Source organism: Rattus norvegicus, chromosome 11 (genome assembly GCF_036323735.1).
Source record: "Rattus norvegicus strain BN/NHsdMcwi chromosome 11, GRCr8, whole genome shotgun sequence".
NCBI classification, from domain to species: Eukaryota; Metazoa; Chordata; class Mammalia; order Rodentia; family Muridae; genus Rattus; species Rattus norvegicus.
In genome coordinates, this window is record NC_086029.1 from 98,789,334 (window position 1) to 98,933,512 (window position 144,179).

At 38.9% G+C, this 144,179-nt stretch overlaps 1 protein-coding gene and 1 pseudogene across 3 annotated transcripts; both read left to right on the forward strand.

The window, feature by feature from the left end:
- The first annotated feature begins 19,347 nt into the window (after positions 1 to 19,347).
- Positions 19,348 to 53,250, forward strand: Ube2v2 (ubiquitin conjugating enzyme E2 V2). Of its 3 annotated transcripts, none has more exons than NM_183052.2 (4): positions 19,348 to 19,395; positions 32,224 to 32,372; positions 36,304 to 36,429; positions 50,314 to 53,250. In NM_183052.2, exons 1-4 carry the CDS (start codon positions 19,380 to 19,382, stop codon positions 50,458 to 50,460), a joined length of 438 nt encoding a protein of 145 aa, NP_898875.1. In that variant the 5' UTR covers positions 19,348 to 19,379; the 3' UTR covers positions 50,461 to 53,250. The 3 variants fall into 3 exon arrangements, with proteins under 3 accessions (NP_898875.1, XP_017453380.1, XP_038943985.1); XM_017597891.3 differs by lacking the exon at positions 19,348 to 19,395 and adding an exon at positions 19,482 to 19,768 and having other exon boundaries at positions 50,314 to 51,194; XM_039088057.2 differs by lacking the exon at positions 19,348 to 19,395 and adding an exon at positions 20,079 to 20,145 and having other exon boundaries at positions 50,314 to 51,194.
- Positions 53,251 to 122,752: 69,502 nt separating this feature from the next.
- On the forward strand, positions 122,753 to 122,880 carry LOC120095797 (U2 spliceosomal RNA; annotated as a pseudogene).
- The last annotated feature ends 21,299 nt before the right edge of the window (positions 122,881 to 144,179 follow it).

The window sequence follows — 144,179 nt, forward strand, 5'->3', positions numbered from 1 at the left end:
AGATATTTATAGAACATTTCATCCTAAATCAAAAGGATATAGCTTCTTCTCCACACCTCATGGAAGCATCTTCAAAATTGACCATTTAATCGGCCACAAAACAGGCTTCAACAGATACAGGAAGATAGAAATAATCCCATGCATCCTATCAGATCACCACGCACTAAGACTGGTCTTCAATAACAATAATGACAGAAAACCCACATATACATGGAAGTTGAACAGTGCTCTACTCAATGACAACTTGGTCAAGGAAGAAACAAAAAAGAAATTAAATACTTCTTAGAATTTGATGAAAATGAAGATACAACATTCCCAAACTTATGGGACACAATGAAAGCACTACTAAGAGGAAAACTCATAGGTCTGAGTGCCTGCAAAAAGAAATAGGAGAGAGCATATGTCAGCAACCTGACAGTACACCTAAAAGCTCTTGAACAAAAAGAAATAAATAAACCCAAGAGGAATAGAAGGCAGGAAATAATCAAACTCAAGGCTGGAATCAACCAAGTAGAAGTGAAAAAGACTATACAAAGGATCAACAAAATCAGGAGCTGGTTCTTTGAGAAAATCAACAAGATAGATAAACCCTTAGCCAGACTAACCAGAGGTCACAGAGAATGTGTCCAAATTAACGAAATCAGAAATGAAAAAGGAGACATAACAACAGAATCTGAGGAAATTCAATAATTCATCAGATCCTACTACAAAAGCCTATATTAAAAAAAACTGGAAAATCTGGATCAAATGGACAATTTTCTAGACAGATACCAGGTATCGAAATTAAATCATGATCAGATATGCCACCTAAACCATCCAAAAACTCCTAAATAAATACAAGCAGTCATTAAAGGTCTCCCAACCAAAAAGAACCCAGGGCCAGATGGGTTTAGTGCAGAATTCTTTCATACCTTCATAGAAGACCTCATACCAATACTGTCCAAACTATTCCACAAAATTGAAACAGCACTACCAAATTCCTTCTATGAAGCCACAAATTACTCTTATACCGAAACCACACAAAGATATAACAAAGAAAGAGCACTTCAGACCAATTTCCCTTATGAATATTGACGCAAAAATAAGGAATAAAATTCTTGAAAACCGAATCCAAGAACACATCAAAACAATCATCCATCATGATCGAGTAGGCTTCATCGCAGGGATGCAGGGATGTTTTAATATATGGAAATCTATCAACTTAATCTGCTATATAAACAAACTCAAATGATCATTTCATTAGATGCTGAGAAAAAATTTGACAAAATTCAACACCCCTTCATGATAAAAGTCCTGGAAAGATCAGGAATTCAAGACTCACATCTAGACACTGTAAAAGCAATATACAGCAAACCAGTAGCTAACATCAAACTAAATAGAGAGAAACTTGAAGCAATCCCACTAAAATCAGGGACTAAACAAGGCTGCCCACTCTCTCCCTACTTATTCAATATAGTACTAGAAGTCCTAGCCAGACCAATCAGACAGGAAAAGGAGGTCAAAGGGATACAAATTGGAAGGGAAGAAATCATAACATCACTATTTGCAGATAATATGATAGTGTACTTAAGTGACCGCAGAAGTTCTGCCAGAGAACTACTTAACCTGATAAACAACTTCAGCAAAGTGTGGGGGTATAAAATTAACTCAAACAAATCAGTAGCCTTCCTCTACTCAAAGGATAAACATGCTGAGAAAGAAATTAGGGAAATGACACCCTTCACAATAGTCCCAAATAATATAAAATATCTTGGTGTTACTTTAAATCAGCAAGTGAAAGATCTGTATGACAAAAACTTCAAGTCTCTGAAGAAAGAATTTGAGGAAGATCTCAGAAGATGGAAAGATCTTCCATGCTCATGGATTGGCAGGGTTAATATAGTAAAGATGACCATTTTGCCAAAAGCAATCTACAGATTCAATGCAATCCCCATCAAAATTCCAACTCAATTCTTTATAGAGATAGAAAAAGCAATTTGTAAATTCATTTAGAATAACAAAAAACCCAGGATAGCAAAAACTATACTCAACAATAAAAGAGCTTCTGGGGGAATCACCATCCCTGACTTCAAGCAGTATTACAGAGCAATAGTTATAAAAACTGTATATTATTGGTACAGAGACAGGCAGATAGATCAGTGGAACAGAATTGAAGACCCAGAAATGAACCCACACACCTATGGTCACTTGATCTTTGACAAAGGAGCTAAAACCATCCAATGGAAGAAAGATAGCATTTTCATCAAATGGTGCTGGTTCAACTGGAGGTCAGCATGTAGAAGAATGCAAATCGATCCATTCTTATCACTATGTCCAAAGCTTAAGTCCAAGTGGATCAAGGACCTCCACATAAAACCAGATACACTCAAACTGATAGAAGAAAAAGTGGGGAAGAGTCTCAAACACATGGGCACTGGGGAAATTTTCCTGAATAAAACACCAATGGCTTATTCTCTAAGATCAAGAATCAAATGGGACCTCATAAAACTGCAAAACCTTTAAGGCAAAAGACACTGTCGTTAGGACAAAACAGCAACCAACAGATTGGGAAAAGATCTTTACCAATCCTACATCTGCTAGATGTCTAATATCCAAAATATACAAAGAGCTGAAGAAGTTAGACTCCAGAGAGCCAAATAACCCTATTAAAAATGAGGTACAGAGCTAAACAGAACATTCTCAGCTGAGGATTATAGAATGGCCATCAAAGCACCTAAAGAAATTTCTACATCCTTAGTCATCAGGGAAATGTAAATCAAAACAACCCTGTGATTCCACCTCACAGCAGTCAGAATGGCTAAGATAAAAATATCAGGTGACAACAGATGCTGGTGAGGATGTATAGAAAGCGGAACACTCCTCCTTTGTTGGTGGGATTGCAAACTGGTACAACCACTCTGGAAATCAGTCTGGAGGTTCCTCAGAAAATTGGACGTCCCACTACCTAAGTACCCAGCTATACCTCTACTGGGCATATACCCAAAAGATGCTCCCACATACAAGAAAGACACATGCTCCACTATGCTCATAGCAGCCTTATTTATAATATCCAGAAGCTGAAAAGAACCTAGTTGCCCTTCATCAGAGGAATGGATTAAAAAAAAAAGTGGTACATCTACACAATGGAGTACTACTCAGCTATCAAAAACAATGACTTCATGAAATTCATAGGCAAATAGAATGAACTAGAAAATATTATCCTGAGTGAGGTAACTCAATAACAGAAAAACACACTTGGTTTGCACTCATTGATAAGTGGATATTAGCCAAAAAACTCGAATACCCAAGATCTAATCCACAGACCACAAGAAGCTCAAGAAAAAGGATGACCAAAATGCAGATGCTCCCACTCCTTCTTAAAAGGAGAAAAAAATATTCATAGGAGGGGATATGGAAGCAAAGTTTAGAGCAGCGACTCATGAAATGGCTATTCAGAACCTGCCCCACATGTGGCCCCCCATTTATAGCCACCAAAACTAGATAAGATTGATGAAGCTAAAAAATGAAGCTGAAAAGGACCGGATATAGATCTCTCCTGAGAGATACATCCAGAGCAAGTCCAATACAGAGATCAATGCTAGCAGCAAACCACTGAACTGAGAACAGGACCCCCTTGGGGGGAATTAGAGGAAGTATTGAAAGAGTTGAAGGTGCTTGCAACCCCATAAGAACAACAATGCCAACCAATCAGAGCTTCCAGGGATTAAACCACTACCAAAAGACTATACATGGACTAACTCAGGGCTCCAACTGCATATGTAGCAGAGAATAGCCTTGTTGGGGCACCAGTGGAAGGCTAAGCTCTTGGTCCTGCCAAGGTTGGACCCTCAGTGCAGGGGAATATGGGGAGCAGTATGCAGGATATTTGGGGGGAATACCCATATGGGGGGGCTTATGGACAGGAAACCAGGAAAGGGAATAACTTTTGAAATGTAAGTAAAGAAATATATTTAATAATACTCTACTATCGGGCTGGAGAGATGGCTCAGCGGTTAAGAGCACTGACTGCTCTTCCAGAGGTCCTGAGTTCAATTCCCAGCAACCACATGGTGGCTTACAACCATCTGTAAAGAGATCCGATGCCCTCTTCTGGTATGTCTGAAGACAGCTACAGTGTACTCATATATAATAAATGAATAGATAAATCTTTAAAAAAATAATAATACTCTACTATCAAATCCAGATGAGCTCCTGCCAGATGAGGTCCCAAATGTTAGGGTCCAAAAATCACTGAAGGAAGTCCTTAGACTAAAATAGTATGCAAAGCAAAGATTGTTAATTCTGCAGAGATTACCAATATGCAGGGGTCAAACATTCATCAAAAAGGCAACTTCTCAAAGAGCTTGCAGGTTACCTTTTATGGAGGGTTAGGGGATTTTTCCAAAAGAGTTAGGTAAGCGCTAAGATGATGGATAGTGGGCAAAGCAGTGACATTAGTGCAATTTTGACTGGTTGCTATGTTAGTTTCTTTATATTAGGTGAGGCCTTGAAGAATTTTGGATACTAGCTCAGTTCTCGCCTTGTTATCTCCTCCAGCTAGGTGTCCCAGGAGCTGAATTATTCTCCCTGAGTCAGGGACATCTTTAAAGGCCCAAATGTCAGTGGCTTATTCTGAGGAGCCCAGAAAGCTTCCTAGGAAACTGAAAAAATTTTTTAACATTCATTTATTTATTTTATGTATGAGTGTTCTATCTGCGTGTACAGCTACACACCAGATGAGGGCATTAGATTACATTATAGATGGTTGTGAGCTATGTGTTTGGGAATTGAACTTCGGATATGTGTAAGAGCAGCCAGTGCTTTTAACTACTGAGCCGTCTCTCCAACCCAGGAATTGAAATTTTTATTCCTAAGCTTTTTTGACCTCTCAAAAAGACCAGCTGAGTCAAGTAACCTGGACTCTTGGGGGCTGCCAGAGACTGAGCCATCCACCAATAGCATACATGGGCTGGATAGTTTCCTGTACCCTCAGAAAAAAGGAGCAAGTGTGCAGCTTGGTCCTCTTGTGGATCCTCCAAAAGTTGGAGTGAGGGCTATTCTCTGACTCTGTTGCTTGACTGTGGATCCTGTCTCCCTATCTGACTGCCTTGTCTGACCTTAGTGGGAGAGGAGGTGCCTAGTCCTGGAGTGACTTGATGTGCCAGGGTGGATTAGTACAAATAGGGGCCTCTCCCTTCTCAGAGTAGAAGGGGAGGAGGTATGGGGGAAGGGGCTGCTTGAAGGGGGATTTGGGAGGAGGCAGGCTCTGATCAGAATGTAAAGGTGAATAAATAAATAAATAAATAAATAAATAAATAAATAAATAAATAAATAAATAAATATTTCTACCCATGGAAGGGTCCATGATTCGCCAAAGAATGACACCGTGGACTCAAATCTCAATGAGTGTTTTATTCTGCAGAAGTCCAGCATGCTGGGGTCTCCCCATTACTAAGATTGAGAAACAACCAAGTAAGCTCTCGGGCCTGATTTAAAGCACTTTAAGGAATTCCGGGGTAGGTGATCTTTATGCTAATCTCTTGGGTCCATCTCTACAGACATTCCATTACTGGGCTGTGGGGGCTGGAAACTTGCCGGGTTGAGAACCTAGCCTTCTCACCCGAAGATTCAGATATGTCTGTCACTCTTGAGTATGCATGCAAATACTTTACCTGCTACTGTGGAGATACTTACACATGATCATTGTTCCTGTATTCATAATAACCAGAAGTTAAAAACAGCCTAGATGTCCATCAACTGACTTGTAGATACTGAACATATGGTACAGGTATATGATGTAATCAAATAAGCTGTTAAAATTTTAAAAATTAGAGGGCCTCTATGACAAAATAATTCAGAGAGAAGTAACTCACACCTCCAAAGACAGATATATGTTTCTCTTTTTTTCCTGTATTAATCATTCCATTTATTTACATTTCAAATGTTATCCCACTTCCTGGTTACCCCTCCACCAGCCCCCCATTCCATATCCGCTCTTCCCTCTCCTCTTTGCCTGTATGAGAGTCCTTGCAATCCCCCTACGATCCTCCAGTCCTTCTGCCAGCTACCCCACTAGGTTCCCTGCACTGGATCTGATGACTGGCTCCAGGCATCTTCATCTGCATTGGTCAGTTGCTGGCTGAATTTCCTCAGGATCCGCCACATTAGGTTCCTACCAGCAAGCACTGCTTGGCCACAGCAACAGTGTTGGGTTTGGTGTCTGAGGACATGATGGATCTCCAGGTGAGGAAGTCCTTTGTTGGCCCTTTCTTCAATCTCTGTTCCATTTTTTGTCCTTGTTCTTCCTTTGGACAAAAACATTTCTGGGTTAAAAACTTTGAGATGGGTGGATGTCCTCATCTCTTGCCTAAAGGCTGTGCCTATCTGCTGGAGGAGGTTTCTAGAGGATCTCTCTCTCCCTTCTCTGAGCATTTCGACTAAAGTCATCCCTGTTGGAGCCTGGGAGCCTCACATTTCCCTGGTGTCTGGGACTCTCCAGTGTCTATCCTCAGTTTCTCATCCCCACTGCTACATATAAAAATATGTTCAATTTCCTGACCCTATATACCTCTCTGACATCTCCTCCAGATCCTGATGCTGCCACCCTTCTTTCCTCCTCCCTGGTCCCCCTTTCCCTCACCTCCCACAATCATTCTGTTCTCCCCTCAATGCAGGACTGAAGCATCCACACCCTGGTCTTTCTTCTCCATATGTTCTGTGGGTTGTAGTATGGGCATTATAGGCTTTGGGCTAAAATCCACTTATTAGTAAGTACATACCACGTGTGCTCTTTTGCTCCAGGGTTACCTCACTCAGGATGATATTCTATAGTTCCAACCATTTGCCAGTGAATTTTATGATGTCATTTTTTTTGTGTTTGTTTAAAGCTTTATCTTATTTATTCAAGTAGCTATCGCTGTTTTCAGACACACCAGAAGAGGGCATCAGATCCCATTACAGATGGTTGTGAAACACCACGTGGTTGCTAGGAATTGAACTCAGGGCCTTTGGAAGACCAGTCAGTGAGTGCTCTTAACCTCTGAGCCATCTCTTCAGCCCAAAGTCATTGTTTTTAATCACTGTGTAGTATTCTATTGTGTAGATGTACCACATTTTCTGTATCCATTCCTCTGCTGAAGAACATCTGGGTGGTTTCCAGCTTCTAGTTATTATAAATAAGGCTGCTATGAACATAGTAGAGCATGTGTCCTTTTTATATGTTGGAGCATCTTTTGGGTATATTCCCAGGAGTGTTAAAGCTGGATTCTCAGGTACAACTATTTACAATTTTTTCAGGAGCTATCAGACTGATTTCCAAAGTGGTTTTACCAACTTGAAGTTAGTCCCATCAGCAATGGAGGAGTGTTCCTCTTTCTCCACATTCTCTCCAGCATCTGCTGTCACCTGAGTTTTTGATCTTAGCCATTCTGACTGGTGTGAGGTGGAATCTCAGGTAAGTTTTGATTCACATTTCCCTGATGACTAAGTATGTAGAACATTTCTTTAAGTGTTTCTCAGCGATTTGATATTCCTCAGTTGAGAATTCTCTATTTGGCTCTTTACTCCACTTTTTAATAGGATTATTTGATTCTCTGGAGTGTAGCTTCTTGAGTTCTTTGTTTCCTGTATCAGATGTAGGGTTGGTAAATACCTTTTCCTCATCAGTGGGTTGCAGTTTTGTCCTATTGACAGTGTCCTTTGCTTTATAGAAAGCAAATGAGATCCCACTTGTCAATTGTTATCTTAAAGCATAAGCCATTGGTGTTCTGTTCAGTAATTTTTCCCCTGTGCCCAAGTAATCAAAGCTCTTCCTCACTTTCTCTTCTATTAGATTCAGTTCATCTGGTTTTATGTGGAGGGCCTTGATCCACTTGGACTTGAACTTTGTACAAGGAGATAATAATGGATCAATTTGCATTCTTCTACATACAGACCACCAGCACCACTTTTGGAAAATGCTGTTCTTTTTTTCCACTGTGTATGGTTTTGACTTCTTTGTCAAAGATCAAGTGACCATAGGTATGTGGGTTCATTTCTGGGTCTTCAGTTCTATTCCATTGATCTATCTACCTACCTGTTTCTGTACCAAAACCATACAGTTTTTTTTATCACTATTGCTCTACTTGCCTGTCTCTGTACCAATACCATGCTCTTTTTTTAATCACTATTGCTCTATAGTATAGTTTGAGGTCAGGATGGTAATTCCCCCAGAAGTTCTTTGATTGTTGAGAATAATTTTCTCTATGTTAGGTTTTTGGTTATTCCAAATGAATTTGAGAATTGGTCTTTTTAACTCTATGAAGAATTGAGCTCTGTGCCCAGATCCCACTGGGAGAGAACTGGTCTTCCAAGGGTGCTGACACACCTGAGAACATAGGTGAGGCCACCACTTCTGCTCTGAGAGACCTGCCTGGAGTCCTCAGGACACAGGAACCAAGGAGCAGTTTGGGATAGGATCCTTCTGGTTTCTATCTCTGCCAGGGGGTGACCCTGTGCCAAAGCACTCAGTACCCAAATCCTGTTGGGAGAGAGCTGTGCTGATACACAGGCTTGGAGGGTCAAGCTACTGTCAGATCACCTAATACCAGAGATAACCAGATGACGAGAGGCAAGTGAAAAACCAAAGGGACTTGCTGTCATCAGAACCCAGTTCTTCACAAGTCCTGGATATCCCAACACACTGGAAAAGCAAGATTCTGATTTAAAACCACATCTCATGATGATGGTAAAGGACTTTAAGAAGGACATAAATAACTCCTTTAAAGAAATACAGGACAACACAGTTAAATAGGTAGAAGCCCTTGAAGAGGAAACACAAAAACCTCTTGAAGAATTACAGGCAAACACAACCAAACAGGTGAAGGGATTGAATAAAATCATACAGGGTCTAAAAATGAAAATAGAAACAATAAAGAAATCACAAAGGGAGACAACCCTGGATATAGAAAATCTAAGAAAGAGATCAAGAGTCATAGACACAAGCATTACCAACAGAATACAAGAAATTGAAGAGAGAATCTAAGTGACAGAAGATACCATAGAAAACTTTTTACACAAGCATCAAAGAAAATGTAAAACGCTCCTAAACCAAAACATCCAAGAAATCCAGGCCACAATGAGAAGATCAAATGTAAGGATAATAGATATAGAAGAGAACAAAGATTCCAACTTAAAGGGCCAGTAAATATGTTCAACATAAATGACTTAATTCCCCAATAAAAAGACATAGACTAACAGACTGGATACATAAACAGGACCCAGGATATTGTTGCATAAAGAAACCCACCTAAGTGACAAAGACAGATACTTCCTCAGAGTAAAAGGCTGGGAAAATGTTTCCAAGTAAATGGTCCCAAGAAACAAGATGGACTAGCAATTTTAATATCAAATAAAATTGACTTTCAACCAAAAATTCTAAAAAAGATAAGGAAGGACACTTCATACTTGTCAAAGGAAAAATCCACCAAGATCAACTCTCAATTCCGAATATCTATGGTCCAAATGCAAGGGCATCCACATTCATAAAACAAACTTTACTAAAACTCAAACACACATTGCACCTCACACAATAATAGTGGGAGACATCAAGAACCCACTCTCAGCAATGGAAAGAACATGGAAACAGAAACTAAGCAGAAACACAGTTAAACTAACAGAGGTTATGAACCAAATGGATTTCCCATATATAGAATGTTATGTATAACATTTCACCCTAAAACAAAAGACTATACCTTCTTCTCAGCAACTCATGGTACCTTCTCCAAATTTGACCACATATTCTGCCACATCACAGGACTCAATAGATAGGAGAAGATAGAGATAATCCAGTGCATCCTATTAGATAAAGATGGACTATGGCTGGTCTTCAATAACAACAAAAACTACAGTAAGCCCGCATATACATGGAAGCTGAACAATGCTCTACTCAATGATAACTTGGTCAAGGTAGAAATAAAGAAATTAAAGACTTTTTAGAATGTAATGAAAATGAAGGCAAAACATACCCAAACTCATGGGACACAGAGAAAGCTGTACTAAGAGGAAAACTCATAGCTCTGAGTGCCTCCAAAAGTAAACTGGAGAGAGCATACATTAGCAGCTTGACAGCACACGTAAAAAGCTCTAGAATAAAAAGAAGCAAATATACCCAAGAGGAGTAGACAGCAGGAAATAATCAAACTCAGGGCTGAAATCAACCAAGTAGAAAAAAAGAAAAGAACTATACAAAGAATCAACAGAACCAGTAGCTGGTTCTTTGAGAAAATCAACAAGATAAATAAACCCTTACCCAGACTAACCAGAGGGCACAGAGAGTATAACCAAATTAACAAAATCAGAAATGAAAAGGGAGACATAACAACAGAATCTGAGGAGATTCAAAACATCATCAGATCCTACTACAAAAGCCTATACTCAACAAAACTGGAAAATCTGGAGGAAATGGACAATTTTCTAGACCAGATACTGGTTACCAAAGTTAAATCAGGATCAGATAAACCATCTAAACAGTCCCATAACTCCTAAAGAAATATGTCATTACTAAAAGTCTCCCAACCAAAAAAAAAAAGCCCAGGACCAGATGGGTTTAGTGCTAAATTCTATTAGACCTTCATAGAAGACCTATTGCCAATAGTCTCCAAACTGTTCCACAAAATAGAAAAAGAAGGAACACTAACCAACTCATTCAGTGTAGCCACAATTATGCTTATACCTAAACAACACAAAGAGCCAACAAAAAAAGAGAACTTCAGACCAATTTCCCTTATGAGTATTGACACAAAAGTACTCAATAAAATTCTGGCAAATCGAATCCAAGAACACATCAAAATGATCATCCATCATGAACAAGTAGACTTCATCCCAGGGATGCAGGGATGGTTCAATGTGTGGAAGTCCATCAACATAATCCATGATATAAAGAAACTCAAAGAAAAAAAACCCATGATCATCTCATTAGATGCTGAAAGCAGTTGACAAAATTCAGCACCCCTTCATTTTAAAAGTCTTGGAAAGATCAGAAATTCTTAGAAATTAGACCCATACCATAGTAAAAGCATAAACATAGTAAAAACAATGTACAGCAAATCAGTAGCCAACATTAAACTAAAGGGAGAGAGACTTGAAGCAATTCCACTAAAATCAGGAACTAAACAAAGCTCCCCACTCCATTTTTACTTATTCAATATAGTACTCAAAGTCCTAGCCAGAGCAATCAGACAACAAAAGGTCAAAGGGATGCAAATCGGAAAGGAAGTCAAAATATCACTATTTGCAGATGATATGATAATATACTTAAGTGACCCCAAAAGTTCCATCAGAGAATTACTAAGCCTGATCAACAACTTCAGCAAAATGGCTGGGTATAAAATTAACTCAAGCAAATCAGTAGCCTTCCTCTACTCAAAGGATAAACAGGCTGATAAAGAAATTAGGGAAATGACACCCTTCACAATAGTCACAATAATATAAAATACCTTGGTGTGACTCCAACCACACAAGTGAAAGATGTTTATGACAAGAACTTCAAGCCTCTGAAGAAAGAAATTGAAGACAATCTCAGAAGATGGAAAGACCTCCCATGCTTGTGGATATAGTAAAAATGGCCATTTTTGCCAAAAGCAACCTACAGATTCAATGACATCCCCATCAAAATTCCAACTCAATTTTTCATAGAGTTTGAAAGAGCAGTTTGCAAATTCACTTGGAATAACAAAAAAATCCAGGATAGGGAAAACTATCCTCAACAATAAAAGAACTTCTTGGGGAATCACCATCCCTAACCTCAAACTGTATTACAGAGCAATAGTGATAAAAGAAACTGTATGGTTTTGGTACAGAAACAGGTAGGTAGATAGATCAATGGAATAGAATTGAAGACCCAGAAATGAACACACACACCTATGGTCACTTGATCTTTGACAAAGGACCTAAAACCATCCAGTGGGAAAAAATAGCATTTTCAACAAATGGTGCTGGGTCAAGGTCAGCATGTAGAAGAGTGCAAATTGATCTGTTCTTATTGCCTTGTACAAAGCTCAAGTCCATGTGGATCAAGAACCTCCACATAAAACCAGATACACTGAAACTAATAGAAGACAAATTGGGGAAGTGCCTCGAACATATGGGCACAAAGACCAATTTCCTGAAAAGAACACCAATGGCTTATGCTCTAAGATCAATAATGTACAAATGGAAAATTGCAAAGCTTTTGTAGTGTAAAGGACACTGTCATTAGGACAAAATAGCAACCAACAGATTGGGAAATGATCCAGTTTTCCTAACCAGTCCTACATCAAATAGAGGGCTAATATCCAATATATACAAAGAACTCAAGAAGGTAGACTTGGGGAATCAAATAACCCTATTAAAAATGAGGTACAGAGCTAAACAAAGAATTCTCAACTGAGGAATATCGAATGGCTGAGAAACACCTCAAGAAATGTTCAACATCCTTAGTCATCAGGGAAATGCAAATCAAAATGACTCTGAGATTCCACCTCACACCAGTCATAATGGCTAAGATCAAGTACTCAGGTGACAGCACATGCTGGCAAGGATGTGAAGAAAAAGGAATACTCCTTCATTGTTGCTGGGATTGCAAGCTGGTACCACCTCTCTGGAATTCATTCTGACAGTTTCTCAGAAAGTTGGATATAGTACTTCCTGAAGACCCAGCGATATCACTCCTGGGCATATACCCGCAAGATGCTCCAACATATAACAAGGACACATGCTCCACTATGTTCATCGCAGCCTTATTTATAATAGCCAGAAGCTGGAAAGAACCCAGATGCCCTTCTTCAGAGAAATGGATATAGAAATTGAGGTACATCTTCACAATGGAATACTACTCAGCTATCAAAAACAATGACTTCATGAAATTCTTAGGCAAATGGATGAAAACTGGAAAGTATCAGCCTGAGTGAAGTAGTCCTTTCACAAAGCACATACATGGTACACATTTATTCATGAGTGGATATTAGCCCCAAAGTCAGACTATCCTAGATATAATTCACAAACCACATGAAGCTCAAGAAGGAAGACTAAAGTGTGGATGCTTCAGACCTTCTTAGGAGGGGAACAAAAATACTCAAAGGAGGAAATATGGAGACAAAATGTGGAGCAGAAACTGAAGGAAAGTCCATTTAGGACTGCCCCACCTGGGGGATTCATCCCATATGCAGACACCAAACCTAGACAATATTGCAGATGCCAAGAAGTGCATCCTGACAGGAGTCTGATATAGCTGTCTCCTCAGAGGCTTTGCCAGAGCCTGACAAATACAAAGGAAGATGCTTTCAGCCAACCATTGAACTGTGAACTGTGTCCCCAATGGAGGAGTTGGAAAGGACTTTAGGTGGTGAAGTTTTTCAACCCTATAAGAAGAATAACAATATCAACGAACCAGACCCCCCCCCCAGAGCTCCCTGTGACTAAACCACAATCCTAAAAGTACACAGGGATAGATCTATGGCCCTAGCCGAATATGTAGCAGAGGGTGGCTTTGTCAGGCATCAACAGGAGAAGAGGCCCTTAGTCCTGTCAAGGCTTGATGCCCCATTGTAGGGGAATGTTAGGGCGGTGGGTGGGTGAGGGAACACATTTATAGAGGCAGGAGGAGTGGAAATGGAAGAGTGGGTTTCTGGAGGGGAAACCGGGAAAGGGTCTAACATTTACAAAGTAAATAAAAAACAAGAAAAAGAAAAGAAAAATAAAGAATTGAGTTGGAATTTTGATGGAAATTGCATTGAATCCGTAGGATGTTTTTGGTAATATTTTGGCCATTTATACTATGTTAATCCTGCCAATCCATGAGCATAGGAGCTCTTTCTATTTTCTCAGGTCTTCTGAGATTTCTTTCTTCAAGGATTTGAAGTTCTTATTTGCTTGGTTAGAGTTACCCCAAGATATTTTATATTATTTGTGACTATTGTGAGGGGTGTTGTTTCCCTAATTTCTTTCTCAGTCCTTTTATCCCTTGAGCAGAGGAAGTATACTAATTTGTTTGGGTTAATTTTATATCCAGTCACTTGGTGAAGTGGTTTATCAGGAGCTCTCTGGTAATATCATCTGCAAATAATGGTATCTTGCCGTCCTTCCTCCCAATTTGCATTCCTTTGATCTCCTTTTGTTGTCTAATTGCTGTTGCTAGAACTTTGAGTACTATATTGAACAGTAGGGGGAGAGTGGGCAGCCTTGTTGTGTCCCTGATTTTAATGGGATTGCTTTGAGTTTCTCTCCATTTAGTTTGATTTTGGCTATTGGTTTGCTCTATATTGCTTTTATTATATTTAGTTATGCACCTTGAATTCCTGGTCTTCAATACTTTTATCATGAATGGGTGATGTGTCTTGCCACAGGCTTTTTCAGCGTCTAATGAGATGATCACCTGTTTCTTTTTCTTTGAGTTTGTCTATATAGTGGATTTCGTTGATAGATTTCCATATATTGAAGTATTCCTGCATTTCTGGGATGAAGCTTACTTGCTCATGGTGAATGATAGTTTTGATGTGTTCTTGGATTCGGTTTGTGAGTTTTTTTGAGTATTTTTGCATCGATATTTATGGGGAAATTTGGTCTGAAGTTCTCTTTCTTTGTAGGGTCTTTTTGTGGTTTAGTTATAAACATAATTGTGGCTTCATTGAATGAGTTGGGTAGTGTTTCTTCTGTTTCTATTTTGTGCAATAGTTTGGAGAGTATTGGTATTAGGTCTTCTATGAAGGGCTAATAGAATTTAGCACTAAACCCATCTGGTCCTGGGCTTTTCTTGGTTGGGAGACTTTTAATGACTGCTTCTATTTCTTTAGGAGTTATGGGACTGTTTAGATGGATTATCAGACCCTGATTTAACTTTGTTACCTGATATCTGCCTAGAAAATTGTCCATTTCATCCCAAATTCCAGTTTTGTTGAATGTAGGCTTTTGTAGTAGGATTTGATGATCTTTTTAATTTCCTCATGTGTTGTTATGTCTATCTTTTCATTTCTGGTTTTATTAATTTGGATACTATCTCTGTGTCCTCTGCCTAAGGGTTTATCTATCTTTTTGGTTTTCTCAGAGAACCAGCACCTAGTTTTTTGATTCTTTGTATATTTCTTTTTGTTTCTACTTGGTTGATTTCCTCCCTGACTTTGATTATTTCCTGCTGTCTACTCCCCTTGGGTGTATTTGCTTCTTTTTGTTCTAGAGCTTTCAGATGAGTTGTTAAGGTGTTAATGTATGATCTTCCAACTTCTTCATGGAGATACTCAGAGGTATGAGTTTTCCTCTTAGCATTGCTTTCATTGTGTCTCATAAGTTTGTGCATGTTGTGTCTTTATTTTCATTACATTCTAAAAAGTCTTTAATTTCTTTATTTCTTACCTGACCAAGTTATCATGGAAAAGATAGTTATTCAGCTTCCATGTGTATATGGGCTTTCCATTGTTTTTGTTGCTATTGAAGACTAGCCTTAGTGTGTGGTGGTTTAGTAGGATACATGGGATTAATGCAACGATCTTGTCTCTGTTGAGGTTTGTTTTGTGTCCAAGTATTTGGTCGAATTTTGAGAAGGTGCCATGAGGTGCTGAGAAGAAAGTGTATTCTTTTGTTTTAGGGTGAAATGTTTTGTAGATATCAGTTAAATCCATTTGGTTCATAACTTCTTTTAGCTAAACTGGGTCTCTGTTTAGTTTCTGTTTCCGTGCTCTATCCATTGATTTGAGTGGGGCTGTTGAAATCTTCTAATACTATTGTGTAAGGTTCAGTGTGTGCTTTGAGCTTTAGTAATATTTCTTTTACAAATATCAGTGCCCTTGCATTTGGCATAGATGTTTAGAATTGAGAGTAGATCTTGGTGGATTTTTCCTTTGATGAGTATGAAGTATCCTTTCTTATCTTTTTTGATAACTTTTGGATGAAATTCTATTTTGTCAGATGTTCAAATATTTACTCCAACTTCTTTCTTGGGACAACTTGCTTGAAAAACGTTTTCCCATCCTTTTACTTTGAGGTAATGTCTGTCATTGACTCTGAGGTTGTATGTTGTATGCCACAAAATGCTGGATCATGTTTATGTATATAGTCTGTTAATCTATGTCTTTTTATTGAGGAATTGAGTCCATTGATATCAAAAGATATTAGGGACCAATGACTGTTACTTTCTGTTATTTTTGTTGTTAGAAGTGGAATTATGTTTTTGTGTTTCTCTTATTTTGGGTTTGTTGTGAAAAGATTAATTTCTTGATTTTTTATTGCGTAGTTTTCCTCCTTGTGTTGAACTTTTCCTTCTATTATCTTTTGTAGGGCTGGGTTTGTAGAAAGATATTGTTTCAATTTGGTTTTGTCTTGGAATGCCTTGGTTTCTCCATCTATGGTAATCGAGAGTTTTGCTGGGTTAAAGTAGCCTGTGCTGGCAGTTTTGTTCTCTTAGGGTCTGTGTGACATCTGTCCAGACTCTTTTGGTTTTTAGAGTCTCTGTTGGGAAATCTGGTGTAATTCTGATAAGTTTCCTTTTATATGTTACTTGACCATTTTCCCTTACTGCTTTCAATATTCTTTCTTTTTTCTGTGCATTTGATGTTTTAATTATCATGTGATGAGAGGAATTTCTTTTCTGGTCCCTTCTGTTTGGTGTTCTGTAGGCTTCTTGTATGTTTATGGGTATTTCTTTGTTTAGGTTAGAAAAGTTTTCTTCTATAATTTTGTTGAAGATGTTTGCTGGCCCTTTGAGTTGGGAATCTTCACTCTCTTCCATACCTATTATCCTCATGTTCATTCATTTCATTGTGTCCTGGATTTCTTGACTATTTTGAGATATGAGATTTTTGATTTTTGTATTTTTTTGACTGTGTGCCAATGTCTTCTATTCTGTCTTCTGTCACTGAGATTCTCTCTTCTTTCTCTTGTATTCTGTTGTTGATGCTTGTATTTGTGGCTATTGATCTCTTTCTTAGGTTTTCTATCTCCATGGTTGTCTCCCTTTGAGTTTTTTTTATTGTTTCTATTTCCATTTTTAGATGTTTTATGGTTTTGCTCTATTCCTTCACCTGTTTTATTGTGTTCTCTTGTATTTCTTTAAGGGAAATATTTATGTTCTTAAATCCTCTATCACCTTCATGAAATGAGAGTTTAGATTTGAATCTTGCTTTATAGATTTGTTGGGGCATCCAGGACTTGCTATGATGAGAGGACTGGGTTCTGATGTTGCCTTGTCAAATCTGTTTTTGTTTCCTATGTTCTTGCACTTGCCTCTTGGCATCTGGTTGTCGCTGGTGTTATCTGGCCTCTCTGTCTCTGACTGGAGCCTGTCCTTCCTTTGAGCCTGTGATCCTTCAATCCTGTGATTCTGTGATCCTGGATGTGTCCCAATACTTGGGGAGTCGAGCTACAATGGAGGTATGGGCTTCTAGTGTTGGGGCTCTGGACCCTGGCACATGTGGGAACTGGAAGCAACATGTATGTTTCTATGTGTTCTCTTACATGTGAATGCTAGCTCTAAATTCTTTAATATGTACGCTATAATCAATATAACCATAAAGGTTAGGTACTGTCTCAGTCACTGCTCCACTGCTGTTAAGAGACACTATTACCAAGGCAACTTTTCTGATAGAAAGTATTTAATTGGGGACTTGCTTAAAGTTTCAGAGGTTTAACTCACTATCATCATAGTGGTAGAATGACTGCATGCAGGTGGGTGCTGGAGTAGTAACTGAGACCTACATCCTAGGTGGGCAAAGAGAAAAGAAGATAGACTAGATCTTACATGGGCTTTTAAAGCCTCAAAGCCTCTTCCAAGTGACATGCTCTCTCCAATAATACCACACCTCATATTTCTTCTAGTCTTTTCAAATAGTTCTACTCCCTTGTGACTAAGCATCAAATTTATAAATGGTAGTTAAAAGATTTGAAACATCTAGTTGTGTACCAACTCCAATTGCATAAATTTGTGATTCTTCAGTAGTAAAGTCTTACTTTTAGGTTGTCAAAGATAACCAATAGCGTTGTGAGTAGTTTATTATATTTGTTTATGTGGGGTATCTATTGAATATGACTTTGGATATTTTAAAGAGACTTACAGGGTTGGAATTTTTTAAAGACTGGGACTTCTAAAGTTGTACTGTATTTAATACTTTAGTATTTATGATGTCTTGGGGATAAACAAGAGAGGATTATAGCTTAACAATGATGTGTTTGGCATAGACTTGTCTTAACTCATCTTTGTTGTCAACTTGACAAATGAAAAGAGGAAATCTCATTTTAAGACTTGCCTAAGTGAGATTAAACTGTGGGCATCTCTGTGGGGCCTTTTCTTAATCACTAATTGTTGTAGGAGAACCCAGTTGGGTATGGGTATATCGTCTTTAGGTAAGTGGGCTTGCACCTCCAAATAAGTTAGGAGAACATAATCTGGAAGTGTAAGGTTCCATGATTCACCGAAGAATGATACCTCAATAGTATGTAAATGCAAGGAGAGTTTTATTCTGCATTAGTCCAGCATGTTACGGTTTCCCATTACCAAAAAAAAAAAAAAGAGACAAATAAGTGATCTTGCAGGCTCAATTTAAAGCACATTGGTAATCCAGGGTAGTTGAGCTTCATCTTACTCTATCTCTAGGTATTTCAGAACCATTATAGGGCATGAGGGCTGAATCCTGAGTTTTTTTTTTTTTTTTTTCTATTAGTAATTGACTTGCCTCGCTTGCCTGTGCTTGCCCAGTTCTTAGCCTAGTTTCCTTAACTGCCAATTTGAATTATGTTATGGAATCAGCCTAACCTTCTCAGTAGCAAGGTGTTAAGTGATGTTTCTCTATCCCTTTCTGTTTCAAGCTCCTGCTTGAGTTTCTGTCCTGACTTTCTTTACTGATGGACTTTTGGTTATGGTGCCATCAGAGCAAAGATACAGCCCAAATGTAGCATTGCAGGCCTTCACTAACACAGCCCAACCCTTTGGAATAGTTTTTTTTTCAACACAGTTGTGAACTCTCATGTTTTACCTTGATTCTTAATAACAGGTTTGGTGTTCTATCACTGTTGACGTTTGTCTAGACATTATTTCAATATAATAAGTATCATAGGGAAATTTTCCCTTGAACACACTAAGAGACAGTATTGGAGATCTCAGATCTTTCAAAAGCTTTTTAAGCTCTTGCTGTCTTTAGTCTCCCCGTGTGTGTGTGTGTGTGTGTGTGTGTGTGTGTGTGTGTGTGTGTGTGTGTGTGTGTGTGTGTGTGTGTGTGTGTGTGTGTGTGTGTTTGCTTTGATTGGGACAACTGTAGAATCAAAAGTTTCAGAGACCATTAGGGGGAAATCTTGCCAGAAACAGGAACCTGGAACGGTCCCCTCTATGACGGAGAGCAGCGCGCTGCCGGAAGTGACGCGTGACGTCCTGCGTGCGGCGGTGCGTCTGGTAGAAGGAGAAGATGGCGGTGTCCACAGGTTGGTTCCTAGCCCTGGTCGCCGCGTTCTCCCTGCTGGCTGTCCGGCGGGCCACGCGGGACTGCGGGTGCGCAGTACGGAGGGCCACGCGAGGGGCAAAGGGTGGGGCGGGCGGTGGGGAGGTCGGCCCGCGAGTGTCCGAGCCCGCGGTGACGGGGAACCTGCGCGCCCACCGTCAGCGGCGGCCCTGCGGTACCGGCGATCAGGGTGCCGCAGCCGAGCTGAGGGTGGCTGAGGGTGGAGTGTGCTGGGGCTGCCCGGGTTGGCAGTGGCATTGCCCATCAACGAGGCAATGGCGGAGAGGCATCCTGGATGGAGCCGGGGACCTCGGCTGGGAGTCCACCAGACACGTGCGGGAGGACAGGACTAACAGGTCCGCTGCTGTTCGGAGTAAGAAAGCGATGATTTTACCTAGCTGGCAGAAACCGTGTTCTTTTTTCCTTCTTATTTAAGTGGAAAAACTACAGTACACTGAGCAAGACAGAAGCTTATTGAAGGGACAGTTGGTGCCTTAGATAAGGTGTTCTACTTCTGTCTACAATGCTCGGTTTCCTATGAGCAGAAAGTTGAAATTTATGACAAGGCTTAGAAATTTGATGACTTTAAAAATGTTAAGTTAAAAGAGTTAAAGTGTTGAATTTTAGCATTTAAAAATGATGTTTCATAAGATTTATTTTTTCCAGTTCTTATTGAATCTAGGTTGTAGAAATGGAAGAGGTTGAATGGATGTTGTGCTTGTTACATTTCAAGGTAGTACCTTTATATTTTCCCTATTGTTTAAATCCTACCTTTATTGTGTATAGGTGTCATAAACAATAAAATCTTTAGAAATTCTACCTCTGGAAGATACATCAGTGGTCTGATCAGAGCAGTCTAGGACCAAGGATCATTTTAAAAGTGGTATTTTAATGTTATAACCCTTAATCTCTTACTTGTTATTTGAAATATATGTGCGTATTAATGGGGCCATGTTTTTTAAGAGTTATGCTCAATATCTTAAAGTTTAACTAATAAAATGGCATATTGTAATAGGAAAAATGTCAATTTGTGATTGTATTTGTTTTTTTGAAATGTATTTAACACTACTCATGTGAAAGAATGCTAAGTATTTTGAAGAGAGCAGCAATTAGATAATATGAGTGGCACATACTTTTTGTCAAACTTTAATTTTGGAAGTTGAATGTATACAATAAATAAGCTTTGATGGATTATTTGCACATGTATTACATATTAGATATCTGTATTCTGTTTGTTATTGTCACTGGTTTTAGACCAAGGAAATGGGAACCTTGGTATAATTAAAATACATTTTAGAAAATGGAGCTTATTTATTTATTTTTTGAGTGGGTGTCCCATGTAGCCAGTCTGGCCTTGAACTCTAACTGGAAAAAGTTTGGAGAAAAATGATTCAAATTAGATTGAGAATTCCTTCTTAAAAAATTGAGAAAGCAAAGAAGTAAAAAGTTACACATAACTCAGAAGCAAGATTATAACCCAGTGTTCCCTCCATCACAAGTAACTGAATTTGGAGTATTTCTCAAAGGATGAGTTTCCATTCTATTTTAGTCTAGACACTGACTTTTATATATTCCTTACTTGATAACGTTTTCTTTTATACTTTTAGTTCCTTCTCAGATGGTGTTTGAAGTTTTCTCCATCCTTTCCCTAAGTCAAGAGGATTTTACAGAATTTAGCTTAAACATTACTCAAGGGAAAAGATGTTTATTAATATTTAGTATCTGTGACTAAAGATTTTATTTGATTCAATTACTGTAATTTAGTGTGTAAAAAAGGAAGTTGTGTGTGTTCTGTGGTAGTGCTTTGAGATAGGATTGTGAGTTTCTGATGAGCCTGGGCTACATAAGGCTAGCCTAAGCTGGGTAGTAAGGTCCTGTCTACAAAGTAAACAAAAACTGAACACTTTTGTTTGTAATAGTTTTAGATTTACAGAAAAATGGTGAAGATGGTGTTCATTAAGTTTTCTTCCTTTAATAACTTAGTATGACACATTTTTTGAAATTAATAACCTAATATGTCAACATGTTAACTATATATTTTCAGTTTTTACTTTAGGTCCCCTTTTGGTATTAAGAGCTCTTTTTAGATACTGCATTACATTCTAACATGACATTGAAAAACATTCTCTTAGATTGTATTAGTGTTTGATGGGACTGTACTTTGTTTGAATGCAGATACATGGGAGGCTTAGGGAAAAAACGAGATTTTGTTCCCTTTTCATAGGTCTGTGTAAGGTCAGGAAACAAACAAAGAAAAATAATTACCCTTTTCAGAAGTGGTCAGAGTTGTTTATTTTGGAAAGACTGGTGTGAGGGCTGGAGGTGGCTCAGTGGTTAAGAGTACTGGCTGCTCTTCTAGAGGTCCTGAGTTCAATTCCCAGCAACCACAAGGTGGCTCACAACCATCTGTTATGGGATCCAATGCCCTCTTCTGGTGTGTCTGGAGACAGTGTACTCACATACATAAAATAAATAATCTTTAAAAAGAAAACAACCAAGATGTATAGAACGACTAGTGTGGTGTTATCCTGATTTCCCAACTTGTCTAGACTGCTATGCTCTGTAGGCATGCCACTTAATTACCAGACCTTGTTTTCTTATGTTATATATGCCAGTGCTCACAAGCAGTACTGGAGGACAGTGCCTTGAGCCTCAGAACTAAATGATGGAAAAATTGAACTTGTGTGTGTTCTTTTCCTCAAACTTTCACTGCTGGCTTAGTAGATTTTGTTGTTGTTGTTGGTCTTTATATAATACATTCTTCATAAACTCTTGATACTGTGAATAAATAAAATAGCCTCATTATACAAGTCAGTCCTTTCTCTACAGAGTAGTTTGGGGAAGGGAAAATGGCTATGAAACTTGTTTAAAGCAATTAGTTAAATGAAAAAGTTACTCTAGGTCTTTGAAAATGTCAAGACATTAAAAACCCTGGTTGACTACAAAGGTGAAAAAAAATAGTAAAATTAATAATTGGCCTAACAAGCATAGTATGGACATTACAGTTTCTTTTTTCTGTTCTTTTGTTTGTTTGTTTTCTTTTTTTTCTTTTTTTTTTTTTTTCTTTTTCTTTTTTCAGAGCTGGGGACTGAACCCAGGGCCTTGCGCTTGCTAGGCAAGCGCTCTACCACTGAGCTAAATCCCCAACCCTTGTTTTTTTTTTTTTTAAACAGGTTCTCACTATGTAGTTTCTGCTGTTCTGGAACTCACAGAGATCCACCTGCCTCTGTTTCTGGAGTGCAGAAACAGTTTCATTTTTTGATAAAACACTTGCCAGATGTAATTTGAACACAACTTTCTCTCTTCCAGTTACTTAAAGTAGGAAGTAGAACAGGAAGCTTTCTTTTTTAGATTTGGTAAGTGGGTAAATAGGTGAAAAGTCCTGAGCTAGATTATCTATCAGGGCTTTGTGCTTTGTCCCTGTGTTAGGAACTATCTCAAGAGGTTTCCGTGTGGAAGGTTTTAGTGTTATGGCGTCTTCCTTTGCAGCTTTTGCTGCTGGGATAGAATTTAGGCTTCTCATATATGCTAGGTAGGTACTCTGCCTCGTGCTATGCTCCCAGCACTCTTTTACTTTATAATTTGGTACAGTGTACCCCTAAGTTGCCTAACCATTCCTTGACCTTACTGTTCTCTTGTCGAAGCCTTTCAAATAGCAGAGGTTACAGGTCTGTAGCATCAGGCCTATCTGAAATCATTCTTTGCTTACAACCATTTTTTCCACTTGTGTAGGTGAAGTTGCCAGGGAGGTGGAGGTAGGAGAATATAGAACTCAAGGTCATTCTTTGCTATATAGTTTTTTTTTCCCTCCAGTCCATAAAGTACATGTGGGGATCTGAATTAAGATCCCCAGAACCTACATAAAGCTGGGGAATGCAGGTGGTGTCCATCTGTAACCCAGTGCTTGGCATGGTGTGGTAAAGACAGGTAGATTTTAGAGCTCCTTGACCAAACCAATACCAATAACCAATCACTAAGCTCCAAGTACAGTAGGAAGCATTGTCTCCAAAAGTGAAGAAGCTGTTGAGGAGGTCATTTGATGTTGACCTCGTCTTCATATACACACATGTATTCCATGTGATGATAGCATAGTATGGTAGCACAAGTTTGGGTTAGTTAGGGTTGGTGTTATTACACTGTGCTTCCAGAAATCCATGCAGACGGGAACCATTCATAGCAAGGGTTACATAACTGTGGAAACATTTGCTTAGTAATTGTTTTGGGAATTGTTTAACATAAAATTTACAGGTAGATAGAAAACATGTTGACTAGCATAATAAAATTTGTTGCTTGAGAACTGCTGTGATGTATGCTGGAAGACGATGTATGCTTGGGAGTAGTGTATCGTTTTCAGAGTGCAGTTCATTTGTGTAAGAATAAATGTTATTTTCAGTTTAAATTGGGACTTAGCAAATATTCAGACTATAAAATAAAAATCTTTTCATCATCTGTAAGGTTTTTAACGTTAAAATAATAGTTGTAGTAAACAGTATATTATAGATCTGTCTTTTAAGCCGAGTTGAGATGTAAACTAAGTCTGTGTAATGAGTACAGCTTACTGGAGTTTAGTGTATTTAGAGGTGTGTGAAGTAGAATAAGATTAAAAGAAAAAGGGTAGTCAGATGCTGACTTATTCATTTATTTGGTGCTATAATTAAGCACTGCTTGTACTGGCTGTTTATCAGTCATGATTTCACTTGCTACCTGAAGCAATGGGTCATTGCCCTTCACAGCTTGCTGACTGCCACATAACCTTCTGTGAAACCTCACTTGCTTTCTCAGTCTACCCTGTTGTTTTAGAGCATAAGATAAACTATGAACTGGTCCCAAGACTGAGGCCTTGCAGGAGGTGTCCTGACTCTGGTACATCGCTGACATCTCATTGGTGGCAGAGTGCTTTTTCCAGGACATGTCCCCAATGTGAATAGTTTCTTAGGAAGTAATTCTAAATACACTAGCACTATTCTACTTCCCCCAGTACCTAGCAGTTTCCACATTACTTTTTCCCTAATAGATTTGCCTCTTTTTGTCTTTTTGTATGTGTGGAATCATGCTGCTCTTTATGCTCTTTTCTATGGTCTTTATAGCCACCTTTTTCACTGTTATGGCTTAAATATGACTACCCTTGTCCAAGGCTCCTGGGTTAAAGGCTTGATGGTTGTTTGGTAGATCCAGTCATTGAGAGTTGATTGATTTTGATGTAATCGATGGGTTAATCCATTGATGTATTCATAATTTGATGACATTTGGGAAGGAGTAGAAAGTAGGAGATAGAGCCCTGTTAAGGTCTTTTTGTGTGTGACCCTTTTCTCTCTGGTTTTTGTGCTTCCTGATGGCTGTGAGGTAAGCAGCTGTGGGCTAAAACAATTGGGGACATCTGAAGAAGGACTGTAATTCTTTTTTTTTTTTTTCTTCTTTTTTTCTCTTTTTTCGGAGCTGGGGACCGAACCCAGGGCCTTGCGCTTGCTAGGCAAGTGCTCTACCGCTGAGCTAAATCCCCAACCCCAAGGACTGTAATTCTTAAAACTACCCTTCAGTTGTTGAGGTGGTTCGTTACAGTGATGGGAAACCTATACTGTGTAATGTGCTGAAGGGCTATTTGTGTTACAGTGTACATAAATACTTTTATTCTGTTTTGTGGTTAAAGAAATGTGGTATATGTTTACCACATTTTTTTTATTCGTCCATTCACCTGTTGATGGACATCAACTTTTGAAGATTGGCTACTTTTTAAAATTTATTTTGGCCATTGGGAATAAGGCTTCTGTGAACATTTGTATCTGCTCTAAAATATGCTTTATAAGGTAGATACCTAATAGTGTGATGACTGTGCTTAACTGTTGGAGGAGCTGTTGCTCTGCTCTACCAGGGGGAACTGGTTTTAAAGCCTTGGTAGAAGTGCCTGATGGTCCTGCTTTCTCCACATGCTCACCAGTACTTGCTGACTTTTAGGTTTAGCCGTCCTGTGCATAGGATGCATGGGATCTTACTGCTTGGTTTGTATGAGATGCAAGGTCTGATCATGTATTTCTTACTCCAAAGACTCATTTAACTGAGTTCAGAAAACAGTAGTGAGGATAGCCTGTGTCTCTGGGCAATCTGTTCTTGGAGCTTTCCTTTGGCTTCCTTAATCTCTTTGCCAAAAGTTTAGCATATTCTGCAGCACCTCTCTTATTTTTATCAGTGCATTGTTTCTTCAGAGCAGTGTGCCAACATGTGTGTTGTAGGACATGTGGAGTAATCTTGGGTGTTTTGCTCCTGGGCTGCTTATTTTCTTTGTTTGCAGGCATCCTAACAACATGTCAGTAGGCATGGTCTTCTTTACAGATACTGAAAAGTTTTCAGTTCTACTAGCTCTTTTGGGCCCCACCTAAGGCATAGTAATGTCGGTTAGTCCAAGAATTAATATCTTGTTTCCCCCCACCCTCCAGGATAACCAAGTTGAGACCACTTCGATTGGTGTCTACACTACATCTGTGAACAGACTTGTGCTTCCTCTCTCTAGTTCTCCTTGGTCTAGGACAATCAAGTTCCTTTACTCATCAGCAGGCACATTCTGCTGATGGTCAGGATACCTTGGTTCATAGGGAAACCAAATCATTCCTACTACTGATTTGGACCAAATAACCCTTTCACTCTTCACCTAGAGCATTAGCCACTTCTGTGGCTGTAAGCTTCTCACAAAGTATAAAGTTTGTATTCATTTTTCTCTTTCATGAGTTTCTGACCTTGGGTGGCTAGGAAGGAGATACTCATTGTCTTCTTAACAAATCTTCATCTAAGAGGCACCATTAAAAAAGCTTTCCTGTGGTTTTGACTGGCATTTTTCTGATTGCTAGTGATGCTGAGTATCCTTTTGTATGTTAGCCATCTATATGTTTCCTTGAGAAGATTCTATGTCCAACAATTTCATTTTTAATCTTATATTTTAAAGCAGGGCGTCATTAAGCTTGAATTTACTATGCATTAAAAACTGGCTTTGACACAGAAAGACATACATGGTATGCACTCACTGATAAGTGGCTATTAGCCCAAATGCTTGAATTACCCTAGATGCCTAGAACAAACGAAACTCAAGACGGATGATCAAAATGTGAATGCTTCACTCCTTCTCTAAAAGGGGAACAAGAATACCCTTGGCAGGGAAGAGAGAGGCAAAGATTAAAACAGAGACTGAAGGAACACCCATTCAGAGCCTGCCCCACATGTGGCCCATACATATACAGCCACCCAATTAGACAAGATGGATGAAGCAAAGAAGTGCAGACTGACAGGAGCCGGATGTAGATCTCTCCTGAGAGACACAGCCAGAATACAGCAAATACAGAGGCGAATGCCAGCAGCAAACCACTAAACTGAGAATAGGACCCCCGTTGAAGGAATCAGAGAAAGAACTGGAAGAGCTTGAAGGGGCTCGAGACCCCATATGTACAACAATGCCAAGCAACCAGAGCTTCCAGGGACTAAGCCACTACCTAAAGACTATGCATGGACTGATCCTGGACTCTGACCTCATAGGTAGCAATGAATATCCTAGTAAGAGCACCAGTGGAAGGGGAAGCCCTGGGTCCTGCTAAGACTGAACCCCCAGTGAACTAGACTGTTGGGGGGAGGGCGGCAATGGGGGGATGGTTGGGAGGGGAACACCCATAAGGAAGGGGAGGGGGGAGGGGGATGTTTACCCGGAAACCAAAGAATTATTATTACGTATTAAATAAATTAAAAAAAATTAAAAAAAAACTGGCTTTGAAAAAAACTATATGTATATATTTCAAAGTGGAAAGGGTTTTCCTGTATAGCCCTGGGATGTCCTGAAACTCAGTCTGTAGACTAGGCTGGCCTTGAACTCAGAACTTCTACCTTCCAAGTGCTGGGATTAAAGCCCAGCTGAAATATTTTTAAACATTTATTTATTCTTACATTTGTGTGTGTGTGTGTGCGTGTGTGTGTGTGCGTGTGCGTGTGTGTGTGTGCGTGTGTATGTACCACATGAATGTGGAGGTCAGCGGATGGCTTGTGGGAGTTGTATGTCTCCTTCCATTATGGGGGGTTTAGGGATAGAACTTGTGTGGCAGGCTTGGTGGCAGGCACCTTTATCTACTGAGCCACTTTGCCAGTTAGTCTTGAACTCTCGACCCTCTGCGCTTTACTTACTGAATGATGGAATTATAGGCATATGTTACTATGGTCAAAAGTCTTGGGGTTGGGGATTTAGCTCAGTGGTAGAGCGCTTGCCTAGCAAACGCAAGGCTCTGGGTTTGGTCCCCAGCTCCGGAAAAAAAGAAAAAAAAAAAAAGTCTTTGACTATGCTTAAATTGGGCTGCTTTTTCTTGTTTTAAATTTAGAGAAGTTCTTTATTCTAGTAGAGGTTCTCAATTAATGTCCTTTGCAAATGTTTTTTCCCCATCTTTGTCACTATAGATATAGTAATAGCAGAACTAAATTTTATTACATTTAAAAAGCTCAGTAATCTCTGTGTCTTTTTATGCTTATGGGACTTACCTCAGTTCCTGCTGCTATTCCCAAGCCTGCCTTTTTGAAAGCCCACTGGGCCAGCCAGAATATATCAGAACTTAGCTTTCTGAACCCCATCACTGTGCTTGTTTTCTCTTGTTTCCCTTGTGTTGAGAGCTTGTACTCATGCATACATTTCACTTTCCTTGCCCTCTTTCCACATCACCCAGCACAGTACCTGGCAGGAGGAGAATCTGGGTATTGCTTCTGTCTCTCTGAAGACTCAGACTTTTGAACTCTTGAGTACTTGTTGCTTCTCAGGCTAGGGTCATCCTTTTTCTCTCTTGTTTTGCTTCAGGGTTTGAAGATGTTACTGTGCTAGTTCCTCCCAGTCAATACCATCCTCATTCTCTCTGGTGTGGGGTGTCATGTGTAGTCACTGGCTTTTGATGGGTGCTTTATGGCCTCACTTGCTCTTTTGCTTTTCTAATTGATGACCTTGTGAGAATGATTGTTCATGATTATTACCATGATGGCAGAGTGGCGGAAGGCTGATTTCACCTTAAGATTTGAAGTGTGGCTTCACATTAAAAACAGCAATATAGCTAATACTCAGGCGCGTTGCAAGCCATCTGCTCTCTGGCGATGCTGTAATTGTGCCATAGGTCTTTCAGTGTAGTGACTGAAATGTTACTGACAAGTACAAACAGTGCACAGATTGGTAAGTTATTGCGCTAGTATCATATACCCAGATTACAAGATGCCATTTACTAAACAGTACTGACAAGAGGGAATTTCTTCACAGGAAATGCTTGCTGTTGAAGGTCTTTCATTTATTTTTGAAGTATTTACCTCATAAACAATGGTTTGAAGGAATAGCTTTTTATTTTGTTTCATATAATCTTCTGAATTATGGAAGTTAACTACAATTTCCTGGATTATCTAGAAGAGCAGTTATAACCAGTCAGAAGACCACATATCTATATCTTTTAAAAGATGTGTAATTCCTAATTTTACTGAGAAATTAGAACTAGAAGATACAAAGTCTTATCACTTGCATATATCCCTACTTTATTCTAAGGAAAGCACCTCTTCCTTGTTCTGCAATAAACACTGTTGGATGTTTTCCTGGAGCATGCTAAGCTACTGCTATGTTCTTCCTTGAGCTTGTCTATTTCACATCTATAACATATACAGACACGTTGGGGCTTTGTATTTGAATGAGCGAATCCACTACCTAATTTTGTCATTGAGTTTTAAGATCTTAGGGGGAAGCATGTTGTTTCTGTTCAGTCTCAGCTGCACTTGGTTTAGGTTGGTGCACAAATATTGAGAAAAGAAAAAAACAGGTTTGTAACTAGATACCTGTTGTCATCATTTTCTGTGGTATTTGTTCTGTCAGCAGCTTAATGAGAAAATAAATTACTCCAGTACAATCTTACATGGTGATATTTTGCTGCTTTTAATTTGCCATTCTGAAGTGAAAGAATCCTAAAGGTTTGTTATGTCTAAATTCATTAATATAACAGAGGCTTATTTCCTCTTCATCTAGTGATATTAATATATAGCAAATAGATTTGTGAATGGATAATCTGTGTACTTTTAAGGTGCTGTGGATAGAGATGGTCAGAATCCCTGTGTTTGGCATTAATAATAATTGTGTGATTAGGTTTTTTTTTTAAAGTTGTCTTATTTACATTCCAAATTTGCCCCCCTTCCCACTCCCTCCTCTGAGAGTTTTTCACCCCCTCCTCTCTGCCTCTGAGAGGGGTCCCCCCCCAATCCTCCCACTTGCTGCATCCCTCCACCCCTGCATTCCCCTGCCCTGGGGCATCAAGTCTCTGCAGGAATAAGTGCAGTGCGATTAAGTCTTAATCCATTGTCTATACCACAGTGTAATGTAGTTTGCAAGTCATCTAAGTTGGTGGTCCTTTGACTTGTGGTTGAAGTTTAGGTTCAGATGCTTCAAATGTTCAAATTCTGATTTGAATTTTGTTTTTTCATTTTTTCTAGTTCAATTCCAAGTCATATTTTAGTGTCTTTCATTTGTCTTAGAGTTGATTGTACTTTATGTGGACTCGTCTTATGTAGTTGATGCCATTTTAGATTTATAAAGATTAATAAACATACTTTTTTGGAGTGAGCATGGGCTGGACCTAGGCCCCCTGCACGTAAGTAGCAGTTGTACAGCTTGGATTTCATGTGAGTTCCCCAACAATTGGAGCGGGCGCTATCCCTGAATCTCTTGCCTGCCTGCCAGTGGATCCTGCTCCTCTAACTGGGCGGAGGGTATGCACCTAGTCTTGCAATGACTTGGTGCTGGGGTGAGCGGTGGGGGGTGGCGAATGGGGCCTGAAGTGGTGGTGTTGATACCCAAAGGGGGGCTCGGCTTATCAGAGGAAGGGGAGGGAGGAATGGGGGAGAGGGGATCTGCACCAGATGGTATTGGGAGGAGGTGGGGCTGATATTGGGATATAAAGTAAATAAATAAATTTAAAAAATTTTGGGGTTGGGGATTTAGCTCAGTGGTAGAGCGCTTACCTAACAAGCTCAAGGCCCTGGGTTTGGTCCCCAGCTCCGAAAAAAAGAAAAAAAAAAAAAAAGGTACTCTTTGGGGTGAATGTGTTAGGAATGTATTAGATTCAACATACTCTATTAAAATGTTTCTCTTCTCATCTGTGAATGAAACATGTTATTAATTTAAAATAGTTCCAGGCTAGCCAGAGCTAGCTATATATATATATATATATATATATATATATATATATATATATATATATATATAGTAGTGAAACCCTGTTTCAAAAGAAAGTAAAACACAAAACAAAATAAGTATATTGTATACATATTTTTTTAAAGATTTATTTATTTATTATACATAAGTACACTGTAGCTGTCTTCATACACACCAGAAGAGGGTATCAGATTTCCTTACAGATGGTTGTGAGCCACCATGTGGTTGCTGGGAATTGAACTCTGGAAGAGCAGTCAGTGCTCTTAATCACAGAGCCATCTCTCCAGCCCATATTGTATATTTTAAATGTTAGATATGTCTTTGAAATTCTTATTTTTAAAAACTAAAATTAAATTGCTGTTCTAGTGAGTCTTCATTTTGTCAAGATAATCTTGTTCTCTGTGAATTAATGTGAATAAAAATTTACTATTAAACTAATATTTGTATAAATTGTGTCTATAGATGATGGCTGTAATTTAATTGCAAAGTTTTTGTTTTCTGTAGCTTAACAGGGCTGGGAGCATAGCTCAGTGGTAGAATGGTTGGGGTGCTTGAGGCCCTAGGTAGTGGTTAAGTGATGGAGATTATCTGGCAGCTGTCGAGCTCCTTTGATGAGGGTCAGGAGCCCTCTGTATTCTAGAAAACCTTACCTTTTGTTGCATTTCTAAAATTGAATGAGATTCTCATGGGAAATTACTGGTGTGTGTATATTCATGTATGTCATTTGCTAGTTGAACTGTATGTCCTTGACTAAGAACCTCAGCTATGGGAAAATGTTCATTTTATGATAATTTCCTCACGATTAATATATGTATGAAGCTGATTGAGTAGGAATTTATATACATGCTCAGTACTGTTGGTTATGTTTGACACGATGCTTTTAGTGGCATTTTCATTAAAAATGTTTGTATATTGCTTCTAATGAAGTTTAAACTGTGTGTATACATACATATATATGTATACATGTCTGTATATATGTATGTATATACACACAGTATACCTTTAAACAGTGTATTTTGATCATATTCTTTCTTCTTCCTAAGCCCTTCCTATATGCCCCTATCTCTCACCTGTTGTCATATTCTTTCCCTCTCTGTCTCTTTTTCTCTGTGTGTGTATCAAAAGCAAAATTGAAAAACCAAAACCAAAACAAAACAAAACAAAAAAATAGCAGAAACAAACCCCCCATCCACACACAAAAATGGAGTCTGTGTTGTGTTGGCCTATACTCCTGGGCATGGTGCCTACTCTGGAGTGTGATTGATACATTCAGTGATACTCCAGTAGAGAAAACTGACAACGTAGGAACTGACAGAGACTATGGCAGCATGTACAAGACCTATTTAGGTTCAAACCAGACAAAAATCCCAGCATTGAGAAGGGGAAGTGGACATAAAGTCCCGCTTATCCAAGAAGGCATTTACAACTGACACCTGCTGGCGTTTTCATTTTGAGGGATTGTTACTGAGTCAGATATTTCCTGAGGCACAATTTTTATTTGAGGGAAGTTTGCCTTTGGGTGAAATAATTTGTGAAAACTAATTCACAAAAGGCTTTGATTTAAACATGCATCTCTTGATAATTTTGAGCTTTTTACATTGACATTGACATTCTTTTGTATAGGAGTTAAAGTTCCTCGTAATTTTCGCTTGTTGGAAGAACTTGAAGAAGGACAAAAAGGAGTAGGTGATGGTACGGTTAGCTGGGGCCTTGAAGATGATGAAGACATGACACTTACAAGGTGGACAGGCATGATTATTGGGCCACCAAGGGTCAGTGCTATAAATTAATACGTTTAATGCTAATATCTGTTGTTTATTTTGAGTGAACATTTAATTTTATTGATATTAAAAGCAACTATGATAACTTTTGACAGGAAGAATTCCTTCATTTTTACATATTGTATGTACATTTATTTATTGATGCCTCCTGTTGGAAGTGTATAAGCTTGATTATCAGAGGACTGGGGTAGAGTGACATGGTTGTTGTCCCCAAAGTGTTTGTGTTTTAGTAAAGAAGAAAAGAAACATCAAGTGCTAGATTCTAATATGGCTGAGCACGTCCACCATATTTCTTCCACCTGGGATAAATGTAGGAAAGCATAGGACAAGCTACCTTTGGAGTGGCCCACCAAGGACTGCTGGCTGGTAGGACTTTCGAAGGTGGAGATGGGGAAGAAAATATTCCATATCAGACAGGAAGAAAAGTAAGGACATGGAGGGGATACATGGGGGAGAGTGTTGCATATTACCTGCTCTCTTATGTGACTGAAGATCTCTAAGTTAATGCAGTAATTACACATTGCTGTACCCTGTAACGTTTAACAGATCTGGGATACTTAATGCCCTAGTTTATAAAATATAGTAGCAAGTAAGACACTTCTAGATGCAGTGGTAGAACATGTGAAATTAGTGCGCATACAACATGGGTTTTTTAGCAACAATAAAACAAAACAACTAGGTTCCCCCCCACCCCCTTTTGAGATGGGGTTTCTGTACAGCCCTGGTTGTCCTAGAACTCATTCTAGACCTGGCTGCCCTTGAACTCACAAAGATTTGTCTGCCTCTGCCTACTGAGTGCTGGGATTAAAGGTGTGCGCCATCACCGGCTGGCTAAGATTCTTAAATATTTTCTAATATTGCTGTGGATCTCTTGTGCATTTGTTCTTATGTCTTTCTCAGGTTTGTGTTAAGGTGTTTTGTTTTGGATTTTTATGTATTTCTTTTTCCTATATGGAGAAACTTTCTACTGTGCATTTATTTAGTGGTCTTATGCAGTGCATTGAAATAGGTATTTTTTAATGTTTGTGACTTGTGGCATCTTGGAAAAATACAAATTTGAAAGACTTATTTGTTTTCTTGCTACTGTGATGCTTGGGATTGAACCTAAGGCATCCACATGTATTAGGCAGGTTCCTACTACTGAGCTGCATCCCCAGACTCTGGGTTTTACCCTGAGATATAATCTCTGAATCCTCCAGGCTGTCTGTGAACTCACTATGTAGGTTAGGCAGACTTTGTACTTTAATCATGCTAGTTTAGATTTCTGAGTAGTTCAGGATTACTGTCTCTGCCATGGGGTCCAATTTTTCTTTCTTTCTGATGAGAGAATTTTATCTGTTCTGTTCCAGTAGAATTTAGATTTTTTTCCTGGTTATTAAAAAAGTGTTTCATCTAATTAGCAATGTTAGATAAGAAATATGTTTTATGATATTTGCTGGAGTTCTCTTTGCAGTCCTTTTAGACCAAGTCTGTTAAGAGGCCACAGTTTGAAGACTTCATGTATACTCCTTCTGAAGTCTCCTTCTGACCTCTCCTGCTCTGATTCTGATAAGACATTTGAGAAAGCAAATATAAGATTGATAGTTAAAAGACTTTAATATTTGTGATGAAAACTTTGATTTTTTTCACTGCCTATAAACATTATTATGATAGTAAAAGCAAGTGGCTTTTTAACATTCTGGTATAGAATGACTTAAAGGTCAAAACTTGGTAAAATAGAAATGTGAAATTATTATTGTTGTTGTTGTTGTTGTTTAGATTTATTTCATTTATATGAGTACACTGTCACCATCTTCGGACACACCAGAAGAGGGCATCGGATCCTATTACAGATGGTTGTGAGCCACCATGTGGTTGCTGGGAAATCAGGACCTTTGGAAGAGCAGTCAATGCTCTTAACCACTGAGCCATCTCCTTAGCTCTTAATTTGAAATTATTTAGGTTGGGTTTTTCTCTAGCCAGTGCCCTCAGTAGACTTTTATCTGAAAAATGTGTCTGAGCTTATCAGTGGTCTTGCAGGCAGACTCTTAGCCAAGTTTCCAATGGGGAGGAAATGCTATAGCCTCTACTTTATTTCTCAAACATTTGGGTCCTCATTGGGATTCCTAAGCTGCTTGCATTTCCTGGGGTCATACTATGTCTTGGCCTTGCCCCGTTGGAGCTGAAAGCTATTTCTGTAACTTCTGTCTACAAGCTCACTGAGACCCAGGGACATCGATGCCATGGACCACCTTGTGGGACATTGTATTGGAGCTGTAGGGGATGAAGAACACTACCTTATCTTCACCTTACAAGGTTTATATCTGAGGTGTATAATACTCATTTATTTCATTAGAGATGACAGGGTAAACTTTATAGTGAAGATCCAGAGAATTTTACACAGGTTGGTTGAGAGTGTACAATCCGGCATATGCTTGCACAAAGAGAGCCTGATCTAGTAGCATTAAACAGGGTGGAGGAGCATTGAACAAGACCTGTTAGGTTCTTCTGTATCTCTGTCTTCAGAAATGAAAAATTTCCTTGTTTCTGGCTATAGGATATGAGGTAATGGCCTATGTTAGGGCACACCTGCCAGGTTTTATCACCTGATTAGAGAAGAAGAGAAAGACCTGCTTCTGTTCATTTTGTGTTTGCTTTTTTGGGAGTAGAGTCTTGCTATATAGCCCAGGCTGGTTTGAGACTTGGAAGTGATCCTCTTGCCTCAGCCTCTCTAATGCTTGGATTGTAGTCATTCCACTATGTCTAGTGTTTTTTGTTTTTCCTTCCTTTTAAATAACTTATTTAATTTGATCTCCATTCAAATTGGAGAACCACGAAAAAGATTCTCTTGAGAACTGTTTGATTTTACTCATTTTTGTATAGTACCAAATTGCTGGGAATATTGACTGTTTGCTGTTAAATTGGAGTTTTATAGAGCTCTTTCAGAATATTAAAGTATTTAATAACATTTATCAATTTGTTTTATACATTCATATTACAGTAGTTTAATGTTACAAATCTGAAATCTCTTTGAGAGTAGTTTTTAATTTATCAAAACTGAATGTTTGAGTTGACTTATTTTCTCCCTAGTTTTATACAGATATCAGTATGTATTAAATTTGTTCCATTCACTTATTGTGTAATTTCCTGTTTTAGTACTATACTGCTAAGCGAACAAAAACTATAATGAGAAAGAAAGGCTAATTACGAGAATAAGACCTGAATAGCCTTGAGGTATAAGTTATAGCCTTAAAATTATTGTTTGATAAAATAGCCATATTAGCTAAGCTTCATTAATTAGAAATAATGTTTGAAAATAATGTGTAAATATATCATGTCTATTAATTCAGATAATGGGGTTAATAATTACAGAAGTCATTAATAATATAAGTAATGGAAAACAGGAAGTTGTTTTATTGTTGTAAGATGGCATGCCATGATTTTCGTTTTGCTAGAAGAAATTGCCTGCTCATCTCTGAAAAGCAGAGATCATTCATACTTTTTTATCCAGCAAATCCATGTGAGAATAAAAAGAAGCATTGTTTTTAGTGTTACTGAGATGATAGAAATAAATGAGATTACTTGAAACAAATGAAGGCCAAAACCTTTATGTGTGTGTGATACAAACCACATACTTGTCTTTTTCGTATATCTTTTTTAAAAATTTAAGTTTGTTTTTCTTTGTAATTTGTTATAGGCACCATTTATGTCACAAGAATAATTCGATTATTCTGATTCAGTTTGTAGGATTGTTTTAGTTTCATATCATACTTTAAGTATGCTTGGTGCATTTTTCCTAACTATATAGTTCAAATAACTTTGTACAAAATGTTTACACATCAAAAGCAACATAAAGAGTATATTCATACTGTATTTCTTAACAGTTGGGCAAGTATTTTAGTTTTGTCATTATGATTATTCCTTCTTTTCCCTATCCTTCTAGACAAACTATGAAAACAGAATATACAGCCTGAAAGTAGAATGCGGATCTAAATACCCAGAAGCACCTCCATCCGTTAGATTTGTAACAAAGATTAATATGAATGGGATCAATAATTCCAGTGGAATGGTAAGTTTTAATAATTTTATTTTTACATAGCATATATATACACACACACATACACATACATACACACACGTGCTGGATTTTTAAGTTTTGTTCAGCTGAAAGACTAAAGAAATTTGTCACTCAGAAGGTAGAGGCAGGGCAATTGGGATTTGAGGTCAACCTGGGCTGCATAGTTGGCCCTGCCACAAAATAGATAAAGTTTGTCTTAGGTTGTTTTCTATTGTCTTCCTCTCCTCACCCTCTTCAAGATAATGCACATACTTGTCTTTTTCACATACCTTTTTTAAAAAAGCAAAATCCAAATTTAAGTTTGTTTTTCTTTGTAATTTGTTATAGGCACCATTTGTGTCACAGGAATAATGGAATAATTTGATTTTTCTTTGGGTTTTTTTTTTTTTTTTCTTTCTTATTTTTCTTTTTTATCGGAGCTGGGGACCGAACCCAGGGCCTTGTGCTTGCTAGGTACCACTGAGCTAAATCCCCAACCCCTAATTTGATTTTTCTGATTTCATTTTTAGGATTGTTTTAGTTTCATACTATACTTTAAGTATGCTTTAACTCCACACTAGCCTTGAATTTGAACCAGTCCTCCTGCTTCAGCTTTTTGAATGTCAGAAATATAGGCATTAAGCCACCATTAAGTCTGTCCTTAAAATCTTCATGTGTCTACAAGTTATGGTAATGCTTTTCTTAGAATTTTATTAATTGCATCAGTAATCTTAGTTTGAATAAATCTTGGCTTGATAAAAGACTTATTTTTCCATGGGCAGTGGTGGTGCACACCTTTAATCCCAGTACTTTGGAAGCAGAGGCTCGTGGATCTTTGATTCTGAGGCCACCCTGGTCTTCAGAGTGAGTTCCAGGACAGCCAAGGCTACACAGAGAAGCCCTGTCTTGATCCCCAACTCCAAATTTAAAAAAAAAAAAAAAGGATTTTTTAGCGTTAAAGGTACTTTTTTGAGATTAAAAGGATGAATATTCATAAAGGGTATTTTTGTTTGAGGAACAAGTGTGTCTGTTTGAATACTCAAGACACATTTAATGTGGTTAACACATTAAAGCAGATAAAAAGAATAAGCTCAATTTCTAACGTGACTGGATTGTTTAGGTGTTGGACTTAGGACTCATGCTCTTGAGGTGCCACATTTAGGACAGACTTAATGCAGAGTACATGTTAGGGAGCAAAATGCATGGTAGGATGAGCTTTGTCCTTACACAGAAGTGGGACTGCCAACACTGTTGACTGTGTATGTTCTTGTCTACCTCATCTGTGTTTCCTCTCCTTATCAGTATTTTCATGCTGCTAATACTTTATGTAGTACACATCCATTCTTCCTCCCATTCTCTTGTATTATTAAAAGACAAAAGTTTATGCTAATACTGCTAGAAACAGTAATTTTGGTGTCTGCACAAAGGAAAATGTAAATAAAGCGAAAGTTGCTGTTCAAGGCCCTTTTCTTTCTGCACACATGATACACCAGAACCCAAACCCCACTAAAAGCACACGGGGACCAGATGTTTCTTGACATAGGTAGAAACTATTATCTCATTGGTGGGTGCCCAACTCCACATCTGATAAGACTGGCTGATTGGCACAAAGGAGAAGGGGAAGATTCAGGAAATATTCAGTACTTCTGGTCTACAACTATGTTTGGAGTCAGACTTGTACTACCACTGTGCCACAAGTTCTGTCCTTGGGGAGGAAAGGGTTTAATTTCATTGGACACTTATGGGAAACATCACTGAGAGAAATTGGGGCAGGAATTGAAGCAGAGCTGTGGGAAGATTGTTCTGACTTGCTTGCTCAGCTGCTGCTCTTACTGGCCCAGGGATCCACTGCCTACAGCAGGGTCGGCTCTCCGTCAGTTACCAATTAAGGCAGTGCCCTAGACTTGCACACAGGCCAGTAGGATGGACACAGTTCCTCACTTGAGGATCCCTCTCCCCAGATGCCTCGAGTCTGTTTCGAGTTTACAAACACTAACCATATAAAGTGTGTATGAAAGTAGAGGTAGGCTCCTATGGAAGTCGAGGATTCCTTTCTGGAGTCAGTTCTCTCCTCCTATCTGCCACCAGATTAGCCATATATCCTGCTTCCACAATGTTTACAATGCAAGTAGCCAGGATAAATAACCACTATCACTTTGTTTCAATTTAAAAACAGATTTTAAATCCAAAATTGTGACTTTTTCATTAAATATATGGCTAGAGGTTACAGTGAAGGAGAGTATCAGGATAAAATCTAAATTGTATCATTATATTCATGCTTTCAAGTCTTTTGGTTTTGGCCCTAGAGGTAACCTTTTCTTCATTTTAGTAGGTGTCATTTCTTTAAATGTTCCCGACATGTCTCACTTTGTATGTCATTATGAACATGCCAATTTGAGATTCTTCATGTTGAACTATAAAAATTGGATTTATTTTCATTGTTTAAAATTCTATGTGTCACTTGCTGAGCAATTACATTATTTCAGGTTTTCACTGAAAAGTTTGCTGTAACAAGTGCTAAAATTTTTTGCAAACGTGTGTGAATGTGTGTGTGCACACACTCACACAAAATACTCGTTCAAAATTTGAGGGTAGGAGTGTACCTAGTCATAAAATATGGGCTGTTGGTCTAGTTTTTCTGTGTGAGGTGTGACTGACATAGCCTCTGTGAATCTGCTTTTCATGGCAGTGGCCCAAGGAAAGTTCCCTTTACTCAGTTTCATTTAGTAAAGCTCAGACAGGAAGTGGCTAATGGTCTTCAGCCAGCTTTGCAAACCTTGCCTTTTGCTCCATGTTATTTTGTTCCAATTTTTAAACAACTTATGTTCTTCATAGAAACTTAAAAAATACCAATAATGAAGGGAAAACTTGCACACCCATCCCGGTGGTTCAGTGTGGCTGAATAATTAGAATATTCAGGAGCTATTTGAAATTGGAGCAGAGGAAATGAAGGAAAATCGAAGGAGTTGCTGCTAAAGTCACTGAGCATGCAGCAAAGCATGTCTGTGAATAGAAGTTTACCAGGTGTGTGTATGGGGGCATTAACATATTTTCATAAAGATGGGAGAGAAAAAATGTTTGAATTCTGTCTTATAAACATAAGTTTTGCAGTGTTTAGGAGAAAAACTGATATCCCGTGTTTTTCATACTTGGACCTGACCCCGTTTTCTCCAGGAGTAGCCAATGCACTGCATTGCTGAGCATCGCAGTTTTAAATTGAAAATTTATTTCTAGTAAGTAATCTTAATAAATACCCAGGTAACTGAATTAAAACATAAAACATTGGACATTTTATTTTAATATTTTTATAATTTATAAAAATAAGTACAGGCAACAATTTGTTAAGTCTTAGAGACATTTCTATTTTTCTCGCACTCTCAGATTTGAATTAACTTGTTTAAAATTTGTTGGAGAACTAGAGGGGACAGGCAGGCATGGCTCAGCAGCCCACATTTTTTAAAAAAAATGCCCAATGTGGTGAGCTTCAGACCTGTAATCCAAGCACTTCTAAGGCATGATACATAAAAACAAAATCCAAACAACCACAGAAAAGCCAAACAATCAGGAAGGGGACTGGACTGTTGGGAAGGACAGGGACCAGTGGGAAGGGGAATGGCAAACATGTTGACTGCTAATTATGGAAATGAGAGGATCTCAGCAGAAGAGTTTGAGGGTAGACAAACAAAGAGGCAGATGTGTTGGGGAAGAGATGAGTAGAGTTCCTTATCCATAAGGTTGCAAGTGTGACAGAATGTACTTAGGGAGGAAAAGTAATAGAAAGGATCAGACTATATCCTATAGCAGAGGCCATTCCTAATGTGGTTTGGATTCAAAATGAGCTGCTGAGCGACTTTTTCCCCTGTGGAAGTCACTTCAGAGTTGGTTCACTTGAATCTAGATCTCAGGCAAGAGAGTGGTTTAGAATATTGAATAAGTCCTTAAAGTGATACTCCACAATGGTCATGAATGTTCCTCCTCACCTAAAGTTTGGAAAAATATTGAGGATTCCCAAGTTCCCTATTGGTAATACTTGCTAAATACAAGGTAATCTCTGGCCAGAAACAAAGCAAAACAAAGCTGGAAGAATAAAGCCATTGAATAGCTAAGCAACAGCCAAAGAAATTCATTACTTCCGAATTTCCCTATTCCATTTACCAGGGAGGTTTCAGTCTCTTCAAGAGACACAGTGTAAGGGGCTGGAGAGATCAATGGCTCCATAATAAGAGCCTATTCTTAGTTTTCTATTGCTCTGGTAAAATACTTCGCAAAAGCAATTTGGGGAAGAAAGGGTATATTTCAGTTTACAATTTCACAGCACAGTCCATCACTAAGGACGTTACAACAGGGTCTTAAACAGAGCATGTACCTGGAGGCACGAACACAGTCTATCATTGAAGGAAGTCATGACAGGTCAGGGAGGCCATGGAGGAGTGCTTTTTACTGGCTTGCTTCTTAGCCTGCTTTCTTATTTCACTCAGCCAGCACAGGGGTGGTTCTGCCCACATTGAATTGGGCCATCCCTCATCAATCAAGAAAATGTACCACAGGTTTGCATGTAGACCACGCCTATGGAGGTATTTTCTTGATTATGATACCTTCTCTGATAATCTGAGCTGCTGTCAAGTTGATATAAAAATGAGCCAACATAAGTGCGCCTTGTTTTTCCAGAGGACCTATTGAATACTTGCCTCTTAAGTTCCAGTGGATCCTCTTCTGACTACAAGGATACTCACAGATACAAAGACAAATACTGTTCTCTCTTTGTCACAAAAAAAAAAAAAAAAAAAAAGTAAAATGAAGGACTGGAGAAATGGTCAAAGAGCACTGCTGCTCTAGAAGACCAGGGTTCACTTCCCAGCGCCCACATGGCAGCTCATAACTGTCCATAGCTCCAACTCCAAATGACTTGACCCCGGACACAGACATAAAGCAGGTGAACACCAGTGCACATGGAATAAAAATAAGTAATTCTTTTTTTAAAGTAAAAATACATCTTAAAAAAGTATCTTTTTTTTTTCTCTTTACAATGTTTGGGAGTTCGGTTGTGTTTGTGTGTACCTGTATATTCACAGAAGCAGAGCTTGTCATTTGGTGTCATCTTTAGCTGTTCTGAACTTTTTACGAACCATGGGTTTTCTGATTTCCTCCCTCTACCCCATGGTGGGATACAGGTGCACACTGCTCTGCCTAGCTTTTTTGACTTGGGCGTTAGGGATTGAACTCAGGTCCTTGAGTTTACACTTTACTGACTGAACTCTCTCTCCAGCACAAAACCTGGCATTTTTGACTTGTGTTACAGAAAAGCATTTTCAGGGTGAGTCAATCAATGTGCAGCAGGGTCTATTAAGAAACATTTTAGGGGCTGGGGATTTAGCTCAGTGGTAGAGCGCTTACCTAGGAAGCGCAAGGCCCTGGGTTCGGTCCCCAGCTCCAAAAAAAAAAAAAAAAAAAAAGAAACATTTTAGTGTATCATTGTTAAAGGAGGGAGAAGGATATTTAAGGATAGTTAAGAATAGTTAAGTATAGTTGTGTAAGCCCAAGTGGCAAGAATGTTACCTAGCTATCTCTTTACAGCCATTTTAATATGTGTGGCTGTGGCTTTTCATATAATTTTCATTCACTTGCAGGGTTTTTTTTTTTTTTATTTTCTTGTAATGTTTTTAGCCCTCTTTGGGTTTCATTACCTATCCACCTTTGCCCTCTCTTGTTCTCTATTTCCCTGTCCATTGATCCCTTCTTTCCCAATAGCCTCCCTCCTGTTTTGGTTTTTTTTTGGGGGGGGGTGCCATAGAAGATATTGTAATTATTCTTAAGTGGTCATTTAATATTGTATTGGGTAAAATAAGTTTGTATTAACATAACTCACATTGCAGGGTTTTTTTTCCAAAAAACTTTTATGTAGTTCTGACCCCTCCCCAGAACTCTTAGTGAATATTTAAAATCTTTGCTATATATTGATTGCTACATTGTTCTCCAGAAATCAGACTGCAATCCTGCAGAGTTTGTTTACTGAACATGTAGGCTTCTGTTCATTAAAACTTTACTATGTTACAAGTAAAACAAGTACAACTCAAGTTGTTGTTCATTTTCATAGGAAGTAGTGGCTAGGTTAGAATTCCTAAACCTGCTTAGAGTGGATCGGTCATGTGGTATAGCTACTCCATGGCAAGCCTCCATGTCCGCTTACTAGGCTAGAACCAGGCCACCATGCTTGCCACTCTGCTCACAGGCCAGCAGGTGGTAGGTGCTAGGGACCAAACTCAGCTCCTCTGGAAAAGCAGAAGGACCTTGATGCTCTCACACAGTTCATGATCTGGTACTATTACCTGTATGTAGTGTGAGTCGTGTTTCTGGGGAGTACAGTAGCAGTGGGTGTGTGTTGAACTGCAAAGCTTAGAGTTGTGTCAGTGTCTGTTCCATTAGCTGTGTAGAAGAGTATCTCATCGAGGGCGGAAGAGATGGCTCAGAGCTTACCAGAGGACCTGAGTTCAAATCTCTATAATATAACCATCTATAATGGAATCTGGTGTGTTCTTCTGACCTGCAGGTATACACAGATGCAGAATGCTGTATACATAATAAACAAATGAATAAATAAATCTTAAAGAAGAAGTTTCTTATCAATATACTTTCTCAAAAATCCCTTTTATTGTCCTTTGGGATTTGAAATATGTTTTAAGTTAAATTAAATTTATGTACATGTGCATGTGTGTAGTTTATTTGTACTTTTACCACAGCACACATGTTGTGTCAGGGGACAAATTTCAGGAGTTGTTTTCTTTTCATCATATGGATCATAGAGATTGAACTTAAAAGTGCCTTTACTTACTGAGTTGTCTTGCCATCTTCAGGGAACTATTAATAAAAATAAATTACAGGTTGATAATTACAGATTGATGGCTTCAAATAGGAGTACTGCAACTTTGAGAGGCATCTTACCAGCTACCTGTCTGCCCGCATCTACTTTAGTCTATACATTCATATACATTCATTATATTATAGTTGGGTGGTTAACTTTTTATTGTTTAGTTGTAAGAGTTTTTCATATATTGGGGAAGTGGTATATCACACATTTAGTTTCTATTCTCTGTGTTTGTTTTTTACTGTATTGATGGTGTGGTTTACAAATTGCTTTTAATTTGGTGCTTTGTTTTGAGACAGGACATTATTGTATTATCCATGTTCTTTTTCTTTTTTTAATCCACTTTACATCCTGATCTATGACCCTCCCCCATCTTCCTTTCTTCCTTTCCCGGAATTCTTCCCCCCAATTTCCCTCTTCACATGAGAGAGTGAAGGCACCCCCTGCGTGCCTCCCACCCCCACACATCAGGTTTCTCTGGGGGATAGGTGCTTCTACTGAGGCCAGATAAGATAACCAAGTTAGCTGAACAGATTCCACAGGCAGGCAACAACTTTAGGGATAGCCATCACACATTGTTTGGGACCCACATGAAGACCAAGCTGCATATCTATTACATATGTGCGGGATTGTGGGGCTAGGCCCAGCTTATGTATGCTGTTTGGTTCCGTCTCGGAGACTCCCAAGGGGCCAGGTTAGCTGACACTGTTGGTCTTCCTGTGGAGTTTCTATCACCTCCAGGGCCCTCAGTGCTTCCCCCAACTCTTCCATGAGAGTCTGGCATCTACTTTTTGGCTGTGGGTCTCTGCATCTGCCTGGGTCAGGTGCTGGATAGACCCTCTCAGATGACAGTCATGCTAGGTTTCTGTCTGCAAGCATAACTGAGTATCGTGAGTAGTATCAGGGACTGGTGCTTGCCCATGGGATGGGTCTCTAGTTGGACTAGTTATTGCTTAGTCATTCCCTTTGTGTCTACTCCAGCTTTGTGCCTGTATTTTTTGTAGGCAGGATAAATTTTTGAGTAGAAAGTTTTTTGGGTGGATTGGTGTTCCTATTGCTTCACTGGAGTTCCTGCCTCGTTACAGGAAGTGACCTCTTCAGGTTCCATATTCCCATTGCTATGAGTATCAGCTACGGTCACTCCCATTGATTCTTTGGAGCCTTCCCTAACTCAGGTCTCTGGCATGTCCTCGAGATCACATCACCACTACCCCACCCCAGCTGCAAATTTCCATTCATTCTCATGGGAATCTGGCCATCTCCTGTCTCTTCCCACACCTGATCCTGAATCTACCCTCCTACCCTTACCCTCCTGAGCTCTTCTCCCATCCAGTTCCTTTCCTCCATCTGCCTCCTGTGACTATTTTGTTCTCTGTTCTAAGTGAGATTCAAGCTTCCTCGCTTGTCCCTTCCTTATTGTTTAACTTCTTTGGGTCTGTGAAGTATAATGTGGCCATCATGGATTTTTATGTCCAGTATCCATTTATAAGTGCATACATAACCATGCTTGTACTTTGGGTCTTAGTTACCTCACTCAGGATAATAGTCTCAAGTTCCATCCATTTCCCTGCAAAATTCATGATGTCCGTGTTTTTAATAGCTGAACAGTATTCCATTGTGTAGATGTACCACATTTTCTTTTTCTATTCTTCAGTTAGAGACATCTAGTTTGTTTCCAATTCTGTCTATTATGAATAAAGCTGCTATGAACGTAGTTGAGCAAGTGTCTTTGTGGGGTGGTGGGGCATCTTTTGGGTAGATGCCCAGGAGTTGTATAGCTGGGTCTTGAGGTAGAACTATTCCCAGTTTCCTGAAAAACTGCCAAATTGGTTTCCAAAGTAGTTGTCCAAGTTTGCACTTCCACCAGCAATGGAGGGATGTTGTTCTTGCTCCACTTCCTTGCCAGCATGTATAGTCACTGAAATTTTGATCTTAGCCATTCTGACGGCTGTGAGATGGCATCTCAGAATCATTTTGATTTGCATTTCCCCGATGACTAAAGATGTTGAACACTTCTTTAGGTGCTTCTTGGCCATTTGAAATTCCCCTGTTGAGAATTCTGTTTTATTCTGTGCCCCATTTTTGACTGGATTACTGGGTTGTTGGAGCCTAACTTCTTGAGTTCTTTATAAATTTTGGGTATTAGTCCTCTGTCAGATGTAGGGTTGTTGAAGATCCTTTCCCAATCTGTAGATTGCCATTTTGTCCTAATAAAAGTATCCTTTGCCTTATAGAAGCTTTAGTTTTGTGAGGCTCCATTTATCAACTGTTGATCATAGAGCCTGAGCCATTGGTATTCTGTTCAGGAAGATGTCTCCTGTGCCAGTGAGTTCAAGGATATTGTCCACTCTCTGTTCTATTAGATTAGTGTATCCAGTTTTCCATTGAGGTCTTTGATCCCTTGAACTTGAGTTTTATGCAGGGTGATAGATATGAACCTATTTGCATTCTTCTATATGCAGACATTTAGTTAGACCAGCACAATTTGCTGAAGATCCTTTTTTTCCCCCCACTCTATGGTTTTGACTTCTTTGCCAAAAATCAAGTGTCCATAGGTATATGTTTTTATTTCAGGATCTTCGATTAGATTCCATTGATCAACATATCTATTTCTGTACCAATGCCATGCAGTTTTTATCACTATTGTTCTGTAATGTAGCTTGAGGTCAGGAATGATTATGCCTCCAGAAGTTCTTTTATTGTTCAGGGTTGTTTTAGCTATCCTGGGCTTTTTGTTTTTCCATATTAAGTTGAGAATTGTTCTGTCAAGGTCTGCAAATAATTATGTTGGAATTTTGATGGGAATTGCATTGAATCTGTCAATTGCTTTGGTGGTGTGGCCATTATCCCTATGTTAGTCCTACTGATCTATGAACACGGGAGCTCTGGCCATCCTCTGATAACTTCCTCAGTTTTTTTCTTCAGTGACTTGAAATTCTTGACTTAAAAGTCTTTCACTTTTTTCGTTAAGAGTTACTCTAAGATTTTTATATATTATTTGTGGTTATTGTGAAGGGTGTTATTTTCCTAATTTCTTTCTCAGTCCATTTTTCATTTGTATAAAGGAAAGCTACTGATTTCTTTCAGTTTATTTTGTATTCAGCCACTTGCCTGAAGATGTTTATCAGCTATAATAGTTCTTTGGTAGAATTTTTGGGGTTGCTTATGAATACTATCATATTATCAGCAAATATCGATAGTTTGAATTCTTCCTTTCTGTTTTGTATCCCCTTGATCTCCTTTAGTTGTCTTTTTGCTCTAGCTAGAACTTCAAGTACTATATTGAATATACATGGAAAGAGTACCCCTTTCTCTATTGAATAGATAGGCCAAGAACAGCCTTGTCCCTGATTTTAGTGGAATTCTCGTAAGTTTCTTTCCATTTAATTTGGTGTTGACTACTGGCTTTCTTTATATCGCTTTTATTATGTTTAGGCATGTACCATGTATCCCTGATCTCACTAAGACTAAACATGAAGGGTGTTGGATTTCATTAAAGGGTTTTCAGAATCTAAAGAGATGACCATGTAATTTTTTTTCTTTCTTTTCTTTCTTTCTTTTTTTTTTTTTTTTTTGGTTTGTTTAATATGGTAGATTACATGGTTGGATTTTTGTATACTGAATCATCTCTGCATCCCTGGGATGAAACCTATTTGATCATGGTGGTTGATACTTTTGATATATTCCTGCATTCCTTTTACCAGTTTTTTTTTTTTTTGAGTATTCTTGCATCAATGTTCATAAGAAAAATTGGTCTTAAATTCTCTTTCTTTGTTGAAAATTTGTGTGGTTTATGTATCAGGGTGACTTGGCTTTATGGAATGGGTTTGGCAGTGTTCTTTTTGTTTCTATTTTTGTGAACAGTTTGAGAAGTATTGGTGTTAGCTCTTTTTTGAAAGTCTGGTGAAATTCTGAAGTAAAACCATTTGGCCCTGAGCTTTTTTCTTTTTCTTTCTTTCTTTCTTTCTTTCTTTCTTTCTTTCTTTCTTTCTTTCTTTCTTTTTTTTTTTTTTGGTTGGGAGACTTTAATGACTGCTGCTATTTCCTTAGGGGTTCTTTGAATTTTCTTGTTTTTTTTGTTATGTCCCACTTTTATTTCTGATTTTTGTCCATTTGGATACTGTTTCTCTGTATCCTATCTCTTAGCTTTGTTGATTCTTTGTATTGTTTTCTTTGTTTCCAATTGATTGATTTCTGCCTGATTTTGATTATTTACTGTTTTCTGCTCCTCTTTGGTGTGCTTGCTTCTTTTTTTTTCTAGACCTTTCAAGTGTACTTTAAATTGCTTTGTAATTTCTTTGTAGAGACACTTAGTGCTATGAACTTCCTCTTAGCCCTGCTTTCACTGTATCCCATAAGTTTGGGTATGTTGTGTCTTCATTAAATTCTAGAAAGTTTTAATTTATTTTTTTATTTCTTCCTTGATCCAGAATTCATTGCATTGAATAGAGTTCTTCAAATTCCATGAGTGTGTAGGCTTTCTGGTATTTCTGTTGTTGTTGAAGTCCAGTTTTAATCCATGGGGTTTTGATAAGATACAAGGTGTTATTTCAATTTTCTTGTATCTCTTGAGGTTTGCTTTGTGACTGACTATATGATTAGTATTAGAGAAGGATTCAAGAGGTACTGAGAAGATATATTCTTTTGTATTTGGGTGAAATATTCTGTAGATGTCTGTTAGGTTCATTTAGTTCATAATGTCTGTTTTGTTATTTTTCCGTTTAGGTTTTGTCTGGATGACCTGTCAATTGGTGAGAATGAGGTGTTGAAGTCCTCCACTCTTATTTTTCTTAATGTGTGGGGTTTGATGTACTATAACCCTATATAAGCTTCAGCAATGTTTCTTTTACAAATGTAGGTGCCCTTGTGCTTGGGGCATAGATGTTCAGAATTGAGATATCAGCTTGGTAGATTTTTTTTTCTTTTGATGTGTATAAAGTGTCATTCCCTGTCTCTTTTGATTAATTTTGGTTAAACATCTATTTTATTAGATATTAGAATGGCTGTTCTAGTTTGCTTTCCCAATTTCCTTGCTGTTTGTGTGAGGATATTTTAGATGTAACATTTTCATTGACAAATGTATCAGTTTCTTCTGTTGTATGTTCCAACCAGAGATTCTTTCTTCCATCTCTTCTGTCTGCTTGGCGATGCTTGCATCAGTCCTTTCTGTTCTCTTCCCTATGTTCTCCGTCTCTAGGATCCCCTCAGTTTGTGTGTGTTTTTCTTTAATTGCTTTTATTTCTGTTGTCACGTGTTGAACAACTTTACTTATTTCCTTCCCCATATTTAATTCTATTTTCCTGTATGTCTTTAAGGATTTTATTTGTTCCTCTTTAAAGGCCTTTCTACCTGTTTGGTTGTATTTTCCTGTATTTCATCAAGAGATTTATTCATTTCTTCTTTCAACTTTATAAGATTGGATTTAAGATCATTTTCTTGTGCTTTGGTTGTGTTAGGATATCCAGAACTTGTTGTAGTAGGGTAGCCGTGCTCTGAAGGTATCGTGTTGCTCTGGTTTTTGTTCATTGTGTTCATTCGAGGGCCTTTAGTTGTAGTTGTATTGTTGTCTTTAGTCCCTGGAGGGGACTTCAACTGCATGATCCTGGTATGGGAAGCCTCTGATGTGTATTCTTGGACCGAGAGCTGGTGGGATAATGGAGGTTCAGCTTGGGTAACAGGTGGCTCTGGGAAGCTATGCGTATCCCAGAGGACTCAGCGAACAGAGGAGATGGTTTCCAGAAGGGAGTCTAACCTGTATGCTTCTAGATCAACAGGTCTGATCACCCAAGCTGTTCTTAAAGTTTTAGCTCAATATATCCATGTATACTCATTTAGGCCTTTTGTTTCTATCAACAATACTTCAATTCCTGGTGCACAAATATTAATTTTGCTACTATTATTGTGTGTACATATATTTAAATATTTTTATTTATTTATTATGTATACAGTATTCTGCCTGCGTGTGTGCCTGAGGCCAAAAGAGAGCACCAGATTGCATTATAGGTGGTTCTGAGCTACCACATGGTTGCTGGGAATTGAACTCAGGACCTCTTAGGTAGTGCTCTTAAGCTCCGAACCATCTCTCCAGCCCTTGTTTTCCTAATTGTTGCTTTTAGATTCATTGTAAATGTATAGAAATGCAGCTTTTTAAAAAATGTGGATACTATGATCTTATTAGCTTTAGTACTTTCTTCCTCCCCTACCTCCTGCTTCCTCTTCTCTTTCTCCTCCCTTTCTTCTCCCTTCCTCTCCCTGTTTCCACCTTCTTGGCCACTCCCTTTTCCTGTCTCTTCCTGTGTTTTTGAAACAAGGCATTCCTGACTGGCCTTGCTGGTCTCCAGATCACAGAGATCTGCCTGGCTTTGCCTCCAAGTGCTGGGATTAAGGTGTGCACCACCATTTCTGGCCTCCACTAGTTTTCTTAATGTTATTCTTATAGTTGTCTGTGTACAAGATCATGCCATCCACCAGTAGTAGTTCAACCTTTTTCTTCTTAGTTTTATTAGAAATAGAAAGGAATGTTCTAGTGTTAGTAGATTTGTCTTAAATCAGCAACAGTAATTAACTCAGGTTAATCATTGAAAAGGATTTATACATGATTACAAAATTGTTATTTAATGTAATATTTATGTGCATATAGAAATTCTGGTAATAAGATTGCTGCATGTTCATTGTAAAATACAGAAAATACTAGAAAATCTTGTTCAAGTATATCTTTTAAAATATATAATTTTAAAATACATTAATTCTGAACCTTGCTGTTACAATAAACATGTTAAATTTGTAATTTCATAGTATAACATTCTTGTTAAATTATATTTAAAATATTGGTATATAATACATTATCATTAATAATACTGTTAATTTTTCTTTCTTTTTTTTGAGATGGTCTCCATATCTAGCCCGGCCCAGGCTGACTTGAATTTTGTGATCCTCTCTTCTCTGCTGGCTGGGTGTGTTCCACTGTGTCTGGCTATGGTTCTGCAGTGCTTTACACTTGGTAGTTAATTGTCTGTCTTTTCTTCTTCTCTCAGGTGGATGCACGGAGCATACCAGTATTAGCAAAATGGCAAAATTCCTATAGCATTAAAGTTGTACTTCAAGAGCTAAGACGTCTTATGATGTCCAAAGAAAACATGAAGCTTCCACAGCCACCAGAAGGACAGACATACAACAACTAATTTTAGTGGATCTCAAACTTGTCTTAAATCAACAACCTTCTACTCATGTTAATGTCTTGATTAAATATCACCATGCAAAATACCCACACATTAAGTAAAAGAATTGCAGCTGGTAAACATGACCTGGACAGTTGTAAGAATATATTTAATATATGTACACCTATTATGTTTTCAGGTAACAAGAGAAGTGCAGCACAATTTTTCTTTCTCTTCTTAAAAGCACTGTCATTTAAACATGAATCTGAAGCATTCAAAATGGAATTCAGGTTGTCAAGACAGAAGCATGGCAAAAGAGTGTCAGATGGCCACGGGAACCTTTGTTTTTCTGAAAGTAAAGTCTCAAGAAAGAAGAACAGAACTGGCAGGCTTTATCCACCATATTTAGAGCTGCAGATGGAATTGTTTAAAGTAGCAGACATAATGACTAGTCACCAATTGTGTTAATCCTTGAAGCGGTGTGGGTGCTGACTACTGTTAGTGTCAAACATAGGTGCAGGATGGTTTTGATACCTGTATTTATAATAAAAAGATGTTTGGGGTTTTGAATTTCTGTTAAAAGCTGTTCTCGTTTGTTACATGTAACAGACATGATAAGTTGTTTACAGTCTTTGTTTAATAAAACATGCTTAGAAGTTTTAAGTGAAGACAACAAAAAGGAAATAGGTGTTGGATATGTGATTTTGAGATGAAAGTTAGTCTTAAAATGTAAATAAAATATGGAATGTGTCTTCAAAGACTGTGCTATTTCTGTTACATTGATATATGCTATAGTAGCCATATCAAGGTAGCAAAATTGGGGGTTATTAAGCTAGGCATGGTAATGGCAAAAGCAGGAAGATTTTCAGTTCCAGGCCAGCTTGGGCTGATACATAAGATTGTATGTAAAACCAAAGAAATAATGAGAGAATATCAAAGATTTTCATTGAAATTCTATTTTATATGCTTATGTTTGGAACTTACAGAGCATCTTTTTGACTTCTTACATGCTCAGTTTAATTTCTTTGCACAAAGAGGTATCTCGGTTACTACATTTCAAGTTTTATTTCATCATGGGTAATTTTAAAATTGCATTTTAGCAATTTTCATAGTTACAGACTGCAAATTATTCAAGTACTCATTCATTTTTTTCTTTATGACTTATTTTTCTATGAAGCTTTTGGTTCATTACAGTTGACTGAATTGAAGACATTTCTTCACCTGTCTTTACATTTTTTTTTTACTTTATTTGTGTGTGTGTATGTGTGTTGTGTGTGTGCGCACATGCACATATGTGTGTGTACACTTGTATGAAGGTCAAAGGTTACCTTTGGAGTTGGTTCTTGCCTTCACTTTTATATGTGTTCCTGATGTCAAACTCTGATCACCATGTACCATCTGTCTGAATAAGGGAATGAGTGCCTTCACTGAAGAGTCATCTCATTGGTCCCTCTTCTAAGACCAATGAAAGTTAATTTTATCATTCCACTCCACATTCACTTTAACAAATATGTGTCTGAAGTTGAAAGTTCATTTTTATTCTTTTATCATATTGACAAAGTTTGATTGTCAAAATAAAAAATTAGATGTTCAAGCTTTGCCTATAAAGAAAGTAAAGGAAAAGTATTACTAGTAGACTGGATTATTTTGGTTACTTTTATAGCCAAGACAGGTTTCTTTAAACATACTTGGCATGTTTTGATTAAGCTGTTTAAAAATTAACCTTTTTTTAGTTAGCATTTCATTAATTAAACACTAGACATTTTGTCTAAACATTATCATCACTTTTGTATTTTGAAACAGTATCACCTATGATAGCCTCAAACTTGCAGAATTACTTCTGTCTCAACCTCTCAAGTACTGGTTCTGGTGTACACTGCAATGTCCAGAATAGATGGACTCATTTTAAATGAACTAGTTAATTATCAGCGAGGTTTCTTTATTCTTTGTGTGTGTGTGTGTGTGTGTAGGTGGGGAGGAGTAGTGGTGTATACAGAAGCCTTAGGTTGACGTCTGGAGTCTCCTTTAATTGCTCTTTCACTTTATATAGTGTGAGACAGGGTTTCTAAATGAAGCTCACTGATGCGGCTAGACTTGCTAATCAGCTTGCTACCAAGATAGATCCCCTGCCTCTGCTTTCCAAGGCCGGAATTACAGCCTCAACTGTTATTTTATGTGGGTTCTAGGGATCTGATATCCGACGAGCATTTTCGACCATTGAGCCATCTCAGTCCCTCAAAAATGTTCTAAGTATTTAAAAATCACACAGAATGTACACATTTTCCATGCGTTAATTATTAAAGTAGACTTAAACATTATACTTAATATTTAATGGTTAAAGATTACATTGAATTGCGATACTATAGAATCATTATCAGTCTGTTTTCTGCCTTGAAAATGTGTCTTGTGATACTTGGAAACTAGAAAGTATTGGGATGCTTTTGATAGGCTCTGATAGAATCTCGTACTTTGGTCTCATGTTGTCTTTGTGTATGCTACCCAAGGCTGTTGTCAGACAGAGTCCTACCTATTTAAAAAAAAGGGGGATTGTTGATTTTAGCAGAAATCTACGAGTCAGTTAAAAGATTTCCAAAGCAAAATCCATTTTGCATGTAGCAATTATATATGATAATCTAAGATATATTAATTCATGAAATTTTAGAGTCTTATAATTATAAGACAGAAGTTTAAAAGGAAATTTTCCTTTGTAAAGTGGCTAGGGTTGCAGGAATGTTGTGGTATAGACTAGAAAGTTGCCTTAGAAATTTGTTTCAAGAGATTTTTAAGGATGACCCTTGATGCCTGTATGTTAATTAGAAGTTAGAGAGGTAAAATTCTTGTTCCAATAGGTTCCTGTTATACTTAATTACTTTGTTATTTTCAGAATTGATAATTTTTTATTATTTGATAATTTAAAATAAAGTTATTGCATTTGTTTAGGGATCTGTATATAATTTTCTAGGATTTTTTTTTTAACAAACATTGGGAACTGTCAAAGGCACCTAGTCTCTTGGTTGTAAAAACAAAACCTGTAAATTTTTATTGACCTTTTAAAGAACTATTTTACTCAACATTTGGGTACGTGAATAAATAGGAAATTAGTGTGGTTTATCAGTACAAGCTACTTTACCAAGACTGGTTACAATTGATGTGGTCTACATTTTGAATGTATGTGAAGTTAGTATTTGTGTGTGTGTGTGTGTGTGTGTGTGTTCAAAGAACAACTTAGGAATTTGTTCTCTGCTTCCACCATGTGAGGGATTGAACTCAGGTCATCTGGCTTTACCCTCTGAACCATCTGGCCTGTCCCAAAGGAATCTGACACTGAGCATATTGGATGTTTAGAAAGTTTTCTGGAATGTTGAAAAGAATTTTTCTGAAAAGAAAACTGATAACGGTATTTGTTGATGCAAAAAATAAATAAAAATCAGAACCATTTTGTAAAATCAAGGAGTTTGAGAGACTCATAGAATCAGTTACATTATTTAAAAAGCCATTAGAAGGCTCAGGGAATGAATCTGATGATTTGTTTGGATTTGCAGAAGCTATGTACAAAGCTAGACAGTGTTGTATGTGAGTAATCACATGTCGCTACCAGGAGGTGGGAAGAGAGACAGAACTTTTAAAAATAACCACTGCATATAAACTGGTTACTATGGTGTTTATATCCTTAGTAAAAGGTACACAGCTAAGAAATGAGGGTTTTACCCATCTCATTTTTCCATATAATTTAAAAATACTTAGGTAGGTTCCCCCTTTTAAGTTTATGAGATAATGATAAAAGCTGAATAGATCTTTCTTAACTTAGAAGATCAAGCAATGGTCCTTTCTCAATTGAATAACTGGATGAATCCCATGCAACAGTTGGGCAGTAATGTATGCCAACAAATGTAGGCATAATGACACTTGTCTTTGCTCAATAACAAGCAGCTTCTTAACAAAAACAAAAACAAAAACAAAAACAAACAAAAACCAAAAATCCCCTAAAGCTGGCTAAAGATTATATACAAAAGCAAGATTGATTTCTGCTTCCAAGCTGTTGTCTTACAGATTCTATGGATATCTGACCCAGCATCTTTGTGCCAGGAAAAGCTGAGGTTGAATCCCAGCTGGCCATGGCTCATGCTTCTCACTTCTTGGGCCTCCTCATGAAGAAATGATTGGTGAGTTGGTTTCAAGCATATATATCCAACTTGCCCATCTCCTTGTATGTGACTTACATAGTTATTTTCCAAGTATGCCAGAGCTGTGAAGGTTTTGTAAAGAAACAAGTACTAGGAGAGTAAAAGGTTTGTATTTACTATTTTTGGATTAAGCCACAACTGTACCAGAGAAGTAAACAGCAGTTACTTTAGTAACTTATAAAGAGGTAAAGGCAGACATTATGATTGACCTTGAAACTGAGCTAAAGGCAAGGCTACTTTGATGAACCTAAGTGTCAAAAATGTAAGAAAAGTGGACCTCTTAAGTTATATCTGGCCTAAAAGCGATACTTGGAGAACAGGAGCCACCAAAGAAGTAGGAAAAAAAAAAAATCCTGAACTGGAAGAGACAGTTGTAGAAATAGAGGTGAAAAGGGGATAGATTCTACTTTGAGCAACCTCAGGCTATAGGATTTCAGCAGTCAAACACTGGAGATAGAACACATGAAGTCCAATCTAGGGCATCATTCTCAGATGAAAAGCACATGTCCCAGTGCTGAAGAAACTTGATGATTAAATTGTATGCATTATGTAAGTAAAATTTAAGGAATCAGCATACAAAGGTTTGTTTTTTGTTTATATTTCCTAAAGAAAATTAATAGTTGGCATTACATTTTTTAATTTTTATTTTTTTGAGACAGAGTCTTAATATAACTCAGACTGGTATTGGCGTATTGATTTAGCAGAGGATGATCGTAGATTATGGACATGTGCTACCATGCCTGGCTTTAAGCAGGCTTCATAGTAGATTATAAAGTAATTGGAAAAATTCATGTTGTAATCTGAAGGAAGATTTTTTTTTAAAGATTTATTTATTTTATGTAAGTACACCATAGCTGACTTCAGATACATAAGAAGAGGGCATCAGATCTCATTACAGATGGCTGTAAACCACCATGTGGTTGCTTGGATTTGAACTCTGGAAGAGCAGTCGGTGCTCTTAACCACTGAGCCATCTCTCCAGCCCTGAAGGAAGATTTTTAATCAGATATTCTCATACTAAAATAACATTTTTTATTTATATTTTTTTGAGACAAGGTCTTACTGTGTCGACTGATGCTGCCCTGGGACTTGTTAATTGATCAATCAGGCCTCAAACTCACAAACTAACTCATGCAAAATAGAAGAGAGGAATAAAATTAGTTTTAATTGATGTTCTTTTTCCGTTTTGGCGTGAAGATACTCATTACAATGGATAAATATGATACTTTCAAATACTTCTGTAACACCCAAGTTGAGTTCTATAATCTTTAAAAATGATCAATCTTTTAAAATTTTTTGGGTTCTAGTATAATTACATCATTTCCCCTTCCCTTTCTTTCAATATACCTCTTTTTCTCTTTCAAATTCAATGCTTTTTTTATTAGTTGTTGTTACATACATACATACATACATACATACTACACACACACACACACACACACACACAGACACACACACAGAAACACACACAGACACAGACACAGACACAGACAGCCTCAGCCCGTATTTGTATATTGTATCAGTGTTATTTGTATATATTCAGGTCTGACCATTTGGTATTGCATAATCAATTGGTATGCTCTTCCCTGGGGCTAATGAAGCATTGAAGTCTCACGGACAGTCAGCCTGTAATTAAAAAAAGAAAATTTATTAACTGATAATTGACAGAATTTATACTGTTTTATTTCTTCTTAAATCACAAATAAATATGTGATGATTGTTAGATATCAATATTTTGCCCAGTGTTAATGCCTCCAAGGGCATAACATTTTATTATGGAGTTGAATATAAATGACCATGGCCTGGTCTGGAAACATGAACTATGATTGACCTTGGAAGTGAGCTAAAGGCAAGACTACTTTGGTGAACCTAAGTGTCAGAAATATAAGAAAAGTGTACACTTACGTTATTTCTGGCCTAAAAGCGATACCTGGAGAGCATGAGCCACCAAGGAAAAAGAAAAAGGAAAAAGGTAATGTTTTCCACTGAGGAAATGCTTATAGGAGATAGTTACTAGTTAACAGAACAAATGGTTTTGATAACGTATCAAATACATTACTGGGACCCACATTCAAGCAGGCAACAGGCACACGAGGAATACACCACTGTAGGCTTTTGATGCTGCCTGGTAACATTCTTAGCTTTTGGATTGGTGAAGGCTAGTGGATTGCTAAGGATGTGATGGTGGTGGTGGTGTTATTTACTTGTTCTTTTACATCTTGATTGAAGCTTCTCCCTCCTACACAGTGCCTCCTTTACACAACTGCTCCACTTCTTAGAAAAGGGAAGGCCTCCCATGGGTATCAGCCAGCCTTGGCATATCAAGTTGCAGTAGACTAGGCACATCTTCTAATTGAGGCTAGACAAGGCAGCCCAGTTAGGGGGAAGGGATCCAAAGGCAGGCAACAAAGTCAGAGATAGTCCCTGCTCCCACTTTAGGAGTCCCACATGAGTACCCAACTGCACAACTGTTGAAATATGGTCTCTGGTTGGCAATTCAGTCTATGAGCCCCTGTGGGCCCATGCTGGTGGATTCTGTAGGTTTTCTTGTGGTCTTGACCTTTCTGTCTCCTTCAATCCTTCCCTCTTCTACAGGATTCCCCAAGCTCTACTTAATGTTTGGCTGCGAGTCTTTGCATCAATTTCTGTCACTTGTTGGGTGAAGCCTCTCAAGATTTGGATTTCAAAGCAACTGCAAGTCCAAAGATAGTTTGGTTTAGGTCTGCCATAATATGAAGCTCATTTGGCAGTGTATAATCTTTTGGTATGGGCACTACATCTCCCAGACCCCCAGTTTCTGCCTTTTTTCTTTGTGAGTTAACAGTTCTTATTGGCCAGATACCACATACATGTACATATACATGTACATACACTGCAAGGCTAGGTTGGCTCTTCCTAGGATTTATTAGAAATAAACCTGAGTAGACAGGAAAACAGTCTTCAGGACAGAGAAAAGGTGATACAGCCTCTAAGATAGAAGTCCCTGGATCATATCATCAAATCTATTCATCCTGCCCTATATATCTGATATACTATTTATATGTCACATACAATAGCGGTTCTAGACCCAACATTTAAAAAAAAAAAATGGAGACAGCATTATGGCCTAAAGAAGTAAAGGTAATGTGATGGAAACAGGCATTTTTAACTACCTCCCCAAACTCTCTGCATGTGTTAAGCTATACTAGACTGAATCCTTTGTTATCTTTTAATTCTAGTTTTTTAAAAACTAGTTTGGTTCCATAGTATAACATCAGATATAGTGGCTACTTTTAATTCTAGGAAAGATTGTTTTTCAGTAATAGATTTTTGTATATATTATTTTCTTATTGGTAATGCATCAGATTTCAGTTTGGGTAGGAAAATGAATAGTTACATTGCAGGAGAAATTAAATAACCATGACATTTTGAACTTTTCCCACAGCTTTTCCTGTGCATCAGATATTATGGATATATATAAAGAAGGGGTCAGACTTGTGAGAAATCAGGATTCCCTAACCAGATTTTGTTCCACATTTCACAGAAAGGAAAATGGGACTCTAGTTGGGAGTCACTTGTCTACCTACTTCCCACTGACAGAATGAGCACTGCTCAGAATTTCCCTAGTCTTAGCTAACTGTACTATGAGATGCCCTGAATATTTGCTTAATTGGGAGAATGAAGGCTCTTGGAGTATAGTGCCTTAAGGTTACAGTTTCATCTATTATTTTCCATAATAGAAGTTTTCCGTAAACTTTCCATAGATCATTACTGCTAGCCTCTACACTAACAAATGTTGGTAGTTGCCCTTCAGCCACTTTGGATTCTGTCTGTACTAAAGTTGTCAACTGTTGTAAGTTAAAAGTCCACCTCTGAGATTGGACTTAGATCATAGTTTTAATCCATTCTTTGACTAAATCATTATAAAACAGTATTCTTTATTCTCTCAGGGTTAGTAACTCTATATGTTCTGTTTTTGAACATGAGTCTTTTTTTTTTTTTAAAAAAACAATCAGTGTCTTCATTTGCAATGAATTTAGCTTGTTCTAAAATTTACATACTTTCAGAAGGGTTCTTTTGGTTCTTTTGGTTTTGGTGAATGCTGTTACCATTGGAGACTTTTTGCTTTTGTGCAATTGTAATAAAAAGAACCCCAAAATTTTATGAGTCAATAAGGTAGAAGATATTCTAAGGTAAGCAGGATCCCAGTTGTAACCACAGTGCTTCCCAAATCCTTTGAGGTTTGATGGTAAATTTCATAATCTGGAATTTAAGTTTGGCAAGTTATTCCTACAAGTTGGATTTTCTGAGATACACATGGATAGTTCCCACACTGATATTACCTGTCACATTTGTAGGGCAGCAGGAATATTCTAAATGGGTCTAGGGTCAAGGACACAATACAAACTATTTTGGCAAAGCAAGGGAAAAAAATCACTTCTGGAGAAGAATGTATTACCATGTCAAATCATGCAAAACAACTACAACAGCAACAACATCCACTGGGGGTCTGGTTGGGTTATATTTCTAATGTAAAGGGGGCCCCTTACCTCTGGGTAGTCAGAACTCGGTCTCATACTCATAAATAATTGGCTAACTCAGAACAGTTCAGCAGATAAGCAAAGTTCATTTTAAAAGTGTCGACTTGGGGACATTGAATTTCTGCCAAATGGCTTCACACTTTTTTAAAAAAATAAAGTTTTGTCAAGAGACAATATATTTTGTTTACATTTCCCACAGTTTCCCCCTCTTTCACAATACATGTCACTAAACATTTTCTCTGCTTGGGTTTGTAAAATGGACTACTTAGTTCATTTTAGCAAATACCTTGACCCTTTGTTAAATGACTGATGTGAGGAGTATTCCCTACATAGAAGAAAATGCAGAATAGAGCACACATAGCTAAATCACTATATGTTTACGTTGTGATTACAGGTTTGGATAAGACTGTCTTTTAATCCTCATCACAAGTCACGAGGGGTATTATTGCTTTTCATTTTAAGGCAGTGCATTTCCTCTTAAAATATCTATTTGGTCTATAATGTTAGGTCTAGCATTTCTCTGTTTAGTTTTTGTTGTGATGACCTGTATGTTGGAGACAGGTATTGACGTTGCTATCAGTGTATGAGGGTCAGCATGTGACTTAAGATGTAGTTGTATTTATTTTTTGAGCTGGGGTGTCCTTGTGTTGATTGCATATTTGTTAACAATTGCCAGGTCCTCTTTGTTTATTTTTCCTTTGATGCATATACAGCGTTCTTCCTTATCTCTTCTGATTGGTTTCTGTTTGAAGTCTATTTTATAAGATACTAAAATGCCTACTATTTGCTTGGAATGTCTTTTTCCATCTTTTCAGCATGGGATGATATCTATCCTTGATGTGAAAGTGTCTTTCTTAGATGCAGCAAAAAGATGGATATTCTGCTTGTATTCATTCTGTTTGTGTCTTTTTACTGGTTAATTGAGACCATTGATGTTGAAAGATGTCAATGACCACTATTGATTATTTGTTGTGGTAGTATGTGTGCTTCCTCTCTTTTGATTTGCTGGTCTGAGAATAGTTTTTCCTTGTGTTTTCTTGGGTGTAGTTAACCTCTTTAGGTTGGAGTTTTCTTTCAGGCACCTTCTGTAGAGCTGGATTTGTATATAAATATTGCTTAAATTTTGTTTTATATGGAATGTCTTAATTTTCGTGTCTTTTTGCTGGGTATAGTAGTCTGGCTGGAATCTCATCTCTGAGAGCCTGTAGAGTATCAGTCTGGGCCCTTCTAGCTTTTAGTGTGTCCATTGAGAAGTCAGGTTTTATCACATGGGTCTGCCTTTATATATCACATTGTCCTCTTCCCTAGCAGCTTTGAATATTACTTCTTCATTCTGAATGTTTAGTGTTTTGATTTTTATGTGCTGAGGGGATTTTTTTTTTCCTGGCCTGGTCCATTTGGTATACTGGATGCTTCTTACACCGTGATAGGCATTTTCTTCTTTAGATTAGGGAAATTTTCTTCTATGATTTTCTTGAAAATATTTTCTGGGCCTTTGATCTGGGCTGCTTTTTCCTCTATTCCTATTATTTTTAGATTTGGTCTTTTTATAGTGTGCCAGGTGCCCTGGATGTTTTGTGCTAAGTCTTTTTAGATTAAACATTTTCTTTGACTGATGTTTCTATTCTATTCTGCCTTCAATGCTTGAGATTCTCTCTTTCATCTCTTGTTTTTTGTTGGTGATCTTACCTCTGAAGTTCCTGTCAGGGTTCCTAAATGCTCAATTTACCTCAGTTTGTATTTATTTGCTTTATTGATTACATTTCCATCTTTTGTCTTACACTGTATTAATTTCTTTTCACTTTGTGTTTCCATAGATTTCCTCTTTCTGTATGACTTCATATTCACATGGTCAGAAAGACCTATTTTAAAGTCTTTTTCTTGTGCTTCAGCTAAGTTGGAATATTCAGGACCTGTTGCTCTGGTAGGGTTGCTGGGTTCTAGTGGAGATAAATTGTCATGGCTATTACTGATTGTGTTTTCACGCTGGAATATGGGTATCTGGATTTGGGAAGATTGTGATTCCAGGTGCTGATACCTGGTCTTGTTGGATAGGTGTTTAGTTTCTTGGTTTCTGATGTGTGTGAAGTGTCCTTTCTTATCTTTTTGTTAACCTTTGGTTGTGTGTCTATTTTGTTGGATATTAGAATGGCTACTCCAGCTTGTTTCTTGGGACCATTTGCTTGGAAATTGTTTTCCAGCCTTTTACTCTGAGGTAGTATTTGTTTTTGTCATTGAGGTATGTTTCCTGTATGCACCAAAATGTTGGGTCCTGTTTATATATTCAGTCTCTTAGCTTATGTCTTTTTTTTTTTAGCTTATGTCTTTTTTATTAGGGAATTTAATCCATTGATACTAAGATAGATTAAGGACCAGTGATTGTTTCTTCCTGTTATTTTTGTTGTAAGAGGTGGAGTTATGTTTGAGTGACTATCTTCTTCTGGGTTTGTTTAAAGAGTACTTTCTTGCTTTTTATGGTTTATTTTAGTTTCCCTCCTTGTATTGGAATTTTCCATCTATTATCCTTTGTAGTGTTGAATTTTTGGAAAGATATTGTTTAAATTTAGTTTTGCCACGGAATATCTAGATTCCTCCATCTATAGTAATTGAGAGTTTTGCTGGATAATAGTAGCCTGGGCTGGCATTTGTGTTCTCTTAGGGTCTGTATGATATCTTCCCAGTATCTTCTGGCTTTCATAGTCTCTGTTGAGAAGTCTGGTATAATTCTGATAGGTCTCCCTTTATGTGGTACTTGACCTTTTCCTCTTACTGCTTTTAATATTCTTTGTTTTGTGCATTTGGTGTTTTGATTATTATGTGATGGGAGGAATTTCTTTTCTGGTCCAATATTTTGGGGGTTCTGAAGGCTGCTTGTTTGTTTATGGGCATCTCTTTCTTTAAGCTAGGGTAGTTTTCTTCTATCATTTTGTTGAAGATATTTTCTGGTTCTTTAAGTTGGGAGTCTTCACTCTCTTCTATACCTATTATCCTTAGGTCTGATCTTCTCATTGTGTCCTGGATTTCCCCAGTGTTTTGGGCTAGAAGCTTTTTGCAGTTTGCATTTTCTTGACCATTGTGTCAATGTTTTCTATGGTATCTTCTGCCACTGAGATTCTCTTTTCTATCTCTTGTATTTTGTTGGTGATGCTTGCATCTAGGACTCCTGATCTCTCTCCTACATTTTCTATCTCCAAGGTTGTGTCCTTTTGTGACTTTTTTTAAAAGATTTATTCATTTATTTTATGCATGAGTACATTGTAGCTGTCTTCAGACATAGCAGAAGAGGGCATCAGATCTCTTTACAGATGGTTGTGAGCCACCATGTGATTGCTGGGAATTGAACTGAGGACCTCTGGAAGAGCAGTCAGTGCTCTTAACCACTGAGCCATCTCTCCAGCCCCTTTTGTGATTTCTTTATTGTTTCTATTTCCATTTTTAGATCCTGGATGGTTTTGTTCAATTCCTTTACCTGTTTGGTTGTGTTTTCCTATAATTCTTTATGGGATTCACGTGCTTCCTCTTTAATGCCTTCTACCTGTTTACTTGTGTTTCCCTGTATTTCTTTAAGGGAGTTATTTATGTCTTCTTTAAAATTCTCTATCATCACTATGAGATGTGATTTTAAATCATAGTCTTGCTTTTCAGGTGTGTTGGTGTATCCAGATCTTGCTGTGGTGTGAGAACTGGCTTCTTATTATACCAAATTGCCTTGGTTTCTGTAGCTTAGGTTTTTGTACTTGCCTCTCACCATTTGGTTATCTCTGATGTTACCTGATCTTGCTCTCTTTGACGGAGCTTCTCCCTTCTGTGAGCCTGTGATTCTCTCTTGGCAGTAATGGGGTACAGAGAGCCATGGTTCTAGGCATGTCAGCACTCCTGGAGACCAGCTCTCTCCAGGCAGGATTTGGGTATAGAGAACTGTGGCACAGGATTAGGTTTGAAGTACAGGTGGAAACCAGAATGATCCTGTCCCAGGCTGCTCCACTGTTCCTGCACCTTGTGGCCTGCTGGTGGGTCTCTCTTGTGCCAGGTATTGGAGGAAGAGTTGTGTGATGACAGCATTACTGGGAGATTAGCCTTAAACTCATTTTTAAACATTCAATTTATATTTACCTCTATTTTTTCATCTTTATTAACTTGGGTATTTCTTATTTACATTTTGATTGTTATTCCCTTTCCTGGTTTCCAGGCCAACATCCTCCTAACCCCTTCGCCTCCCCTTCTACCTGGGTGTTCCCCTTCCCATCCTCCCCCCATTACCACCCTCCCCCCAACAATCACGTTCACTGGGGGTTCAGTCTTGGCAGGACCAAGGGCTTCTGCTTCCACTGGTGCTCTTACTAGGCTATTTATTGCTACCTATGCAGCTGGAGCCCAGGGTCAGTCCATGTATAGTTTTTGGGTAGTGGCTTAGTCCCTGGAAGCTCTGGTTGGTTGGCATTGTTGTTCATATGAGGTCTCAAGCCCCTTCAAGCTCTTTTACTCCTTTCTAAGATTCCTTCAACGGGGGTCCTGTTCTCAGTTCAGTGGTTTGCTGCTGGCATTCGCCTATGTATTTGCTGTATTCTGGCTGTGTCTCTCAGGAGAGATCTACATCCGGTTCCTGTCAGCCTGCACTTCTTTGCTTCATCCATCTTATCTAGTTTGGTGGCTTGTATTTACCTCTATTAAGCCTGGATATTTTTCATTTTTTAAATATTCTCTCCTTTGTTTTATCCTTTCTACTTATAGTCCCACCATTACATTTTTTAATATTTAACTTTAAAATAGATATAGATTTATAGAAAATTATGATAGCAGTGTAGAGGGCTACCACATTTTTTGTTATTGACCCTGGTGTACTTCATTAATTTATCAATGTTTGTATATTGTTAAAAGTCCATACTTTATATAGAATTCCTGAACTTTACTGAATTCTCTCTATCATCATTATTATTCTAGACTCCTATCCATGATAAAAATTATCTTAAATTGTCAAATATATTTTGGCATCATTTGGGTAAAAATTTTTTAAAAAGGCTCTCATGTCTCCTTCTTCTTGATGAAGTTAACAGTTTTGCTATTTTTAGTCTTATATTGCATATAATGTCTACTAGTAGAAATTTTCCCATTGTTTTTATTTATGATTATGGGATCAAAAATTTATGGCAGGAATGTAATGGAAGAAAGTTGTCATTTTTTAATCACACCAATGAAAGGGCACATGTTATCAACACATTATTACCATAAGTCGTTATTGGCATAGTTTATTTCTTTAAGATAGTGTTTTGCTATATGACCTATACAGCCCTTGATGTTGGAATTCTTGTGCTTGTGGTTGACATGAGACTTGTCTGACTGTCACTTGGTTGAAATAAAATGTTTATAATTTGTGTCTATGGAAAGCTTCTCAGTTCCCCTCTTTTTGTATTGGGCTTTGGAAAAGTCATTATGTGCAGCCTATACTTACAATGTGGGGGGTTATATAAATTGTTTAGAATTCTTTATGAGAGATTGATTGTCCTTCTTCTTCTCTGACTCATTTTTTCTCTCCCAAAGTAGAATACTGTGTTATTTATTTTCTTGTTCAAATGGAAGGTTTGTCTGTTGGAAACTCTTTCAAACGGCTCCGTGTCTTTTTGGCAGGAATGGGTATTTCTGCAGCACTTTCTAGGTCCCAGCACCTGCCTTATCTTGTATATGTTCTTGCTTTGTCTTGTAAATTTCCTGCCCCAGTCCTAAAATCTGCCATGTCACTGCAGACCTCTGCTTTCTTTCATTGCAGGAAGATGTTAAAAATAAAGATCTATGTTCAGAGCTGTTAGGGCATTGCTTATAGTCCCTCTCAACTGACAAAGCAAGCAAATTAATGTTTGTGTTAATCTGCACATATACACACATCATAAATCTTTTTGCATGTATCCATATGTATGTATATAAAGCCCTGACTCATTCATACTGATGTCTCAAATCCCAATCCATCACCATTTGGACCATTCTAGTCTTGCTTGCCTGTGAACTTTCAACTGTGGAAAACCTGTCTCCCACCAGCTGCTATCCATTAGTTTTTTCTTAGTCCATTCTCACCCAGGTTTGTGAGATATTTTTCACAAATTTGTACAGAGCTAGATCCTTTTGTCATAGTCTAATTTTTTATATTGAGATATTTCTCAAATTCCATGTGACTTAAAAAAGAAAACCTTGCATACACTCAAAGGGATACCCTCCCAAGTAGAAGGGTGAATGGGTTTTATTTAAGGAACAGTGTTAGATATGAGCATTAAAGAACCAGAGTGGACACTGGCAGAGAACTTTATCATTCTGCATTTACTCCTTTATTACATTGCCAACTCACTAGGCAGATTTTCTGATTGTTATTGTTATGATACCACTTACAATGTGTACTTGTGCAGCAACACATTTCTGAATATGAAGTAGTCAGGCAATATGTTTTCACTGATGGCACATGGGAAGAATTAATATCTACCATTTCTAGACAGATGCTTTTGCAATGAAGTTTGGAATTGATTCTTCATTCTTTGCCACAAAAATTGGGTATAATTCAGGTAGTGATTCTGTGTTTACCTCATTTGTATCTAGTTGCTCAAAGGAAGAAGACATACAATAGGCTGCAGCTGGCCTGATTAACATGTGATGGCTATGGAAAGCCAATAGAATTTGGAGCATTGGTTTTTGCAGCAAATCTAGTTACACACACACACACACACACACACACACACACACACACACACACACTTACACACCCACTATCTTAGTGTATTTTTGTCAAGACAGAATGATTCTTAATGATATTCTGCTATATGCATTGATCAGAAACTAATCCAATCATCATCAGAAGCTTCCTGCTGAACCCGATGGAAGCAGATGCAGAGACCCATGCCCAACATTAGGTGTAGCTTCAGGAAACCTAAAGAATAGGTAGGATTGTAGAAGCTAGAGTGTCAAGGATACCAGGAGAACATGGACACAGAATAAACAGGCAGGGCTCATAGGGTCTCACACTGGAAAAGCAACCACGGAGCCTACATGGATCTGTACTAGGCCCTCTGCATACATACTGTGGTTGTTTAGCTTGGAATTTTGGGGAACTTCCTAACAGTGGGAGTGTCTCTGCCTCTTTTGCTTGCTTGTGGGATTCTTTTCTTCCTACAAGGTTGTCTAGTCTAGCCTTGATATTAAAGTTTGTGCCTAGTCTTGTTGTGCTCATGTTATACTGTGTTCAATTGATATCTCTGGGAAGCCTACTCTTTTCTGAAGGGAAATGGAGGAAAGATATGGGAGAGAGGGGAATTGTGTGGGGAAACTGTGAGGAGGGGAGCCCGTGGTTGGAATTTATGGTATGAGAGATAAATAAAAGAAAAAAATCCAACAAAAGAATTAAAAGGCAGGAAAGAAAAAAAAAAACAACCCAAAGTATGACATGTAGCAGAAGGGAAATTCTTGAACACAACAGATGGAATCAGCAGGCGAAGAAAGAGTATTATTATGGTGAAGAACCACACATAAAGTAGGCACACAAAAAGAAAGGCCTTTAACCAAGCAGAGGAGGTGAAGCCTGATCTCTTCCTGAGGGCTGAGGGTTTTAAGGGTCTTTGAAGGGGTATCTTCTTCTCCCAACTTGGGGTTGGTCAGTCTGAGTGAAAACAAGGACAGTGATAGGTTCATAAGTTTGTGGTAAACACATCCTGTCTGGTGTCTGCATTGGTCCTACTGCCAGAAGAAACCCCACTGGGCCATTGATGCTGCTAGGCTTTGTCTCAGGTCAGGAGGGTGAAGATCAAGCCAGGTATCATGGAAGTTTGCCATATTTATTATCCACTTATGGCTCCTGTCTGCCAATCGGAATCTAACTACTTCTAGTCTCTGAGACACCACCTTCTGGTAGCACTGTAGGTTGGAGGCCAATTCTTTTGACACATGAACATTTGGTAGATACTAAATATCCAAGCTGAACATAGAAAGATGTTTAAGAACAGAAAGCATAGTAACATCTCAATATGCCTAGAAAGGGCCTTTGATGAATTTCAACATTGCTTTTTGACAAAAGTCCTGAAGAATGAACATACCTCAGCATAATAAACCTATGTTTGACAAGTCTATAGCCTTGGACTTATACTGCATCATATTAAATGGGCAATCTGAAATTGTTTCTTCTAAGATGAGGAATGAGACCACAGTGACCATTCTCACTATTCTGGCACAATATAGTTTTTGAAGTTTACCTACAACAATGTTAGAAGAGAAGGAAATAAAATGAATACAAACACAAAAGAAAACATTGTATCCTTATGTGCAAATAATGTAATTCAGTACTTAAAAGACGATAAACACTTCACAAAAAAACTCCTAGGCTTGATAAGTCTTCCCTTCTTTCTTTGTTCCTTTGTTTGTTTGTTTGTTTCTTTCTTTCTTTCTTTCTTTCTTCCTTCCCCCTTCCCTCCTTCCATTCCTCCCTCCCTTCCTTCCTTCTTCCTTTCTTCCTTCCTTACTTTTTTCTTCTCTTTGCATAGCCCTGATTGTCCTGGAAGTTACTGTGTAGAAAGACTGACCTTGAATTCAAAGTGATCTGCCTGCTTCTGTCTCCCAAGTGCTGGGATTAAAGGTGTATACCACCATGTATAACCTTATAAACACTTTTAATAAATCAACACAAAATCAGCTTTTCTAAATATAAGTAATGGATATGCTAAGAAAGAAGTCAGGAGAAATTCATTTGTAAAAACCTAGGAATAAACCTAACCAATGAGATGAACTTCTACAACAATGATTTTAAAACACTGAAGAAAGATATGGGGCCAAGAATCTGTGGCTAGACAAGTCATAAGCCTTAAAAGGAGAACTTATTACTATTACTCTACTAATAGACATATTAAAATAATTAATATGATGTATCCCTATATCCACAGATCAGTGCATCTCTCAACCCTTATCAGAGAAGGTTCTTACAGTGGATGGAAATCCAAACTGGTAAATGTACAGAGAATAGAAGAATGGTTAGCCCTAAATGGGGCATCTGTATTATGCTCCTTGTCCCTAGGCCTAGGGATCCTCATAGAAGAATGGGAAGGAAGATTTTAAGAGATAAACATTGTGATGGTTTGTATATGCTTGGGACAGGGAGTGGCACTATTAGGAGATATGGCCTCGTTGGAGTAGGTGTGGCCTTATTGGAGTACGTGTGTCACTGTGGGTGTGGGCTTTAATACTCTAGTCCTAGCTTCCTGGAAGTGAGTCTTCCACTAGCAGCTTTCAGATGAAGATGTTGAATTCTCAGCTCTGCCTGCACCATAACTGCCTGGATGCTTCCATGTTCCCATCTTGGTGATAAAGAACTGAACTTCTGAACCTGTAATCCATCCCCAATTAGATTTTCTCCTTATCAGAGTTGCTTTAGTCATGGTGTCGGTTCATAGCAGTAAAACCCTAAGACAGACATGAAGGATGATGTCAACAAAATAATCTTCTCTTGACACACAGAACAGTTGCACATAGGAATCCATAGCAGTTGAGACAGCATGAACCTGTGTAAGCCTGAGCAGACCAAATTCCAACATGAAGAAGGTAGAAGGACAGCTTCTGCCAGCTGAACTGCTCTACTCTATAGACTTAGTATTTCAAGACCCATTCTATCGCCTCCCCACTCCTGCCCCACTGCCTTCCTTGTAGCCTGGACTCTATCTATGGGGACAGCAGACTTCAGCTGCTCAGGTAAAGATCACACCAGTGGGGCTGGGGATTTAGCTCAGTGGTAGAGCGCTTACCTAGGAAGCGCAAGGCCCTGGGTTCGGTCCCCAGCTCCGAAAAAAAAAAAAAACACACACCAGTTAGAAGGACAGGTGAGTGAGCTCCTGCCAGTAGAACTGCCTCACTCCCTAGACTCAGTTCCTCAAGACCCATTCTACCACCACTAACCCCTCCCCTACCTCTTTTTCTGCCCATGGCTAGGCCCCTTGCCCCCAAGTCCCTAAGACTCTACCTGCCGGCCACACCAGTCAGAAGTACAGAGCCCCAGTGCTACACCAAATGAGAAGAAAGTTGTCAGAATTCAAGCCCCCAACATAGTCAGTGACTTCCCAGTAGTTCAGAGGTCGAGCAGGCCATTAGAAACCTAGACTACAAAGCCCAGAAAACTAAAGTGGAAACAGAAACCAAGGAATCTAGATGTAACACACACACACACACACACACACACACACACACACACACACACACACACACACACATCTGTGCCCAGAGTGTGATACAATGCAGGGCTATTTATAGGAAATAAAGGAGACCAGAGAGATGAGGCAAGAAGGTTAGTAGAAGGTAGTTGTGGGAATGAATATGAGGAAGAAATAAGGACATCCATGTTACATATGTAATAATGAAACCCTGGCAAGCAATTGCTGTCACTCATATCCACACCTTTGAAGTGTACTAAAACTAATTTTCTTTAAAAAAATTCATTATTTTGTTTCACAATGAAACGGGCTTAAAATCCAAACTTTAGTGCCTCCCTGAATCTGATCTGGGTACCTTGAACCTTTTGTAGGATGGAAGAAGTAGGTTAGAAAGAACAGATTGGACTCTCATCAGCTCTGGTAGAAACTTCTAGAATATAGTCTCTTTCAGTGCAAAGAGCAAGGAGCATCAGCAGCATCCTTTTTGTGTATTAAGATCAATATATATTTCACTCCGAGGATATAGGGAAGCATTTACTTATTTGGAGTAAATGCCTGAGACAAATTTGCAACCATTCTCATGGTCCAAAGAAAGAGTTGTCCCATATTCAGCACAGGAAGCTGTCAATTTGGAAAGTTAATGATCTACCACAGGCCACCAACCAGAAACCATGCAGGGACTGTTTACAGTAGGCATACCTTCTGAAACAACATCCTGCTTGAAAGCACAAGCAGGCTTCTGTTCAGCCTATCTTAAATGCTTAAATGTTGGCCTTTTAAAAAAGTGGTCATACTCTATTATGTGGGCAGGGTCATACAGGACTCTTAAAATCACAGATCTTCAAAATATGGGAAAAAGCCATGAATTTGAAGTGTGAAGGGCACACAGTGGTTCTGGTGCCTGTTAGCTGCAAAGTTTGATGATAAATAAGTAAGCTTGAGGGGTGGTCCTGGAACCATGGAGTGGCCATTTCTTACACCTTAGTGCAGTAGGAAGAAAGGAGGTGGGAAGGAGTTAAGAATGATAAACTTTCAAAATCTAGTGAATCTATCTGACCTACTTCCTAATGTAAGTCCCATTCCCTAAAGCTTCAATAACCTTCCCAAGAGTAGTTGCTGAAGCACATTGATCTTGTGACATACATTTCTGACTCAAGCCACAGTAAGTCTACAGCCCATCATTTTTATTAACAAGTAGAGTTGAATGAATTATAATTTTTCAAAATTATTTGTTTTATTAAGAAAGAGAGAGAGAGAGAGAGAGAGAGAGAGAGAGGGAGAGAGGGAGAGAGAGAGAGAGAGAGAATGAATATGTGTGCATGTGTGTAGTATGCATGCCAAAGTCAGAGGATAGTCTCTTTTCAATATATAGGTCCTGAGGATCAAATCACATCTTCAGGCTTTGCAGAAAGTACTTATACCTACTGAACCACTTCACAGGCCCCAGATAAATTTTTGTTTCCTTTAAAGAGTTTAAAAAATTTTATTTTGTGCATACGAGTATTTTGCCTGTATGTATACCATGTGTACCTAGTGTCTTTGGAGGCTAGAAGAGGGCATTGGATCCCATGGAACTAGGGTTGTGGATGATTGTGGCTGCTGGGAACTAAACCTGGGTCGTCTGGAAGAAGAGAAAATGCTCTTAATTGCCAAGCCATGTCTGCATTTTGAATCGTGCTCTTATGGAAACAGTGATGATATAGAAATCTTGTTGATATTACAGTCCTCTTGTTAGAGCTGGGAGACTACAGGAAAGTTGACAGAAGCTAGAAGCTACTGACAGACTTTATAAGACTTGGATGTGCATTTGTATTTTGAAAACATTTATGGATCTCAATTTTCACATTGATTTGTCAAAGGCTATCATGTCACCTGGAAATAGGGAGCTTAATTCCTTGGAGTGCATGAGGTTGAAAAGAGCCTGTAGCTGTGTCATAAAGAATTAGTCATCCCATAATTTGGGAGTAGGGCCTCCCTATAGTGGGGATGATAGAATACTTTCTCCAAACACAAAAGTAAACTAAAGATGAAACATAGAGATGGATAAAGTAGTAAAAGAGAATATAAAGGGATATTTTCATTCAATGAATAATAAAGAACTTACTAAGTAACACACACATACATGCACGCAAGCAAACAAACAAACCAGAGAGGAAATGCTTGCCAGATCTGCCTGACAGAACCAAAACCAAATAGATATTTAGACCACTTCTCACTAGTGAGTAGCACTCTGTTTTAAGTTTAGACACTAAATACAGATTGGGAAATTCTGTCTGCCACTTTTCTGGTTAGTGTTTTGTCACCTTGATACATCTAGAGTTATCTGAGAAGAGGGAACTTCAAGTGAGAAATTGCCTCCATAAGTTTGCCCATGGGCCATCATTGTGAGTGGTGCCACCCCGTCTGGTGGTCCTGGGTTGTATAAAACACAGGCTGAACAAGCATGAGGAAGCAAACCAATAAAGAGCCTTCCTCCAGGGCCTTTGCCATGTGAACGGGGACTCACGCGTGCTCTGGGTTCCATTTGCTGTTGAGGGTGAGGGCCTTTGCGGGGTACTTGTGCCAGGAGACTCGAGGAGCGAGGGTCCGTGCAAGCCTGAAGCAGATCCAGAGGATGGTGAATTATCCGAGGAAGGGGCCTCGTCTGGTGTGTGGCGTGAGGTGTTGGGTGGGATGTCACCTACCATCCAGCCCGAGTCAGAAGATAGTTTGGCAAGAGGCCTGCCTCTTTCTCGGTAGCTCCTCAACCCCTCGGCGTCTTGGTACAGGCGGCCTCGGCTGCAGTTGCGGAGCGCCCTCGGCGTTTTCCAGCAGCGACCACCCGAAGGCCTTGACCTGTGTAGAAATGCAATTTTAAATCCTTTTTTCATTTTAAACCTATTTTGCAAAGAAATTTTGATCAAAATTTCTGTACACGAAATTGACTGTATAGCTTAATAAAAATTTTATCCTATCAAAAAGAAAAGAAGAAGAAGAAGAAGAAGAAGAAGAAGAAGAAGAAGAAGAAGAAGAAGAAGAAGAAGAAGAAGAAGAAGAAGAAGAAGAAGAAGCATGCAAGCATTAAATTCCAAGAAACAATTGATAGTCACTAAGTTGGGAATTTTAGGCTGCCAGTATCTGTAAAAAGCTTTCTCATGGTGAGATGGAGACAAGTAGAAATACTCATTGTAGTGCATTAATGGGAAGGTGAGAGAGATGAGGAGTTCCACATGGTTTGTCAGGGATCTCTCAAGGAAGCAACACAACTATAGGTAGTGCATGAAGATAGATCCATGGTCAGGAGCGCCTCATGAGACTGATAATACAAGAGGTCAAGGAGTGCAGGTCTAGAAAGAGATCGTCAAAGTCAGAAGTATTTCTGGCATGACCTAGTGGGAACCATGAAGAGATCACAACCATTGCTGCCTGCAATTGTGCAATTGTGGGCAGACAGTAGGGAAAGGATCCACTTGCTGAACCTTCTCCCCTCCTCACTGTTTTCTGTTTTTCTCTCCCCTCTTTCCTCTCTCTCCTTTCCTTCTTTCCATCTTTCTTTTAATTTTATTTTTCTATCTATCCCCATCTCCCTTACCTTTCCTCTTTATGTTTTCAGGAATCTGTCTATATGTTACTCAGGTTGCCCTGGGATCATCATCGCTCTGCCACACCATTCTGAGTAGCAGGGATTGTGCACTGCTGGGTCTATCTTGACTTTTTAATCACCTTTGAAGGAGATCTGGGGAGATGGCTTAGTGGGTAAGTCACATGCCTCACAGGTATGAAGGAAAACCTACATTCCAATCCTGACACCCCACATAAAGGTGGCTCTAGTAGCATGCATCTGTAATCTCAGAGATCCTACAATAATGAGAAGAGATAAGACAGGATTCCTGAATCATTCCAAGCTAGTTAGCCTGCATCTCCGGTAGTGAACAGCAAAAAGACCTGTTATTAAACAAAGTAGAAGGTAAACAGCTACACTCAAGGTTGTATTCTGACTTCCATATGTACACTATGGCATGTATCCACACACCAAAATACACATATCTATATGGAATCACACATGTGAGCATACATAGATACATGCACGTACATTATATATACATACCACACACAAACACACACACACACACACACACACACACACACACACACGTGCCTGTGTGTGTAAAATATATGTGCATGGTAGAATGATTTAGAATGATTTCCCAAGATGTTTTCTGGAACTTCCTTCTTGTAGAAGTTTGATGGCTTTCATGATGTCCAGTACTCATGTGTACTGGCACAGCTCCTGGTGACTAGTAGGAGTTCATGGATGATTGTGAGAGTCAATTTAATCTCCTTCCTCATAAGATCATACACGTTTTTATGGTACAAGCTGTGCTGAGTCTATAAATATTCACCACCTGTATGTAAATATTCATATACAAATAGGTGCATGAGCTAGTGAGGGAGTTCAAGCTGGATAACTACAAAGGTGTTTGTTGTCTATGACTTCCTTTATTTGACTAAAAATGACCCTTTGATATTTGTCCATGGCACTTACTTTGTTTGTAGTATTTCTGGACCTCAGTAAACAAATTTGTATTTTCTTCTGTATACCCCTTGTGTCTTAGTTGTCCAATGTTGCTGTAACAAGGTAATTGAGACTGGTAACTTGCAAAATAAGGAGTTTACTTAGTTTTCTATTTTTGGGAGTTTAGGTTATAGACATAATGGAGATATACTATATAATGGCTGCTATAGTTAGAATCTGGATTATATCTCAAAAAATTGTGTGTTGGAGGTTTGGTCTCCAATGTAACAGTGTTCAGAGATGAAGACTCGAGAAGTGATAGGATCATGAAGGTTGGCTCTAAGCCCCATCAATGAACTACCCCACTGATGAGTTTATAACCTATGAATATTTAGAAGTGAAACCTAGTTGGACATTCAGTCTTATTTGGAAGAAATGGGACATTGGTCCTTTATCTATGCTCATTCTGGATGCCCTGAGTTGAGTAAGAGCTTTTGCCATAGTCTTTTGCCACCATGATGTTATATCTCACCTCAGGTAGCTGAACATGGACCAAAATCTGAGCCAAAATAAATCTTTCTTTTTTCAGCTGATTCCCGTAAGTATTTTGTTTGGACTGTGAAAAAAAATTGTAATGAGAAGGAAGTGGCCGTGAAAGGAGACCTAAGCACAAGCAGCTCTCATTCTCACAAGACCGAGTCCATTCTTTTGAGACACCTTCTTTCATAAGGGTAGAACATCTCCTGTCCTCCCTTTTTTTCTTTAAGCAAAGTTCTCCTTAGTATAGCCCAGGTTGGTATAAAACTCTAGCTTTGACAACCTGAGTGCTGTGGTAATCAAACTCAATTGGTCCCCTTTAAAGGCTTTTTTTCTTCAACTCTGTCACCACACTGGGGACCACGCTTCTAGTATTTGAAAAGTTGCGGACAAACTACACTCAAAATGCAGGATTTTGTGCTATTAAGTTTTTGATTATTTGTACTGTCACTTTAAAGTATTTTTTTATGTGCAAATCCCTCTCAACAGTTTAAGCGTATTACTTAGAAGTTTTCTTTTCTTTATTTTATTGGATTATTTATTTACATTTCAAATGTTATCCCTTTTCCGGTTTCCCGTTCTCAAACCCCCTATCCCATAACCCTACCCCTACTTTTATGAGGGTGTTCCCCCACCCATCCACACATCTCTTTCTGCCTCCCTGCCCTAATATTCCCCTACAATGGGGAGGAGGGGTTAAGCCTTGGCAGGACCGGGGGCTTCTCTTTCCACTGGTGCCCAATAGGGCCATCCTGTGCTACATATGCAGCTTCACCCATGGGTCTGTCCATGTGTACTCTTTGGATGGTGGTTTAGTTCCTGAGAGCTCTGATTGATTGGGATGGTTGTTCTTATGGGGCTGCAAACCACTTCGGCTCCTTCAATACTTCCTCTAACTCCTCCAATGGGGACCCCATTCTCAGTTCAATGACTGGCTGCCAGTGTCTGCCACTGTATTTGTCATACTCTGACAGAGCCTCTAAAGAGCCACCTATATCATGCTACTGTCAGCATGCACTTCTTGGCATCAGTAGTATTGTCTGGGTTTGGGGGCTGTATGTATATGGGCTGAATCCCAGGTGGGACAGGCTGTGAATGGCCATTACTTCAGTCTCTGCTCCAAACTTTGTCTCCATATCTGCTGCTCTGAATATTTTTGTTCCCCATTCTAAAAGGGACTGAAGCATCTTTCTTCTTGAGCTTCATGTAGTATGTGGATTGTAGCTTGGATAATCCAAACTTTTGGGCTAATGAGTACTTACCATGTGTGTTTTTTGGTGATTGGGTTACCTCACTCAAGATGATACTTCATAGTTCCATCCATTTGCCTATGAATTTCATGAGGTCATTATTTTTGATAGCTGAGTAGATGTACCACATTTTCTATATCCATTCCTGTGTTGAAGGACATCTGGGTTCTTTCCAGGTTCTGACTATTATAACTAAGGCTGCTATGAACATAGTGAAGCATGTGTCCTTGTTGTATGTTGGAGCATGTTTTGGGTAAATGCCCAAGAGTGGTATAGATGGGTTCTCAGGTAGTACTATGTCCAATTTTCTGAGGAACTACCAGGCTGCTTTCCAGAGTGGTTGGTTAGACCAGCTTAGAATCCCACCAACAATGGAGGAGTGTTCTTCTTTTTCCACCTCCTCACCAGCATCTATTGTCACCTGAGTTTTTGATCTTAGCCATTCTGACTGGTGTGAGGTGGAATATCAGAGTTGTTTTGATTTGTATTTTTCTGATGGCTAAGGATGTTGAACATTTCTTTAGGTACTTCTCAGCCATTTGATATTTCTCAGTTGAGAATTCTTTGTTTAGCTCTGTACCACATTTTTAATAGGGTTATTTGATTCTCTGGAGTCTAACTTCTTGAGTTCTTTGTATAAACTGGATATTAGCTAGCCCTCTATTGGATGTAAGCCTGGTAAAGACCTTTTTCCAATGTGTTGGTTACCTGTTTGGTCCTAATGACAGTGTCCTTATCCTAACAGGAGCTTTGCAATTTTATGAAGTCTCATTTGTTGATTCTTGATATTAGAGAATAAGCCATTAGTGTTCTGTTCAGGAAATTTCCCCCAGTGCCCATGTGTTCGACTCTTCCCCACTTTCTCTTCTATTAGTTTGAGTATATCTGGTTTTGTGTGGAGATCCTCATCCACTTGAACTTGAGCTTTGTACAGGATGATAAGAATAGATCGATTTACATTCTTCTACATGATGACCTCTAGTTAAACCATTTGTTGAAAATACTATCTTTTCTCACTGTGTTTAGCTCCCTTGTCAAAGATCAAATGACCATAAGTGTGTGGGTCCATTTTGGGTCTTCAGTCCTATTCTATTGATCTACCTGCCTGTCTCTGTACCAATACCATACAGTTTTATCACTATTGCTATGTAATACAGCTTGAGGTCAGGGATGGTGATTCCCCGGGAAATTCTTTTATTGTTGAGGATAGTTTTTGCTATACTTGGTTTTTTGTTATTCCAAATGAATTTTCAAATTGCTCTAACTCTATGAAGAACTGAGTTGGAAATTTGATGGGGATTACATTGAATCTGTAGATTGCCTGTGGCTAGATGGCCATTTGTATAATATTAATTCTGCCATTCCATGAGCATGGGGGATCTTTCAATCTTTTGAAATCTTCTTCAATTTCTTTCTTCAGAGACTGAAAGTTCTTGTCATACAGAACTTTCACTTGCTTGGTTAGAGTCACACCAAGCAAGTAACTCTTGTGAAGGGTGTCATTTCCCTAATGTCTTTCTCAGCCTGTTTATCCTTTGAGTAGAGGAAGACTACTGATTTGTTTGAGTTAATGTATACACTGACACATTGCCGAAGTTGATGATCATGGTTAGTAGTTCTATGTTGGAACTTTTGTGATCACTTAAGTCTACAATCATATCATCTGCAGATAGTGATATTTTGACTCTTCCTTTCCAATTTGCATCCCTTTGACCTCCTTTTGTTGTCTGATTGCTGTGGCTAGGTATTCAAGTACTATATTGAATAGGTAGAGAGAGTGGGCAGCCATGTCTATTCCCTGACTTTAGTGGGATTGCTTCAAGTTTGTCTCCATTCACGTTGATGTTGGGTACTGGTTTTCCATATATTGCTTTTATTGTGTTTAGGTATGGATCTTGATTTCCTGTTCTTTCCAAGACTTTTAACATGAAGGGGTGTTGAATTTTGTCACTTGCTTTCCCAGCATCTAATGAGATGATCATGTGGATTTTTTTCTTTGAATTTGTTTATATAGTGGGTTATGTTGATGGATTTCCATATACTGAACCATCCCTGCATCCCTGGAGTCAAGTCTACTTGATCAGGATGGATATCAGAATTTTTTTTTGAAATTTTTAAAATTTTAATAGTCAACATACATATCAAATGAAATACTAGGCATGGAACCCAAAAAACAAGAAGACATTTTTCTCCTACACATATTTTCCAAACAGTGACCTACAAATAATTTTATAAGATTTATAGGCTCCCCAGACACCGCCAGAACCTGAAGGGACCGGATCAATCCCGTGGGAGGGAGAGCTAAACCTTCAGAGAGGCAGTCACACCTGGGAAGCCAGAAGAGACTACACTCTGCCCACATTTCTGACTCCAGAGGAAAACACCAAACGCCATCTGGGACCCTAGTGCACGGGGGCTCCCGGAAAGTGTGGCGCAGGTCCTCCTGGTTGCTGCCCTCATGGAGAGCTCAAAAGCAACACCCACGAGCAAACTTGAGCCTCGGGACCACAGGTAAGACCAACTTTTCTGCTCCAAGCGACCTGCCTGGTGGTCTCAGGACACACAGAGGCAAAATTCCTCTAGGACCAGACACTTCCGGTTTTTAGCTGGATTCCCAACCTTGCTGATCCCCGCCCGCAGCTCACTGCTCCCAAACCCCGTGGGAGAGAGAGCTCACCGCCTGGACAGGTGGGCACTCCTGAGACTGCAGAGTGGAAGAGACCACAAATACTGCCCACCCCTGCCCACAACCCTGGCCCAAGAGGAAACTGTATACGGCCTCGGGGAACCGGAAGATAAGGGGCACTGGAGCTGCAGGTCCCCTGTGTCCCAGACACTGCCGAAACCTGAAGGGACCGGATCAAAAGTTCTCTGCACCCAAATCCCGTGGGAGGGAGAGCTAAACCTTCAGAGAGGCAGACATGCCTGGGAAGCCAGAAGAGACTACACTCTGCCCACATTTCTGACTCCAGAGGAAAACACCAAATGCCATCTGGGACCCTGGTGCACGGGGGCTCCCAGAAAGGGCAGCGCAGGTCCTCCTGGTTGCTGCCCTCTTGGAGAGATCATAAGCAACACCCCACGAGCAAACTTGAGCCTCGGGACCACAGGTAAGACCAACTTTTCTGCTCCAAGTGACCTGCCTGGTGAACTCAGGACACAGGTCCACAGGAACAGCTGAAGACCTGTAGACAGGAAAAACTACACGCCTGAAAGCAGAACACTCTGTTACCATAACTGGCTGAAAGAAAACAGGAAAACAGGTCTACAGCACTCCTGACACACAGGCCTATAGGACAGTCTAGCCACTCTCAGAAATAGCAGAACAAAATAACACCAGAGATAATATGATGGTGAGAGGCAAGTGCAGGAACCCAAGCAACAGAAAACAAGACTACATGGCATCATCAGAGCCCAATTCTCCCACCAAAGCAAACACTGAATATCCAAACACACAAGAAAAGCAAGATCTAGATTTAAAATCATATTTGATCATGATGCTGGAGGACTTCGAGAAAGACTTGAAGAACTCCCTTAGAGAAACACAGGAAAACATAAATAAACAAGTAGAAGCCTATAGAGAGGAATCACAAAAATCCCTGAAAGAATTCCAGGAAAACACAATCAAACAGTTAAAGGAATTAAAAATGGAAATTGAAGCAATTAAGAAAGAACACAGGGAAACAACCCTGGATATAGAAAACCAAAGAAAGAGACAAGGAGCCGTAGATACAAGCATCACAAACAGAATACAAGAGATAGAAGAGAGAATCTCAGGAGCAGAAGATTCCATAGAAATCATCGACACAACTGTCAAGGATAATGTAAAGCAGAAAAAAGCTACTGGTCCAAAACATACAGAAAATCCAGGACTCAATGAGAAGATCAAACCTAAGGATAATAGGTATAGAAGAGAGTGAAGACTCCCAGCTCAAAGGACCAGTAAATATCTTCAACAAAATCATAGAAGAAAACTTCCCTAACCTAAAGAAAGAGATGCCCATAAGCATACAACAAGCCTACAGAACTCCAAATAGATTGGATCAGAAAAGAAACTCCTCCTGTCACATAATAGTCAAAACACCAAACGCACAAAATAAAGAAAGAATATTAAAAGCAGTAAGGGAAAAAGGTCAAGTAACATATAAAGGCAGACCTATCAGAATCACACCAGACTTCTTGCTAGAGACTATGAAAGCCAGAAAATCCTTGACAGATGTCATACAGACCCCAAGGGAACACAAATGTGAGCCCAGATTACTGTATCCAGCAAAACTCTCAATTAACATAGATGGAGAAACCAAGATATTCCATGAAAAAACCAAATTTACACAATATCTTTCTATAAATCCAGCCCTACAAAGGATAATAAATGGTAAAGCCCAACATAAGGAGGCAAGCTATACCCTAGAAGAAGCAAGAAACTAATCGTCTTGGCAACAAAACAAAGAGAATGAAAGCACACAAACATAACCTCACATCCAAATATGAATATAACAGGAAGCAATAATCACTATTCCTTAATACCTCTCAACATCAATGGTCTCAACTCCTCAAGAAAAAGACATAGATTAACAAACTGGATATGCAATGAGGACCGTACATTCTGCTGCCTACAGGAAACACACCTCAGAGACAAAGACAGACACTACCTCAGAGTGAAAGGCTGGAAAACAACTTTCCAAGCAAACGGTCAGAAGAAGCAAGCTGGAGTAGCCATTCTAATATTGAATAAAATCAATTTTCAACTAAAAGTCATAAAAAAAGATAAGGAAGGACACTGCATATTCATCAAAGGAAAAATCCACTAGGATGAACTCTCAATCCTAAATATCTATGCTCCAAATACAAGGACACCTACATACATAAAAGAAACCTTACTAAAGCTCAAAGCACACATTGCACCTCACACAATAATAGTAGGAGATTTCAACACCCCACTCTCATCAATGGACAGATCATGGAAACAGAAATTAAACAGAGACGTAGACAGACTAAGAGAAGGCATGAACCAAAGGGACTTAATAGATATTTATAGAACATTCTATCCTAAAGCAAAAGGATATACATTCTTCTCAGGATCTCATGGTACTTTCTCCAAAATTGACCATATATTTGGTCAAAAAACAGGCCTCAACAGATACAGAAAGATAGAAATAATCCCATGCATCCTATCAGACCACCACGGGCTAAAGCTGGTCTTCAATAACAATAAGGGAAGAACACCCACATATACATGGAAGTTGAACAATGCTCTACTCAATGATAATCTGGTCAAGAAAGAAATAAAGAAAGAAATTAAAGACTTCTTAGAATTTAATGAAAATGAAGGTACAACATACCCAAACTTATGGGACACAATGAAAGCTGTGCTAAGAGGAAAACTCATAGCTCTGAGTGCCTGCAGAAAGAAATGAGAGAAAGAATGCATGAGAGAGCATATGTCACCAGCTTAACAGCACACTTAAAAGCTCTAAAACAAACAGAAGCAAATACACCCAGGAGGAGTAGAAGGCAGGAAATAATCAAACTCAGAGCTGAAATCAACCAAGTAGAAACAAAAAGGACCATAGAAAGAATCAACAGAACCAAAAGTTGGTTCTTTGAGAAAATCAACAAGATAGATAAACCCTTAGCCAGACTAACGACAGGACACAGAGAGTGTGTCCAAATTAACAACATCAGAAATGAAAAGGGAGACATAACTACAGAATCAAAAAAAATTCAAAAACTCATCAGATGCTGCTACAAAAGCCTATATTCAACAAAACTCGAAAATCTGCAGGAAATGGACAATTTCCTAGACAGATACCAGGTACCGAAGTTAAATCAGGAACAGATAAACCAGTTAAACAACCCCATAACTCCTAAAGAAATAGAAGCAGTCATTAAAGGTCTCCCCAAAAAGAGCCCAGGTCCAGACGGGTTTAGTGCAGAATTCTATCAGACCTTCATAGAAGACCTCATACCAATACTCTCCAAAGTATTCCACAAAATTGAAACACATGGAGCACTACCGAATTCTTTCTATGAAGCCACAATTACTCTTACACCTAAACCACACAAAGACCCAACAAAGAAAGAGAACTTCAGACCAATTTCCCTTATGAATATTGACGCAAAAATTCTCAATAAAATTCTGGCAAACCGAATCCAAGAGCACATCAAAACAATCATCCACCATGATCAAGTTGCCGTTTTGTCCTAACCACAGTGTCCTTTGCCTTACGGAAGCTTTGTAGTTTTATGAGATCCCATTTGTCGATTCTTGATCTTAGAGCATAAGCCATTGGTGTTTTGTTCAGGAAATTTTCTCCAGTGCCCATATTTGAGATTCTTCCCCAGTTTTTCTTCTATTAGTTTGAGTGTATATGGTTTGATGTGGAGGTCCTTGATCCACTTGGACTTAAGCTTTGTACAGAATGATAAGATTGGATCGATATGCATTCTTCTACATACTGACCTCCAGTTGAACCAGCACCATTTGCTGAAAATGCTGTCTTTTCTCCATTGGATGGCTCTGGCTCCTTTGTCAAAATCAAGCGACCATAGGTGTGTGGGTTCATTTCGGGGTTCTCAGTTCTATTCCGCTGTTCTTTCTTCCTGCCTCTGTACCAATACCATGCAGTTTTTATCACAATTACTCTGTAATACTGCTTGAGGTCAGGGATAGTGATTTCCCCAGAAGTCCTTTTATTGTAGAGGATAGTTTTATCTATCCTGGGTTTTTGTTATTCCAGATGAATTTGCAAATTGTTCTGTCTAACTCTCTGAAGAATTGGACTGGGGATTGCATTGAATCTGTAGATCACATTTGGTAAAATGGGCATTTTTTTCCTATATTAATCCTGCCAATCCTTGAGCATTGGAGATCTTTCCATCTTCTGAGATTTTCTTCAATTTCTTTCTTCAGAGGCTTGAAGTTCTTATCATACAGATCTTTCACTTGCTTGGTTAAAGTCACACTGAGGTATTTTATATTGTTTGTGACTATAATGAAGGGTGTCATTTCCCTAATTTCTTTCTTGGCTTGTTTCTCTTTTGTGTAGAGGAAGGCTACTGATTTATTTGAGTTAATTTTATACCTAGCTGCTTTGCTGAAGGCATTTATCAGATTTAGTAATTCTCTGGTGGAACTTTTGAGATAACTTAAATATACTATCTTTTCATCTGAACATAGTGATATTTTGACTTCTTCCTTTCCAGTCTGAATCCCTTTGATCTCCTTTTGTTGTCTGATTGCTCTGGCTAGAACTTCAAGAACTATATTGAATAAGTAGAGAGAGAGTGGGCAGCCTTGTCTAGCCTGATTTTATTGGGATTGCTTCACGTTTCTCTCCATTTAGTTTAATGTTAGCAAGTGGTTTGCTGTATATGGCTTTTAATATGTTTAGGTATGGGCCTTGAATTCCTATTCTTTCCAGGACTTTTATTATGAAGGGGTGTTGAATTTTGTCAAATGCTTTCTCCGCATCTAATGAAATGATCATGTGGTTTTGTTCTTTCAGTTTGTTTATATAATGGATCACGTTGATGGTTTTCCGTATATTAAAGCATCCCTGCATGCCTGGGATGAAGCCTACTTGATCATGATGGATGACTGTTTTGATATGCTCTTGGATTCGGTTTGCCAGAATTTTATTGAATATTTTTGCGTCAATATTCATAAGGGAAATTGGTCTGAAGTTCTCTTTCTTTGTTGGGTCTTTGTGTGGTTTAGGTGTAAGTAATTGTGAGGGGTTGAGGATTTAGCTCAATGGTAGAGCACTTGCCTAGCAAGCGCAAGGCCCTGGGTTTGGTCCCCAGCTCCGAAAAAAAGAAAAGAAAAAAAAAAAAGAGTAATTGTGGCTTCATAGAAGGAATTCTGTAGTGCTCTGTTTCAATTTTGTCGAATACTTTTGATAGTCTTGGTATGAGGTCTTCTATGAAGGTATGATAGAATTCTGCACTAAACCCATCTGGACCTGGGCTCTTTTTTGTTGGGTGACTTTTAATGACTGCTTCTATTTTTTTGGGAGTTATGGGGTTGTTTAAATGGTTTATCTGTTCCTGATTTAACTTCGGTACCTGGTATTTGTCTAGGAATTTGTCCATTTCCTGCAGATTTTCGAGTTTTGTTGAATATAGGCTTTTGGAGTAGGATCTGATGAGTTTTTGAATTTTTTTGATTCTGTAGTTATGTCTCCCTTTTCATTTCTGATTTTGTTAATTTGGACGCACTCTCTTTGTCCTCTCGTTAGTCTCACTAAGGGTTTATCTATCTTGTTGATTTTCTCAAAGAACCAGCTGTTGGTTTTGTTGATTCTTTGTATGGTCCTTTTTGTTTCTACTTTGTTGATTTCAGCTCTGAGTTTGATTATTTCCTGCCTTCTACTCCTCCTGGGTATATTTGCTTCTGTTTGTTCTAGAGCTTTTAGGTGTGCTGTCAAGTTGCTGATATATGCTCTCTCCTGTTTCTTTCCACAGGCACTCAGAGCTATGAGTTTTCCTCTTAGCACAGCTTTCATTGTGTCCCATAAGTTTGACTTTCACTTTCATTAAATTCTAAGAAGTCTTTAATTTCTTTCTTTATTTCTTTCTTGACCAGATTATCATTGAGTAGAGCATTGTTCAACTTCCATGTATATATGGGTGTTCTTCCCTTATTGTTATTGAAGACCAGCTTTAGCCCGTGGTGGTCTGATAGGATGCATGGGATTATTTCTATCTTTCTTTGTTTGTTGAGGCCTGTTTTATGACCAATTATATGGTCAGTTTTGGAGAAAGTACCATGAGGTGGTGAGAAGTAGTCATATCCTTTTGTATTAGGATAGAATGTTCTATAAATATCTGTTAAATTCATTAGGTTTATAACTTCTCTTAGTCTGTCTATGTTTAATTCTCTGTTTAATTTCTGTTTCCATGATGTGTGTATTGATGAGAGTGCGGTGTTGAAATCTCCTACTATTATTGTGTGAGGTGTAATGTGTGCTTTGAGCTTTAGTAAGGTTTCTTTTATATATGTAGGTGTCCTTTTATTTGGAGCATAGATATTTAGGATTGTGAGTTCATCTTGGTGGATTTTTTCTTTGATGAATATGAAGTGTCCTTCTTTATCTTTTTTGATGACTTTTGTTTGAAAATCAATTTTATTGTATATCAGAATGGCTACTCCAGCTTGCTTTTTCAGACCATTTGCTTGGAAAGTTGTTTTTCAGCCTTTTACTCTGTGGTAGTTTCTGTCTTTGTCTCTGGGGTGTGTTTCTTGTAGGCAGCAGAATGTTGGGTCCTTATTTTTTATCCAGTTTTTAATCTCTGTCTTTTTATTGGGGAATTGAGTCGATTGATATTCAGAGGTTTTAAGTAATAGTGATTTTGCTTCCTGTTATATTTGTGTTTGGATGTATGATTATATTTGTGTGTTGTCTTCTAGTTTTTTTGCAAAATGATTAGTTTCTTGCTTTTTCCAGGGTGCAGCTTTCCTCCTTGTGTTGGGCTTTGCCATTTATTATCCTTTGTAGGGTTGGGTATGTAGAAAGGTACTGTGTAAATCTGGTTTTGTCATGGAATATCTTGGTTTCTCCATCTATATTAATTGAGAGTTTTGCAGGATAGAGTAACCTGGGCTGGCATTTGTGTTCTCTTAGGGTCTGTATGACATCTGTCCAGGATCTTCTGGCTTCCATAGTCTCTGGTGAGAAGTCTGGTGTGATTCTGATAGGTCTGCCTTTATATGTTACTTGACCCTTTCCCCTTACTCTTTTTAATATTCTTTCTTTGTTTTGTGCATTTGGTGTTTTGACTATTATGTGACAGGAGGATTTTCTTTTCTGGTCCAATCTATTTGGAGTTCTGTGGGCTTGTTGTATGCTTATGGGCATCTCTTTCTTTAGGTTAGGAAAGTTTTCTTCTATGATTTTGTTGAAGATATTTACTGGTCCTTTGAGCTGGGAGTCTTCAATCTCTTCTATACCTATTATCCTTAGGTTTGATCTTTTCATTGTGTCCTGGGTTTCCTGTTTGTTTTGGTCCAGAACCTTTTTCCGTTTTACATTTTCTTTGACAGTTGTTTTGATGATTTCTATGAAATCTTCTGCTCCTGAGTTTTTCTCTTCTATCTCTTGTATTCTGTTTGTGATGCTTATATCTATGGCTCCTTGTCTCTTCCTTTCATTTTTTATATTCAGGGTTGTCTCCCTTTGTGCTTTCTTTCTTTCTTTTTTTTTTTTTTGGTTCTCTTTTTTTCGGAGCTGGGGACTGAACCCAGGGCCTTGCACTTCCTAGGTAAGCGCTCTACCACTGAGCTAAATCCCCAGCCCCGCCTTTGTGCTTTCTTTATGTTTCTATTTCCATTTTCAATTTCTTCACCTGTTTGATTGTGTTTTTCTGGAATTCTTTCAGGGATTTTTGTGTTTCCTCTCTAAGGGCTTCTACTTGTTTACTTGTGTTTTCCTGCATTTCTCTAAGGGAGTTCTTCATGTCTTTCTTGAAGTCCTCCATCATCATGATCAAATGTGATTTTAAATCTAGATCTTGCTCTTCTGGTGTGTTTGGGTATTCAGTGTTTGCTTTGGTGGGAGAATTGGGCTCTGATGATACCATGCAGTCTTTGTTTCTGTTGCTTCGATTCCTGTGCTTGCCTCTTGCCATCATGTTGTCTCTGGTATTACCTTGTTCTGTTATTTCTGTCAGTGGCTTGACTATCGTATAGGCCTGTGTATCAGGAGTGCTGTAGATCTGTTTTCCTGTTTTCTTTCAGCTAGTAATGGGAACAGAGTGTTCTGCTTTCAAGCATGTAGTCATTCCTGCCTACTGGCTTTCAGGTGCTCCTGTGGGCGTGTGTCCTGAGTCCACCAGTCAGGTCACTTGGAACAGAAAAGTTGGTCTTACTTCTGGTCTTGGGCTTGAAGTCTCTCCTCAGGTGTGGGTTTTAGCTCTCCATGAGAGCAACAACCAGAAGGGCCTGCCTATCCTTCTGGGTCCCTGTGCCCAGGGGTACCTGATGGCGCTAAGTGTTTTCTCCTAGAGTCAGAAATGTGGACAGAAAATAGTCTCCTCTTGTTTCCCATGGGTGTGCCCTTCTTAAGGTCTAGCTTCCCCCTCCCACCACGGGATTTGCATGCAGGGAGCTGTTTTACCGGGTTCCTTTAGATCTGGCTGCAGTCTGGACCACAGGGCTCCTGCAGCTTGACTGCCCCTATCTTCCTGTTCCCAGAGGCCCTATACAGTTTCCTCTTGGGCCAGGGATGTGGGCAAAGGTGGCCAGAATCTTATTGAGTGTCTTTGCATTGATATTCAAAATGGAAATTTGTCTGAAGTACTCTTTCTTTGTTGAGTCTTTGTGTGGTTTAGGTACAAGCATAAATTTGGCTTCGTAGAAAGAATTTGGTAGTCTTCCTTCTCTTTCTATTTTGTGGAATAGTTTGGACACTGTTGGTATGAGTTCTATGAAGATCTGATAGAATTCTGCGTTAAACTCATCTCTTCCTGGGCCTTTTTTGGTTTGGAGATTTAATAAGTGCTTCTATTTCTTTAGGAGTTATGGGACTGTTTAGATGGTTTATTTGATCCTGATTTAACTTTGGTACCAGGTATCTGTCTAGAAAACTGTCCATTTCATCCAGATTTTCCCGTTTTGTTGAATATAGGCTTTTATAGTAGGATCTGATGATTTTTTGAATTTTCTCAGTTTCTGTTGTTATCTCTACTTTAATTTGATTTAGTTGATTTGGATACTGTCACTGTGACCTCTGGTTAGTCTGCCTAAGGGTTTATCTATGTTATTGATTTTCTCAAAGAACCAGCTCCTGGTTTTGTTAACTTTTTTTTTTTTTTTGCATAGTTCCTTTTGTATCTACTTGGTTGCTTTGAGCTCTTAGTTTGACTATTTCCTTATGTCTACTCCTCTTCAGTGTATTTGTTTTTTTTGTTCTAGAGAGTTCAGGTGTGCTATCAAGCTATTAGTGTATGCTCTCTCCACTTCTTTTTAGAGTTGCTCAGAGCCATGAGTTTTCCTCTTAGCACTATTTTCATTATGTCCCATAAGTTTGGGTATGTTGTACCTTCATTTTCATTAAATTCTGAACAATCTTTGAATTCTTTATTTCTTCCTTGACCAAGTTATCATTGAGTAGAGCATTGTTCACCTTCCATGTGTATGTTGTTTTTGTTGTAATTGAAGACCAGCCTTTGTCTGTGGTGATCTGAGAAGATACATGGTATTATTTCAACTGTCTATCTGTTCTGGCATGTTTTATGACCCATTATATGGTCAGTTTTGGAGAAGGTACCATCAGGGGCTGAGAAGAAGTTATATTCTTTTGAGGATGAAATGTTCTATAGATATCTGTTAAATCCATTTGCTTCATTACTTCTGTTAATTTTTAGTCTCTGCTTAGTTTCTGTTTCCATGACCTGTCCATTGATGAGAGTGGGGTATTCAAATATTTTACTATTATTGTGTGAGGTGCAATGTGTGCTTTGAAGTTTAGTAAGGTTTCCTTTGTGAATATCAGTGCTCTTGGATTTAGTGCCTAGATTTTTAGGGCTGAGAGTTCATCATGACTGATTATTCCTTGAATATGAATATGAAGAGTCCTACCCTATCTTTTTTGATAACTTTTAGTTGGAAATTGATTTTATTCAATATTAGAATGGTTACTCCAGATTGTTTCTTGGGACCATTTGCTTGGAAAGTTGTTTCCCATGCTTTTACTCGGAGGTAGTGTCTGTCTTTGTCACTGAGATGTGTTTCCTGTATGCAGCAAAATGCTGTGTCCTCTTTACATATCCAGTCTGTTAGTCTATGTCTTTTTATTGGGGAATTGAGTTCACCGATGTTAAGAGATATTGAGGAATAGTGTTTGTCCTTTCCTTTCCTTTCCTTTCCTTTCCTTTCCTTTCCTTTCCTTTCCTTTCCTTCCCTTCCCTTCCCTTCCCTTCCCTTCCCTTCCCTTCCCTTCCCTTCCCTTCCCTTCCCTTTCCTTTCCTTTCCTTTCCTTTCCTTTCCTTTCCTTTCCTTTCCTTTTATTTTTGTGTTAGAGGTGGAATTATGTTTATGTGGCTTTCTTCTTTTGTGTTTGTCACAAAGAGATTACTTTCTTGCTTTTTGTAGGGTGTAGTGTCCCTCCTTGTGCTGGAGGTTTCCATCTATTACCCTTTGTAGGGCTGGATAGGCAGAAGGATATTGTAAGTTTGGGTTTGTCATGGAATATCTTGGTTTCTCCATCTATGTTGAGTGTTTTGCTGGATATAGTAACCTCATCTGTCATTCGTGTTTTCTCAGGGTCTGGATGAGCTCTGCCCAGGATCTTCTGACTTTCATAGTCTCTGGTGTGAAGTCTGGTGCAATTCTGATAGGTCTGCCTTTATATGTTACTTGACCTTTTCCCCTTACTGCTTTTCTTTGTTTTGTGCATTTGGTGTTTTGACTATTATGTGACAGGAGGAATTTCTTTTCTGGTCCAATCTTTTTGGAGTTCTGTAGGCTTCTTGTATGTTTGTGGGCATCTCTTTCTTTAGGTTAAAGAAGTTTCCTTCTATAATTTCATTGAAGATATTTACTGGTCCTTTAAGTTGGGAGTCTTCACTCTCTTCTATACCTATTATCCTTAGGTTTGATCTTCTCGTTGTTTCCTGGATTTCCTGAATATTTTGGATTAGGAGCTTTTTGTGTTTTACATTATCTTTGATGGTTGTGTCGATGTTTTCTATGGTATCTTCTGCCCCCCTGAGATTCTCTCTTCTGTATCTTGTACTCTGTTGGTGATGCTTGCATCTGAGATTTCTGATCTCTTTCCTAGGTTTTCTATCTCCAGAGTTGTCTCCCTTTGTGATTTCTTTATTGTCCATATTTCCGTTTTAAATCCTAGATGGTTTTGTTCAATTCCTTACTGTTTGGTTCTGTTTTCCTATAATTCTTTAAGGGATTTTTGTGTTTCCTCTTTAAGAGTTTCCATTGTTTACCTGTGTTGTTCTGTATTTCTTTAAGGGAGTTATTTATGTCTTTCTCAAAGTCCTCTAACCTCATCATGAGATGTGTTTTTGATTCAGATGAGATCTGAATCTTACTCTTCCGGTGTGTTGGAGTACTTGCTGTGGTAGGAGAACTGGGTTCTGATGTTAACATGTGGATTTGGTTTTTGTTGTTTAGGTTTTTGTACTTGCCTCTCGACACTGATTATATCAGCTCTTAGCTTGCTGTCTCTGACAGTGGCTTTACCCTCCTGTAAATCTGTGTGTCATCACTCCTCAGAGACCAGCTGTCTTCAAGCAGGACTTGGGAATTGAGTGCTGTGGCACAGGTTCAGCCCCAGGCCCAGATGGAAACCAGAAGGTACTGTCTCCAACTCCTTTTTTGGTTCTTTTATCCTGAGGCCTCCAGGCGGGTCCCTCTGAGTAGAAGTGGTGCTCAACACTCTTGGGAGACCAGCTTTCTAGACACAGAGAACTGTGGCACAGGGTCAATTCTGTGAGCACAGACCAGGATGTACCTTTCTAATTGTAAACTATTTTTAAATGTTAGAGGTGAATGTATTTGATAATGTTATGCAAGTTAAAGTTTATGCCTTTTCTAAATGATAATGCAACTTATAAGAGGAATGACATAAATTAGTTTTCATCATTTTGCATGATGTGCTTAAATAAAACAAATAGATATGGACCCTTTCTCAAATAGGAAGATCTTTGCTTATCAAGTTTCCCTGAACACTACTTATTGCACCCAGTGTTTCTTGATGCTGTGGAAAAAGCAAAGGCTCCTTTATGTTCATAACATGCCAATTTGGCAAGACAAAAACAAAGGGATATTTAAAGAAGGTCTTTACACATTTAACTAATCTCAAAGTTGTTTCTCCACATTTGTACATTGTGTAATATTTCAAATCTTCAAATGTCCTTTTGTAATTGGACATGGCTCCAATAGGCCTTATGTTGTAACTGTTCATCTTTTCATGGGTAGGGAGTAGAGAAGGGATTAGTTGTCTGTTTCCCCCTTCCAGAGAACTGCCAAACTAAATTTGATTCTTGCAGATGAAGTCAGTTTTAAAATTGTGGTTTTCTGGTTCTCCTGCAGTTCATTTGGAAGAAGACAGAGCACTTATGAGAGGCCAGCAGGGAGGGCTGCCAAGAACCTCCTTGTCCTGGCTGAGTCTTCTGTTCCCTTGCACTGGAGTCAGCCTGGATGTCTTCCTGAGTCTGAAGGATGAAAAGCCAGGCTTAAACACTAGTCCTTGCTTACCTGAGTGCTCAAAATCATGTCTTCACTTGTTGATTGTTCTCCCAGTCTACTTACCACACTTCTGGAGATCCCTGGAGGTCAGTCATGACTGCTCTTCCTCTGTCTCCAGGGATGGGCTTCTCATGTAAAATACTGAAGGAAGTTGGCATTGGGATTTAGCCAAAATGAAGTTATTATAAAACACTTCTATCCCTTTTGGCTATTAGAATATTGAAAAAAATAGCCTTTAAGAAATTGGAATTTCCTCAAGTATCTTAAGATGAGAGAAAGAAAGCACTGGAATCCTCTGCCAGCCAGAAGAGGAACTTTTCTCCTAGAAAAACAATTCATACAGTTATTACAACTTGTATTGCAGAAATGATGGGAGTTGAGACAATGAGGTTACACTGACCTTGACCAGTGCTGCCCAGTTATATGTGTTTCTGGACCTCTACTTAAACTTGAGCCTTGTATTGGGACCATGAAAATGGACTTGAGGATGACAAGACCTCTTTCTTTCTCTTCTCAATGTGGCCACATTGAGTAAATATTTTTCTGCTTTCCATTGTTACTTGTTTCTGTAATTGACCTACTGAGGATGGTGACTGAGTCTAGCTTGTTAGAGCTACAAGGGCTCTGAGCCTGAAAAGTCTGGCAGTAGAGGTGTGCAGAAGTTAGAGATTGTCATTCTTTGTGTCTCCTCCCTCTGTTGTAGATTTGGAGACAGCAGGAGGGGACTATCAATGTGCTATTAAATGTTCATGAGAACATAGTGGAAAGAGCAGAAATAATGGAGTCAGACTGGTCTGGGGGACATTAGGCAAGTCATCTGCAGATCAACCCTACATCTGCCCTCAACATTTTCATAGCTAGAAGAAGTATTGGTGATGTAACAATTATATAATGGAGTTTAGTGTTCAAAAAGTTACAGTAAGTGATATCCCTAAGTAATGCCTTGCTTGACCAGAGGTATGAAAGTGAACATTTAGGTTTTTATTGTCTGTGAAATGGAGCTGAGGCAGAGAATGATAAGATCATGTGTGGATCAATGCTTAACTGATACCTAGAACTTGTAGTAAGTGCATATATTATCATTGCTTTCTACAATTCTTTAATTTGAAATGGGTGACAGCACATCCCAGAATATCTGGGTGATTTGCCCAGTAGTCCACACTGTTCAGTGAGAATACTCAGGAAAATAGAATTGTTTCCCCATGTGCCTACTTGACTAGGTATCATTCAGATCTTCTGGATAATTTTTCATGAAAGAATAAATAAAATCTCTCTATCTTTCCATGATTATTTTTCAGGATTTAAAAATACTTATGTGAAAATAAGAGGTGTTATAGGTAGGATTATGCCCATGTTTGATATCATTTGCCACATGGAAATCCATTTTTTCCTAATTTTAATTTATGTTTAAAATTTTTTCAAACAATATATTTTGTCCATATTTTTTCCTCCCACAACTCATCTCAAAGAGTCTTTCTTCTTACTTACCCATGTTCTTTCTCTCAAATTAAAAAGAAGAGAAAGAATGTAAGGAAAAAAGGAATACCCCACCAAAGCAAACCAAGCAAAAAAAAAAAGCACATAAAAAATGAAACCTGTTTTCTGTTGGTAAATTACTCCTGAGTGTGAGACCTGTCCTAGAGTGTGGTTAATATCCACAGTGTTACTCCACAAGGGGAAAAAAAACTAACGTTTTCTCTTAACTGAGATGCAGTAGGACCCAAATCCCATGGGAGAGAGAGCTGGACCCTCAGAAGTGCAGACAATCATGAGAACTCAGAGGAAACAACTACTTTCTGTTCACATTTCTGACCCAAGAGGAAACTGACTAGTGCCATCTATGCCCTCTGGGTACAGGGACTTAAGAGCAGTCAGGGGCAGGACCCTTTGGGATTCTGCCTCTGCTGAGAGCTGAAAGCCAGTCACTAGGAGCACCTACACACCTGAGAGCAGAGGTAAAACCAACTCTTCTGCAACAAGCAAGCCACCTAGAGGCTTCAGGTAAAACAAACCTAGGAGCAGCTCTCTGCCCGGATCTGGCTGAGAGAAAACAGGTCTACAGGAGTGATGACACACAGATCTACAGGAGGGTCATGACACTGTCAGAGACAAAAAGACAAGCTACCACCAAAGGCAACCTGATGGCAAGAGACAAGTACAGGAACCTAAGCAACAGAAACCAAGACTACTTGGCATCATCAAAGCCCAGTTCTCCCAACAAAGCAAATACTAGATACCTAAAAACACCAGAAAAGCAAAATTTGGATTTAAAATCACATTTGATGATGATGATGATGATGATGATGATGATGATGATGATGATGATGATGATGGAGGACTTTAAGAAGGACATAAATAACTCCCTTAAAGAAATACAGGACAGGAGAGACAGGAGGAGAGGGGAGCGAAGCCATGGCAGGTGATGTTAAGATTCTGCTCTGTGTATTTACAAGTTGTTATCAATGTTCCTAAGGGATGGATGGTACCAGGCTTTGTATGTTTAAGTAAGCAATTATATCTTATCAATTGGATCTAAGATTATTGTGTTGTGTGTTCTTTTAAGTGATGGTTTGAGTGTAGGAAAGTGTGCGGTTGGGATGTGTTTCTGCCAGATATCTAGCAGATATCTTGGGACACTATGGTGCCAGAGCTAGCAGGGTAAAAGACAACTATGCTTTTTTTATTTTTATATTTTTACAACAACAGATGGCGAACCAAGGTGATGGGCAAGAATCCTCTAGTAATTTTAAGAGAGAAAGTTTTTATTTTCCAAGAGGAGGCCGTTGCCATCTTAAGTCATGTGATATCTCAAGGGCGGGAATTCAAACAAAGAAACTGGGAAGTAGCCTGGGGGACTAGCAGGCTGTCAGTCCCCTGCTGTGTGATAAGTAATGGCCGCTCAGAGAGTTAGAGATTAAAAGCTGCTTTTTAAAGAAAGTTGTTTAGAAAGTTTTTCAGGACACTCATATTCTTTTTAACGTGCACTCCACGGGAATTTTGGGTTGAAATCCTACTTAGACAAGCTACTTCTTAATTACAGGTATTAAAAGGTGATTAAGTTTGTTTTTAGAAAGAAGAGAGTAAAGAGATTACCTGAATCGGGTGGGGGTTTTCATCCACGGTTCAGAATTTAGATAGGGAAAAATTAGTCACTACCTCCAAGTAGAGAGTTGTGATGAAATGTCTGTAACACCAGAGAGAGTGAATGCAGGCATATATTGTAGAAGTTATTAAGGTTAAAGAAAAATCTGTGGCTCCAGGTAGAGAGTTTAACAGATGGATATATTTTGGGCTAAAGTCCTGAGTTTTAAGTTGTTTGTTGGTTTTAGAATTGATAGGTGTTTAAGTTTGTTTTAAGGAGAGTAAAGAGATTACCCGAATCATGTGGTGATTTTCATCTATGGTTTGGAACTTAGATAGGAAAAATTAGTCACTACTTCCAAGTAGAGAGTTGTGATGAATGTCTGTAACACCAGGGAGAGTGAATGCAGGCATATATTATAGAAGTTATTAAGGTTAAATAAAAATCTGTGGCTCCAGGTAGAGAGCTTAACAGATTGAGATATTATGGGCTAGAGTCCTGGTTTGATATGTTGCTTACTGATATTGGAATTAATAGAAAGTATTTGGTTTGTCTTATGAATTACCCTGCTAAAGGCCATATGGCTCATTGATGCCGGCTAGCGAGGGTTTGTGGTTACTTTTGATATTTACCACAACAGGAAGCTAGAAGTCTCTTAATGTGGGTTTGATGGGAATTTTGGGTTCATTTCCTGCTATCATAGAGTACAAAATCCTATCAGGCTCATTGTTTAGCTTGCTTCCCTTTTAAAAAATTGTTTAATCTTCATGATGGGTGTGACTTTGAGTTTTATGGTTATATTATTACTCTGGGAGAGAGTTCAAGATAAAAGCTTTTCTGGTTTCAGACTAAGGAACACTGTATTTTGGGAGAAAGATTTTGTCTTTGTGTTTTTAAAAAGTGTGATTAGGCTCTGGAAACCTCACAGAGTCATACTGATCATATTTGAGAGAGGTAGACCGCCTGAAAAATTTATTCAGGAGAATCAAACAAAAAGATATCTCGATTCTAAACTTTTGTCTTGAGAGTTGTATTTTACAGGGTGTGCCTACTTGGATTCCTGGTCTCAAGGACTTTTAGCTGGGACCAGTCAGGACACATCAGCTACAGCATTTGCTTCATTCTTCCTACCCCTATCCCCCAAGGATATCTCAACGCCCATGTACAGCTTGAAGAAGTTATAGAGGAGTCTTTGCCCCAATTCCCTGGACTTTGGGGAGGCTGAAAGTGATTATTCTAAAGATGTTTTTATGAGGAAGTTAAAATTTGTGTAATTTAACAGGGACGAATTAGCTAGATTGAATTGTACAGTCATAATCTCATTTGGTAACTAGGCTTAAATCATATCTTTGTTTTAGTATAGAATTTATTTGTTAAAAGTTTAAAAGTACAAGGTTTAGAGCCAGTCCCTCTATTGATGTCATTACAAACTTCTGAGTTGATTACACATGTGAGTTAAGGGCCAAATAGCTGACATTGTGAGAGTGCTTTCAAGATATTATTAAGATATAAAGACAACATTACAGATTGCCTTACATAGGTAGATGGTTTTCAAAAACGTCAGAAATCCACAAAATTTGAGGTTTAAAGTTATTTATTTTTTGTCGAGACATATCTGCTCCTAACAGTTCCCCTTTGGTGGATTTAAGGAAGAATTTGAACATCTCTATCTCCAGGCGAGGCAATCATTTGTGGCTAGGCAGCCACTGGACAAAACTGCCTGTTTCATCTGCAGACTAATATTGTCCAGAAAAGGACAAATTATGCAGAATAGTTGACTGATAAACTCTGCCAAGACAGGCTGATCAGCCCTTCAAAATCTGCATTTCAAGAGTCTGTCAGTTGATTTTGGGCCAGAAGGCTGAAGACTTGCCCTCACATGTTGCTGATAGGGGACTGTGCTAGTGGAGATTTGTCTCTACAACCTCTCAGTACTGGAAGCTGTGTTAGGCTTTCTATGTGTATAGATATTTGGTCATTCAAAGATTTCTGATGTGGTTGAAGACTGATTATAGTCTCATAGCCTATCAGGCTGTTTAACTCTGAATATACATATTGTATTAGATAGTTATCAGATAGTATACAAGCTAGCCAAGATATAGATTTTAAGCCTTTCTTAAGCTGGAATGGATAACTAAATGTTCTGTTTAATTGATATAGTGATGGACTGGGTGTTGAGTATATCATATGCTTTATAAATTGTAGAATGGTAATTGTACTCAATTTATATATAAGTGAAAAAGCTTTTTAACTGGACAAAAGAGGGAAATGTTGTGGTTTGCCCTGAAGTATTTTGATGCTAATTCCACTGCCCCAAGGACAGCTGCCTTGTCATGACTCAGAACTCAAGTGACTTCACCAGAACCACCTCCTCATTGAATTTGTAAAGTACAGGTGAAGGGCAGGTACAGGATAGAAGGAGGCCTGCCATTGGAGGAGAAGGAAGGATGGGCAGGAGAGAAGTTTGAAGGAGGAGAAGGAGACTAGAGGAGACTAGGGGAGAAGGAGAGACAGGAGGAGAGAGGGGAGAAGCCATGGCAGGTGATGTTAAGATTCTGCTCTGTGTATTTACAGGTTGTTATCAATGTTCCTAAGTGATGGATAGTATCAGGCTTTGTATGTTTAAGTGGAAAATTATATCTAATCAATTTGATCTAAAAAAAAAAGAAATACAGGACAATACAAGTAAACAAGTAGAAGCCTTTAAAGAGAAAACAAAAATCCCTTAAAGAATTAAAAAAAAAAATAAAACCAAAGAGTTGAAGAAGTCACACAAAACTATCCAGGATCTAAACATGGAAATAGAATCGATAAAGAAAGCAAAAGGAGAGGCAACCCTGGAGATAGAAAACCTAGGAAAGAGATCAGAAATCTCAGATGCAAGCATCACCAACAGAATACAAGATACAGAAGAGAGAATCTCAGGGGGGCAGAAGATTCCATAGAAAACATTGACACAAACATCAAAGATAATGTAAAACACAAAAAGCTCCTAACCCAAAATATTCAGGAAATCCAGGAAACAACAAGAAGATCAAACCTAAGGATAATAGGTATAGAAGAGAGTGAAGACTCCCAACTTAAAGGACCAGTAAATATCTTCAACGAAATTATAGAAGGAAACTTCTTTAACCTAAAGAAAGAGATGCCCACAAACATACAAGAAGCCTACAGAACTCCAAAAAGATTGGACCAGAAAAGAAATTCCTCCTGTCACATAATAGTCAAAACACCAAATGCACAAAACAAAGAAAAGCAGTAAGGGGAAAAGGTCAAGTAACATATAAAGGCAGACCTATCAGAATTGCACCAGACTTCACACCAGAGACTATGAAAGTCAGAATATCCTGGGCAGATGTCATAGAGACTCTAAGAGAACACAAATGACAGATGAGGTTACTATATCCAGCAAAACACTCAACATAGATGGAGATATTCCAGGACAAACCCAAACTTACACAACATCTTTCTGCCTATCCAGCCCTACAAAGGGTAATAGATGGAAACCTCCAGCACAAGGAGGGACACTACACCCTAGAAAAAGCAAGAAAGGGGTTGGGGATTTAGCTCAGTAGTAGAGCGCTTGCCTAGGAAGCGCAAGGCCCTGGGTTTGGTCCCCAGCTCCGAAAAAAAGAACCAAAAAAAAAAAAAAAAGAAAAAAAAAAAAGAAAAAGCAAGAAAGTAATCTCTTTGTGACAAACACAAAAGAAGAAAGTCACACAAATGTTAATTCTCTCTCTAAAAAATAAAATAAAATATAATAAACCAGGAACAACGAACACTATTCCTTAATATCTCTTAACATCAATGGATGCAATTCCCCAATTAAAAGACATAGACCAACAGACTGGATATGTAAAGAGGACCCAGTATTTTGCTGCATACAAGAAACACATCTCAGTGACAAAGACAGACTTTACCTCAAAATAAAAGGCTGGAAATCAATTTCCAAGCAAATGGTTCCAAGAAACAAGCTGGAGTATCCGTTCTAATATGGAATAAAATCAACTTTCAACCAAAACTCATCAAAAAGATAGGCAAGGATTCTTCATATTCATCCAAGGAGTAATCTACCAAGATGAACTCTCAATACTGAATATTTATGCTCCAAATGCAAGGGCATGTACATTCATAAAAGAAACCTTACTAAAGCTTAGCGCACACCTTGCACCTCACACAATAATAGTGGGAGACTTCAACAACCCACTCTCATCCATGGACAGATCATGGAAACCAACTAAACAGAGACACAGAGAAACTAATAGAAGTTATGAATCAAATGGACATAACAGATATCTATAGAACATTTCATTCTAAAACAAAATAATATACCTTCTTCTCAGCACCTCATCATACCTTCTCCAAAAGTGACCATATAATCAGTCACAAAACAGGCCTCAAGAGATAAAAGAAGATTGAAATAATCCTATGCATCCTATCAGATTACCACGGACTACAGCTGGTCTTTAATAATGAGAAAAACAACAGAAAGCCCACATAGACATGGAAGCTGAACTGTGTTCTACTCAATGACAGCTTGGTCAAGGAAGACATAAAAAATTTAAAGACTGTTCAGAATTTAATGAAAATGAAGGTACAACATACCCAAACTTATGGGACACAATGAAAGCAGTGCTAAGAGGAAAACTCATAGCTCTGAGTGCCTCCAAAAAGAAAATGGAGAGAGTATACATTAGCAGCTCGACAGCACACCTAAAAACTCTAGAACCAAATGAAGCAAATGCACCCAAGAGGTGTAAAATAATCAAACTCAGGGCTGAACCAACCAGGTAGAAACAAAAAGGACTATACAAAGGATCAATAAAACCAGGACCTGGTTCTTTGAGAACATCCACAAGATCAATAAAACTTAGCCAGACTAACCAGAGCGTACAGAGAGTGTATTTAAATCAACAAAATCAGAAATGAAAAGGGAAACAGAACAACAGAATCTGAGGAAATTTAGAAAATCATCAGATCCTAATAGAAAAACATATATCCAATAAAACTGGAATATCTGGAGGAAATTTCCAATTTTCTAGACAAATACAAGGTACTGAAGTTAAATCAGAATCAGATAAATCATCTAAACAATCCCATATCTCCTACAGAAATAGAAACAGTTAATAAAATCTCCTAACCAAAAAGAGCCCAGGAATAGATGGGTGTAGTGCAGTATTCTATCAGACCTTCATAGAAGATATCATACTAATACTGTCCAAACTATTCCACAAAATACAAACAAAAGGAATACTACCCAATTCCTTCTATGAAACCACAATTATGCTTATACCTAAACCAAACAAAGACTCAACCATGAAAGAGAACTTGAGAAGAATTTCCCTTATGATAATTGATGCAAAAAAACTCAATAAAATTCTCAGAAACTGAATTTAAGAACACATCAAAATGATCATCCATCATGATCAAGTAGGCTTCATCCCAGGGATGCAGGGATGATTCAATATACAGAAATTCATCAACATAATCCACTATATAAACAAACTGAAAGAACAAAACCACATGATCATTTCATTAGATGCTGAGAAAGCATTTGACAAAATTCAACACCCCTTCATAATAAAAGTCCTGGAAAAACAGGAATTCAAGGCCCATACCTAAACATAGCAAAAGCAACCAGTAGCTAACATTAAACTACATGGAGAGAAACTTGAAGCAATCCCACTAAAATCAGGGACTAGACAAAGCTGCCCACTCCCTCCCTACTTATTCAATATAGTTCTTGTAGTTCTAGCCAGAACAATCAGACAACAAAAGGAAATCAAAGGGATACAGATTGGAAAAGAAGTCAAAATATCACTATTTGCAGATGATATGATAGTATATTTATGTAATCCCAAAAGTTCCACAAGAGAACTACCAAACCTGATAAACACCTTCAGCAAAGTGGCTGGGTATAAAATTAACTCAAATAAATCAGTAACCTTCCTCTACACAAAAGAGAAACAAGCTGAGAAAGAAATTAGGGAAATGACACCCTTCATAATAGACCCAAAAAATATAAAATACCTCGGTGTGACTTTAACCAAGCAAGTAAAAGATCTGTATGATACGAACTTCAAGCCCCTGAAGAAAGAAATTGAAGAAGACCTCAGAAGATGGAAAGATCTCCCATGCTCATGGATTGGCAGGATTAACATATTAAAGATGGCCATTTTACCAAAAGCAATCTACAGATTCAATGCAATCCCCATCAAAATACCAATCCAATTCTTCAGAGAGTTAGACAGAACAATTTGCAAATTCATCTGGAATAACAAAAAACCCAGGAGAGCTAAAACAATCCTCAACAATAAAAGGACTTCTGGAGGAATCACTATCCCTGAACTCAAGCAGTATTACAGAGCAATAGTGATAAAAACTGCATGGTATTTGTACAGAGACAGACAGATAAACCAGTGGAGTAGAATTGAAGACCCAGAAATGAACCCACACACCTATGGTCACTTGATTTTTGACAAAGGAGCCAAAACCATCAAATGGAAAAAAGATAGCATTTTCAGCAAATGGTGCTGGTTCATCTGGAGGTCAGCATGTAGAAGAATGCAGATCGATCCATGCTTATCACCCTGTACAAAGCTTAAGTCCAAGTGGATCAAGGACCACCCGATCAAACCAGATACAATCAAACTAATAGAAGAAAAGGTGGGGAAGCATCTGGAACACATGGGCACTGGAGAAAATTTCCTGAACAAAACACCAATGGCTTAGCTCTAAGATCAAGAATCGACAAATGGGATCTCATAAAACTGCAAAGCTTCTGTAAGGCAAAGGACACTGTGGTTAGGACAAAACGGCAACTAACAGATTGGGAAAAGATCTTTACCAATCCTACAACAGATAGAGGCCTTATATCCAAAATATACAAAGAACTCAAGAAGTTAGACCGCAGGGAAACAAATAACCCTATTAAAAATGGGGTTCAGAGCTAAACAAAGAATTCACAGCTGAGGAATGCTGAATGGTTGAGAAACACCTAAAGAAATGTTCAACATCTTTAGTCATAAGGGAAATGCAAATCAAAACAACCCTGAGATTTCACCTCACACCAGTGAGAATGGCTAAGATCAAAAACTCAGGTGACAGCAGATGCTGGCGAGGATGTGGAGAAAGAGGAACATTCCTCCATTGTTGGTGGGATTGCAGACTGGTACAACCATTCTGGAAATCAGTCCGGAGGTTCCTCCGAAAATTGGACATTGAACTATCTGATGACCCAGCTACACCTCTCTTGGGCATATACCCAAAAGATGCCCCAACATATAACAAAGACACATGCTCCACTATGTTCATAGCAGCCTTATTTATAATAGCCAGAAGCTGGAAAGAACCCAGATGCCCTTCAACAGAGGAATGGATACAGAAAAAAAGTGGTACATCTACACAATGGAATATTACTCAGCTATCAAAAACAACGAGTTTATGAAATTCATAGGCAAATGGATAGAACTGGAAAGTATCATCCTGAGTGGGGTAACCCAATCACAGAAAAATATACATGGTATGCACTCATTGATAAGTGGCTATTAGCCCAAATGCTTGAATTACCCTAGATGCACAGAACACATGAAACTCAAGGATGACCAAAATGCAAATGCTTCACTCCTTCTTTAAAAGGGGAACAAGAATACCCTTGGCAGGGAAGAGAGAGGCAAAGATTAAAACAGAGGCAGAAGGAACACCCATTCAGAGCCTGCCCCACATGTGGCCCATACATATACAGCCACCCAATTAGACAAGATGGATGAAGCAAAGAAGTGCATGCTGACAGGACCCGGATGTAGATCTCCCCTGAGAGACACACCCAGAATACAGCAAATACATAGGCAAATGCCAGCAACAAACCACTGAACTGAGAACGGGACCCCTGTTCAAGGAATCAGAGAAAGGACTGGAAGAGCTTGAAGGGGCTCAAGACCTCAAATGAACAACAATGCCAACCAACCAGAGCTTCCAGGAACTAAGCCACTACACAAAGACTATACATGGACTGACCCTGGACTCTGACCTCATAGGCAGCAATGAATAGCCTAGTAAGAGCACCAGTGGAAGGGGAAGCCCTTGGTCCTGCCAAGACTGAACCCCCCAGTGAACATGATTGTTGGTGGGAGGGTGGTAATGGGGGGAGGATGGGGAGGGGAAGCCCATATATAAGGAGAGCGGGAGGGGTTAGGGGGATGTTGGCTCGGAAACCGGGAAGTGGAATAATAATTGAAATGTAAATAAGAAATATTCAAGTTAATAAAGATAAAAATATTTGCATATAAATTTTAATATATGAATATATCTTACATTAATATATAAAAATATTTAGTGTCGCTGCATGTAGGTGTTAATTCATTCCATTTTTATGAGTATAGGCATATAATGAATTGAAAAAATATTGTACAAAATTTATTAAATAGTAGAAGAGAAATGGTGAAAATGTTTATTTTAAAAATCAGTAATTTTAAAAGTAAATTAGTGCTTTTAGAAGTGTAATATGTTTTCCAGGAAAGTTGTAGCATTTTTTTTTATCAAAAAACTTTTTATACAACTCTTATCTCTGTTTCCATTAGTGGGGCATATTTAAATCTGCAGCCTGTGTTTTGTTTTGCTTTCTCTGTTGGTGAATCATAACCTTTAGGCTTAACTTTTAGCTTATATCCATTTTCAGTGCTAGGAAATCAATCTTAGAACTACCTGCACCAGATGTCATTCCTGAAATAAATGAGATCTAGGTGTCTGCTGACTCCACTGTGTAGTGGGCTGTGTTCTGAAGGCAAATTCTATCTTCTGAGAAAATCTTAAACTTTCCTTTACAAAGATGTTTGTCCATTTCTTGGAAATTAAGCTGTTGTTTTTCCACTTGGAAAAAATATCTATAAAGAATATTAAAAGTTTTTATTATACTAAAAAAAAAGAAAGATATTGTGTAAATTTGGTTTTGTCATGGAATATCTTGCTTTCTCCGTCTATGTTAATTGAGAGTTTTACTGGATACAGTAGCCTCGGCTGGCATTTGTGTTTTCTTAGGGTCTGTATGACATCTGTCCAGGATCTTCTGGCTTTCATAGTCTCTGGGGAGAAGTCTGGTGTGATTCTGATAGGTCTGACTTTATATGTTACTTGACCTTTTCCCCTTACTGCTTTTAATATTCTTTCTTTGTTTTGTGCATTTGGTGTTTTGACTATTATGTGACAGGAGGAGTTTCTCTTCTGGTCCAATCTATTTGGAGTTCTGTAGGCTTCTTTCATGCTTATGGGCATCTCTTTCTTTAGGTTAGGGAAGTTTTCTTCTATGAATTTGTTGAAGATAATTACTGGTCCTTTGAGCTGGGAGTCTTCACTCTCTTCTATACCTATTATCCTTAGGTTTGATCTTCTCATTGTGTCCTGGATTTCCTGTATGTTTTGGGCTAGGAGCTTCTTGCATTTTACATTATCTTGGACGGTTTGTCGATGTTTTCTATGGTATCTTCTGCCCCAGAGATTCTCTCTTCTATCTCTTGTATTATGTTGGTGATGCTTGTATCTATGGCTCCTCATCTCTTCCTTAGGTTTTCTATATCCAGGGTGTCTCCCTTTGTGCTTTCTTTATTGCTTCTATTTCCATTTTTAATTCCTTCACCTGATTTTTGTGTTTTCCTGTAATTCTTTCAGTGATTTTTGTATTTCCTCTCTATAGGCTTCTGCTTGTTTATTTGTGTTTATTTTGTTTGTTAGCAGAGTAGTACTCAATTGTGTAGATGTACCACATTTTCTGTATCCATTCCTCTGTTGAAGGGCATCTGGGTTCTTTCCAGCTTCTGGCTATTATAAATAAGTCTGCTATGAACATAGTGGAACATGTGTCTTTGTTGTATGTTGGAGCATCTTTTGGATATATGCCCAAGAGAGGTATAGCTGGGTTCTCTGGTAGTGCAATGTCCAATTTTCTGAGGAACCTTCAGACAGATTTGCAGAATGGTTGTACCAGTCTGCAATCCCACCAACAATGGAGGAGTGTTCCTCTTTCTCCACATCCTTTCCAGCATCTGCTGTCACCAGAGATTTTGATTTTAGCCATTGTGACTGGAGTGAGGTTGAATTTCAGGGTTGTTTTGATTTGCATTTCCTTTATGACTAAATACTTTTTAACATTTCTTCTCAGCCATTCGTTAGTCCTCATCTGTGAATTCTTTATTTAGTTCTGTACCCCATTTTAAATAGGGTTATTTGTCTTTCTGCAGAATATCTTCGTTAGTTCTTCATATATTTTGGATATTAGCCCTCTATTAGTTCTAGGATTGGTAAAGATTTTTTCCGAATTTGTTGGTTTCCACTTTTTCCTAACAACAGTGTCCTTTGCCTTACAGAAGCTTTGTAGCTTCATGAGATCACATTTGTCAATTCTTGATCTTAGAGCATAAGCCATCGGTGTTTTGTTCAGGAAAATTTTCCAGTGCCCATGTGTTCGAGATGCTTCCCAACTTTTTCTTTTATTAGTTTGAGTGTATCTTGTTTGATGTGGAGGTCCTTGATCCTCTTGGACTTAATCTGTGTACAGGGTGATCAGCATGGATCGATCTGCATTCTTCTACATGCTGACCTCCAGTTGAACCAGCACCATTTGCTGAAAATGCTGTCTTTTTTCCATTGGATTATTTTGGCTCCTTTGTCAAAAATCAAGTGACCATAGGTGTGTGGGTTCATTTCTGGGTCTTCAATTCTATTCCACTTCTCTCTCTGCCTTTATCTGCCTGTTGGGAGTCTTCACTCTCTTCTATATCCATTATCCTTAGGTTTCTTCTTATTCTGTCCTGGAATTCCTGTATGCTTTGTGCTAGAAGCTTTTTCCATTTTCCATTGTCTTTGACAGTTGTGTTGTTGTTTTCTATGGTATCTTCTGCTCCTGAGATTCTCTCTTTTATCTTTTGTATTCTGCTTGTGATGCTCACATCTATGACTCCTGATCTCTTCCCCAGATTCTCTATCTCCAGGGTTGTCTCCCTTTGTGCTTTCTTTATTTTTTTCTATTTCCATTTTTAACTCCTGGATGGTTTTGTTCATTTCCTTCTCCTGTTTTGTTGTTTTTTCCAGTAGTTCTTTAAGGGATTTTTGTGTTTCCTCTTTAAGGGCTTCTAGTTGTTTACTTGTGTTTTCCTGTATTTTCTAAGGGAGTTATTTATGATCCTCTTGAAGTCCTCCCTCATCATGATCAAATGTGATTTTAAATCTAGATCTTGCTTTTCTGTTGTGTTTGGATATTCAGTGTTTGCTTTGGTTGGAGAATTGGGCTCTGATGATGCCATGTAATCTTTGTTTCTCTTGCTTGAGTTCTTGTGCTTGCCTGTCGCCATCAGGTTGTCTCTGGTGTTAGCTTGTCTTGCTGTCTCTGATAGTGGCTTGACCCTCCTGTAAGCCTGCATGTTAGCTCTCCTGAAGATCTCTTTTTTTTTTTTCAGCTATATTTTGGAACAGAGAGCTGTGGGACTGGGTCAGCTCAGGGCACAGGCAGATACTGGAAGGGTCCTGTTCCAGATTGTTCTTTGGTTTGTGTGCCCCGAGGGCTCCAGGAGGGTTGCTCAGAGCAGAAGTGTTGGTTTTACCTCTGCTTTCAATTTCAATGTGTCAGCCTTACTGGTGATTCTTTCAGCTCTTGGCACAGGCAGAAACTGGAAGTTTCCTACCCCTGATTGTTCCTAGGTTCTTGTGCCCAGAGAACACAGAGGGCACTAGTCGAGTTCCTCTTGGGCCAAAATATGTGCAGAAGTGGCGGTCTCTTCTGAGGTGTCAGGATTATCTGCACTTGTGAGTGTCCAGCTCCTCCTCCCACAGGATTTGGGTATAGAGAACTGTGGGAACTGTTAAGTGCCCAGAGCAGGCAGAAACTGAAAGGATTTATATCAAAATTAATTAGTAATTAATTTTGTTATTTTAAAGTAGGTATTGTGCCTATACAACTCATTTAAAAATGCAAGGCTTAGACCCAGTCCTTCTAATAACTGCTATTATAAATTGTTTAGAATGATTAACTAGTACAAGTTAAAGGTCATTAAGTAATATTAACTCATGGTAATATTAAGTTCTGATTGAATTATAATAAAATACTTTCAATATTATTAAAATAATAAGTATCTAAGAAAAGTCAAGGTTTAATAGTTCAGGTATATTATATATAGTCTTCAAAAGCATTAGAAATCCAGAGATTATGGCATTTAAAATAATTTCATTATTAATATATCTTTTGAGTAGGAGACTTTTCTGCTCCTGACAATATCACATTCACACTTCAAAGAAGATACTGAGCATTATTGTCTCCATATTGATTTGCTCCAATTGTGGCAAGTTATCCATTGGGCAAGAATTACCCTAATTTATCTGCAGACCAAAAATACTGTCCAGGAAGGGACACATGATTCAACATAGTTGGCAGCTTAGCTCTGCCAAGACAGGATAAGCTAGTCCTTCATAATTCTTGCTTCTCTTAAGTTCGGTTAAATGATTTTGGCCAGAAGGCTAAAGACAGATGCTCCAATGTTATGAGCAATACAGGGGACTGGTCAGGCATTCAGCTGTCTCTATACATTTTTTAAGTTTTGGAATCTAAATCTATGTTTTTGTGCTTCCAACATATTCAGGCAATATTTTATTCATTCTCAAATCTCTGATGGGGTTAAAGACTAGTTATAGCCTCATGATCAAGCTTAGGTATTTCAGCATTAAGGAAGATTATCTAGATTTAAAAGGATGGTTTTCAGATGGTAAATTGAAACCTAATTCAGATACAGAATTATCAACTCTTTAAGTTAGGGTAGATGATAGAGTGCTTTATCTAAATTGCCAGATGTAATGAACTGGATGTTATAAATGTATATTATGCCTTGTGTTCAATTTATATCTGAGAAAAAGGAACCTTTTAATTGGACAAATGAGGGAAATGTAGTGCGTTTGGCCTAATGCTGTTTACATTATTTTAATTTGGGTCCCCAAAATTGTTTGTGCAAGAATGCACACATCTGCACATAAGACACTGAGGGACCTTTTCCCCAGTTGGTTCTGATTAGTAAATAACGTTTCTTGCTGCTTATGACTGAGCAGGGCAGACAGAGGTCGGACTTTTAGGATTCATGGGTTAGGGACAGAGAGGAAGAGGGAAGAGAGAGATCTGCCATGCTGGGAGAGAGAGAGGAAAGATAAGAAGGTGCAGGACAGAGAGCATAACCTCCATGTAGGAGCTGGGGATGAGTGACCCCAAGAGGGCTCCCTGATTGGGTCCTGGGTAACAAAGATAAAATATAGATTTTAATAAGTAATAAAATTGTCCTAGGGTTTTACTGCTGTGAATAGACACCACGACCAAGGCAAGTCTTATAAAGGACAACTTTTAATTTGGTGGCTTAGAGATTCAGAGGTTGAGTCCATGATCGTCAATTAGGGAGCATGGCAGCATCTAGGCAGGCATGGTGGAGGCAGAGCTGAGAGTTCTACATTGTCATCTGAAGGCTGCTAGTGGAAGACTGACTTCCAGACAGCTACAGTTTGGGCATTAAAGCCCATGGCCACAGCGACACACCTACTCCAACAAGGCCACACCTCCTATAGTGCCACTTCCTGGCCCAAGAATATTAAAACCATCACAGGAATATTGGAGGGAGGTGGATTAGCCACGTGAAGGTTAGGAAATGGACCAGCCATTGAGATGTTTTAGACATATCAAAATATAAAAGCTATATATGTATGTATTTCATTTGGGAATTCAGAACATTGGGGTAGATAGGGAGTAATGCACCAACTGATGAGATCAATTTAAATATTTAATTGGTTACCACTACAATGACCAAATATCATTACTCAGAATTATAATCATCCCAAACCTAGATGCCTATATACCAGCATAAGAACACAATAACACCCAGGACAATATGTTTCCATTGAAATCCATCAACCCTACTACAGTAGGCCTTTAAAAATGCAGCATAGCTTGAAGTACAATATAAGGACTGCAAAAACAGCTTTTATAAATATATTAGGCATCCTTAAACAAGAAATAAATAAATCCACTAATGAAGCCTGCGAAACACAAGCAAAAAGTGGGATGCAATGAAGAAAACAGTTGAAGACATGAAAGTATAAATAGAATCAATAAAGAAAACCCAAACTTAGGGAAAACTGGAAATGAAAAATTTAGGAACTCATACAGGCACCTCAAATAGAGGCAAATCTCAACAAGAAAATACAGGAAATGGAAGAAAGAATTTCAGGCATGAAGACAATATAGAAATGTCCAGGCAGAAAATATCCAGGCACTTGGGGCACACTATGAAAATGCCAAATCTATGAATAATAGAAATAGAGGAAGGAAAGAAATCCAGGTCAAGGACACAGAAAACATTTTTAACAAAATTATAGAATGCATTTTCCCCAATCTAAAGAAGTAGATGCCCATCAAGGTACAGAAAACATACAGAACATCAAATAGAATGGACCAGGGAAGAAATTCCCCATGGCACATGATAATCAAAACACTATATGTACAGATCAAAGAAGGAATATTAAAATCTATGAGTGGAAAAGAGCAAACAACATATAAATTAGACCTCTTAGAATAACACTTGATTTTTTATTGATGAGTCTGAAAGCCAGATGGGCTTGGGCAAATAGATCTTCTAAAACGTCTTAAGAGACAATAGTTAATGCCCATACTAATATTCCCAGAACGATTTTCAATCACAATATATGGAGAAAGACATTCCATGATAAAATCAAATTGAAGCAATATCTAGATACAAATTCAGCTCTATAAAAGTCACTGGGAAGAGAACTTAAATAGGAAGGGGTTAGTCTCAATTCACCAAGAAAAGACACAGATTGAAAGAATATATTTGAAAACAGTATCTATCATTTAGCTTCATTGAAGAACCACATTGAAACATCAAGAATACTCATCACCTCAGAGTGAAAGGATTAAAAAATATACTCATCAAAAAAATCCATCAAAAGGATATTGCAGTTCTTAACATCAAAATATAGGATATAAAAATTAATATTGATAGAAGTAAACAAAACTGCAATGTGATGAAGTTTTATATAGTTGAAGTCAGAAAATGATTCTGGGGGAAACTGCATACATTTACTTTTACACAGAGCGATGTCCATTCATACATAAGTCATTTCAGGGAACAAATGCAAAGAGATGGAATGCTGGGGGATCCAGTGGGATTAATAGTTTTTAGATTTTTTTCCTCATGTCATTAAAAAACTATTCTTTTATATATTTATCTTATAATCCTGAGGCCTAGCTACAATCTTTATTGCTGTTTATGTTTCAGACTACCGCTGTATCGTAGCATTTGGACTCAGCTCTGTTACATGACAAATACTTGCATATTTTATTAACCACCAGAGTAAGCATGACCCATCAAAGAGAAACATCAACAACTCCAATATTTACACAGACACACACATGCACACAAACGCACACACACACACAGTCAGAGAGACACACAGAGAGAGACTGAGAGAGAGAAAGAGAGACAGAGATAGAGAATTATGTATAATTCCCTGCCTGAATTTCAGGACTTGGTGTTACTTCAGTGGAACTTGCTAGATGAAATATATATATATATATATATATATATATATATATATGTATATATATTTACTTATTAACTTTACTTTCTGCTTACTGCCCTCTCCCAGTCTTCCCCTCCCACAATCCTTCTTTCATTCCCCTTCTCCTCTGAGTGGGTGGGAGCCCACATGCATTTCCCCCCAACATTGGCACATCAAGTGTTTGTGAGGCTAAGCACATACTCTCCCACTGAGACTGGACAAGGCAGTCCAGCTAGAAGAACATATTCCTGAAGTGGGTTTGGCCTAATGCTGTTTGTATTATAGTGTTAATTTTGGTCCCCAAAACTGCTTACATGAGTGTCTGCACATAAGAAACTGAGGGATGTTGCCCTCAGTTGGTTCCCACTGGTAAATAAAGATGCCAGCAGCTAATGGCTGGGAAGACAGACGAAGGTGGGAATTTTAGGATTCTGGGGCTTGGGACAGAGAGGGAAACAGAGAACTGCCATGAGAGGGGCATAGGGCAGACCATGATGTGAAGGAGAGGAGGGTGAGACAGCTGAAATATAGTATAATGGAAAGCAATCCTCCAGGGATCGGTTGGAAGCTGCCCAGAAGGGAACAGGGAAACAAAGATAAAATGTAGATTTGGAGGGTGTTAATTCAGGTACATTGGAGGGGTGTGTTTGCTAGCTGTGAGGAGGTTTAAAAGCATCCAGTCATTGAGCTAATCAAGGTGTGATGGATGGTTGCCAACTTGACTATATCTGGAATGAACTACAATCCAGAACTGGAGGACTCACCTGTGATCCAGATCTTCAGGCTGGAAGACACAAATTCTGACTTGGATCTTGGCATGGAGATCTTGAAACATAATGGCCATGAAAAGTTTAGGCCTAGGCAAGGTAGTAGATGCCTTTAATCCTAGGACACTGAGAAAAGAAGATCTCTGAGTTCAAGGTCAGCCTGGAACAGAGTAAGTCCCAGATGTAGGCATGGAGGTTCACTCCTTTAATCTGGGCCACACATTCTGCTGGAGACTTACAAAAGGACATTGGAAGAAGAGAGACTCACTGTAGGATGATGTCATTATGTAGCAAGGTGGGTTCAAGATAAGGCATAGTCTGTCATTGGATGAGAAGGATGGGTGGGCAGGGAAAAGTCTAGGAAGGAGGGAGGAGGAGGAGTGAGAGAGATCAACGTGGAGTCTATGGAAGAGGATGGTTCAGATTTAGGTGAATTTGATTTTATCTCGTCTAGGTGGGCAGTTTATATCTTTATCAATTGGCAGTGAATTTATTGTGTGGATGAATTGTGGATTGAGAATTTAACATGTAAATTTAATTGCTAAATCACAAATTTCTGAAACTTTGACTTTACTGGGCTAAAGAGGACAGTGTGTGAAAGAAATGGCTGAGAGGCAGTTGGAGCATGCGGATCTGGTTCTGTTGACCGAGTGGTGTGAGAATGCTCAGGGCCCACAGAACAAGATTGTGTGTGTGTGTGTGTGTGTGTGTGTGTGTGTGTGTGTGTGTATGTGTGTGTGTGTATGTGTGTGTGTGTGTCATGGTAACTACTGCTTAGGGAACTGTGCAGAGAGGGCAGCTAGAAGAGAAACAGTTGGGAGTGGGTGGTTTGTAGACTGTGTGGCAGAGTAGCAGCTGGAGCAAGGGAATTGGCTCATGGGAACTGATAGAAAACAGTCCTTTATAATTTTTACTGCAACAACTCACTTTTGCCTGCACATCTGCTGGAACCTACTTCTACAGAAGACCAGCTGAAACAACTATCCTGGTGGGACTGAGCAACTACTAGATTCTTGGACTTCCCATTCACAGCTGAACATTGTTGGGTTAGTTGGACTGTAAATCATGACAATAAATTCCCTCAATACATTCCATAAGTTCTGTGACCCTAGAGAACTCTGACTAATACACAAGGCATATCAAATTAACTGGCATGTGTATCTTTCATTTGAGAATCCAGAGAGCTCCTGGGCAGGCACCAATACTTGTGTGTGGCTGGCCAGGAGCTCAGAGTGGGTTAACTAATTCACAGATACATATCCCATTTATAGGTGGGGAAAGCCTCTCAGCCTGAGTAGGTTGAGACTGGACACAGAATAGGACTCTAGTGTGACTTTAAAGACTGATGATCTCCAAATGTTCTATGCTAATTCTGAGGGTTAAATGCTGCTGGTGTGGACAGTTAAAACCTTAACCAAATAGCAGGGGATTAAGTAATATAGCCTTTGTTCTATCTCAGCAGAACCTGTGTGGCTCCAACTTTCAGCCTGCTAGTCAAAGTCACAGGAAGAAAAAGGGACACTTTAAAAGGTGATTTTAGTGTTGATTTCTAAGTTGTAAAAAAAATTTCTTATGAAAGATCTCTAAGAAAAAGGGGGAAACAGAATAAATGTAGATCTCTCCTGAGAGACACACCCAGAATACAGCAAATACATAGGCGAATGTCAACAGCAATCCACTGAACTGAGAACGGGACCCCCGTTGAAGGAATCAGAAAAAGGTCTGGAAGAGCTTGAAGGGGCTCGAGACCTCATATGAACAACAATGCCAACCAACCAGAGCTTCCAGGGACTAAGCCACTACCCAAAGACTACACATGGACTGACCCTGGGCTCCAACCTCATAGGTAGCAATGAATAGCCTAGTAAGAGCACCAGTGAAAGGGGAAGCCCTTGGTCCTGCCAAGACTGAACCCCCAGTGAAAGTGATTGTTGGGGGGAGGGTGGTAATGGGGGAGGATGGGGAGGGGAACACCCATAGTTAGGGGGATGTTGGCCCGGAAACCGGGAAAGGGAATAACAATTGAAATGTAAATAAGAAATACTCGAGTTAATAAAGATGGAAATAAAAAAAAAAAAAGAAAAGGGGGGATAAGGGAAATTTTTCACTTGCCTTTTTGCCCTCAGCACTTATCTTTCAGAACGCAAGATCATATGGTAAAAAGTTCACTACAAGTTCACACATAAATTCAAATCATAAATTGAAATAGAAGTTTACAACAGAGAATGTTTACATGCATATCATTAGGAGTAATTATCTGGCTAAACATCCATCACTTGTCACAGCTCTACAGGTTCATTGAAAGTTAAAGACTATAACTAACCTAGTGAAATTTTGTATAGATAAATCCAGTTTTTTTTGTCTATACAATTCAGTTTTTATTTTATTTTCTGTCATGACCTTTGGTTAATGGTTTTACAACTTACTGAAATATTCTCTGAGTAGTAGCAAGTCTGCTTACTATCTAGAAGCTATTAACTGGTGATAGATGGGAAACTGGCAGAGTTCTCATTGCAGTTTTGACTATCAGAAAAGAACCAAATAGAAGTCCCACTATAAAAGAGCTTAATAAATATTAGAGATAAATAAAAAAATATAATTTTAGGAATTCTTATAGGGTCATCAGTAAGAATTAAGTCATCTATTTGTCTATATAGCATCACTACAGGACAGTACATCTTCACAGATCTGCAGAGATCTGCTCAAAAGCGTGGACTAATGCCAAGTGATTGTTATATATACTTAATAATAACAACAGGGAAGCATATTAATATCAGGGATCTTTCCTAAAAGGATTTTCTCCTAGGCCTTGCCTATCAAAGTTCCACTACAGATTTTAATTTAAGGTGGTCATCTCAGGAAGATCACCTGCTAGTTATTAGCTTCTCCTATGATGGCTTCTGACATATAGGCAACATCTTTTGGGATAGCTCCACTCCAGTTTTTCAGGACCTACATGAAGACCAAACTGAACATCTGCTGCATATGAGTGGGGAGGTCTAGGTCTAGCCCATGTATATTCTTTGGTTGGTGCTTCAGACTCTGAGAAATTCAAGGGATCAGGTTAGTTGACTCTGTTGGTCTTAGGATGAAATTTTCATCTTTGGACTTTTTTACTTGGATTTTATTTTCAGGAGTAGAGAAAGCAAAAAAAATAAGGAAAATTTTGTATATAATAAATGTGCAACAAAGCATAATACATATTTTATGGTAAAATTGCATATTTAGAATTAGCCATCTGGACTCACTTTAGATAATCCCAATCTTGTTGGCAACATCTAGAACATCAGACTCAGGAGCCAAATGAACATACACCTTCTTCTCTCCATCAGGCCTTATCAGAGTATTGACTTTGACTACATCAGTGTCATAGAGTTTCTTCATGGCCTGGTGTTTGATATGGTGCTTTTTGGGCTTGACAATCACAATGAATATAAGCATGTTATTATCCTCTAATTTTTTTCATGGCTGACTCAGTGTTCATTGGGAACTTGATGATAGCATAGTTGTCAAGCTTGTTTCTCCTGGGTGCACTCTTTCGAGGATTTTTTGGCTGCCTCTGGAGCTTCAGGGTCTTGGGCCACTGGAAAATGGGTGACGTTCTGATCTTTTTCTTTTTGTGGCTGTGGATGCCTTTCAGCTCTGCTTCTTAGCTTTCAAGGCCTTTGCTTTGGCTCAACTTTGGGAGGGGCAGGAGCTTCCTTTTTTGCTTTTGTTGCCTTCTTGTCAAAAAGATATATATCTTAAATATGAAAGCAACTATGATGGTTCTTGTCATGCGCCCAATGTCTCGCCAGCAAGAACGACGCGCAGACACCAGGATCCTTTTGCAGCAAAGCGTTTATTGCATCTTGAAGAGGAGAGCGCGAGCCCCAGAATGGCGCTGCTTATATACACCCTAATGTGGCATGTCCACGCCTGATTGGTCGCTTACCCATGATCTCATCGGCATGCCCCAGGGTGGGCAAAGACTTGGCGCGAACACACTCTTGCACATGCGCACACAGCTAGTTTCTTGAAAGGAAGTCAGGCTGGCGCAGTGGAAGCCAGCGCCATCTTCTAATGGCGAATGCTATCGCGGCTTTCCACAGGTTCTGGCCCAGAATCTCAGCAATTGAAAAGTTAAAGGAGAAGGGTTGTGAGTTCAAGGCCAGCCTGGGTTACAAAGGGAATTTAAGGGCAGCTTGAGATATCAACTACATAATACATATATACATACATATGTACATACATACATATGAACACAGTCCTCCTCACAGATACCACCTGGTCATGGACGTCTTGGCTTCTCTTAACCCAGCCAGTACCAGAACTCACATAAGACAGATTGGTTCTGATCATCTATATAGTTTACAGATTTGCTCCTACTGACTTCTGAGGGAAGATCTTGGTTAATTTTGCATTGAAGTTCAGAGCTAAGGCCCTAGACTAGTCATACCTAGAGTTTGAGTTCTCCTCCAATCAGCTATGGATTCCAGGCTGTCCAGGTCATTTTTATGCCAGTTCCACTATCTTTAATGAATATATATAGACAGGATGTTCTACTGCCTGGAGCATAATAGTAAAGGAATAGGGTATAGCCCTGGTTATAAATTACCAAGAATAAAAACAATGCCTGAAACACCATTCTTCAGGTGGTAAGAATGTTGTAGAGAATGTCCTGTGTCTTTGAGATGCCCCCTGAGAGAAATTAACTCCTACTGAGGGACAATTACTCCTTGGTGTTACTTATGAAGACCTGAGATGCATGGGAGGAATCTTAGGAGACTGAATAACACTTATGTGTTCCAAGACTCCAGACAAGATTAATGTGCCCCAAATTGTAGCTGAGCCATAAATAACAAAAGGAAATTTTTTGAATTCATGGAAGATACACTAAAATCACAAAGGTCCTGTCTTCCATGTCCTTTACATACGTGCCTCTGAGGGTTTGAATAAGAACAGCCTCATGGGTTCATGTATTTGAATGTTTCTCAGTCTGTGGAAGTATTAGGGAGGAATTAGGAGGTGTATCTTGGAGATGGATGTGTGGAACCAGGCTTTCAGGTTTCCTAGTTAGTTCTTTTTGCCATGGTTTGTGGTTCAAGATTTAAGTACTTAGCTACTACAACAGTGACATGCCTGCCTGCTGCTGTGATTTCCACCACAACGGTCATGAATTCAAACACTATGAAACCATAATTGCCAAATGAAACATTTTATTTTGTAAGTTACCTTGGTAATGGTGTTTTGCCATAGCAATAAAAATATTAACTAAGACAATGCCTTTGAGAAAAAAAAGACACCAACTGTACTGGCTGATTTTGTTTGTCAACTTGACACGAGATAAAGTTATCACAGAGAATGGAGTCTCCCTTGAGGAAATGCCTCCATGAGTTCCAGCTTTAAGGCATTTTCTTAATTAGTGATCAAGGGTGGAGGGCCCCTTGTGGGTGGTACTATCCCTGGGCTGGTAGTCTTGGGTTCTATAAGAAAGCAAGCTGTACAAGGCAGAAAAAGCAAGCCAGTAAGTAACATCCCTCTATGGCCTCTGCATTAGCTCCTGCTTCCTGACCTGCTTGAGATCCAGTCCTGACTTTCTTTGGTGATGAAACAGCTATGTGGAACTGTAAGTTGAACAAACCCTTTCCTTTTCAACTTGCTTCTTGGTCATGATGTTTTGTGCAGGAATAGAAACCCTGACTGACACACCAACCAAATACAAATGTATAATATATAAAAATTGAATCAAAGTCATAATCACACATGAATCTAGGTGATGCAGACTATCTGGAACAAAATATGAATAGAGTAAATGTGAGGAAGGGAAGCTAGATAATGCAGACATTGGAAACACACCTCGGCTCCTGTGTCCATGCACAGGCATCATTCTGAGTCCAACTGTTGTCATTTACTCTTTGGTGCTGGTCACCTTTTTCTAAATGTTTTCTGGTACAAAAATAAAACTAATCCCAGGACATGAGGAGAAAGGAGTCTTTCTCCATTTCTGGAACCTTGCCCCAGCATGGAGGTGTTCAAGTTCAGTCCTGGGAACAAGAACTTCATAGCCTGGATCAGACATGCTGGCGACACCAAAGAGATCTGCCAATGTCTGACCCACAGTCATTAACATTGAACTGATTTAAAATTATACATGTATATATAGCTTGCTAATTCTGTCAAGTAGAATTAACTTTATGCCAGGTCAAAACATAATAAAATAGACAAACTTATCAAACCATCAGTTAACTTGGGCCATGGAGAGCATGAGTTGTGTGAGCTGAGCTGTTGGGCAATGAGAGTATCAGGACCTCTGTTTCCATTCTGTGGTACCAAGAGCAGGTGACTGGGCTCACACAGGGAGCCAGACTTCTGATGAGCTAACAGTGCCTGCCACTTAAAGTGGACTCAGAGGAGACAGGATGTCTATAGCACAAGGCTGAAGACACAGGCCAACTTTCATCCACTTAACAAACCTAAAATTAAGTTGGCATTTTGTTTGTCTCCATTCCCTATGACCAATACTAGCCCATAGACACAGAACTCTGTGTATAAATGCTGACTGCATCATTCATTTCATGACTGTTCAACTCCTTTCTGTAGCTCACAGTATGGTAATATTTTGGGATCTCATGTTTTTGACTAAATTTATTTCAGCCTGTAACTTCATTGATGTAGTTTAAGAACCTAATATTTACTAAACACTGGCACTTGCTAGACCATTAAGAATGAAACACTGGAAGCTTTTGTTCCCCACTATTTGGCATTCAGGAGTTCAGACTCAAGCACAGATACACCTCAGTACATAATACTTTGGCCCAGAAGGGATTTGTTTTTCCTCTGTGAAAACTTAGAGCAAACTATTTGGCTGCTTTAAAATCTAAAAATATAGCCATTTGCAACCACACAGCTCTGGAACCTTTGGATTGAAAATAATTTAAAATTGACCAAAAACATCTAATTGCATTTTCTATTTTGAATAACATAATAAAAACCAAAGTATTTTGGTATAGAAATTTGCACCTGTATAGTAAATTTTCATGAATATTAGTGACTTAGGTGGGGCCTTTAAAATGAGCTCTTTAGCCACAGACAATTATTCAACTAACCAGAATATTTTAACAAACATTTCAGAAATCAACACATTGCATGTATTAAAATGAGCAATTAAGTTTGGGTTAAAATTATTTTGAAATTCTACAGTAACCTTTACTCAGGGCTGTTCATAGTGAATAGAACACATAGTTTCTGTTTCCTCAGAGCTTACCAATGAAGAAGGAAGATTTAAAACGAGGATTAAACAAATATAAATTAAATAAGAAAAAATGAACTAATTCAAGTGTGTTTTAGCAACACACTAGTCTAAGCTGAGATAGAACATTTGCTTGGTGTTGTATTTAGTGCTGCCCTTCTGGCTCCAGAGGCCAGCAGCCACAGCCTTTATCCCGTACTGATCTTCTCTTTTATCCTCAAAGTCCAAACCTATTGCCTTAGAAATTAGAGTAAATTATTCCTCCTGAACATTCTTTTTTTAAAAGGTTTATTTTATGTATATGCGTACACTGTCACTGTCTTCAGACTCAGCAGAAGAGGGCATCAGATCTCATTACAGATGGCTGTGAGCCACCATGTGGTTGCTGGGAATTGAACTCAGGACCTCTGGAAGAGCAGTCAGTGCTCTTAACCATTGAGCCATCTCTCCAGCCCGAGGTCTGACTTCTAATAGTACATTTTACTATATTCGCTACATTCATAGGACTTGTATACGTTATGAGTTCTTCTGTAATGCTTAATTAGGGTTGAATTATACAGAAAGCCCTCCCATAGTCCTTATATTCATAGACTTTCCCATCACTGTAAGATGTCTGATTCTTGGTTTTTCGAAACTTGTGGCACAAAGTGTTTTACAAGTGTTCTACCATGACAGGATGTGTGCTCTTGGGATGGTAGTTTAGTCCATGGAAGTTCTGGGGGTCTTCCTGGTGGATATTGTACTTCTTATGGGGTTGCAAATGCCTTCAGCTACTTCAGTCCTTTCTCTAACTCCTCCACTGGGAACTCCATTCTCAGTTCAATGGTTGGGTATGAGCATCTGCTCTATTTGTCTGGCTCTGGCAGAGTCTTTTAGGAGACAGCTATATCAATCTCCTGTCCACATGCACTTCTTGGCATCTGCAAGAAGGTTTGGTGGTTGTAAATAGGATGCATCTCCCAGGTGGGACAGTCTCTGGATGACCTTTCCTTCAGTCTCTGCTCCAGAATTTGTCTCCATATTTGCGCGTGTGGGTATTTTTGTTCCCCCTTCTAAGAAGGACTGAAGCATCCACACTTTTTTCTTCTTCATGAACTTCAAGGGGTCTATGGATTGTATCTTGGGTGTTCTGAGCTTTTGGGCTAAATTCCACTTATCCGTGAGTGCATATCATGTATGTTCTTTTGTGATTGGGTTACGACACTCAGGATGATATTTTCTTTTCTTTTTTACCCCCATCTTTATTAACTTGACTATTTCTTATTTACATTTCGATTGTTATTCCCCTTCCCAGTTTACGGGCCAACATCCCTCTAAACCATATCCTTCCCCTTCTCTATGGGTGTTCCCCTCCCTATCCTCCCCCCATTACCGCCCTCCCTCCAACAATCACGTTCACTGGGGGTTCAGTCTTGGCAGGACCAAGGGCTTCCCCTTCCACTGGTGCTCTTACTAGGCTATTCATTGCTACCTATGAGGTTGGAGCCCAGGATCAGTCCATGTATAGTCTTTGTGTAGTGGCTTAGTCCCTGCAAGCTTTGGTTGGTTGGCATTATTGTTTATATGGGGTCTCGAGCCCCTTCAAGCTCTTCCAGTCCTTTCTTTGATTCCTTCAACGGGGGTCCCGTTCTCAGTTGAGTGGCTTGCTGCTGGCATTTGCCTATGTATTTGCTGTATTCTGGCTGTGTCTCTCAGGAGAATTCTACATCTGGTTCCTGTTGGACTGCACTTCTTTGCTTCATCCATCTTATCTAATTGGGTGGCTGTATATGTATGGGCCACATGTGGGGCAGGCTCTGAATGGGTGTTCCTTCTGCCTCTGTTTTAAACTTTGCCTCCCTATTCCTTGCCAAGGGTATTCTTGTTCCCCTTTTAAAGAAGGAGTGAAGCATTTGCATTTTGGTCATCCTTGAGTTTCATGTGTTCTGTGCATCTAGGGTAATTCAAGCATTTGGGCTAATAGCCACTTATCAATGAGTGCATACCATGTATATTTTTCTGTGATTGGGTTACCCCACTCAGAATGATACTTTCCAGTTCTATCCATTTGCCTATGAATTTCATAAAGTCATTGTTTTTGATAGCTGAGTAATATTCCATTGTGTAGATGTACCACTTATTTTCTGTATCCATTCCTCTGTTGAAGGGCATCTGGGTTCTTTCCAGCTTCTGGCTATTATAAATAAGGCTGCTATGAACATAGTGGAGCATGTGTCTTTGTTATATGTTGGGGCATCTTTTGGGTATATGCCCAAGAGAGGTGTAGCTGGGTCATCAGATAGTTCAATGTCCAATTTTCGGAGGAACCTCCGGACTGATTTCCAGAATGGTTGTACCAGTCTGCAATCCCACCAACAATGGAGGAATGTTCCTCTTTCTCCATATCCTTGCCAGCATTTGCTGTCACCTGAGTTTTTGATCTTAGTCATTCTCACTGGTGTGAGGTGAAATCTCAGGGTTGTTTTGATTTGCATTTCCCTTATGACTAAAGATGTTGAACATTTCTTTAGGTGTTTCTCAACCATTCAGCATTCCTCAGCTGTGAATTCTTTGTTTAGCTCGGAACTCCATTTTTCTTTTTGGTTCTTTTTTTTTGGAGCTGGGGACCGAACCCAGGGCCTTGCGCTTCCTAGGCAAGCGCTCTACCACTGAGCTAAATCCCCAACCCCGGAACTCCATTTTTTTTTAAATTTTTTTTTATTAACTTGAGTATTTCTTATATACATTTCGAGTGTTATTCCCTTTCCCGGTTTCCGGGCAAACATCCCCCTCCCCCCTCTCCTTCCTTATGGGTGTTCCCCTCCCAACCCTCCCCCCATTGCCGCCCTCCCCCCACCAGTCTAGTTCACTGGGGGTTCAGTCTTAGCAGGACCCAGGGCTTCCCCTTCCACTGGTGCTCTTACTAGGATATTCATTGCTACCTATGGGGTCAGAGTCCAGAGTCAGTCCATGTATAGTCTTTAGGTAGTGGCTTAGTCCCTGGAAGCTCTGGTTGCTTGACATTGTTGTACATATGGGGTCTCGAGCCCCTTCAAGCTCTTCCAGTTCTTTCTCTGATTCCTTCAACGGGGGACCTATTCTCAGTTCAGTGGTTTGCTGCTGGCATTCGCCTCTGTACTTGCTGTATTCTGGCTGTGTCTCTCAGGAGCGATCTACATCCGGCTCCTGTCGGTCTGCACTTCTTTGCTTCATCCATCTTGTCTAATTGGGTGGCTATATATGTATGGGCCACATGTGGGGCAGGTTCTGAATGGGTGTTCCTTCAGTCTCTGTTTTAATCTTTGCCTCTCCCTTCCCTGCCAAGGGTATTCTTTTTCCTCATTTAAAGAAGGAGTGAAGCATTCAGATTTTGATCATCCGTCTTGAGTTTCGTTTGTTCTAGGGATCTAGGGTAATTCAAGCATTTGGGCTAATAGCCACTTATCAATGAGTGCATACCATGTATGTCTTTCTGTGATTGGGTTAGCTCACTCAGGATGATATTTTCCAGTTCCAACCATTTGCCTACGAATTTCATAAACTCGTTGTTTTTAATAGCTGAGTAATATTCCATTGTGTAGATGTACCACATTTTCTGTATCCATTCCTCTGTTGAAGGGCATCTGGGTTCTTTCCAGCTTCTGGCTATTATAAATAAGGCTGCAATGAACATAGTGGAGCACGTGTCTTTTTTATATGTTGGGGCATCTTTTGGGTATATGCCCAAGAGAGGTATAGCTGGATCCTCAGGCAGTTCAATGTCCAATTTTCTGAGGAACCTCCAGACTGATTTCCAGAATGGTTTTACCAGTCTGCAATCCCACCAACAATGGAGGAGTGTTCCTCTTTCTCCACATCCTCGCCAGCATCTGCTGTCACCTGAGTTTTTGATCTTAGCCATTCTCACTGGTGTGAGGTGAAATCTCAGGGTTGTTTTGATTTGCATTTCCCTTATGACTAAAGATGTTGAACATTTCTTTAGGTGTTTCTCAACCATTCGGCATTCCTCAGCTGTGAATTCTTTGTTTAGCTCTGAACCCCATTTTTTAATAGGGTTATTTGTTTCCCTGCGGTCTAACTTCTTGAGTTCTTTGTATATTTTGGATATAAGGCCTCTATCTGTTGTAGGATTGGTAAAGATCTTTTCCCAATCTGTTGGTTGCCGTTTTGTCCTAACCACAGTGTCCTTTGCCTTACAGAAGCTTTGCAGTTTTATGAGATCCCATTTGTCGATTCTTGATCTTAGAGCATAAGCCATTGGTGTTTTGTTCAGGAAATTTTTTCCAGTGCCCATGTGGAACTCCATTTTTTAATAGGAGTATTTGCCTCCCTGCAGTCTAACTTCTTGAGTTCTTTGTATATTTTGGATATAAGCCCTCTATCTGTTGTAGGATTGGTAAAGATCTTTTCCCAATCTGGCCGTTTTCATTTTGTCCTAACCACAGTGTCCTTTGCCTTACAGAAGCTTTGCAGTTTGAGGAGATCCCATTTGTCGATTCCTGATCTCAGAGCATAAGCCATTGGTGTTTTGTTCAGGAAATTTTCTCCAGTGCCCATGTGTTCGAGATGCTTCTCCAGTTTTTCTTCTATTAGTTTGAGTGTATCTGGTTTGATGTAGAGGTCCTTGATCCACTTGGACTTAAGCTTTGTACAGGGTGATAAGCATGGATCAATCTGCATTCTTCTACATGCTGACCTCCCATAGAACCAGCACCATTTGCTGAAAATGCTATCTTTTTTCCATCTGATGGTTTTGGCTCCTTTGACAAAAATCAAGTGACCATAGGTGTGTGGGTTCATTTCTGGGTCTTCAATTCTATTCCACTGGTCTATCTGTCTGTCTCTGTACCAATACCACGCAGTTTTTATCACTATTGCTCTGTAATACTGCTTGAGTTCCCTAGGAATTCAGATGTAAGATCCAGATGTTCTGTACAGAATGATGAAGAAAATGTACCTGTGGTTATGACTTGGGAATGAGCTCTTACTAAATACTAGGTTTCCTTCATTGATTAAGGAGGGATGGATAGAGTATACACACTCCATGTGGATTCATTCATGCCTGCAGGTGAGCATCTTGACAGCCCTTACCTGGCACACTAAGTTTATAGTGGATCAAGTTTTATGCAAATGTTCTGTGTAAGAACATTTCTGCTTCACTGAGAAGATGAAGTATTAACTGATTTGACTACCAATAATGAGCCTGAAGAAAAGGAGATCCTAAAATTATATCAGTAATCAGAGTTGAAGAAAGTTTTGTCTGTGAAGAGGAGTAGAACCATATATATAAGAAATTGAGTGTAATCGCTTCTCGGCCTTTTGGCTAAGATCAAGTGTAGGAATTGACTTTATTTCTTGAGGTATGTGTATTACATATTTGGAGTACTTAATTTTGATCTACCCATCGCCTCTGACCACTGTGGTACATTATACATTATAGTTTGCGTGCCCATGTTGGGTTTCTTGATGTTTGTTGATGCTCTAAAAAGGAGAATCTGTACATCTGTACAAACAGCTGTGAAATTGTTGGAGCCTATCATCTCAGGGGCAGCAACACACACAGTGGGGAAGACCTGCCACAGTCATCAAGAACATAATCCAAATTATCCTGAAAGGAATGAAATATTCCATTAGAAAGTACTAAGTGACATAGAACTAGGGCTATAACAAATGAATCAAATCCAACTGCATTAATAGTTATCATAAATATGAATGGACCATAGCCTAAGTTAAAGAAAACAGAGTGACACTATGAATGTCAAAATAAATGTAAGCATATAGGTTATATTGTGAGCACAACTGGATTCAAAGACACAGGTAGGATAAATGTAAAGTGATGATAAATATATCTTAGGTAATCAACAGTCATAAAGAATATGAAGTCACTAAGAAATGAGATAAAGTTTAAAACAAAAACAATATTGTTAGAGATAGAATATTTTTTAATAATAAAGGAGTAGCCTCACCAAAGTTATAACATACACATGAACAGTCTGAGAATCCTTGGAAAGATGAATAACATTTATGTTATCAAAGGCACATTGATGACAAGGCCTTTAAGAAACCTGGAAGAGAGGACTAAGACACTACCCAAGACTATATATACATGGACTGACCCTGGGCTCCAACCTTATAGGTAGCAATGAATAGCCTAGTAAGAGCACCAGTGGAAGGGGAAGCCCTTGGTCCTGCCAAGACTGAACTCCCAGTGAACGTGATTGGGGGGGAGGGTGATAATGGTGGGAGGATGTGGAGGGGAACACCCATACAGAAGGGGAGGAAGAGGGGTTAGGGGGATGTTGGCCCAGAAACCGGGAAGGGGAATAACAATCGAAAAGTAAATAAGAAATACTCAAGTTAATAAAGATGGAAAAAAAAATGAAACCTGGAAGAGAAGCTGATAAGCTGCAGCTCCTGGAAATAAAACAATATAAGAAGAGAAGAGGGAATCTTACTCATGCCACTTTGTTCTTGTGACAAGAAAAACCCTCTCCTATAACTATTTCTCCCAGAGTGAAAAGTAAATATGCAATGAGGTCCTGTATTCCCAGCTCCATGACCCGAATGTTTCTGTGCTCAACATTTCCATGTTGGAACCTAACCTCCAGTGTGATACATGATAGGGTTGAGAGTTGGAGCTTTGGGAAGTGATCAGATTCTTATTTGGTTTCATTAAATTACATTCTTACAGCATTGCTGATCTTAAACTTTGGGCATGCAAATAGATGGAAATGTCACTAATAAACAAAAAGATTTGTACTCATCACATTTGTGCTTGTAAAGTTAAAAAGTTTTGAAATATTCAATATTGGGGTGACTAAAGACACAATAATGATATAATACACTTCTGACATAGACTGTCAGAAGTCTGACATAGACTGGCTTTGCATGCCAGGTGTCTACAATTACTCAGCACAGTGGTCTCTGCTGTACCTGTAACTTTTTTTTTAAAATTTTTTTTTATTAACTTGAGTATTTCTTATATACATTTCGAGTGTTATTCCCTTTCCCGGTTTCCGGGCAAACATCCCCCTCCCCCTCCCCTTCCTTATGGGTGTTCCCCTCCCAACCCTCCCCCCCATTGCCGCTCTCCCCCCAACAGCCTAGTTCACTGGGGGGAGGGCGGCAATGGGGTCTTAGCAGGACCCAGGGCTTCCCCTTCCATTGGTGCTCTTACTAGGATATTCATTGCTACCTATGAGGTCAGAGTCCAGGGTCAGTCCATGTATAGTCTTTAGGTAGTGGCTTAGTCCCTGGAAGCTCTGGTTGCTTGGCATTGTTGTACATATGGGATCTCGAGCCCCTTCAAGCTCTTCCAGTTCTTTCTCTGATTCCTTCAACGGGGGTCCTAGTCTCAGGTCAGTGGTTTGCTGCTGGCATCGCCTCTGTATTTGCTGTATTCTGGCTGTGTCTCTCAGGAGCGATCTACATCCGGCTCCTGTCGGGCTGCACTTCTTTGCTTCATCCATCTTGTCTAATTGGGTGGCTGTATATATATGTATGGGCCACATGTGGGGCAGGCTCTGAATGGGTGTTCCTTCAGTCTCTGTTTTAATCTTTGCCTCTCCCTTCCCTGCCAAGGGTATTCTTGTTCCCCTTTTAAAGAAGGAGTGAAGCATTCAGATTTTGATCATTCGTCTTGAGTTTCATTTGTTCTAGGCATCTAGGGTAATTCAAGCATTTGGGCTAATAGCCACTTATCAATGAGTGCATACCATGTATGTCTTTCTGTGATTGGGTTAGCTCACTCAGGATGATATTTTCCAGTTCCAACCATTTGCCCACGAATTTCATAAAGTCATTGTTTTTGATAGCTGAGTAATATTCCATTGTGTAGATGTACCACATTTTCTGTATCCATTCCTCTGTTGAAGGGCATCTGGGTTCTTTCCAGCTTCTGGCTATTATAAATAAGGCTGCGATGAACATAGTGGAGCACGTGTCTTTTTTATATGTTGGGGTATCTTTTGGGTATATGCCCAAGAGAGGTATAGCTGGATCCTCAGGCAGTTCAATGTCCAATTTTCTGAGGAACCTCCAGACTGATTTCCAGAATGGTTGTACCAGTCTGCAACCCCACCAACAATGGAGGAGTGTTCCTCTTTCTCCGCATCCTCGCCAGCATTTGCTGTCACCTGAGTTTTTGATCTTAGCCATTCTCACTGGTGTGAGGTGAAATCTCAGGGTTGTTTTGATTTGCATTTCCCTTATGACTAAAGATGTTGAACATTTCTTTAGGTGTTTCTCAGCCATTCGGCATTCCTCAGCTGTGAATTCTTTGTTTAGCTCTGAACCCCATTTTTTAATAGGGTTATTTGTCTCCCTGCGGTCTAACTTCTTGAGTTCTTTGTATATTTTGGATATAAGGCCTCTATCTGCTGTAGGATTGGTAAAGATCTTTTCCCAATCTGTTGGTTGCCGTTTTGTCCTAACCACAGTGTCCTTTGCCTTACAGAAGCTTTGCAGTTTTTTTTTTTTTTTTATTAACTTGAGTATTTCTTATATACATTTCAAGTGTTATTCCCTTTCCCGGTTTCCGGACAAACATCACCCTCCCCCCTTCCCCTTCCTTATGGGTGTTCCCCTCCCAAACCTCCCCCCATTGCCACCCTCCCCGCATAGTCTAGTTCACTGGGGGTTCAGTCTTAGCAGGACCCAGGGCTTCCCCTTCCACTGGTGCTCTTACTAGGATATTCATTGCTACCTATGGGGACAGAGTCCAGGGTCAGTCCATGTATAGTCTTTAGGTAGTGGCTTAGTCCCTGGAAGCTCTGGTTGCTTGACATTGTTGTACTTTTGGGGTCTCGAGCCCCTTCAAGCTCTTCCAGTTCTTTCTCTGATTCCTTCAACGGGGGACCTATTCTCAGTTCAGTGGTTTGCTGCTGGCATTCGCCTCTGTATTTGCTGTATTCTGGCTGTGTCTCTCAGGAGCGATCTACATCCGGCTCCTGTCGGTCTGCACTTCTTTGCTTCATCCATCTTGTCTAATTGGGTGGCTGTATATGTATGGGCCACCTGTGGGGCAGGCTCTGAATGGGTGTTCCTTCAGTCTCTGTTTTAATCTTTGCCTCTCCCTTCCCTGCCAAGGGTATTCTTTTTCCTCATTTAAAGAAGGAGTGAAGCATTCACATTTTGATCATCCGTCTTGAGTTTCCTTTGTTCTAGGGATCTAGGGTAATTCAAGCATTTGGGCTAATAGCCACTTATCAATGAGTGCATACCATGTATGTCTTTCTGTGAGTGGGTTAGCTCACTCAGGATGATATTTTCCAGTTCCAACCATTTGCCTACGAATTTCATAAACTCGTTGTTTTTGATAGCTGAGTAATATTCCATTGTGTAGATGTACCACATTTTCTGTATCCATTCCTCTGTTGAAGGGCATCTGGGTTCTTTCCAGTTTCTGGCTATTATAAATAAGGCTGCGATGAACATAGTGGAGCACGTGTCTCTTTTATATGTTGAGGCATCTTTTGGGTATATGCCCAAGAGAGGTATGGCTGGATCCTCAGGCAGTTCAATGTCCAATTTTCTGAGGAACCTCCAGACTGATTTCCAGAATGGTTTTACCAGTCTGCAATCCCACCAACAATGGAGGAGTGTTCCTCTTTCTCCACATCCTCGCCAGCATCTGCTGTCACCTGAGTTTTTGATCTTAGCCATTCTCACTGGTGTGAGGTGAAATCTCAGGGTTGTTTTGATTTGCATTTCCCTTATGACTAAAGATGTTGAACATTTCTTTAGGTGTTTCTCAGCCATTCGGCATTCCTCAGCTGTGAATTCTTTGTTTAGCTCTGAACCCCATTTTTTAATAGGGTTATTTGTTTCCCTGCGGTCTAACTTCTTGAGTTCTTTGTATATTTTGGATATAAGGCCTCTATCTGTTGTAGGATTGGTAAAGATCTTTTCCCAATCTGTTGGTTGCCGTTTTGTCCTAACCACAGTGTCCTTTGCCTTACAGAAGCTTTGCAGTTTTATGAGATCCCATTTGTCGATTCTTGATCTTAGAGCATAAGCCATTGGTGTTTTGTTCAGGAAATTTTTTCCAGTGCCCATGTGTTCCAGATGAAGCTTTGCAGTTTTATGAGATCCCATTTGTAGATTCTTGATCTTAGAGCATAAGCCATTGGTGTTTTGTTCAGGAAATTTTTTCCAGTGCCCATGTGTTCCAGATGCTTCCCTAGTTTTTCTTCTATTAGTTTGAGTGTGTCTGGTTTGATGTGGAGGTTCTTGATCCACTTGGACCTAAGCTTTGTACAGGGTGATAAGCATGGATCGATCTGCATTCTTCTACATGTTGACCTCCAGTTGAACCAGCACCATTTGCTGAAAATGCTGTCTTTTTTCCATTTGATGGTTTTGGCTCCTTTGTCAAAAATCAAGTGCCCATAGGTGTGTGGGTTCATTTCTGGGTCTTCAATTGTGTTCCAGTGGTCTATCTGTCTGTCTCTGTACCAATACCATGCCAGTTTTTATCACTATTGCTCTGTAATACCGCTTGAGTTCAGGGATAGTGATTCCCCCTGAAGTCCTTTTATTGTCGAGGATAGTTTTAGCTATCCTGGGTTTTTTGTTATTCCTGGGTTTTTTTGTTATTTGTTATGAATTTGCAAATTGTTCTGTCTAGCTCTTTGAAGAATTGGATTGGTATTTTGATGGGGATTGCATTGAATCTGTACATCGCTTTTGGTAAAATGGCCATTTTTACTATATTAATCCTGCCAATCCATGAGCATGGGAGATCTTTCCATCTTCTGAGGTCTTCTTCAATTTCTTTCTTCAGAGTCTTGAAGTTCTTATTGTACAGATCTTTTACTTGCTTGGTTAAAGTCACACCAAGGTACTTTATATTATTTGGGTCTATTATGAAGGGTGTCGTTTCCCTAATTTCTTTCTCGGCTTTTTTCTCTTTTGTATAGAGGAAGGCTACTGATTTATTTGAGTTAATTTTATACCCAGCCACTTTGCTGAAGTTGTTTATCAGCTTTAGTAGTTCTCTGGTGGAACTTTTTGGATCACTTAAATATACTATCCTATCATCTGCAAATAGTGATATTTTCACTTCTTCTTTTCTGATCTGTATCCCCTTCACCTCCTTTTGTTGTCTGATTGCTCTGGCTAGAACTTCAAGAACTATATTGAATAAGTAGGGAGAGAGTGGGCAGCCTTGTCTAGTCCCTGATTTTAGTGGGATTGCTTCAAGTTTCTCTCCATTTAGTTTAATGTTAGCAACTGGTTTGCTGTATATGGCTTTCACTATGTTTAGGTATGGGCCTTGAATTCCTATTCTTTCCAGGACTTTTATCATGAAGGGGTGTTGAATTTTGTCAAATGCTTTCTCCGCATCTAATGAAATGATCATGTGGTTTTGTTCTTTCAGTTTGTTTATATAATGGATCACGTTGATGGTTTTCCGTATATTAAACCATCCCTGCATGCCTGGGATAAAGCCTACTTGATCATGGTGGATGATTGTTTTGATGTGCTCTTGGATTCAATTTGCCAGAATTTCATTGAGTATTTTTGTGTCGATATTCATAAGGGAAATTGGTCTGAAGTTCTCTTTCTTTGTTGGGTCTTTGTGTGGTTTAGGTATAAGAGTAATTGTGGGTTCATAGAAGGAATTCGATAGTGCTCCATCTGTTTCAATTTTGTGGAATAGTTTGGATAATATTGCTATGAAGGTCTGATAGAATTCTGCACTAAACCCGTCTGGACCTGGGCTCTTTTTGGTTGGTAGACCTTTAATGACTGCTTCTATTTCCGTAGGAGTTATGGGGTTGTTTAACTGGTTTATCTGTTCCTGATTTAAGTTCGGTACCTGGTACCTGTCTAGGAAATTGTCCATTTCCTGTAGATTTTCAAGTTTTGTTGAATATAGGCTTTTATAGTAAGATCTGATGATTTTTTGAATTTCCTCTGAATCTGTAGTTATGTCTCCCTTTTCATTTCTGATTTTGTTAATTTGGACACATTCTCTATGTCCTCTGGGTAGTGTGGCTAAGGGTTTATCTATCTTGTTGATTTTCTCAAAGAACCAACTTTTGGTTCTGTTGATTCTTTCTATGGTCCTTTTTGTTTCTACTTGGTTGATTTCAGCTCTGAGTTTGATTATTTCCTGCCTTCTACTCCTCCTGGGTGTATTTGCTTCTGTTTGTTCTAGAGCTTTTAGGTGTGCTGTCAAGCTGCTGATCTATCCTCTCTCCTGTTTCTCTCTGCAGGCACTCAGAGCTATGAGTTTTCCTCTTAGCACAGCTTTCATTGTGTCCCATAAGTTTGACTTTCACTTTCATTAAATTCTAAGAAGTCTTTAATTTCTTTCTTTATTTCTTTCTTGATCAAATTATCACTGAATAGAGCATTGTTCAACTTCCATGTATATGTGGGCATTCTTCCCTTATTGTTATTGAAGACCAGCTTTAGCCGGTGGTGGTCTGATAGGATGCATGGGATTATTTCTATCTTTTTGTATCTGTTGAGGCCTGTTTTTTGACCAAATATATGATCAATTTTGGAGAAAGTACCATGAGGTCCTGAGAAGAATGTATATCCTTTTGCTTTAGGATAGATTGTTCTATAAATATCTGTTAAATCCATTTGGTTCATGCCTTCTCTTTGTCTGTCTACGTCTCTGTTTAATTTCTGTTTCCATGACCTGTCCATTGATGAGAGTGGGGTGTTGAAATCTCCTACTATTCTTGTGTGAGGTGCAATGTGTGCTTTGAGCTTTAGTAATGTTTCTTTTATGTATGTAGGTGCCGTTGTATTTGGAGCATAGATATTTAGGATTGAGAGTTCATTTTGGTGAATTTTTCCTTTGATGAATATGAAGTGTTCTTCCTTACCTTTTTTGATGACTTTTAGTTGTAAATTGATTTTATTCAATATTAGAATGGCTACTCCAGCTTGCTTCTTCTGACCGTTTGCTTGGAAATTTGTTTTCCAGCCTTTCACTCTGAGGTAGTGTCTGTCTTTCTCTCTGAGGTGTGTTTCCTGTAGGCAGCAGAATGCAGGGTCCTCATTATGTATCCAGTTTGTTAATCTATGTCTTTTTCATGGGGAGTTTAGACCATTGATGTTGAGAGATATTAAGGCATAGTGATTATTGCTTCCTGTTATATTCATATTTGGATTTGAGATTATGTTTGTGTGCTTTTCTTCTCTTTGTTTTGTTGCCAAGACGATTAGTTTCTTGCTCTTTCTAGGGTGTAGCTTGCCTCCTTATGTTGGGCTTTACCATTTATTATCCATTGTAGCACTGGATTTGTAGAAAGATAATGTGTAAATTTGGTTTTGTCATGGAATATCTTGGTTTCTCCATCTATGTTAAGTGATAGTTTTGCTGGATACAGTAACCTTGATTGGCATGCCATCTGTCCAGGATCTTCTGGCTTTCATAGTCTCTGGTGAGACGTCTGGTGTAATTCTGATAGGTCTGCCTTTATATGTTACTTGACCTTTTTCCCTTACTGCTTTTAATATTCTTTATTTATTTTGTGTATTTGGTGTTTTGACTCTTATGTCTTGGGAGGTGTTTCTTTTCTGGTCCAATCTATTTGGAGTTCTGTAGGCTTCTTGTATGTTTATGCGCATCTCTTTCTTTAGGTTAGGGAAGTTTTCTTCTATGATTTTGTTGAAGATATTTACTGGTCCTTTGAGCTGGGAGTCCTCACTCACTTCTATACCTATTATCCTTAGGTTTGATCTTCTAATTGAGTCCTGGGTTTCCTGTATGTTTTGGATCAGTAGCTTTTTCAGTTTTACATTATCTTTGACTGTTGTGTCAATGATTTCTATGGAATCTTCTGCTCCTGAGATTCTCTCTTCTATGTCTTGTATTCTGTTGGTGATGCTTTTATCTATGGCTCCTTGTCTCTTCCTTTGTTTTTCTTTATCAAGTGTTGTTTCCCTTTGTGTTTTCTTTATTTCTTCTATTTCCATTTTTAATTCCTTCACCTGTTTGATTGTTTTTTCCTAGAATTCTTTCAGGGATTTTTGTGATTCCTCTCTATAGGCTTCTACTTGTTTATTTATGTTTTCCTCCATTTCTCTAAGGGCATTCTTTATGTCTTTCTCAAAGTCCTCCATTATCATGATCAAATGTGATTTTAAATCTATATCTTGGTTTTCTGTTGTGTTTGGCTAATCAGTGTTTGCTTGTTGGGAGAATTGGGCTCCGATGATGCCATGTATTCTTGGTTTCTGTTACTTGGGTTCCTGTGTTTGCCTCTCTCCATCAGGTTTTCTCTGGTGTTTCCTTGTTCTGCTATTTCTGACAGTGGCTAGACTGTCCTATATAGTCCTGTGTGTCAGGAGTGCTGTAGACCTGTTTCCTGTTTTCTTTCAGCCAGTTATGGGAACAGAGTGTTTTGCTTTTGGGCATGTAGTCTTTCCTGTCTGCTGGTGGTCAGGTCTTCCTGTGGTCCTGTGTCCTGAGTCCACCAGGCAGGTCTCTTGGAGCAGGAAAGTTGGTCTTACCTGTGGACCTGCAGCTTAAGTTGCTCATTGGGGCCTGCATTTGAGTTCTCCATGAGGGCCTGTGCTACCTTTTCCTGGGGCTCCCATATACCGGGTTCCCAGATGGCGTTAGGTGTTTTCCTCTGGAGTCAGAAATGTGGGCAGAGTGTAGTCTCTTCTAGCTTCCCAGTCGTGTCTGCCCCTCTGAAGGTTTAGCTCTCCCTCTTATGTGATTTGGGTGCAGAGAATTGTTGACCAGGTCCCTTCAGGTCCAGGTGGTGTCTGGAGTGCAGGGGACCTGCCGCTCGCGTGCCCCTATCTTCTAGTTCTCAGAGGCCCTATACAATTTCCTCTTGGGCCAGGGCTTTGGGCAGGGCTGGGCAGTATTGGTGGTCTCTCCCGCTCTGTAGTCAGGAGTGCCCACCTGTCAGGATGGTGAGCTCTCTCTCCCACGGGGTTTGGGAGCAGTGAGCTGTGGGCCAGAATCAGTGAGGTTGGGGCTCCAGCTAAAAACCATAAGTGTCCGGTCCCAGAGGAATTTTGCCTCTGTGTGTCCTGAGTCCACTAGGCAGGTCGCTTGGAGCAGAAAAGTTGATCTTACCTGTGGTCCCGCGACTCAAGTTGCTCGTGGGGGGCTGCCTTTGAGCTCATTGTGAGGGTGGCAACCAGGAGGGCCTGCACCACCTTTTCCCTGGCGATGGGGGGGCCCCCTGTGCACCGGGGTCCCAAATGGCATTAGGTGTTTTCCTCTGGAGTCAGAAATGTGGGCAGAGTGTAGTCTCTTCTGGTTTCTCAGGCATGTCTGCCCCTCTGAAGGTTTAGCTCTCCCTCCCACGGGATTTGGGTGCAGAGAACTGTTGACTGGGTCCCTTCAGGTCCTGGCGGTGTCTGGACCACAGGGGACCTGCCGCTTGAGTGCCAGCATGATATTTTCTAGTTCCTATCCATTTGCCTATGAATTTCATGAAATCATTGTTTTTAATAGCTGAGTAGCACTCCATTGTATAAATGTACCAATTTTCTGTATCTATTCCTCTGTTGAAGGACATCTGGGTTCTTTCTAGCTTCTGGCTACTGTAAATAAGGCTGCTATGAACATAGTGGAGCATGTGTCCTTGTTTTATGTTGGAGTATCTTTTGGGTATATGCACAGGAGTGGTATAGCTGAGTCCTCAGGTAGTACTATGTCTAATTTTCTGAGGAACCTCCTGACAGATTTCCAGAGTGGTTGGTTTTACCAGGTTGCAATTCCACCAACAATGGAGGAATGTTCCTCTTTTTCTTATCCTCACCAGCATCTGTTGTCATCTGAGTTTTTGATCTTAGCCATTCTGACTGGTGTGAGGTGGAATCTCAGAGTTGTTTTGATTTACATTTCCCTGATGATTAAGGATGTCGAACATTTCTTTAGACACTTCTGGGCCAATTAATATTTCTCATTTGAGAATTCTTTGTTTAGCTTTGTAGCCCATTTTTTTTATTTTTGTTATACAAAATATGTATTAAACAACTTTTGTAGTAAAGATTGTGTAATTCAGATTTTCCATTTGCTCTTACATCAAGTAAATTATCTTTCTATACAATGGAGCATTTTCATGTTTTCTATTTTTCCATATATAAAACCCAATATCTCATTCTATTTTTAAATATAACTGTTTTATAGTATGGTTTTATTGAAATTTGAGGACCTCTTGTAATTTTTAGGGCTTTTATGTGATGTTACATACTATCCTATTAGATTATGGATGATTAATTTTCACCAGGAATCTTTGTTGTTTTTCTTGAAATATATAATTAATGATAAATTACTATATCTTATCATATTAGGTATTTTAAATCTGTAATTATATCAATAATAAAATAAATTTATAAAAAGTTGGTCTTCTTTTTCACTGAATATCATGAAAGCATGCTCTTAGATCACTTCTTTTTTTTACCATGCTAGTTGGTTCATCTTGCAAATAAATTGCCAAGGGCCATCTCATAGAGAGGTAGACAAGAGCCACAAAAGTGAGAGACTGAGACTACTGCTTATGGTAACTCTATGGACATTCACTGACTAATCTTGTCATATTCAATTTGGAGGTTTTGTGGCTTCTTTTTTTTTTTTACTGCTGTATGCTACTTAATTGGTCATTTAAAATGAAAGGATGCACATACTTCTCACTAGCACAGAGAAAGGTCATCATGGTTCTGTTCTTTCAATCTTCAAGTTGGTAATGATGCTGAGTTTCTTAATGAGACTGGCTTAAACCAAGATTTCTCCTGAAAGCATGTACAGAAGTTGATGTGTTTTCCTAATGCACCTATTTTATTCGGATCCAAATGCCCTCTGTTTTAATTAATTTTTACAAGGAGAACCATCATTTGACTCTCAGGCTTCAGGTCCTGTCTATAGACATGATCATATATAATCATTCAGTATACATCTATTGATGGCCTTTACTGTTTTGATACTATATCAGCTTCCTTGAGTATCAAATAACAAATAGAACTATTTGATACTATAGTTCTGTAGCTTCAGCCTAGGCACTACTATTCTACATGGTAAACTTTCTTTTATTTTCTTTCTTTCTTTTTTTTAATACATTTTTTTCATTGGATATTTTTATTTACATTTCAAATGTATTCCCTTTCCCAGTTTCCCATCCATAAGCCCCCTATCCCATTCTCCTCCCCCTTCTTCTATAAGGGTGTTTCCCCTCTCTAGCCACCCCCCCTTTACACCTCCTTGCACTGTCATTCCCCTACACTGGGGGGGGGTGTCTAGCCTTGATAGGACCATCCACTTTTTAAAAAAAGGGTTATTTGATTCTCTAGAGTCTAACTTCTTGAGTTCTTTGTATATATTGGATATTAGCCCTCTATCAGATGTAGGATTGGTAAAGATCATTTCCCAATCTATTGCTTGCTATTTTGTCTTATTGGCAGTGTGGCAGTGTCCTTTGCCTTACAGAAACTTTGCAATTTATGAGGTCCCATTTATCAATTCTTGATCTTAGAGCATAAGTCATTGGTGTTCTGTTCAGGGAAATTTTCTCTGTGCCTATGAGTTCAAGGCTCTTTTCCACTTTCTCTTCTATTAGTTTCAGTGTTTCTGGTTTTATGTGGAGGTCCTTGATCCACTTGGACTTGAGCTTTGTACAACGCAATAAGAATGGATCAATTTGCATTCTTCTACCTGCTGACGGCCAGTTGAAACAGCACCATTTGTTGAAAATGCTGTCATTTGTCCACTGGATGGTTTTAGCTCCTTTGTCAAAGATCAAGTGATCATAGGTATGTGGGTTCATTTCTGGATCTTCAATTCTATTCCACTGATCTACCTGCCTGTCTCTGTACCAATACAATATAGTTTTTATCACTATTACTCTGTAACACAGCTTGAGGTCAGGGATGGTGATTCCCCCAGATGTTCTTTAATTGTTGAGGATAATTTAATTTTCACTATCCTGAGTTTTTTGTTATTCCAAATGTATTTGCAAATTGCTCTTTCGAACCCTATGAAGAATTGAGTTGGAATTTTGATGGGGATTGCATTAGATCTGTAGATTGCTTTTAGCAAAATGGCCTTTTTTCCTATATTAATTCTGCCAATCTGTTGGTAGCCACCCGTACCAGCTGTTGTCTGTTAGTACAGGGCACAGCTGTTGTCCACCCCCGAAGGACGCAGTGCACATGCGCAAGGGTGTGTTCGCACCAAGTCTTTGCCCACCCCGGGGCATGCCAATGAGATCACGGCTATGCGGCCAATCAGGAAGGAACACGTTGCTTTGGGGGATATAAAGCTAACACTCTCTGGGGCCACGGAGTCTCTCCTCTTCAAGATGCAATAAACGCTTTGCTGCAGGAGGATCCTGGTGTCCGTGTGCGTTCTTGCTGGCGAGACGATAGCGCAGGACACCAATCCATGAGTATGGGAGGTCTTTCCATCTTCTAAGATCTTCTTCAATTTCTTTCTTCAGAGACTTGAAGTTCTTGTCATATAGATCTTTTACTTCTTTGGTTAAAGTCACACCAAGGTATTTTATATTATTTGGAAGTATTGTGAAGTGTGTCATTTCCATAATTTCTTTCTCAGCCATTTATCCTTTGAGTAGGAGAAGGCTACTGATTTGTTTGAGTAAATTTTATACCCAGATACTTTGGTGAAGTTGTTTATCAGGTTTAGTAGTTCTCTGGTGGAACTTTTGTGGTCACTTAAATATACTATCATATCATCTGTAAATAGTGATATTGTGACTTCTTCCCTTACATTTTGTATACTTTTGACCTCCTTTCATTGTCTAATTGATCTGGCTAGAACTTTGAGTACTATATTGAGTAGGTAGGGAGAGAGCAGGCAGCCTTTTCTAGTCCCTGATTTTAGTGGGATTGCTTCAAGTTTCTCTCCATTCAGTTTGATGTTAGCTACTGGTTTGCTGTATATTGCTTTTACTATGTTTAGGTATGGGCCTCGAATTCTTGATCTTTCCAGAACTTTTATCATGAAGGGGTGTTGAATTTTGTCAAATGCTTTCTCAGCATCTAATGAAATGATCATGTGGTTTTTATCTTTGAGTTTGTTTATGTAGTGGATTATGTTGATGGATTTCCATATATTTAACCATCCCTGCATACCTGGGATGAAGCCTGAGGATCATGATGGAAGATCATGTTGATGTGTTCTTGGATTGTGTTTGCAAGAATTTTATTTTGTATTTTTGCATCAATATTCATAAGGGAACTAAAAAAACTTGTAATGGTAGCATATATAAAACATAATCTTATTAATGGAATGATAACCTCTCTATACTTACATTTGCATTCTTTTATACATGGACAGGAATATTTAAGAACAATGTTAAATCAACCAGTTAAGAATTAGTAACTATTTCTAAATTTTTGACTTATTTGTACATAAACAGAAAAGTGTGTAATTCACATAAAATATGTAAAGTTCATAATCAATACCTACTATTCTTTTAAGTAAGGAATATTTTTTTCCAAAGGGATGACTATATAAAGACAAACACTGCCATGGATTCAAATACAAACTGGTAGAGAGCTCTGGGATGCCAATCAGGGTGGGATTCTTCCACATTCTGAGTCTATAAGGTGCAAGTCCCTCTAGTAACTATCAAATGATGTGTGAGGGTAATAATCTTCACAGGTTAGTGTCTTCTTCACATATATTCTCAGGATCAGAACTTAATGATGCTATTCAAGAAGTGTTAGACTGTGTTACCTTGAAAACTTTAAAAGTTTACTGTCTTTTCTCACATCTAGTTCTTGCTCTCTGCTTCATTCTTAGATTTGGAGATATGATGTCCTAGTTTCCAGCTATTGGTTTGCCTCCTACTGGGTGTCATGTTTCTCTAACTATGATAGACTCTTCCCCTCTAGAACTGTAAGTCAAACAAAGTCACTTTAGATCATGATATCTTATCACAGCCATAGAAAAACAACTGATACAAAGAACAAGAAGAAAATAAAAGTGAGAAATAGTCAGGAATGTAGGGCATGAATTCAGAGTTCAAAGATAGGTTGACCCTGATTAACACTGATTTCCCCAAAATTTTCTCCTCATATCCATAAAAGAAAGGTACCAATATTGTCTTTTTTGGTGATATGTAAGTCTATGTAAGATCATCATTTAAAATTTAGGATTGGGATGTCGTCAGTAGCATAATGCTTACCTAGCATGCAAAAGGTTTTAGGTTCCTTCCCACCAAAAATAATAAAGATAAAATATTTTAATCATGATCTCTATATTTATGCTAATATAAAGACTCATTGTAAGTATGCCTAGAGTCTTCAAACACAAAGTTTGGCTTCAGATAACATAACCAGATTTATTTCCCTGCGGAACAGGAAGTACCCCACCTCTGTTCAAACCTACCATTCTCACTACCCTTCTTGAGTTTTTACAACATCACTCCCCCATAGAAGAGGCTTTCCTGGACCATAGAAATCTGGAGGAAATTTTATTCATTAGCATAGCAGATAAAAGCATCTCTCCATGGCTTGTTCTCCTCCAGCCTAAATCTATTTCCTAGATGAGCTTCTCCATTTAAATAAGAATGTTGCATTCATCATAGATCTTCTAAGTTATCCAGACTTGTATTAAATTCCTAAATAACAAGCAATACTACTGCCTCAGCCTCTTAAGTAGCTTACACAGCAGGCATACAACTACTGTGTCCAGGTTACAGCAACAAACTTTGTAATTTGCACATCTGTAACTCAGCCAATGAGATCATATAGAATTTTACTTGGTAGCACTTCTAAGAGGAGTCATTGCTTTCTTAACAAGAAGAACAAGAACAAGAACAACAAGAACAACAAAAATTCATTTGATATTTACCCTTGCCCTTCATTACTACCTAGAACACAGAGTAATGTCTGGATCTTCAGGATTATTTGATATCAAACCACAAGGAGTCACAAAGGGGAAAAGGATTCTGAATCTACACCAACCCCAGATTGTTGTCCTCTTAATGTCCAGGGAAAGGAGAAAATATAGCAATTATTGTAGCACAATTGACTGAATTTATATTACTTCAAATAATTCCAAATGATTGAAAAAATGTACCCTATTTTGATAGCTCCTTAACAAGACCCTGAAATCATTTACATTTCTATGAATTTAATTACTTGTGTCAAGTATTCAACTTTAAAATTTTACAATCTGCATTCAACATTGGCTTTCCTGGATCCTAATACCATGAAAAAAGATCATCAGTCTCTCAAATATTTTTCATTTTTTTGCTTTTGTTTTGTTTTGTATTGTAAATATTCTTCATGCACTCCCATGGGCCTCCAATAAGTTTAATTACTTTTGTATCTTGTACTGAAAGTTTGCCCTTAAAGGCCCAGATTGAAACTACCTGCCTCACCTCACCCATACTTAACACATACTCACTCTCAACCAGAAAGAACACAACTTTTGTGAGATATTGTGCCACAACAACAGATATGAGGACATATCCTAAATGTCTTGGGAGACAAGGGTAGAGTAGGACACACTGAGGTGTGCTTATAGTGCTGGGACCATGGTACTTGCTATTGGGCTTTTCGGCAGCAAGCAGTTGCAACCCATAATCTAAACTGGAAATTGTATCACACCATGCATTTTTAGTTACCTGTGTATATAGAAAGCTTTAAATATTTCTAAATGCATAGGTGATACATATGCATTTATTTACAAATAATTAAAATTACCCAAAGACATTTTATGGACATTTTCCCTTAGAAAAACAAGCTAAGTAAATAGAAAATAGAACACGTTCATGAGGAAGAACTTGCACAGACACTTCTAAATTAAAATTTGTGACTCCTTGTTACCTTGAGTGTTTTAAGTATTGTGGGGTTCTCTATAACCTTAACAGGCAGCAGAGAGATGAACTTCAGGAGGCAAGAAGGCTGTTTAGCTCAACATAACCCAGTAGCATGTGTTGGATCAAATTTCAAGAGTCTGATCTCAAGTGGTTTATATTTAAGCACACCACAATTTGGTGAAAATTATGCTGGTGATTAACTCAATTCTGTATACAAACAAAGAAAACATGAACCTCCTTGAGGAACAAGTAAGCTAAATATAGCAAGATGCAGCTACACCGAAATTCTTTGTAAAGTCCATGAAGATAAGTTCTATAGATTGAATGACAAAAACAGATTTATGGTTGACTGAGAAAATTTAATCACAATAAGAGTTTGAAGGAGGGTCTGGTGTCACAAAGTCTTTAGCCACACAGATAGTACAAAGATCACCATGCTATAAAACATGTCAGCCTTTTCAGTAGAAAATAGGTTTGCATTCTTCCCCTTAAAGGAACAACTCTGTGTATCTAACATCAAAGACTCCTGTGCCCTCTACAAAGTATTGGTCTTGTGATTAACTACCTTATTTGATATTGTCAAGGCCAATACAGAATCCCTACAACTGGGATGGAAAAGAGAATCACTGGAAATACCAATAGACTGAAGCTGAATCCTGCCAACTGTGCTTGTTAAAAACACAAACAAAAACTTTAAAAATATAATGTTTTCTCCCACCAAACCCTATAATTTATCATATCTTGCTCTCTTTCAACTTTATGACCTTTTTTTCTCACAGTTACTTAATGTGCATGTGTTTGTGTGTATGTGTATGTGTGTGTGTGTGTGTGTGTGCATGTGTTTGCGTGTGTGTGTATAACATATGAGAGACAGACAAAATATATTCATATATATCCCTAAATATAGTCTGTTCAGTTATGTATAATGCCAATTATATTATGTTTTCAGAAAAAGTGTGGAAAACCATATATCTGACACAATTGTCTCTGGGTTGCCATATCCCTGTGCTGATGACCTCATAACAAACCCCTTAAATTTGTTTTAAGATCTTTCAAAATAGGAATATTTTGAGAGATTGCACCTGCCACTTTGTCCTTGGAACATGAACACACTATTACCAGTTCTGGCTTATATTTTGTTCTGTCAGTTAGCATCACTTAGACAGTCTGACCTTGTAGAGGGAAATCAGTTTGTCCACACTTAATCAGCTGGAACTGGCATGTCCCCAGTGGCTCCTTTCAGGGTTATTGTGGACTGTGTTAGGAAAAGGAACAGCTGGATCATGACAGAGTGGTGCCCTCTACATGTCCTATGCACAAAGCTTGTTTGGGACTTCTTCAAAGCATGGCTATCTTAGCTCCCATAACAACCACAGTCTCCCAGCAGAGTGTTTAGAAAGATTCAAACAGGAAATTGCCCTCCTGGATGTCTGGATCTAGGACTGACCAGTCTATGAAAAAGTCAGAGATCACATGAGATTCTAAAGAGTGGGGTCCTGAGTCACCATATGCATCTTTCAAATAACCCATATACTGGACTCAGAGCTTTGGAAAGAATCTTGCCTGCAACCATGATTATTCAAGGTGTTCAATCACTATCTCTCTGATGCCAACATTGCTGAGTTATACCCCATGAGTAGTTGAGGTAAACCCTGTTAGCCATGATTCTTTTGCAGACAAACAATTATTGACTTAACAGAAACTGTGGATCACTTTGCTCAGCAATTTTCATGCTGTGGAAAAGCTGACTATGGTGGCTAGTTTTAAGTAAACTTGACAAATATTAGAGTTATCTGAAAGGAAGAAACTCCAATATGTATGGTAATTTCTTAATTAGTGATTGATGGGGGAGGGCCTAGACCATTGTGGGTAAGTCCCTGGACTGGAAAGCAGGCTGAAGAAGGCATGAGGAGTAAGCCAATAACCAGCACTCCTCTATGGCCTCTGCTTTAGCCCCTACCTTCAGGTTCCTGCCCTGTTTGAGTTCCTATGAAACTTCCTTCAGTGATACACCAGAAGTCCAGATAGGCCATATTCCCACTGACTTCTCCCACTCTTTCATGCTCTTGGTGCCTGACCAAGCTCTCTGGTCTTGTGCCATCCTCATCATTGTATCCCAGCCTTCAACTGGAGTGATTTCTACCAGAGAGCACTCTGGCTCCCAGAAGTCCAGGCCATACTGACCAGAAGACCATAAAGAAAAGAAAAACCAAGGGAAAAAACACTCATCCAACAAAGACAAAGTCAGAAATCAGTACCTAACCTAAATCACCACAAATCCAGATGCCTAGAGAACAGCATGAGAACACAACATTAGCCATGGCATATATCATCCCAGAGCCCAGCTATCTTACTACAGTAAGCCCTAAACGATGCAACACAGCTGAAACATAAGAAAAAGACCATAAAACCAACTTTATTAAGATAATTGAGATCCTTAAAAAGGAAATGAATACACTCCTTAAACAAATCAATGAAAAGGCAAAAAAAAAAAAAGGAAAAGATTAATCCCTTAAACAGCTGGAAGGAAAGGAATAGAGCTATTCAAGACCTGACAATGAAATAGAAACAATAAACAAAACATAAAGTGAAAGAATTCTGGAAATAGAAAATTGAGATATGTGAACAGGAACTACAGATGCAAGCATCACCAACAGAATACAAAAGATGAAAGTGTGAATTTCATATATTGAAGATTCAATAGAAGAAATAGATGTATCGATCAAAAAGTGTTAAATGTAAAAATACCTGACAAAACATTCAGGAAATTTGGGACACTAAAAAAAGGCCAAATCTAAGAATAATAGAATCGAAGAATATTTCCAGATCAAAGGCCAAAAAAATATTTCCCACAAAATCATAGAAGAAAAATTTCCTAACCTAAAGATGAAGCTGTCTATAAGAAAGACCAATAGATTGGACCAGGAAAAGAAAGTCCCTTCTTCCTGTATAAAAGAAATCCAGGGAGAAAGATGGAGCAGAGACTGAAGGAATGGCCAAGCCGTGCCGGGCCCAATTTGAGACCAATCCCATGGGCAGGCAGCAATATCTCACACTGTTAATGATACTATGTTGTATTTGCAGACAGGGGTTTAGCATAGCAGTGCTCTGAGAGGCCCTACCCAGAAGCTGACTGAGACAGACACAGATAACCAAAGACAAACATTGGGCAGAGTTTGGAAACACCTGTGGAAGAGTTACAGGAAAGACTGAAGGTCCTCAGGAAGATGGCAATTGCACAGAACAACCAACAGTGTCAACTAACTTGGACCCCTGAGAGCTCTCAGAGACTGATACACCAATCAGAGAACATACACAGGCTGTTCTAAGCCTCCCACCCGCCACCCCTAAACCTGTGGAGCAGAGGGCTGTGACATTTGGTCTCAGTGGGAGAGGATACATCTAACCTTGTAGAGACTTGATGCACTAGGGTTAAGGGATATGAGGGATGCCCTCGCAGAGGTGAAGGGGAGGGAGAATGGGACAGGAACCCTGCAAGACGGGACCAGGAGAGAGGAAAACATTTGGGATGAAAATAAATAAATAAATAAATAAATAAATAAATAAAGTAAATACCCCCATTGGATGAAAATCAATGCATTAAAAATACAGAACAACCTTCTCTGCCTGCAAAAAGAGCAGAAAGCCAGTCTCCAGGGGCAGTGAAACACCTAAGAGCAGAGGAAAAACTATGACTTCTGATCTGAGAGACCTGCCTGGAGCCCTCAGGACACAGGAACACAAGAGCAGTGTGGGATAGGATCCTTCCAGTTTCCCCATGCACCCGGAGCAGACCCAGTCCCACAGCTCTCTGTACCTAAATCCTGAAGGGGAGAGAGCTAGACTTCAGAAGTGCAGATAATCGTGAGAGTTCAGGGGAGACCAACATTTCTGCTCACATTCCTGGCCAAAAAGGAACCTGCCTAGGGACCTATGGACACAGGAACGAAGCAGCAATTTGGGACAGAACTCTTTTGGTCTCTGCCTGTGCCCAGAACTGAAAGCCAGTCACCGGGAGTCCTAACACACCTGGGAGCAGAGGAACCTGCCAGGAGACCTCTGGACAAAGGAACCAAGGAGCAACCTGGGACAGGATCCTTTTGGTTTATGTCTGCACACAGATCAGATCCTGTGACACAGCTCTCTGTACCAAGGTTCTGCTGGAAGAAAGTTGTTCTCAAGGAGTGCAGACACACAGACTTGCAGGAGGGTCAAGCCACTGTCAGAGACAGCAAAACCAGCTAACACCAGAGACAAACAGATGACAAGAGGCAAGAGCAGGAACCTAAACAACAGAAACCGAGATTATTTGCCATCATCAGAGCCCAGTTCTCCCACCAAAGCAAATACTGGATATCCCAGCACAGCAGAAAAGATTTAGATTTAAAATCACATCTCACGATGATGATACAGAACTTTAAGAAGAACATAAATAACTCCCTTAAAGAAATACAGGACAACACAGGTAAACAAGTAGATGCCCTGAAAGGGGAACCACAAAAATCCCTTAAAGAATTACAGGAAAACACAATCAAACAGGTGAAGGAATTGAACAAAACCATCCAGAATCTAAAAATGGAAATAGAAACAATGAAGAAATCACAAAGGGAGACAACTCTGGAGTTAGAAAATCCAGGAAAGAGATCAGGAGTCATAGAAGGAGTCATCACTAACAGAATACAAGAGATAGACGAGAGAATCTCAGAGGTAGAATCTCAGGGGCAGAAGATACCATAGAAAACACTGACACAACACACAAAGAAAGTGTAAAATGCAAAAAGGTCCTAACCCAAAACATCCATGAAATCCAGGACACAAGGAGAAGGTCAAAACTAAGGATAATAGGTATAGAAGACAGTGAAGATTTCCATCTTAAAGGATCAGTAAATATCTTCAACAAAATTATAGAAGAAAACTTTCCTAATCTAAAGAAAGAGATGCAAATAAACATAGG

Bases quoted from the DNA above. Each gene is read 5' to 3' on its own strand.
- Ube2v2 (XM_017597891.3), top strand. From the start codon at position 19,708: ATGGAGCCGGGGACCTCGGCTGGGAGTCCACCAGACACGTGCGGGAGG. The intron at 19,769-32,223 runs GTCCGCTGCTGT...TCTTTTGTATAG, and splicing joins CGGGAGGACAGGACTAACAG to GAGTTAAAGTTCCTCGTAAT. The intron at 36,430-50,313 runs GTAAGTTTTAAT...TTCTTCTCTCAG, and splicing joins TCAATAATTCCAGTGGAATG to GTGGATGCACGGAGCATACC.